At 37.5% G+C, this 135,271-nt stretch overlaps 1 long non-coding RNA gene and 1 pseudogene across 2 annotated transcripts; one reads left to right on the forward strand and one right to left on the reverse strand.

Annotated features, from left to right (window-relative positions):
* Nucleotides 1-82,930: 82,930 nt before the first annotated feature.
* LOC118148757 (uncharacterized) lies at nt 82,931-87,372 on the forward strand. The gene is made up of 3 exons (XR_004735659.3): nt 82,931-82,985; nt 84,986-85,031; nt 86,948-87,372. It is a non-coding gene; the product is annotated as an uncharacterized LOC118148757 (long non-coding RNA).
* A 9,987-nt stretch (nt 87,373-97,359) lies between these two features.
* LOC103789807 (IST1 homolog pseudogene) lies at nt 97,360-99,745 on the reverse strand (annotated as a pseudogene). Its single transcript, XR_013532484.1, has one exon. The product of XR_013532484.1 is annotated as an IST1 homolog pseudogene (transcript).
* Nucleotides 99,746-135,271: the final 35,526 nt, after the last annotated feature.

Consider the following 135,271-nt stretch of genomic DNA (forward strand, 5'->3'; position numbering starts at 1 on the left):
ACACTCTCTCCTGTCTTCTAAGATTTCTGCTAAAAGATCTGCTGCCAAGTCTGTTAGATCTCCATTGTATGTTATTTGTTTCTTTTCTCGTGCTGCTTTTAGGATGCTTTCTTTTTTCTTTATTTTTATTGCATTTTAGGTTTTGGGGTACATGTGAAGAACATGCAAGATAGTTGCATAGGTACACACGTGGCAGTGTGATTTGCTGCCTTCCTCCCCTTCACCTATATCTGGCATTTCTTCCCATGCTATCTCTCCCCAGCTCCTCACCCCCCGCTGTCCCTCCCCTATTCTCCCCAACAGACCCAAGTGTGTAGTGCACCCCTCCCTGTGTCCATGTGTTCTCATTGTTCAATACCCGCCTATGAGTGAGAACATGTGGTGTTTCCTTTTCTGTTCTTGTGTCAGTTTGCTGAGAATGATGTTCTCCAGGTACATCCATGTCCCTATGAAGGACACAAACTAATTTTTTTTGATTGCTGCATAATATTCCGTGGTGTATATGTACCAAATTTTCCCTGTCCAGTCTGTCATTGATGGGCATTTGGGTTGATTCCAGGTCTTTGCTATTGTAAAAAGTGCTGCAATGAACATTTGTGTGCATGTGTCCTTATAGTAGAACGATTTATAATCCTTTGGACATATACCCGGTAATGGGATGGCTGGGTCAAATGGAATTTCTATTTCTAGGTCCTTGAGGAATCACCATACTGTCTTTCACAATGGTTGAACTAATTTACACTCCCACTAGCAGTGTAAAAGTGTTCCTATTTCTCCACATCCTCTCCAGCATCTGTTGTCTCCAGATTTTTTAATGATCACTATTCTAATTGGCATGAGATGAGATCTCAATGTAGTTTTGATTTGCATCTCTCTAATGACCAGTGATGATGAGCATTTTTTAATATGTTTGTTGGCCTCATGTATGTCTTCTTTTGTAAAGTGTCTGTTCATATCCTTTGCCCACTTTTGAATGGGCTTGTTTGTTTTTTTCTTGTAAATCTGTTTTAGTTCTTTGTACATTCTGGATATCCGCCCTTTGTCAGATGGGTAAACTGCAAAAATTTTTTCCCATTCTGTTGGTTGCTGATTCACTCTAGTGACTGTTTCTTTTGCTGTGCAGAAGCTGTGGAGTTTGATTAGGTCCGATTTGCCTGTTTTGGCTTTTGTTGCCAATGCTTTGGTGTTTTAGTCATGAATTCCTTGCCTACTCCTATGTCCTGAATGGTTTTGCCTAGATTTTCTTCTAGGGTTTTTATGGTGTTAGGTCTTATGTTTAAGTCTTTAATCCATCTGGAGTTAATTTTAGTGTAAGGTGTCAGGAAGGGATCCAGTTTCTGCTTTCTGTACATAGCTAGCCAGTTTTCCCAACACCATTTATTAAACAGGGAATCCTTTCCCCATTGCTTGTTTTTGTCAGGTTTATCAAAGATTGTCTGGCAGTAGATATGTTGTGTTGCCTGCAATGCCTCTGTTCTGTTCCATTGGTCTATATGTCTGTTTTGGTACCTGTACTATGCTGTTTTGATTACTGTAGTCTTGTAGTATAGTTTGAAGTCTGGTAGTGTGATGCCTCCCGCTGTGTTCTTTTTACTTAGAATTTACTTGGCTATGCGGGCTCTCTTTTGGTTCCATATGAAGTTTAAGGTGTTTTTTTTCCAGTTCTGTGAAGAAGGTCATTGGTAGCTTGATGGGGATAGCGTTGAATCTGTAAATTACTTTGGGCAGTATGGCCATTTTCACGATATTGATTCTTCCTAACCATGAACATGGAATGTTTCTCCATCTGTTTGTGTCCTCTCTTATTTCGTTGAGCAGGGTTTGTAGTTCTCCTTGAAGAGGTCCTTTACATTCCTTGTGAGTTGTATTCCTAGGTATGTTATTCTTTTTGTAGCAATTGTGAATGGCAGTTCGTTCTTGATTTGGCTCTCTTTAAGTCTGTTATTGGTGTATAGGAATGCTTGTGATTTTTGCACATTGATTTTATATCCTGAGACTTTGCTGAAGTTGCTTATCAGTTTCAGGAGATTTGGGGCCGAGACAATGGGGTCTTCCAGATATACAATCATGTCATCTGCCAATAGAGACAATTTGACTTCCTCCTTTCCTATTTGAATACCCTTTATTTCTTTATCTTGCCTGATTGCTCTGCTAGAACTTCCAGTACTATATTGAATAGGAGTGGTGAGAGAGGGCATCCTTGTCTAGTGCCAGATTTCAAAGGGAATGCTTCCAGGTTTTGCCCATTCAGTATGATACTAGCTGTTGGTTTGTCGTAAATAGCTTTTATTATTTTGAGATACCTTCCATCAATACTGGGTTTATTGAGGGTTTTTAGCATAAAAGGCTGTTGAATTTTATCAAAGGCCTTCTCTGCATCAATTGAGATAGGATGCTTTCTTTACCTTTGGGAGTTTGATTATTACATGCTTTGAGGTAGTCTTCTTTGGTTAAATCTTCTTGTACTTGGATATTGATATCTTTCTCAAGGTTTAGGACATTCTTTCTTCTTATCCCTTTGAATAAATTCTTTTTCTCTGCTTCCTCTTTAAGGCCAATAAACCTTAGATTTGCCATTTTGCAGCTCTTTTCTAGATCCTGTCAGCATGCTTTATTTCGTAAATTCTCTTTTCTATTTTCTTCTCTCTATATTTTAAACAGTCTCTCTTCAAGCTCACTAATTATTTTGCTTAATAAATTTGGCTATTAAGACTGATGTATTCTTTAGTATGCCAATTATGTTTTTCAACTCCAGAATTTCTGCTTGTTTCTTTTTAGGTACTTCCATCTCTTTGCTAAATTTATCAAGTATTCCAAATTTCTTCTCTGTGTTATATTGAATTTCTTTGAGTTTCCTCAAAACAGTAATTTTGAATTCTCTGTCTGAAAGGTTATATATCTCTGTTTCTTCCAGACTGGTCCCTGGTGCCTTACTTAGTTCATCTGGTAAGGTCATGTTTGCCTGGATCATCTTGATACCTGTAGATGTTTGTCTATGTCTGGTCATTAAAGAGTTATGTATTTATTGCAATTTTTGCAGTCCAGGTTTATTGTACCCATCCTTCTTGGGAAAGCCTTCCAGATATTTGAAAGGACTTGGGTGTTGTGATCTAAACTGAACCTGCTTTAGTGGTGAACCCAAGCCCAGTAGCACTGTATGTTTTGTAGACTCATAGAGATACCTCCTTGATGGTCTTGGACAAGATCTGGAAGAATTCCCTGGATTGCCATACAAAGACTCTTGTTCTTTTCCCTTACTTTCTCCCAAACAAATGGAGTCTGTCTCTGTTTTGAGCAGCTTAGAGCTGGGGTTGGAGTGACACAAGAACCCCTGTGGCCATCACCCCTACAACTGCACTGGGTCAGTCCTAAAGCCAGTACAGCACTGGGTCTCACCCAAGTCTGCTGTGACCACTTTCTGGCTACTACCTATGTTACTCAAAGTCCTGGGGCTCTACAATCAGAAGGTGGCAAAGCCAACTAGGCCTATGATCTTCTCTCCTGGTAACAAATTCCCCAAGGCCCCAGGTGGGTCCAGAGGTGCTGTCCAGGAGCCAGGGACTAGATTTAAAAAACCATAGAAGTACACCTGGTATTTTATTGTATTGTGGCTGAGCTAGCAACAAATCATTAGACGCAGTTCTTCTCATCCTTCTCTTTCCTTTACAAAGGCAGAGCAGCGTCTCCCAGTGGCCACTGCCATCTCAGGCTCATGGAGAATATTGCCAGACAACTGCTGATATCCCTTAAGGCCTGAGGGCTCTTAAGTCAGCTTGTGGTGAATGCTGTCTGGCCTGGCACTCACCCTGCAGGGGTTCAGCCTTTTCTCTGGTACGAAGCAGGCCCAGAAGTGCTGCCTCAGAGCCAAGTCCTAAAACCAAGGTCTCTAGAAGCCCATTTGGTGCTCTACCCCCATGGCCAAGCTAGTACCTAAGGTGCAAGGCAAAGTCCCTTAACTTTTCCCTCTGTTTTTGTCAAGCCGAAGGAGTCTCACCCCATAGCCACTACAGCTGGGAATGTACTGAGTCTTACATGAGGCCAGCAAGTCTCAGAGTCTCATCCAAGGTCCTCAGTGTAGTACCAGGGTATTGCTGATGCTTATTCAGGGCTCAGGGGTCTTCAGTTAGCAGGTGATGAATCCTGCCAGGACAGGGTCCTTCTCTTCAAGGCAGCAGGTTCCCTTCTAACCCAGAGTATGTCTAGAAATGTCTGGGAGCTACAGCCTGGAAAGGGGGCCTCACAGCTCTGACCATATGCGATCCTGCTGTGGCTGAGCTGGTATCCAAGATGCAAGGCAAAGTCCTCCCCACTTCTGCCTCTCCTCTCTCAAGAGGAAGGAAGGGGTCTCTTTTGGAGCTGCAAGCTATACAGCTTGGGGTTAGAGGAGGGTTGATGCCAGCCTGCCTACGTTGTCCTCGCTGGTGACCAGTAGGTTCTATGCCCCCCAACCCCCAGCTAACTATGGGCCCAGATCAGCCCTAGGACTCACCTGAGTGTTACAATCCTTGCGGCCTAGACTTTTTTTCAAATTTATTTGGTGCCCCAGAGCACTTTAGCCCACATTGGTGAAGCTTTTGGGAACTCAAGTTTGGACCTCTGGGATCTGTGATTTCCCTCTAACCAGGGCTGATTTACATGCATCCTCCACGGACCAGCATGAGCTAAATTTGGTCTAGTTTTACTTTCCGCAATAACAAGGGCAGCACTGTGTTTAATGCCTCATCATTGCCAGCTCTCCATCTCCCCAGGACACAGAAATATTCTCTGTATCACACTGCCCCACAGCCAGGGAGGTGGAGGAGGGGTGGCATCAATGATTCAAGACTGTTTTTCCTACCTCTTCAGTGCCTCTTTCTGTGATGCAAAGTTAAAAGTAGGTATTGTGAGTGCTTAACTGACTTTTGGTTTTAATGAAGGTTTTTTTTTTTTTTTTTTTTTTTTTTTGAGACGGAGTTTCGCTTTTGTTCCCCAGGCTGAAGTGCAATGGCGCAATCTCGGCTCACCGCAACCTCCACCTCCTGGGTTCAGGCAATTCTCCTGCCTCAGCCTCCTGAGTAGCTGGGATTACAGGCACGCGCCACCATGCCCAGCTAATTTTTTGTATTTTTAATAGAGACGGGGTTTCACCATGTTGACCAGGATGGTCTTACCTCTTGACCTCGTGATCCACCCGCCTCGGCCTCCCAAAGTGCTGGGATTACAGGCTTGAGCCACTGTGCCCGGCCTGTTTTTTTTTTTTTTTTTTCTTTTGAGTGTAGATAGTTGCTACATTGGTATCTTTGTCGGGGTGGTGGGGTGGGGTGGGGGGTGGGGTGACAATTGGTGGAGCTTTCCATTCTGCCATATTGCTCCACCTCTCTTTCTCTATCTCTTTGTTGATGTGGTTCTTTCTCAAACATATAACTCACTTATAGAGGTTTTTTTTTTAATTTTCTGTTAATTAATTAGCATTAAATGTTAGAGATGGAAAGAAACACAACAACAACAAAACACAACTAGCCAACTCTAGTCACATGCCATGCAGGCTTCTATATCACCCTTGCTTGTTTAGTTACTTCTACAGCAACAGTGTATGAAAGTTCCTTTTTCTTTGCAACCTTACCAACATCTATTTTTTTTGTCTTGTTAATAACAGACATTCTCACTGGGTAAGATGATACCTCATGGTGGTTTTGATGTGTATTTCCCTGATGATTAATTATATTGGAATTTTTTTTTATCTGTATTCTTTTGAGAAGTGTCTTTTCATGTCCTTTGTACACTTTTCAATGGGGTTATGTTTTGCTTGTAGATGTGTTTAAAGTTCCTTATAGATTCTGGATATTAGATCTTTCTAGAATGTATAGTTTGCAAAAGTTTTCTCTCATTCTGTAGGTTGACTGTTTACTCTGTTGATAGTTACTTTTGCTGTGTAGAAGCTGGTTATCTCAATTAGGTCTCCATTGTCATTTTCTGTTTTTGTTGCATTTGCTTTCGAGTTCATAAATTCTTTGCTTAGACCAATATCCAAAAAAGTGTTTCCTGGGTTTTCTTCTAAGGTTTTTATTGCTTGAGACATTATATTTAAATTTAAAATCCATCTTGAGTTAATTTTTGTATATGGTGAAAGGCAGGGATCCAGTTTCATTCATCTGCATGGGGCTAGCCAGTTATCCTAGCACCATTTATTAAATAGAATATCCTTTCCCAATTGTTTATTTTAGTCAACTTTGTCAAATATCAGATGGTTTTAGGTTTATGGCTGTATTCTGGGCTATTTTTTTCTATTGGTCAATATTTGTACCAGTACCGAGCTATTTTGAATACTGTAGCCTTGTGTTTAGTTTGAAGTCAGGTAATGTGATCCCTCCAGTTTTATTCTTTTTGCTCAAGATTGCTGTGGCTGTTTGGACTCTTTATTGGTTTCATATGAATTTTAGAATTTTTTTTTTCTGATTTGTGAAAAATGATGTTGATAATTTATTGGGAATGACATTGAATCTGTAGACTGCTTTGTGCAGTATGGTCATTTTAACATTGATTCACTGATTCATTCTTTCTTTCTTTTCTTTCTCTCTCTTTCTTTCTTCTTTCTTTCTTTCTTTCTTTCTTTCTTTCTTTCTTTCTTTCTTTCTCTTCTTTTCTTTTGAGATGGAGTCTCACTCTGTCACCCAGGCTGGAGTGCAGTTGCATGATCTTGGCTCAGTGCAACCTCTGCCTCCTGGGTTCAAGTGATTCACCTGCCTCAGCTTCCCAAGTAGCTGGGATTACAGTCATGCACCACCACTCCCAGCTAATTTTTTATTTTTGTATTTTTAGTAGCAACAGGGTTTCACCATGTTGGCCAGGTTGGTCTTGAACTTCTGACCTCTAATGATCTGACTGCCTCGGCCTCCAAAAGTGCTGGGATTACAGACATGAGCCACCATGCTCAGCCAATGTTGATTCTTTCAATTCATTAGCATAAAATATTTTTCCATTTGTTTATGTGATCAGTGATTTCTTTCAACCATGTTTTGTAGTTCTCCTTATAGAGATCTTTCACCTCCTTGCTTATATGTATTACTAGATATTTTATTTTATTTTTGTGACTTGCCCATTTTTAATTGGCTTATGTTTTATGGAGTTGAAACAGTTCTTTATATAGCTTAAATAATAAATCCTTATGAAATATAGTTGATTCTCATTTGTAGGTTTTATATTTGTGAATATGCCTATTTACTAAAATTATTTGTAATTTCCAAATCAGTGGTCATTTGAAGATATGCCTAGAAGTGAAATATTTAGTTGCCAGAGGTGTACGTTCTCAGCTGAGTTTGACTAAGGCATTGCTCTCTCTTCCTGTTTCAGCTTTCATACAGAGATTATCAGAAGGTTGCCAATGCAGTACCCTGCAAAAGTTCCAGCTCTGGGGTCTGTTGCATGGGTTTGGGTCTCAACTCAAACTCGTTAGTGAGGCAGCCTTAGGTAAATTTCTTATCTCTTCTGAACCTTGTTTGCTCTTTTATAAATTAAAGAAAATAGAATCTACCAAAATGAGTTATTTTTAGAATTTAGTATTCTAATCTATAATATATATCTCAACATTATGTATATAATGCAAATTTACACACACACACATATACACAGAATTTATATAAATATATATATGTTTCTCTACGGACAGTGTTCCAATATTTGCTAATTCAATGTTTGTAGTGACTTTTAGACCTGAGTACTACAAATAACACAAATAAGAATAATCCACAGTGTATAATTTATAAATATTGTCTCCTATTTGGTAGGTGGTCATTTCACTTTCTTGATAGTGTCTTTTGATACAAAAGAGTTGTTAATTTTGACAAAGCAAAATTTGTTTATTCTTTCTTTTGTTACTTATGCCTCCAGTTCTAACTTTTAAGTTATAGTGATTTTTAATTCATTAACAGGTGAAACAACAATGCTTATATGGCTGTCATTCCATTCATTGCTAAATGGCTGCATAAGCTCTTAGAAGAGAAGGCTGATTGATTTGCAGAGTGTATATAGCTAATGAGCAGAGTTGAGAATCAAACCCATGTATGATGTTGAAACCCATAATTTCAAGTGCTTTAGTTATGGAGAAAGGATAATTATGGTGAGCTAAAGTTGATGGTCACCTTTTTTTCTTAAAGAGTGGGTAGAATTTAGATCAAAGGAAGAAAGGAATGTTTTCTTTTAGGGAACTGTTATGTGTGGGGGATTTTGGGGAGGAATAATATGGAAGAAATGTGTTATAGGTGATGGGGCGATGGAGGCAGCAAACAGCATTGCCATGTATGTACCTATGCAACAATCCTGTGTGATCTGCACATATACCCCAGAACCTAAAGTACAACAAAACATATATATATAGTTTATATAAAAAAGAAGATGTCCTCAAATATAGCAGATAAGTACAAATAAGCAATGGCAAACTTTTGTTATCACTTCCAGTAGTTTGTTGGAAGAATATTATCCCACTGTCTGAGATCTTAGATATTATTAATAAATGGGTAGGCTGTGGTGATCACGACTTATGGACACAAGAGGGTGCTAAAAGATCTCTGTTCTCCTAGTTCTTTAGGTCCAAGTGTAGAAAATCTGTTCCCTTTCCTTAATATTGTTTCTATTTGTGAAAATAAACTTAAATTTAAAAGTTCAGGAAGACATTAATAGAGATATATGAAAATACAGACTAATGTACAAATATTCACATTTCAAGAATAACAAAAATATAGTAGAGTTCTTAAAGATTTGGTATCATTTTGCATGAATGTAGTGAAATATCAGATCTAGAGAGAACATTTGAGATTACTTTTTCTTTTTCCCCTTTCTGTCCCTTCCTTACCTCTCCCCTCTTCTTTCCTTACATTTTGTTAAGCAATATTTTGCAATTTGACAAACAAAACAAAATATAAGTACAACTATTCTTTTTTTTTTTTTTGAGACAGAGCCTCACTTGGTCACCAGGCACCAGGCTGGAGTGCAGTGGTGTGACTTCGGCTCACTGCAACCTCCGCCTCCCAGGTTCAAGCAATCCTCCTGCCTCAGCCTCCTGACTAGCTGGGACTACAGCGTGTGCCACCACGCCCAGCTAATTTTTTTGAAGTGCAACTATTCTTATGAAATGAAGATAGGGCACTGAAGACCAGTCTCTGACCTTATTTCACCACTATGCCTGCCCTGGTGGTATGTCTGGGTACTTTCAGGGTATCACATAAAAGAGTTTAAAGTATAGTTGCTGATGGTCAGGTGGCTGAGAAACTAGGTCCTCAAATTGAACCCTGCCCCTGACTGTTTTCTTATAACTTGTGAGCCAAAGTAGTTTTAACACATTTAAGTGGTCGGAAACAAATCAAAGAAGAATATCTCATAATGTAAAAATGATTTAAAATTCAAATTTCAATGCCTATATACAAAGTTTTATTTGAACACGGCAATGGTCATCATGTAAGTGTTGCCCATGGCTGTTTTCATGCTATGGTTGCAGAGTTGAGTAGTTGCAACAGACATAAAATCTCAGCTTCTTTGATAACCATAAAATTATACGAAGGAAAAATTAAAATAAAATGTTGCTAGATTTGTAACATATATTATATAACATATTTGTAACATGTATGATGTTATATGATGTAATATACACACAACAGTAAGTACAATGGCTATGGAAGAGCAAGGTTTCTATATCTCATTTCAATTATGGCAGTATAAATTTAAAGTAGATTGTGGTAAATTAAAATATATATAGTAAACTCAAGAACAGCCATTAACAAAACAAATAAAAATAGTAGAAAAAAATTAAAGGAGAGGGGACTGCCAAGATGGTGCAGTAGGAGCAAATCAGGATTGCAGCTCTCAGTGAAGATGCAGAGGGTGAGTTCAATCCGCATTTCCAGGCGGATCTTTGTTGCCCACAGAATGGGGAAATTTCCAGGTGTAGGAGAGACACGGGATGCCAGCGCTGCTGTTAAGGCTTGCGCCATTTTGGCTGGCACCGCAGCGCAGCAGCACTCCACACAGAACGCACTGGTCTGGATGCCCTGTTAAACCAGCAATCTGAGATTTGGGAGGGCAGATTAGCATATCTGATTAAATGGGACTTGGACAGTGAGCCAGACCAGGGTATTACTGGGAAGAGACGTTTGAGCCAGCGCAGTGCGTTGCTGCATGGGAAATCACACAGATCCTGGTGCCATACCAGCAGCCAACTGAAACACTTGGGAGAGAGGCAACTGTTCAACTTCAAAAAAAAAAAAAAAGAGGGCTCTGAGGCAGGGAGCCAGGTGATCAGGCTCGGTGGGTCCCACCCACACAGGGACAAACAAAACGGCGATTCGAAACGCTCGGGATTGAGAGTTTCACTGCGGGCACAGCTGAACTCAGGATGGTGCAGCTCGGGATGGCGCAGCTCAGAGGGGGAGGGGCAGCCATTAACAAGGCATACTGCCCCTACTGAAGGTACACTCCCATTGCTGATGCAGCCTGCCGTTGCTGAGGCAACCCACCATAACAGAGACTCTGCCAACATGGCGGAGCATGTGGCAGCAGGGTGGAGCCTTGACAGGCAAATAGTGACTAGACTGCCTACTAACTGGGCAGGAAGGTGCAACGGATACTCACAAAGAAAGCCCTAAATCCCCAAGACAGAGCATCTGAAAAAAAAAAAAAAGTTTTATGAGTTCTGCTGCAGCAGACTTAAATGTACTGGCCTAACCACCCTGAATGATCAACAAAGCTCATAGCTCAGCACTTGAGCTCCTATAAAGTACAGACCACATCCTCAAGCAGCTCCCTGACCCCTGTATATCCAAAGAGCCACCTCAAAAAGGACTGATCAGACTGACATTTGGCAGGCATCATTCTGGGACAAAGATAGCAGAAGAAGAAACTGGTATCACCCCTCACTGTTCTGCAGCTGTGTACCCCAGAATAGCAGGGCCTGGAGTGGACCTCAGCAGTCCTACAGCAGAGGGGCTAGACAGTTAGAAGGAAAACTAAGCAACAGAAATACTTCATCATCAACAATCTGGGCACCCACTCAGAGACCCAATCGAAAAGTCAGCAACTACTCAGACGACAGGTGGATAAACCTGCAAAGATGGGAAGAAACCAGTGCAAAAAGGAGGAAAACACCCAAAACCAAAACACCTCGCCTCCTACAAAGGACCAAAACTCCTCACCAGCAAGGGAACAAAGCTGGACGGAGAATGAGTTTGATGAAATGACGGAATCAGACATCAGAAGGTGGGTAATGAGAAACTTCCGTGAGCTAAAAGAACATGTTCTAAATCAATGCAAAGAAACTAAGAACCCTGAAAAAAGATTTGAGGAAATGATAACAGGAATGGACAACTTAGGAATATGAATGATTTGAAGGAGCTGAAAAACACAACACGAGAACTTTGTGAAGCATGCACAAGTTTCAACAGCAAAATTCACCAAGCAGAAGAAAGAATATCAGAAGTCGAAGATCAACTCAATGAAATAAAAAGAGAAACCAAGATTAGAGAAAAAAGTGCAAAAAGGAATGAACAAAGTCTCCAAGAAATGTGGGACTATGTGAAGAGACCTAACCTACGTTTGATAGGTCTACCAGAATGTGACGAAGAGAATGAATCCAAGCTGGAAAATACTCTTCAAAATATTATTCAGGAAAATTTCCCCAACCTATCAAGGCAGGCCAATAGTCAAGTACAGGAAATACAGAGAACACCACAAAGATAGTCCACAAGAAGAGCAACCCCAAGGCACATAATCGTCATATTCACCAGGGTTGAAATGAAGGAGAAAATACTAAGGGCAGCCAGAGAGAAAGGTTGGGTCACCCACAAAGGGAAGCCCATCAGACTCACAGCAGATCTCTCGGCAGAAACGCTACAAGCACGAAGAGAGTGGGGGCCAATATTCAACATCCTTAAAGAAAAGAACTTTCAACCTGGAATTTCATATCCAGCAAAACTGTACTTCAGAAGTGAAGGAAAAATAAAATTTTTTGCGAACAAGCAAGTACTCAGAGATTTTGTCACCACCAGACCTGCTTTACAAGAGCTCCTGAAAGAGGCACTACACATAGAAAGGAACAACCAGTACCAGCCATTCCAAAAACATACCAAATGCTAAAGAGCATTGACAAAATGAAGAATCTGCATCAACTAACGGGCAAAAGAGCCAGCTAGCATCAAAATGGCAGTATCAAATTCACACATAACAATATTAACCCTAAATGTAAATGGGCTAAATGCACCAATCAAAAGACACAGACTGACAAATTGGATAAAAAACCAAAACCCATCTGTTTGCTGTATTCAGGAAAACCCATCTCACAGGCAACGATACACAAAGGCTCAAAATAAAGGGATGGAGGAAGATTTGCCAAGAAAATGGGCAGCAAAAAAAAAGCAGGAGTTGCAATTCTCATCTCTGATAAAATAGACTTTAAAGCAACAAAGATCAAAAGAGAAAAAGAAGGTCATTACATAATGGTAAAAGGATTGATACAACAAGAAGAGCTAACGATCCTAAATATATATGGACCTAATACAGGAGCACCCAGATATATAAGGCAAGTTCTTAATGACTTACAAAAAGACTTAGACTCCCACACAATAATAGTGGGAGACTTTAACACTCCACTGTTAATATTAGACAGATCAACCAGACAGAAAATAAACAAGAATATTCAGGGCTTGAACTCAGACCTGGAACAAGCAAACCTGTTAGGCATTTACAGAACTCTCCACCCCAAATCCATAGAAAATACATTCTTCTCAGCACCACATCACACCTACTCTAAAACTGACCACATAATTTAAAGTAAAGCACTCCTCAGCAAATGCAAAACAATTGAAATCATAACAGTTTCTCAGACCATAGTGCAATCAAGCTAGAACTCAGAATTCAGAAACTAACTCAGAACCTCACAGCTTCATGGAAACTGACTGGCTCTTGAATGTTGACTAAATAAACAATGAAATGAAGGCGGAAATAAAGAAGTTCTTCGAAACCAACAAGAACAAAGACACAACATACCAGAATCTCTGGGACACATTTAAAGCAGTCTCCAGAGGAAAATATATAGCAATATGTGCCCATATGAGAAGAGCAGAGAGATCAAAAATTGACACCCTATCATCAAAATTGAAAGAGCTAGAGGAGCAAGATCAAAAAATCTCAAAACCTAGCAGAAGGCAAGAAATACCTAAGATCAGAGCAGAACTGAAGGAGATAGAGACACGAAAAACCCTTCAAAAAAATCAATAGATCCAAGAGCTGGTTTTTTGAAAAGATCAACAAAATAGACAGACCACCAGCCAGACTGAAAAAAAGGAAAAGAGAGAACAACCAAATAGATGCAATAATCAATGAAGAAGGGGAAATCACCACAGATTCCACAGAAATTTAAACCATCATCAAAGAATATTACAAACAACTTTATGCACATAAACTAGTAAACCTGGAAGAAATGGATAAATTCCTGGACACCTGTGTCCTCCCAAGCCTAAAACAGGAGGAAGCCGAAACTATGAATAGACCAAATAATGAGGTCTAAAGTCGAGGCAGCAATTAAGAGCCTACCACACAAAAAAAGCCCAGGTCCAGATAGGTTCACAGCCGAATTCTACCAGACACACAAAGAGGAGCTGGTACCATTCCTTCTGAAACTATTCCAAATAATCCAAAAAGAGGGAATCCTTCCCAAATCATTTTATGAGACCAACATCATCCTGATACCAAAACCCGGCAGAGACTCAACAAGAAAAGAAATCTTCGGGCTAATATCCATGATGAACATAGTTGCAAAAATCTTCAATAAAATACTTACAAACCGATTGCAACAGCACATCAAAAAACTTATCTATCATGATCAAGTAGGATTCATCCCAGGGATGCAAGGCTGGTTCAACATACGCAGGTCTATAAACATAATTCACCACATAAACAGAACCAAAGACAAAAACCACATGATTATCTCAATTGACGCAGACAAGGCATTTGACAAAATTCAACAGCCCTTTATGCTAAAAACCCTCAATAAACTCGGTATCGATGGAATGTATCTCAAAGTAATAAAAGCTATTTATGACAAACCAACAGCCAATATCATACTGAATGGGCAAAAACTGGAAGCATTCCCTTTGAAATCCGGCACTAGACAAGGATGCCCTCTGTCACCACTCCTATTCAATATAGTACTGGAAGTTCTAGCCAGAGCAATCAGGCAAGAAAAAGAAATAAAGGGTATTCAAATAGGAAAGGTGGAAGCTAAATTGTCTCTATTTGCAGACGACATGATAGTATACCTAGAAGACCCCATTGTCTCAGCCCAAAAACTCCTGAAACTGATAAGCAACTTCAGCAAAGTCTCAGGATATGAAATCAATGTGCAAAAATCACAAGCATTCCTATACACCAACACCAGACTTAAAGAGAGCCAAATAAAGGACAAACTACCATTCACAATTGCTACGAAGAGAATAAAACATCTAGGAATACAACTCACAAGGAACGTAAGGGACCTCTTCAAGGAAAACTACAAACCACTGCTCAACGAAATAAGAGAGGACACAAACAGATGGAGAAGCATTCCATGTTCATGGTTAGGAAGAATCAATATCATGAAAATGGCCATACTGCCCAAAGTAATTTACAGAATCAACGCTATCCCCATGAATCTACCAATGACCTTCAAAGAACTGGAAAAAAACACTATGAACTTCATATGGAACCAAAAGAGAGCCCGCATAGCCAAGTCAATTCTAAGCAAAAAAAACACAGCGGGAGGCATCACACTACTGGACTTCAAACTATACTACAAGGCTACGGTAATCAAAACAGCATGGTACTGGTACCAAAACAGAGATATAGACCAATGGAACAGAACAGAGGCATCGGAGGCAACACAACATATCTACAACCATACAATCTTTGATAAACCTGACAAAAACAAGCAATGGGGAAAGAATTCCCTGTTTAATAAATGGTGTTGGGAAAACTGGCTAGCCATGTGCAGAAAGCAGAAACTGGACCCCTTCCTGACACCTTACACTAAAATTAACTCCAGACGGATTAAAGACTTAAACATAAGACCTGGCACAATAAAAACCCTAGAAGAAAATCTAGGCAAAACCATTCAGGACATAGGAGTAGGCAAGGAATTCATGACCAAAACACCAAAAGCATTGGCAACAGGCGCCAAAATAGACAAATGGGATCTTGTCAAACTTTATAGCTTCTGCACGGCAAAAGAAACAGTCACTAGAGTGAATTGGCAACCAACAAAATGGGAAAAAAATTTTGCAGTTTACCCATCTGACATAGGGTTGATAACCAGAATTGACAAAGAACTCAAACAGATTTTCAGGAAAAAAACAAACAAGCCCATTCAAAAATGGGCAAAGGATATGAACAGACACTTTACAAAAGAAGATATATATGAGGCCAACAAACATGAAAAAATGCTCATCATCACTGGTCATTAGAGAGATGCAAATCAAAACCACATTGAGATACCATCTCATGCCAGTTAGAATGGCAATCATTAAAAAATCTGGAGACAACAGATGCTGGAGAGGATGTGGAGAAATAGGAGCACTTTTACACTGTTGGTGGGAGTGTAAATTAGTTCAACCATTGTGGAAGACAGTGTGGCGATTCCTCAAGGCCTTAGAAATAGAAATTCCATTTGACCCAGCAATCCCATTACTGGGTATATATCCAAAGGACTATAAATCATTCTACTATCAGGACACATGCACATGAATGTTCATTGCAGCACTGTTTACAACAGCAAAGACCTGGAACCAATCCAAATGCCCATCGATGATAGACTTGACTGGGAAAATGTGGCACATATACACTGTGGAGTATTATGCAGCAATCAAAAATGATGAGTTCATGTCCTTTGTAGGGACATAGATGAATCTGGAGAACACCATTCTCAGCAAACTGACACAAGAACAGAAAATGAAATACTGCATATTCTCACTCATAGGCGGGTGATGAACAATGAGAACACATGGACACAGGGAGGGGAGTACTACACACTGGGGTCTATTGGGGATAATAGGGGAGGGACAGCAGTGGGGGGGGGAGCTGGGGAGAGATAGCCTGGGGAGAAATGCCAAATGTGGGTGAAGGGGAGGAAGGCAGCAGAACACACTGCCATGTGTGTACCTATGCAACGATGTTGCATGTTCTGTACATGTACCCCAAACCTAAAATGCAATAAAAATAAGAAAAAAATTAAAGGAATTAAAATGTTACATTAGAAAATATTCACCCAATGCAAAAAAAATAAAGCAGTAAAGGAGACAAAGAGGAACAAAAAGACATGAAACAGAGAAATAAACAAGCAAAATGACAGATGGAAATCCAACCATATCATTTATAATGTTAAATTTGAATGGATTAAATAGTTCAGTCAAAAATTGTCAAACCTGAATACAAAATAAGATGCAGTTATGTGCTGTCTATAGAGACTTTGTTTTTGGTTTTAAATTTTCTTTTTAATTGACAAATAGTAGTTATACATAGTATGTGGTACAATGTTATGTTATAATACATGTCTACTTTGTACAATGATTAAATCAGGCTAAGTGACATATCCATCACCTCACATACTTATCATTTCTTTATTGTGAGAACATTTGAAACTACTTTTAAAAGTAAATTTTAAAATATACAATTATTATTATTAACTGTAGTCACTATGCTATGCAAGAGATCACATTCCTCCCAGCCAACTGAAACTTTGTACGCTTTGACTAATATATGGACTTTTCCCATCCACCCTCCCATCCCTGCTCCCTCCCAGGCTCTGTTAATCACCATTGTACTATCTACTTCTGAGTTTGACTTTCATAGAGTCCACATGTGTGTGATATTATACAGTCTTTGCCTTTCTGCGCCTGGCTTATTTCACTTGCATAATGCCCTCCAGGTTTACCTTTGTTGTCACAATAGCAGAATTTTTTCCTTTTATAAGACTGAATAGTATTCCATTATGCATACACCACATTTTTTTTAACCCATTTGTTTTTTATACCTATTCAATGGACGTTTGGGTTGCTTCCATGACTTAACAACTGTGAATAGTACTGCAATAAATATGAGAGTTCAGATAATCTTTATAAGATCCTGATTTCAATCCCTTTAGGTATAAACCTAGCAGTGGGCTTGCTGGATCATACAGTAATTTTCTTTTTGAGAAATTTTCATTCTATTTTCCAAAATGACTATATTAATTGACATCCCCACTATGTGTAAGGGTTCTTTATAGGAGACACTATTTTAGATTCAAAGATACAAATTGGTTGAAAGTAAAAGTATAGAAAAATATATGTTTTACAACTAGCAACCATAAGAGAGCTTGTGCTAACTTACCCTGTGTTAGCCAGACAGACTCCATCTTGCTGCAAGTCAGACAGATTCCATCTTAACCTCCACCTCACCCCTCCCATCATTTCTCCCTTAAGTGCATATCTGGGTTATGTTCCTGTGCTAGGTCATGTTGCATTTAGAGCTATAGAAACATATAACCATTGTAACCATATCCTGCTTGGCAAGCCCACTTGCTATTGTGAATACCCTCCCCTTGATTCATTGTATGACAAGTACCAAAAATCCCCCTTGGTAACCAGCAATCATGGGAACTGCTTCTGTATAGTCTCCTTAGTTATCAACAATCATGGGAACCTCCTGCCTCCTGGTTACCAGCCCCCTTATCTGACTTGCTTGTTCTGCTTCTGTAAAATCCTGCTTCAGCTAGGCTCCCACTCTCCTACCTTAACCAAGGTATGAAAAGGAATCAAGCCTTTTCTTTGGGGCTGAGAGAATTTTGCACATTAGCCATCTCTTGGTCGCCAGCAATAAAGGACTCCTGATTCAACCTCAGAGTGCGGCACTTTCCATACAACTCACTCGGCTACAACAAGCTAAAATGGCTATACTAACATCCGGCAAAATAGTCTTTAAAAAAAGAGAATATGGCCTGCAAAGCCTAACGTATTTATTATCTGGCCCTTTATAGAAAAAGTTTGTTCTAGGTACTCTAGATGCTTATGATGATTAACTGGGATAAAATGAAATATATTAGATTCTTTATTCTATTTTAAAATTCAAATTTAAAAAGTTTTATTTGTGATATGTTTTATAACATACATGTTAGAGTAGCTTATATATATCATTTATGGGTAAGTAAAAAAATATGTATTTTTGGTGTGCATGTGCAGAAATGTTTTCCTTATTGCAGTAAGTAAACAAACACCTTAAGAAACTACTCTAGAGGGTTATGGGATAAAAAACTACATATTAGGTACAACCTATACTACTCAGGTGAGGAGTACACTAAAATCTTAAGATTTTTCACAATATAATTCATCCCAGTAACCAAAAACCACTTGTACCCCAAAAGCTATAAAAATTAAAAAGTACCTCACTCTGTTCTAATCCTATTGTTTTACAAGTGGGAAAAATAAAATCAAGAGAGGTAAAATCATTATTCAAGGGCCTGAAGTGAGTTGTTTTCAGGGTCGGCTATAGGCTCCTGCTCTTTGTACTATACTTTGTTTTTCAAACTTTTAATTTTAACGGGTACAAAGTAGGTATACTGTCATTTTGCAGACATCCTCACCCCATCGCCTGCTGCCTTACAGTTTGGGGTTTCTGATGTAAGGAGCACTTGTGGCAACTTCAGATTCTTTCTGTTACTGGACAAAATGCTACATAACACACTTGAAACCTTTTTCCTAGTCTTTGCATAAATCTTGGTATGTTGTGGCATTAGAAGTGCTTTTTGCTCTAAAGAGAAGTTGAAGAATATCCTAAATTGATCCCAAGCATATTGTCTGAGGTTGGAAGTATATCACAGAAAGATGCTGTAGAAGTCTATGCATATCCTGCATGGTGCAATCATCTTTCTTTACATATATATATATATATATATATATACACATACACACACACACATATATATACACATATATATATAATTGCACTTTAGGTTCTGGGGTACATGTGAAGAACATGCAGGATTGTTGCATAGGTACATACATGTCAATGTGGTTTGCTGCCTCCATCCCCATCACCTATATCTACCATTTCTCCCCATGTTATCCCTCCCAAACTCCCTACTCCCTCACTGTACCCTCCCCAGTACCCCCCAACAGACCTCAGTGTGTGATACTCCCCTCCCCGTATTTATGTGCTGTCATTGTTCAACACCCACCTATGGGTGAGAACATGTGGTATTTCATTTTCTGTTCTTGTGTCAATTTGCTGAGAATGATGGTTTTCAGATTCATCCATGTCCCTACAAAGGACATGAACTCATCGTTTTTTATGGCTGCATAGTATTTCATGGTGTATATGTGCCACATTTTCCCTGTCCAGTCTATCATCGATAGGCATTTGGGTTGGTTCCAAGTCTTTGCTATTGAAAACAGTGCTGCAATGAATGTACTACGTGTACATGTGTCTTTATAACAGAATGATTTATAATCCTTTGGATATATATCCAGTAATGGGATTGCTGGGTCAAATGAAATTCTATTTCTAGGTCCTTGAGGAATTGCCAGACTGTCTTCCACAATGTTTGAACTAATTTACACTCCCACCAACAGTGTAAAAGTGTTCCTATTTCTCCACATCCTCTCCAGCATCTGGTCTCCAGATATTTTAATGATCACCATTCTAACTGGCGTGAGATGGTATCTCAATGTAGTTTTGATTTGCATTTCTCTAATGACCAGTGATGATGAGCATTTTTCATATGTTTTCATATATTTTTCATACATGTTTCATATATATCTTCTTTTGAAAAGTGTCTGTTCCCCCCATAGAGCTGGACCATCCTGGGTCCAGCTGTGCTTGCTGTGAAACTCTCAGTCTAGAGCATTTCAGATTGCTGGTCTTTGTTTGGGTGGGACTTGCCAAGCAAGATCACCTGGCTCCCTGTTTCAACCCCCCTTTTTTTCAGCCGAATGGGTGACTGTCTCGCAGGCTTTCCAGGCATCAGTTGAAAAGGCACCCAGATTTGTGTGAGTCTTTGTGCGGAGATGCGCTGTTCTGGCTGAAACAGCCATGCTGGAGACTTATGGTGCTTTTCTGCCCAGAAATCTCCTGGTCTGTGGGCAGTAAAAATTCATTTGGAAATGCAGTGATCACTCATTTTGTCAAATGCCTTGTCTGTGTCAATTGAGATAATCATGTGGTTTTTGTTTTTGGTTCTGTTTATGTGGTGAATTACGTTTATAGACCTGCGTATGTTGAACCAGCCTTGCATCCCCAGGATGAATCCTACTTGATCATGATAGATAAGTTTTTTGATGTGCTGTTGCAATCAGTTTGTCAGTATTTTATTGAAGATTTTTGCATCTATGTTCATCATGGATATTAGCCTGGAAGTGTGGTGCAAGGTAAGTGTCTGTAGTATACTTTAAACTTTCCTAATTGGAATAATGCAGCTTACTTGAGAAAGTCACAAATCAAGAGGGATGCACAAATACTTGTGCACATCCAGAAGAAGGTCCAGAAAGAGGAAAAGATGGACAGCATCATGTGTAGGAAGAACAGTAAAGGAATTACATGGTATTTAGCTTATAGATGGCTCAGGTGCCAAAATGATTCTTTTCAAATATCTAAAAGACTACCTTGAGAAAGGAGGAATAAAGCTGCTCCATAGGCCCAGAAATGGAACCTTTGAGTAGAATTTGCAGTGATTTTAGTGTTGGGCACACTAGTCAGAGAAGTCTAATATAGACTTCTCTGGATGTTACATAGACTTTGACATTGAGAGATGTGGATGTGATTCCTGCCTTCATCTATTATTGCCTGTATGGTCCTGGGATTATGAATAGTAATCATGTTTTGCAATATTGTTTATGTGGTTCCTTTCTTGCTCTTCCACACATCCTCGTACCTCATGCTCCCACTTCTAGCTTATATAGTCTGGAGTTTGAAATCAAAGACTTGGAGAGCTTGATAAAAATAGTTCTTATACCCAAAGTTGGCTTTTAGAATAATCAAAGGCCAGAAAATCTAGAATAAAGTAGAACATAAAATATATGCTAAAATAACAGATTTGAAAATACACTACACTGTCCCTTGAGACCAAATAGAAATTCCAAGGGCTAAAAGATAAGGTATGGAGGAAAGGCAATGTTGAGGGAAAAGGTTGATGGGGTCCAACATGCCAAGGAAAGAACCAGGCAGAGAGAGTGCAATCAGACTCACCAACTGCTAATAGGAGGATGTTATCTATCACAAGTTGGGAGTCAAGTCATTGAATGCAGATCATGGGATCACATTAGACATTTGGACCAGTGTCACAAGTCGTCCATGCCATAAAGTTATGTTAGCTGTCCTCATAATATCATATAAAGACCTCCCACTGCCAGAGTGCTGCTCATTGTCCTATGAAGTGAGAGGTCTTTGGGACCCAAATTTTGCTCAGCCCTATTGAATTTGGTCCATGTGTTAATAACTTATTGTTTGGAAGATATATTCTAAGGCTCCTCTGAGATGATGAGATGTTTTGTGAATACCAATCAAACGATTATATGGAAGAGAAGCCTCAGATTTGTGCCTTGGCAAGAATTAATACAACTGGTTTTGAGGTCTGTTCGACACTACTCAGTTGCATCCCAGATTGTATATTAACTATTTTTTTTAACTTTTTAATCCAGCTATAGTTAAGTATTCTAGAACTTTTAAAAGCATAGATGATAACATTAATCATTATTTTATAGGGTGACCTTAAGATTAAATGGCATGAAGCATGAAAGTATCAGTACACTGATTGTCTTAGAATATATGTTTTCTATAAATGGAAGTTGTTATTTTATTCAAGATGTGATGAGATCTCATGAAGCTGAATGACCATTTGATCTTTTTGTGGTAAAAGACATTCAGCTTCCTGAATGTGATAGTGGTCATGGTGAGTGTGATTTGTCAGTTTAGAGTCAGTACTTTTTAAAATCCTTCTGGGCACAGACAGCAGGTGGTGTTGGAATAACATGGGACAGTTTTACACAACAAAGTCTGGGCCCAAATCTAGATAGTGTGACTTAGCAGATATAGAATAGGGTTCAAGTTCAAGATTTCATACTATTAACAAGCTACTTCCTTCTGGAGGCGGTGGAGGAGAAACAGTTTCCTTTTTTTGGCAGCTGTTAGAGGGTGCTAACATGGCTTGGTTTACAGCTCTGTGTCACTCCAACGTCTGCTTCTGTTGTCACATCACCCTCTCTGACCCTGACTCTCCTGCCTCCTTTTTATAAAAACACTTGTGATTACACCTAGGTCTCTGGGATAATCCAAAGTGATCTTTCTATCTGAGTATTGTAAATTTGATCACCTATATAAAGTCCATTTTGCCACGTAAGGGAACATATTTTTAGGTTCTGAGCCCAGAATCTAAGAAGATGTTCCCTTACATGGCAAAAGGGACTTCTTCTCTCACGTCTTTGGGAGCATTACTTTGTGTATTGCAAATGGCAAATTTTTTTTGACTGCTAAATACTGCGATACCATTTGCAATACACAAAATATGGCTCTAAAAGATGTTCTTTGTCCACATCTTCAGGAGCTATAACTTTGTGTATTGCAAATGGAAACCTTCTTCTTCTTCTTTTTTTTGGCTGCAAAATTCATAGAAAAATCCCTAGATAATTTCCTTTTTCTCCACCTATGTATATGATTCAGGGCTTTTTCTTCTATGCTACCACCCCTCTAGGTGTCCACTTCATAGGCATATATTTGTTCCAGGATGCTGATAGAGAATTGACAATTCTAGGGCAAGAGGATGCCAACAGAACAAGCTTAAGAGTGGGCTAATGAATGGCTATCATTCCTACTCCATGACCAATGGGCTAGGTGCTGACTTCTGTCAAAGTGGGGACCTCATCATAGCTCCTTAGTGCAGGCAATATATAAGACTTCATATCTGAAGCCTACTGTTCTTGGTTCTGAGCTACAGATGATGTACACTGAAGTGGACTCTGGTCATTCCCTGGATGCTGACTCAATAGAGTCCTCATGGTCATCTGCCTATGTTTCCTTATTCTTTCTCCAACCAACCTTTAAATTTCTTCTATATCTTTCTTCCCAGCCTTGGGAATCCATTCTTTGTCTTTGAGATCAGAAAATTTTCACTTATTTCATATTCTCTCAAACTCCCATGTTTTCATAGCTGAGTCATAATATCTGGATTGTTAAACTCAAAAGCCAACATTTGACTCTGCTTTCTGCTGTCAGTTCACCCTGAAGGCAATGACGAAGTATGCTTAGCTGACTGAATGAGAAAAGGAACAAGGGTTGAAGCAAATTCGAGGAACAGAAGCATATTAATTAGTATTTCAAAACATTATTCATCTACATCACTTTAAAAATTAGTGCCAGCATTGAAATTAAAAGACACAATTTCCTGAGGTCATGATTAGAACTTATTCTGCTATGCTGTACTCCTTGTGCTTGGTTTTTAGCTTATTCATTTAAGTAACTTTTTCAACAACTTCAGGACCTTAGATTTCCAAATTGGCACCTGCATAGTACACCTTTACCAATGTACTTCTCCACCATCACTAAACCTCCAGTCTCACTGTTGTGATGGCATTATGCTCTGCAACTCCTGGGAAAGCCTGAATAATAGACCTTCATTATCCTGAGGCAAGCTGCCCATCTGCCTTTCTGCAGTTTCAGCGAACTCTCTTTGACTCAGCAATCTGCCTGCAGAGCCAGGCAATGACTTGTAGAAATCATCTCCTTCTGCTCCTCTTCTCCCAAGGAGGAGGACAGGATTAGTACACAGCACACCTGAACACAGAACAGCTTCATTGTAGTTTGTTTGTCTAGTATTAAAAGGGGATGAGAACTAGCTTAAGGTCTGAAATGAGTTCCTTCCCACAGGTACCTGTCCACCCTATAAAACCCAGGTACACATCAAGAATGTGGACTCTGCTTGGTAGTTCAACTGGTCTAACTTCCTGAAATCAAGTGACTGCTTGTCTAACCCTGTCTCACCATTCCAGCTCTTCTCTTTCAGTGTTATAACCAAATAGTCAATACAGGAAGGCAGCCTAGATTAGTGTGTAAGTTACCCTATGTTTACATCAGAAAATATATGGATTAGGTCCCAACTCTGCTACTTACTAATTATGTGACGTTGAACAAGTTACTTAATTTCCCAGAGCTTCAGTTTCCTCCCCTGTAAAGCAAGGACAAAGACACCTACATCATTCTATTGTTATAAGGATAAAATAAAATCAAATATGTAGAGCATCTAACATCACAAGTGGCACACATTGCTCTATAAACAGTAGACATTATTATATTTTGTTTCATTTAATAAAAATGTGCTGAGAATCTATTATGAAAAGTACCATACTTGGTACTTTGAAAGTTGTGCTATACCCCAGCGAGTTTAAACAGAAGTGTCACACTCTGGGTTTGTTGAGAGTACACTTTTAATGGCTGGCATCCGAGTGTCAGCTAGAGCTCAAACCTCTCGGCCCAAAACAAAGGGCGGTCAACATTTTTATATCAGTTTAGGGTCAGGGGGTGGTAAGCAGATTATTACAGAAGACGAAGGAGCAGGTTAGGGGAAAAGGGGGATTGCATAACAACAAAATTCTATTTAAATTTGTTTTTTACTCAGGATGTGGGGTAGGCAGTTGCACAGTTGGAGGTACAGGATGTACGGGCAAGTGGGCCCTGTTTCTCAGAAAATTGGTTACAAAGATGCCAGGTGTCTCAGACCACAAGCTCTCAGAACAGAATGCCCTACATAGTTCAGGGTGGACAAAGTGGAGTTGACAGGATTGTTTAAAATGTATTAATCACAGCCAAACTAGGCTATTTCAGTTGGAAACATGATTGCTGCCTCCAAAACACTGCAGACTACTGGGAGAGACAGGAAAAATCAAAGTTAGTAAAAGGAATGAATAAAATGGGATAATAAGAGGAATAGAACTGCATGGGAATGAAATTGGAATAACAGAGTTGGAAAAGGGTCCTAAGGGAATTCTCATTGCCAAAGTGTGGTAAAAGCCACCTTGACATTGTATCCTATCCTAGGGGCTAAGCTTCTCCCATGTCCTTGTGTGGAACTCTTTTAATCGATGATGCTGCATCAGGATCATGAAAATGTGTGCTCCTGTTCTTTTGTATTTTCTTGGATACTCACAGGTTAGAGCTACAGTTACCTAGAAACTTCTAATAAAATGAATAAAAAGACATCTCTTTGTCCTGGTCAATCTGTCTTTCCCTATCCCTTTATGACCATTTGGTATATAATTTAAACGTTTAGATATTTTTGGCAAGCTGGCACCCATTCACAGATAATTTTCTGGCCAGCTTTCAGTTAACTCTAAGGTTTGGAATGAAACTTCACTGACATGTAGTATGTCATACTGAGTGCATTTAATGTACTCTCTCCACACTAGCTATGCAAATTCTCAGAGTACTTGACCAGATACTGATTGGCATGTGTGGGCTGAATGACCTAAGCAGTTTGTGGGAAGCTGGCTGGGTTTTTCCTTAGCTGACTTGATGAAAGGTACAAAATTTCCCCATCCCCTGGATGTCACAAGGAGACAGTGGAGTATAATAGTGAGAATCCAGGCACCTACATTTTAGTGCTAGCCCAGCTGTGACAAATGCATGTAAAAATCAGGTAAATTATCATAATTGCTTCCTCAGTGAGCAAAATAGGTGAAATAATCTTTGCCTATGGCTTTGTAAAACACAAATGTAATTTTCTTTGTGGAATCTGACACTTCTTACTGGAAAATGTAGCTTTAGCTTGGCCGGCTTGACCTGGTTGTTGTGAAGATCAGCTAAGATAAAGGATGAAGTCTTGGCAACCTTCCAAGGCTTCCAAGCCTTGTTTTTAAGTGTCTCAGAAGATTGACTAAAGTTTCTCCCAATTGGTAGTTTCCTGTTCTTAAGGTCCCTAAGCTGTAGATCCTTACAGGCTGGTGCCTCTAGGCTGGTGAATGGCTTGTTACCATCCCCCATGTACATCTAGCAGAAAATAAATCAGACTCAGGTTTTTCTATTGCAATAGAGAGACAATATGAGAGTGTCTTCTGGGATCTGAATTTCTCAGAATACGGCATTTTGTAAATATGATAACCACATTTTAACATATTTAAGTTATTCTAATGGTTTTTCCTCATAGCTTTGAATAAAATCCAAGCTACCAAAGACAGAAGCACACAAATGCTCTGCTCATGCCTACCCTGGGCAACCCGCATTAAGGTTCAATCACATGGGCTTTCTTTCTCTTCTTCATACATGCCAAACCCGTTCCTGCTCAAGGGCTTTTGCTCCTACCCTTCCCTCTGCTTCAATGCTCCTTCCTTGGATCATTGCATCGCTGGCTCTAGTTTTCTTATGCCCATTCCTGTCTCAACTCACATCTTACTTCCTCATGGAGGCCTTTCCTGATCATGCTACATAAGATTTCCCCTCTCCAGCCCCAACACGACTCATTTCTTTACACTCCTTATCATAATCTCCAATTGAATTGTGCATTGTTTCATTCATTTACTGTCTCATCTCAAAAGAAGAGAACCTGTTCTCCCAGAGCAATATTCAAACTATTTAACAACCAGTACAACATGGCACTAATCAATCAGAACTGACAGCTGGCAAAGTCCTGGAACAGAGTCTGGTGGAGGCGGGTGGGAGGAGGGCAGGGAGTGGGGATGGCAGTCTGGAATTTAACCCTTCAGTTGCTGGCTTGTGGGGAGGTCTGGAAGTACTGAGTGAGGGGTTGGAGCAGATGGGATAATGGGTGTGAACTATAGGATTCAAGGAAATGGCATGCACCCATTAGTATGAAAATATTTAAACATTGTAACAATCAGTATGTCCTCTAGTTTCTACTGGTTGAATATCAACTCTGCTTCTCTCCTTCATTCAAAATTATATCTTAAGTCCTGGAATAGCAACTCTTCCTCACTTTGTAAATTACCTGAGTATTATTGAGTCTTGACCACATACCACTTCTCCAACTTCATATTTTGTAGAAGAGCTAGAAAGTGTCCTGGGTTTATAGGTCACTCAAGGACATAAGTAAGGGTATTTTTAGGCCATGAAGTCTGCAACTCTTCACGGTTTACAAAATCTACACATCCATTATCTGAATTTTAATCTCACAACCGTCCTGAGATTCTGGCAGGACAAGAATTATTATATTCATATTTTAGTTTAGTGAACTAAGATTTTTATAATCCAAGTGATAGCTGAAGGACAGACAAGAATGGGAAAGGGCTCCGGTCTTCTGGGCTGAGACTATGATCCTTCCGTTAGGATGCATATTCTGTCCCTTGCCCTGGATGGAGCTGAGCCTGGGCATGAAAGCAGCTTCTGGATACAGGTATGAAGATTCTGGGCTCTATAACCAGGGTTGTTTATGCCCTTATAGAACAACAACTGTGGATGCTTTACAAAATAGGTACTTCAGGCAAAATTTACAGTCCAGGGGAATCCAGTGGAACCTAGACCTCCCTGTCGAAGAGATTAAAAGATCAGGAAATGACACACTTGGAGAATTCTTTTTGTTTGTTTTTTTGAGACAGACTCACTCTTATTGCCCAGGCTAGAGTGCAATGGCTTGATCTCGGCTCACTGCGACCTCTGCCTTCCAGGTTCAAGCGATTCTCCTGCCTCAGCCTCCCAAGTTACATATGCCTGCCACCACGCCTGGCTAATTTTTGTATTTCTAGTAGAGACGGGGTTTACCGCATTGGCCAGGCTGGTCTCAAACTTCTGACCTCTGGTGATCCACCCACCTTGGCCTCCCAAAGTGCTGGGATTATAAGCATGAGCCACTGTGCTTGGCCATACCTGGAGAATTCTCAATGGGAACATAAACAATCTCCTTAGACACTCTATAACCAGCCATGGACTTTTCCAAGATTGCCAAGACTTTTCCTGGGCAAGTTCACAAGGCAGAGCTAACACCAGCAGTGAAAAATTACCACAAAAATCAATCATGTTTGGGTTTTCAAATAAATATGTAAAAATGAGAAGAAATATGCCTTAGAGCAATGTTTCTCAAAATATGGTATGTATAAAAATGACATTTAGATGTTTGTACTGGGCATGTGGATACACATTTTGCAAACTTTATTTATTAACTTGTTTTAATATATATATTTAGAGGAAAATACACAAGTACACCAATTTTGGGATTTCAAATTATAAGAAATGATTAAAAGTAGGTATTTAAATTTTTGTTAGTAAAAGATAATTTAAAGAAAAAAGTGAAAAATAGTAAAGGTGATTCTCAGACATGTTACAAATTAAGTGATTTTGTGAAAACCATAATCTTTAAAGACAGTTCTGTCACTTTGTGTGACCTTGAACACACTCTTAAAATGGTGATGCTTAACTTCTTCACTTCCTGACAAACAAGGATAACATTAAACCTGTTTAATAATTTTGTGGCAAGGATTCAAGATTTCAATACGTGGGAAGTATTCAGCCCAGTGTTCAGCACACAGTGAGAACCCAATAAATCTCAGCTACCGTTTTTACTTTTCATCAATAATAATGAGAACTCTTGAACCATTGAAAGCTGCCTTGCAGAAAGCTCATCACTGAAGCTTTGTAAACAGGACCAGGAGAACATTTATCAGGGATGCTGCAAGGTAGAGTCCTACATAGGTAAGAGCCAAGCCAGCACTTTCACTTCCAATCTGGAGATTTCTGTGATCCTGCTTTTTGGTGAAATCCAAGGTACTTGGAACTAGAGTTTTCCTTTTATGTTTTTAGAGGGCACTTATTATTGATCATCAGCACTGAAAAAGCCATTGTTCTGTGAACACTATTGTTGGCCGTGACACCCAGACTTGGCCTTTTCATCACCCACATCACTGTCAAGAAGAAGAGCTGTCTGGGAATCACACAGCTATTGTCTCACAGTTCTTGCCCAACCAGGAAAAATCCCTATTCTGTCCTCACATCCTTCCTCACAACCGTGGGAATGGCCATAAGGGTTTCTCATGGGTACAGAGAGGAACTATCCTGTCTCACCTTCAAGTGGAAACTGGTCTTTTCCCAGTGGATACTGACAGGCAGCTATTTCCACCTTGAGAGCCCTTGCTATGGGAAGTACTTCCTTAAACAAATGGAAATATGTTTCTCTGCAGCTTTCACCCATATGTCCTATTTCGTCCCCTTGAACCACAAAGAATAAGTCTCCCGAGTGTCCCCCACATAAACCCCTCAGAAGTTTGTAGACTGAAGGAGCATTTGCCCTGTAGCTTTTGTTCCCCATTGTTCCACAGCCACACAGCTGAGCATAGTTTCCAGTCCAACCTGTTCCTTATCACTGACACCATTTCTAACACAGTTCCTCTTTGCTCTTTTTGTAGTCCAGACATTGTGGAATCTGGGCTCCTTTTTCTTTACAGAGAGAGACACTCTCAGTAAACAGTTCAATTGCACAGGATCTGGCAGATGTATTCATGAGAAGCCTTCGATGATAGATCATGCTGTGTTTGCAGCTCTTTAGGGCTGTGGCCCCTTTCTTACTCTGTGCATGCTTTCAAGAGATCTCCTCCAGTCCACCCCGATTTCCTTCCATCAACTGAAGATTCTAGTATCTAATTGTAATGTCATTTCTATGCTGAGTTCCAGGATTGTGTACAATGGCCTCCTGCATATCCACACGTGAATATCTCATAGGTGTTTCAATCTCACTGAGTTCAAAGCTGAATCCGCTTACTTTCTCTCAGTTTCTCCATCTCTGCAATGGGGATGTTAAGGATACTTAAATCACAAGGTTGTTTTAAAGATTAAATAAATGAATGTGTGGCAAGCACTTAAGATAGTACCTGATAAAAAATAGACAGTATGTGTATGGCCGTTATTGGTGGTCATAGAAAAACAAGCAAAGATAAAATATGCTGAATGGTGATATTTTATGAGAAAAAAAAAAAGAAGCATGAGATGTGGAGAAGTGCCAATAGGGACAGAAGATGCCACAGGGCAATTTTGAAAAGTGGTTTTAATGTGTTCTCAAAGCATTTTTCTTGTAGAAAACAAATGTCTGGGCAAATGATTGATAACTCATAAAGGATACATTTATGTATGCCATTATGTTTGGTTGGCCATTCTGAGTGCTTTTAAGTTGATCAATGTGCTCAGCATGGAGGATCTTCTGTTCTATGGCTAAAGTCACTTCTACGGTCAGTATCTATTTTTCTGGGCTTCTCAGAGGAAGTGAGTGAGTTCATGGTGAGGTTCATATCCACAGAAGAAAGGATTTCCACTGAAGATGGCAGCAGTCTGCTTTGTAAGGGCTTATGCAAGTCAAGCATCAACTTGCTATAGAGAAGGGACTCGTGAGCCTGCAAGGGTGGTTGGTTAGGATATGCAGAACTGTGCTACTCAAAGTGCTGCGCTACTCAAAGTGCTGCCTGCAGATTGGTGCCGATCCGCAAACTGTTACTGGTCTGCAATGTGGTAAGTACAGAATTGAGAATAAGCATAAGATGTAAAGTAACTTTATGTCTAAAATCTAACAGTGGGGAAATGTAGACTTGCATTTGGCATATGTGAATATATTTTCATTTAATTTAAAGCATTAAATTGTGATGAATAGAAAACAAACAAAAGAAAAAAGGAAAAGAAAGAAATAAAAATAAAAAGAAATTAGCTTCTCATAATGTATTGTTTGAAAGCATTCAATGTGAGTATGGATCCTCGAGTTCTTGTCCTGGCTCTGACACCCCTTCATGTGGGATCCCAGGCAACTCACTCTTTGTGTAAATACCACCCAACGGTTTTATCAGCGGAGCCCCTACTCACTCCTCTTTGGAGATTACTTTTCTTATATATGAATTAAGTATCTTGTAGAAGCTTATTTTTAATTTTCTTTAGCTTTGAAGATGCCAAAATCCTAATAATCCTTTTAAAATATTAAAAATAAACTGAATAAAGCTCCATTGCTTGCTTTTGAGCCAAATAATCCTGCTTTCCAATAGAAACCTAACCACAGCCTAGATCTTGACTGCTTTTCTTCAGATCTCCATAAGAAACATATTATTTTCTTTGAGTGACTATTTCCCAGCTGCCATCTTTCACCGTCAACATCTTCTTTACTTGCTGCTTTCATGGCTTTCCCTGAATCAAATATTTTACAGGAAAATCTTCCTTGGCTGGCTGTTCATGGACTGAGGATCTTGAATTTTCCAGGTATTTCTCTGAAGACAATCTTTGAATAAAATCTAAGCAACTAGGCTTTGTAAGGAGTTTAGATCTTATTCCGAGTAATGGGAGGCCATCCGGTGTTGCCAAGAAGGGGAGTGACAATATGATTGATGCTTTCAGATATCCCATGGGCAGGTCTTTGAAGATTAGATAGTAGGGGTCAAGTACAGAGAATATCTGGAGGCTAATATGGTGGTGAAGGTAGGCTGTGATGGTGGTTTTGCCTATGAAACGTAAAAATAGGCCTTTGGCCGGGTGCGGTGGCTCACGCCTATAACCCCAACACTTTGGGAGGCCGAGGCAGGTGGATCACAAGGTCAAAAGATCGAGACCATCCTGGTCAACAAGGTGAAACCCCATCTCTACTAAAAATACAAAAATTAGCTGGGCATGGTGGTGCACACCTATAGTCCCAGCTACTTGGGAGGTTGAGGCAGGAGAATTGCTTGAACCCAGGAAGTGGAGGTTGCAGTGAGCCGAGATCGTGCCATTGCACTCCAGCCTGGGTAACAAGAGCGAAACTCCATCTCAAAAAAAAAAAAAAAATAGGCCTTTATCCTGTTCTTGTCTAGCTTATTCACCAGCCTTGGCAGTGCTGTAGTGTGGAATGGTGTATATGTCTCAGATATGGCTTTGCTGGATCGGGATTGCAGGTGTTTTGGGGCAGTTATTTAGTATTAGTGTTAAACAATGTAAAGGAGTTAACATTAATTCACGAGAAGTTACACATTGGAATCAATACCCAATGTCTCATTCATATGAGTCCATGTAGTCAGAAAAGGTGCAGGCAAAAATCTGTTGATGCAGGCTTTCAGATGGAAAAGGCTTTCTATCCTTTTATCTCTTCCATTTAGAAAACAAAGGTGCCAAACAAGATTGCTTCACTTTAAAGGCCATCCCAGACAATGTGCTGGCTTGTTGGACTCAGCCCTGGGGCTGCTGAAGAGATGAAGGGATCTGATTTGGGAACCAAAGGCCTTCAGTCACGCAGACCCGTAGACTGTGCATTAGCTGACTCAGCATTAGACGGCACTGAACCATTCAATCCACTTTACCTTGGACTATATTCAGGCATTTCAGTGAGAAGTGAAAGACTTAGGAGAAAAAATAAGGACTCTACCCAGTTAAAATCATTCAGTATAATTGGTTGGAGATTTCTATCTTGGGGAATGTTTAACTTCGTAGATGACCACGATTAGCAACCACACTGAGAATAACTTAGGATAAGGAAAGAATCCATGAAATATGTAAAAAGAGGCAGTGAGAAGTGATGTAGAGCCACCATTTTGGAGTTTGAGCCAAGATTCAGTTCCCCTCTTTGCTTTGCTAGCTTCTAACTTTAGCTCGCTTTCTGATTAATAAAAGCTGTATCCTTTCTGCAAAATGTGGTAACTTCACACTTGTGGTTAATACAAGCATCAAGTGAGAACTAGATGACAGTGTTTATAAACTATAAAAAGCCATGAACGTTAAGTTACAATAATAAAGCTTCTACTGAATTGCATCCTCTTATCAATACTATTTGTAGAATTCATACAGCTTGAATGTTCGCAATATTGCTAAGTGAAACTTGAAAGACACTGTGAGAAAATACCTGGAGGTATTGAATTACATAATGTATAAATATGACTTCATGTGCATGCATGTGTGTACATGTTTATATTATATCATGTTATATTCAAATTTAAATAAAATGCTGATGGGATGGGTCAGATGCAATATGGGAAGCAGGTTTGCAGCCAGGTCTTTGCAGACAGAAAGGTCAGTGTTCAAACACCAGTTTACAGGGTTAGTGAATTTAGATGAAATTGCTTAATCTGTATGATAATATGCAAATTGTGATAGCAATATTGATTTAATAGTGTAGATGTAAAAAAGTAACAAGGTAAAGAATATGAAACATTTTGCAAGTACTGAGAGCATAGGAGACATCAATAAATGCTAGTCGTTGTCATTATTACCAATAATAAAACTCACTCCATACATATATGTGGGTAGATGGACACTCTTGCCTCTCTCCCTGGAATGGACAGAGACAAAGAGATGATCACTTGTGTGAGCAAGGAACATCCTTTCTTGAGTCTGCCTCTCTTGATTTGTAGAGGAACTGCCAGAATTTGATTATTCCTTTTCTTCCTAACTACTTTCAGAAATGGAACAGGCTGATGGGTTCTGGGAATTTAAACTTTTTGAAATTCTAAGCTTTAGGGGTACAAGTGGTTTTTGGTGTCATGGATGAATTGTTATAGTGGTGAAGTCTAGGCTTTTGGTGCATCCATCACTGAAACAGTACACATTATAACCAATAGGTAGTTTTTAATCCCAGATCCTCTCTCCCAACCTGCCCCATTTGAATCTCTAATGTCCATGATACCACTCTATATGTCTTTTCATACCCTTAGCTTAACTCCCACTTACAAATGAGAACATGTGGTTTTTGGTTTTCTATTCCTGATAACTCAGTTAGAATAATGGCCTCTAGTTCCATCCAAATTCCTACAGAAGATATTATTTTGTTATTTTTTGTGACTGAGTAGTATTCCATGGTGTAGATAAATCGCATTTTCTTTATCCACCCATCAGTTGATGGGCACTTAAGTTGATTCTACATCTTTGCAATTGTGGATTGTGCTGTGATAAACATGCACATGCAGGTGTCTTTGATATGATGACTTCTTTTCCTTTGGTAGAGACCTGGCAGTGGGATTGCTGGATTGAATGCCAGTTCTTTGAAAAATCTCCACACTGTTTTCAACAAAGATTATACTAATTTACATTTCCTCCTGCAGTGTGGAAGTGTTCTGTTTGGGAATTTTGAATAAGAAAAACAAAAGAGTAAAAAACGTTTTCTGTAATCTCTTCTGAAATCACTCAAGTAATGAAGTAAGATAGAGAGATGAGCAAGGCACTGCACTCATGGAGGGGGGCCCAGGGAAAATGACACGTACGCATTGTTGCAACTATCCCTAGGAAGGAGCTGGGAGAATTTAAGCCATGTGATTAATAGAAGTGACTTTGAAATCAAGATAATATGTACTCACATTCCAGTTCTGCCACTAACCATGTGTAGTTCAGCAAGTTACTTATAGTCTCTATAAACACAAAATGAAAATAAAAATAATATCATTTTCACTGGGATGAGGTAACATATATATAAAGTGTTTGGCAAATATTTTTAATTTATCAGTTTTCCATTTTTAATAGCTAAGAATCAGAAGCTTCTCCATTGGAAACCTGTTAATTTTATTCCCTAAAGTTATTATCTTATTGCACTATTTGGCATAGACTAATATTCACTTTGAAAATACAATTCTTATGTGGTTTTCGCTCTAGCATCATTTAAAAAAATAATTTTGGTCCAAACAGAGACACAATTTTAAATGGTGGAAGAAGCAGGGTCTACCTGATTCTGAGCACAGAAATGACAGCAGATAACAAAGAGAATTCTCCAAGGGAAGGGAGAATTCTGGACAATTGAGTCAAGGCTGTTAGAACAGTTAGGCCTCTTCTAGTAATTATGGGCGTGGTGTACCTTTCTTTTAAAACCTTGGAAATGTTTATAATTTGACTAACTAAATAAATTGTTGCCAAACTGCTTTTCTGTTTCTGTTCTAAGTTCTATTTTCTTTGCTTCACACATGGTTATAAAATGACTGCTTGACTAATGACAGTTCTTGCCATTGGAAGAAACAGAGAGGGCTATGATGTCTGTCCCAAAATAACTACAACCCAAGGTGGCATGCAATAAGAAACTGAAGAAAAAAAGTCAAGAAAAATACTTCCAAGTTTCATGAGGAAAGCTGACCTAGAGCTAGAATTTGAATTATGGAAGTATTCTAATAAGTAGTTCATGAAAATCAAGTCTCAGAAAGAGACAGTGTTGTGGAGAGAACTCAAAGGTTCAAGTATAGCCTGTTTTCAAAGACCATTAAGTAGCTTAGTTTGAAGGGGTCAGTTCTTAGGAATGATTCTATAATTAATCTTTTACTAAAATATTAATTTATTTAAGAACATTGGCATTAGAGTGTAGACCTCCTTATTTTAATCCAGCTTTATTTCTTAATTAGTTTGTGTGAATTTTGGCAAGATAAATAATGTTTTTGTGCCTCAGTTTCTACATCTGTAAAATGGAATAATAATTTTGTTAACTCTTAAAGTGTCTGAGAGGATTAGATTAGGTAATCAAAGTAACATTATTAGCACTGGGCCTGGCACATTGTACACCCTCAATAACTGTAAGTAGGTATTATTGAGACAAATCTGAATTATTTTTAAGGAAACAAAAGGAGAAGATTTGAAGTTCACATTAAGGTTTAAGGTGCACAGCAATTTCATGAAATTTGGACTACAGAAGCTTTGCTCAGAAGACATAACAGTGAAGGGATTCTTTTAGGATATATATCCTTTTAAATATAAAATTTGAATCTGTATTTCTCTGTAGAAAGCACATGTGACATTGCTGCTTCTATATCTGCTGTACTCTAAACCCACAGAACATAAATATGCTTCACGATATGATGTTAACAAGTAAGGCACTAGTATCACTGTGCCAATTTAAACTCAGCCAGCCTCTACACTCTTCCCCACTTGGGTTATTCTGGTGATTCTTCCGAGCCTAATTAAATAGTCTTTCTTTTGATTTTATGTTTCTGGTAAACTTAATCACCAGGCTTCTCTTTTCAATATATTTAGTTAACATACTTTATCCTAAGGAATAAATTCAAAATAAAATTAATTATTTTAATATTTCTAATTGTTTATGAAGATGCTAGTTAATATTTTTGCATCTGTACTGTACTCCCCAGCTAAGCAAGTGGTAGAGCATTATGTTTCAGGAGCTTGATTTTAATCCTGGCTCTGACATACAGGACTGTAGCGCTGCATGCTTGCAGGGGGCACCGTGCACGTGGACTGCAAGATGGATGATGCCAACTAGAGTTGCATATTACGGCAGGTCTTACTGTGGGGGTTTTCTTCAGATCAAAAGCAAAGTCTGCTTGTAAATTGAATGATTTTTTTCACAATTACAGTTAATTATTTAAAAATTGTGATATTTACTTATTTAATTAAATGGTACTGTTTTCTGTCAAATGAACATATATAGAAACTAGAGTTTAAAGCCTAAGACCAAAACAGCTGAATAGCTGTTTCATCCACTTTGGCTGTGAAAAATTAGGTGGGAATGTGCTATCATCCTCACATTCCTGAAGGCTGAGAAGCTCTAGGGAGGCTGACTTGGTCAGACAAGATCACTCTGAATGAAGCTTTCTCCTAATGACACCAGATGAAACAATAGAAGCACTGACTATTATAATTTTTCTCCCTTACTGAATAATATGAAACTACCCATGGGGAAACTCTTCTTAGTCATTAGATTTGTTAATGGAAGGCATTAGTACTCTATGGGTTAAATGGTGCATTTATTGCTGAGTGGTATTTTGAAAGATTCTTATAAGCGCAGTAAATAATTTGTAATATTTAGCAATGATGGGAATTGGCTCAAGGGTGAGAGATATAAGGAGTCAAGAAAATAATAATGTGTGGTCTCTTGAACAGGTGAACTTCGATTTAGAATGATTTCTTCACAAAATTTTAATTTTGAGTTCTCCATTAATTAAATGCTGTGTTCAGGAGACCCATCTCACCTGCAAAGACACACATAGACTCAAAATAAAGGGATGCAGGAAGATTTACCAAGAAAATGGAGAGAATAAAAAAAGCAGGGATTATAATCCTAGTCTCTGAAAAAATGGGCTTTAAACCAACAAATATCAAAAAAGACAAAAAAAGACATTACATAATGGTAAAAGGATCAGTGCAACAAGAAGAGCTAACTGTCCTAAATTTATGTGCACCCAATACAGGAGTACCCAGGTACATAAAGCAACTTCTTAATGACTTACAGAGAGACTTAGACTCCCACACAATAATTGTGGGAGACTTTAACACCCCATTGTCAATATTAGACAGATCAATGAGATAGAAAATTAACAAGGATATCCAGGGCTTGAATGCAGATCTGGACCAAGCAAACCTAATAAACATTTACAGAACTCTCCATCCCAAATCCATAGAATATACATTCTTCTCAGCACCACATCGCACCTACTCTAAAATTGACCATATAATTGGAAGTAAATCACTCCTCAGCAAATGCAAAAGAACAGAAATCATAACAACCAGTCTCTCAGACCACAGAGCAATCAAATTAGAACTCAGGATTAAGAAACTCACTCAAAACCATAGGACTACATGGAAACTAAGCAACCTGCTCCTGAATGACTAATGGATAAATAATGAAATCAAGGCAGAAAGAAAGATGTTCTTCAAACCAATGAGAATGAAGACACAATGTACCTGTATCTCTGGGACACATTTAAAGCAGTGTCTAGAAAGAAATTTATAGCACTAGATGCTCATATGAGAAGGGAGGAAAAATCTAAAATTGACACCCCATCACCAAAAATAAAAGAGCAAGAGGAGCAAGATCAAACAAATTCAAAGGTTAGCAGAAGACAAGAAATAACTAAGATCAGAGCAGAACTGAAGGAGAGAGAGACACAAAAACCCTTCAGGAGGTGGTTTTTTGAGAAGATCAACAAAATAGGTAGACAGCTAGCCAGACTAATAAAAAAGAAAAGAGAGAAGAACAGATGCAATAAAAAACGATAAAGGGGATATCACCACTGATTCTGCAGAAATACAAACTACTATCAGAGATTACCACAAAGAACTCTATGCACATAAACTAGTAAATCTAGCAGAAATGGATAAATTCCTGGACATTTCCTCCAAGACTAAACCAGGAAGAACTTGAATCCCGATAGACCAATAACAAGTGTGGAAGTTGAGGTAGCAATTAATAGCCTACCAACCAAAAAAAGTCCAGGTCCAGACAGGTTCACAGCTGAATTCTACCAGATGTATATACAGGAACTGGTACCATTCCTTCTGAAATTATTTCAAACAATATGAAAAGAGGGAATCCTCCCTACTTCATTTTATGAGACAACATCATCCTAATATTAAAACCTGGCAAAGATACAACCAAAAAAGAAAATTTCAGGCCAATATCCATGATGAACATTGATGTAAAAATTTTCAATAAGATGCTGGCAAACTGAATCAAACAGCACATCAAACAGCTTATCCATCATGATCAAGTAGGCTTCACTTTGGGGATGCAAGTCTGGTTCAACATACACAAGTCTATAAGTGTAATCCATCACATAAACAGAATCAAAGAAAAAACCCCATGATGGGAAAAGGGGAGGGCCAGTGGGAGGGGGAGGTGGGGAGGGATAGCCTGGGGAGAAATGCCAAATGTGGGTGAAGGGGAGAAGGAAAGAAAAGCACACTGCCATGTGTGTTCCTACGCAACTGTCTTGCATGCTCTGCTCATGTACCCCAAAACCTAAAATCCAATAAAAAATTTAAAAAAATTAAAAAAAAAAAAAAAAAAGATAAAACCCCATGATTATCTCAATAGATGCAGAGAAGGCCTTTGACAAAATTCAACAGCCCTTTATGCTAAAAACTCTTAATAAACTAGGTATCGATGGAATGTATCTCCATATAATAAAAGCTATTTATGACAAACTGACAGCCAATATCATACTGAATGGGAAAAAACTGGAAGCATTCCCTTTGAAATCTGGCACTAGACAAGAGTGCCGACTTTCACCATTCCTAATCAACAGAGTATTGGAAGTTTTACCCAAAGCAATCAGGCAAGAAAAAGAAATAAAGAGTATTCAATTAGGAAAAGAGGAAGTTCAATTGTCTCTGTTTGCAGACAACATGTTTGTCTATTTAGAAGACTGCATTGTCTCAGCCCAAAAATCTCCTTAAGATGATAAGCGACTTTCGCAAAGTCTCAAGATACAAAATCAATGTGCAAAAATCAAAGCATTTCTATACACAAATAACAGAGAGCCAAATCATGAGGGAACTCCCATTCACAATTGCTGCAAAGAGAATAAAATACCAAGGAATACAACTAACAAAGGAGGTAAAGGACCTCTTCATGGAGAACTACAGACCACTGATCAACAAAATAAGAGAGGACACAAACAGATGGAAAAATACTCCATGCTCATGGTTAGGAAGAATTAATATTGTGAAAATGGCCATACTGCCCAAAGTAATTTATAGATTCAATGTTATCCCCATCAAACTATCATTGACCTTCACAGAACTGGAAAAAAACACCTTAAATTTCATATGGGACCAAAAAAGAGACTATATAGCTAAGGCAATCCTAAGCAAAAAGAACAAAGGTGGAGACATCATGCTACCTGACTTCGAACTATACTGCAAGGCTACAGTAATCATAACAGTGTGGTTCTAATACCAAAACAGAGATAGAGACCAATGGAACAGAACAGAGGCCTCAGAAGTAATGCTCCATATCTACAATAATCTGATCTTTGACAAACCGAACAAAAACAAGCAATGGGGAAAGAATTCCCTGTTGAATAAATGGTGTTGGGAAAACTGGCTAGCCATGTGCAGAAAGCTGAAACTTGATCCCTTCCGTACACCTTATACAAAAATTAACTCCAGATGGATTAAAGATTTAAACATAAGACCTAATACCATAAAAACCCTAGAAGAACATCTAGGCAAAACCATTCAGGACATAGACAGAGGCAAGGACTTCATGATTAAACACCAACAGCAGTGGCAACAAAAGCCAAAATGGACAAACAGAATCTAATTAAACTTAAGAGCCTTTGCACAGCAAAAGAAACAATCATCAGAGTGAACTGAAAACCAACAGAATGGGAAAAAAATTTTGCAAGCTACCCATCTGACCAAGAACCAAAACAAATATACAAGGAAAAAAACTATCAAAAAGTGGGCAAAAGATATGAACAGACACTTTTCAAAAGAAGACATTTATGAAGTCAACAAACATACGAAAAAAAGCTCCTTATTACTGGTCATTAGAGAAATGCAAATCAAAATCACATTGAGATACCATCTCACAGGAGTTACAATTGTGATCATTAAAAATCTGGAGACAACAGATGCTGGAGAAGATATGGAGAAAGAGGAATTCCTTTTACACTGTTGGTGGGATTGGAAATTAGTTCAATGATTGTGAAGGGCAGGTGTGGTGATTCCTCAGGGATCTAGAAATAGAAATACCATTTGACCCAGCAATTCCATTACTGGGTATATAATCAAAGGATTATAAATCAACTTATAATGAAGACACATGCACACATATGTTCATTGTGGCAGTGTTTACAATAGCAAAGACTTGGAATCAACCCAAATGCCCATCAAAGATAGACTGGATAAAGAAAATATGGCACATATACACCAAGGAATACTATACAGCCATAAAAAGGATGAGTTCATGTCCTTTGCAGGGACATGGATGAAGCTGGAAACCATCATTCTCAGCAAACTGACACAAGAACAGAAAACCAAACACCACATGTTCTCACTCATAGGTGGATGTTGAACAGTGAGAACACTTGACACCGGGAGGGGAACATCACACACTGGGGTCTCTTGGGGAGTGGGGAACTAGGGGAGGGATAGCAGAGGGTGGAGAGACTGGGGAGGGATAACATTAAGAGAAATACCTAATGTAGGTGACAGGGGGATGGAGGCAGCAAACCACCATGGCATATGTATACCTGTGTAACAATCCTGCAAGATCTGCACATGTACCCCAGAGCTTAAAGTAAAATGAAACAAAATTTAAAAAATAATAAAAGAAAGCTATTTCTTAACACATTTCTCATTTGCCCTGAGAATACGCTTGTCTCTAATCCTAATGTGAGACAAATGTATTTGATGTTACTTTAGGATTAGAGACAAATTCTGTTAAGAAATAACTCCAAGAAGAGTTTTTATATTTTATTTTCACATTGAAAATTAGCCAGATTTTCTTCAGCTTCAAATAGCATGTTTATGTAGAGTTAAGCGAGCACGGGCAGTGGGCTGCAGTTTTTTTTTTTCCTAAGCCGGAAATGGGTTATCACTCTGAATACTACAGTCATGCATCACTAAACAATGAAGATGCATTCTGAGAAATGTGTCATTGGGGGATACGCTTGTGCACTTACAAAAACCTGGTTTGTACAGTCTATTACAACACTTAGGCTATAGGGTAAAGCCCATTGCTCCTAGGCTGCAAACCTTACAGCTTGTTACTATCCTAAATACTGTAGACAACTGCAACACAATCATAAGAATCTGTGTCTGTAAACACAGGAAAAAGTACGGTAAAAATATTATGTAAAAGATGAAAAGTGGTACACCTGTATAGGACACGAACAATGAGTAGAGCTTGCAGGACTGGAAGCTGCTCTGAGTGAGTCAGTGAATGAGGAGTGAAGGAATATGAAGGCCTAGGACATTACTGTATTCTATTGTAGACCTTACAAACACTGTACACTGAGGCTACACTGTTTATAAAATATATTTTTTCTTCAATAATAAGTTGACCTTAGCTCACTGTAACTTTTTTATTTTGGAAATTAAAAAAATTTCTAAACTTTTTGACTCTTTTGTAATAACATGTAGCTTAAAACACAAACACATTGTACAATGGTAAAAAAACATTTCTTTATATCATTATTTTATAAGCTTTTTTTCTATTTTTAAATGAAACTTTAAAAAATTCTTGAACTTCTTTGTTATAAATGAAGACATAAACACACGCATTAGCCTAGGCCTACACGGTGTCAGGATCATCAAGGCATCACTAGTGACAGGAATTTTGCAGCTCCTTTTTAAGCTTATGGGACCCTCGTCATTGACCAAACGTTATCATATGATATGGTACACAACTGTATTTTAATAACTCTTGCATGGGATTAAAGTTTGTTAAGTACCAACCATATGGCATGCACTCTTCTAGGAGATGGAGGCAGAATACGGGATGAAACAAACAATTCGTGCCCTGACATCAAGCAGGGAAGACAAATAAGTGAGTGACTTAAGGTAAATAAAGAGTGCAGGGGGATCTTTTTACAGGGAGAGCTTTTGTGGTCTAGAGGATCAGGGAGGACCTTGCTTGCAGAAGTAATGTGCAAGTTGATAGCTGAAAGATGAACAAAAGTTAGCTGCATTCTAAGGCAGATCTGGTTCTGCGCATTAATTAATTGATTGATTGATTTTGTTATCCTTTCTTATGACATACGCATATTGTTTTTCTGCTATGAGGCATACCTTGTTCCAAGTGCTGAAGACTCAGAGATGAACAAGAACTCTCTTTTTTTTTTAAATTATTAATAGTTTTTTATTGCTGCTATAATAAATTACCATAAAATCAGCGATGATTTAAATAATATAATGTTATTATCTTATAACTGTAGATCAGAAGTTCAACACAGATTTCCCACAGGGCTAAGATTAGGATATCAGCAGGGTATCTTCTTTTCTGGAGCCCCTAGAGGAGAATCCATTAACACGTTCTAGAAGTGATCCATTTTCCTTGACTCACAGCTCCTTTCTTCATCTTTAAAGGCAATATTATTAAAATAAGATTTTTACATTTATCCTTCTTTGGCTCTCTCTATTCTGTCTCCCTCTTCCACTTTAAAGAACCTCTGTGCTTACATTGGGCCCATTTGGTTAATCAGAATAATCTTCCGTTTTTAAGGTCAGCTAATTAACAAACTTAATTTCATTCTCAACCTTAATTCTCTCTGCTCTGTAACTTAACGTATTCCTAGGATCCAGGATTAGACCATGGACATCTTTGATGGACCATTATTCTGGCTTACACAGAGATGTTTAAGGACTGGTGAATAAAGTTATGCAAAACAGAAAAGTGGGCCTTCAGAATTTGCTTGACCATTCTATCAATGTTTATTGAGTACTTACAAGATGTCAGAAATTGTAGGTGATGCAGATACAGTAGAAAACATGGCAGACTGGTCTGTCTTCATTGGGATTACAATATAGTGTATTATAGGTTATAATATTTTTTTAAAAATTCCTATAAAAATGAAACCACATAGTAGTATAATAACTGACAATTATATTGAGTTAGCACCCAATATGGAGCTGCTTCAGCTTTCACAGTTGGGTTTGACAAGAATGGCTCAATTCATATGATCAAAGTTCATTTTGATTATAAATTTTGCACTTACTCTTTCTAGGTTGGTTTTCTTGTTGATCTTTCTCTTGACAAATTTTGCTAGAGGTCTCCCTGGCAGAAATGCTTTTGGTTTGTGAAATAAAAATAAAATTCAAAGCTCCCCAACTGACTGAATAGACCATCTCTTGGCCATAGAGACCTCAGAGAAACCTTCAAAAATGAGAACTCCCTTTCTAAACAAGAATACAATTGGTCTTTTCTGCCCGTGGATGCCACTGAAGAAGCATCGTTAAAGTCTCTCTTCTCCCTGCTGTCATGTCTAAGTCAGAGTCTCTTAAAGAGCTGGAGCAGCTGAGGAAGCTCTTCATTGGAGGGTTGAGCTTTGAAACAACTGATGAGAGCTTGAGGAGCCATTTTGAGCAATTGGGAAATGCTCACAGACTGTGTGGTAATGAGAGATCCAAACACCAAGCGCTCCAGGGGCTTTGGGTTCGTCACGTATGCAACTGTGGAGGAGGTGGATGCAGCCATGAATGCAAGGCCACACTAAGTGGATGGAAGAGTTGTGGAACCCAAGAGAGCTGTCTCAAGAGAGGATTCTCAAAGACCAGGTGCCCACCTAACTGTGAAAAAAGTATTCGTTGGTGCCATTAAAGAAGACACTGAAGAACATCACCTCAGAGATTATTTTGAAAAGTATGGAAAAATTGAAGTGATTGAAATCATGACTGACAGAGGCGGTGGCAAGAAAAGGGGCTTTGCCTTTGTAACCTTTAATGACCATTACTCCATGGATAAGATTGTCATTCAGAAATACCATACTGTGAATGGCCATAGCTGTGAAGTTAGGAAAGCCCTGTCAAAGCAAGAGCTGGCTAGTGCTTCATCCAGCCAAAGAGGTCGAAGTGGTTCTGGAAACTTTGGTGGTGGTCGTGGAGGTGGTTTCAGTGGAAATGACAACTTTGGTCATGGAGGAAACTTCAGTGGTCATGGTGGCTTTGGTGGCAGCCATGTTGTTGGTGGATATGGTGGCAATGGGATGGCTATAACGGATTTGGTAATGATGGAGGCAATTTTGGAGGTAGTGGAAGCTACAATAATTTTGGCAGTTACAACAATCAGTCTTCAAATTTTGGACCCATGAAGGGAGGAAACCTTGGAGGCAGAAGCTCTGGCCCCTATGGTGGTAGCAGCCAATACTTTGCCAAACCACAAAACCAAGGTGGCTATGGCAGGTCCAGTAGCAGCAGTAGCTATGGCAGTGGCAGAAGATTTTAATTAGGAAACAAAGCTTATCAGGAGAGGAGAGCCAGAGAAGTGACAGGGAAGCTACAGGTTACAACAGCTTTGTGAACTCAACCAAGCACAGTGGTGGCAGGGCCTAGCTGCTACAAAGAAGACATGATTTAGACAACCACTCATGTGTATGGGCAAAAAACTCAAGGACTGTATTTGTGACTCATTGTATAACAGGTTATTTTAGTTTCTGTTCTGTGTAAAGTGTAAAGCTTTCCAACAAAGGGTTTTAATGTAGATTTTTTTCTTTTTCTTGTTCCTTTTTTGGCACCCATGCTGTTGATTGCTAAATGTAATAGTCTGATCGTGACACTGAATAAATGTCTTTTTTTAAAAAAATACAAATGAACAAGTAAACAACTATGTACGATAATTTCAGGTTATGGTAAGGAATAAAAAGGAGAAGGAGGAGGAGGAGAAAATTACAATGGAAAGATGTGTTATGGGAAGGTGATCTGGGAAGGTCTGAGGAAATGGCATTGTAGATGATCCTCAAATTAAGCAGAGTCTGCCATGAGAAGAGCCTTTGAAAGTTATTCTCAGTATTTACTGCATCTTCCTTTCATTATCCACAAAGCTTCAGTGAATTCTAGTCAAAAGAAAAGCCTTTATTCAGGGATGTTTTGAGTAGCAAAGACAAACCTGTTTAGGGAAGCCACCTTCTCCAGCTGATGCCAGAAGAGAATGACATTGGTGATCTTTGGACAATAACTGTGTCCAACCAAAGAATGATTTCCTTAGATCTTTGGAAATAGAGACTTTGGCATGATAAAGTACTGAGGGTGAAAGAACCACAAGGTCTATTTCCTATCTATATAAATAGCAGTAGTGGGAGAAATCTCAGAAATACATGAGGAAACCCGTAAAGGCTGGCTGATTTTTGACCAGAAAATAATTAGTCCTTTACAATTTGATTATAAGAAGGAAGTATAGCCTCACTTCGTAGTCGCATTCTGGTGAAGCTTGAAATATGTAGACTATACTTAACTATGGACATTTTTATTCAACATACATTCATTATTTTACTTTTATGTATGTATGTATGTATTTATTTATTTTTAGAGACTGCGGTCTCAGTATGTTGACTAGGCTGATCTCAAACTCCTGGCTTAAAGTGACCCTTCCATGTTGGCTTCCCAAAGTACTGGGATTACTGGTGTGAGCCACTACATGCATTCAAAAAACTACTTATGCAATAATTACAGCTACCACATATTGAACATGAACTATGTGTCACCCTCTACCCTAAGTGGTTATATATGTTAATTTATATAATACTTATCTATGTGAGTAGCTACTATTATATTATATATTTTATATATGATACAGAGAGAAGTTAGTGAATTTGCCCAAGTTCATGGAGTTGATAAGTAGATGTTTTAGGAGTCAAGCCCAGGCAGTTCAGAACCAGGGCACTTGCCTATTTTGTTAGCCTTTCCGATATATATCACATCAGCTATTAGCTGCTAGGTAAGCTCCCCATATCAGCTATTAGCTTAGCATGAATGACTCATTCTTTAAATGGTGAGGAGTGAATTGTGAGTATGTGTGAACTACCACTCTTAAAACAATTCAAAACAAGGAAAAAATAAAAGAATAATTTCATTAGTAATAAAAATAGTTAATGTACATCTGACTTAACCAAAATCCTGATGGAACTATCTACCTTTTAATTTTCTTTAACAGAGGCATATAATTTTAAAACTCCAGATTTGGGCTCTGGGAAGTAGAAAGGAGTCTGCCAACTGTTATCTCCTCTTATTTCCCAGTTATGAATCCAGATGTGGACCTTATTTATTAATCCAGATGTGGACCTTATTTATTAATCCAGATGCAGTCCTTATTTTTCCTAAGTGTCAAGGCAAAACAAACAAAATGGTATGTTTAACTTTATTTTACAACAATGAAAACTGAGCTGAGAGAAGTTCAGCAACTTTGGTCTTTCTTATGCCTAAGTGTATGATCTTTATGGTACTACTCTTTAGGAATAGTTTAGGAAAAAAAACGAATGCAAAAATGAAGCCACTGTCTGACCTGTCCTCCAGCCATAGATCCATGATGCAGAGATAAACTTTTACACAAAGAATAAATAAAGAAAGCTTTTGATTATAGACCACGTAAAGTATATTTTAACCTACAAAAATCTGTATGACCAAAACACACTTTACGGAAGAGGTAAGGATCCTTACTAATAATATATTGAGAACGTTGGAGTATCCTTACTTCTTCCACTAGTACCAAGAAGATACATATGTATGTATATATATATATACATATATATACTATAAGTATATATATATATACACACAAATATATAAATATAGATAGGTATATATATTCATGTATGTGTATGTTCACACATGAAGGGATAATGAATATTCTTTTGTAGCATCAAAAGAGAACATATTCTAAATATGGCTATTGCCCATCATAAAAATATAAAAAAAGATAATCACCTAGATTAATTTACATTATATTTATGATTATTATTTTTAGAGAGGAGTAATTCAACTTTTTTCTTGTGTTATATTTTTGATATTTTGGAGTTTTTCATATAAAGTTATCTGTGCTTCAAAAACTCATATTCTTTTAAATGACCATTTTATAAATACCATCTCTCAACAATAACATGAAGCTTATGCTCCTGCATTTTTCTTGATTAGATTTTTTGATTTGGTTTATATTAATAATAACTGGACTTGATTAATATAAATGTGCATATAATTTCTATGCACATTTGTATTCTATGCATATAGTATAACACCTTTTTTATAATGGCTTTTCTTCTCTTTATTTTCTTCTGGAATAGCTTTATTTCTTGCTCTAAGTAATTTTTAAAATGAGATTCTATAAATTATCATATAAAAAACTTACTCTTTATTTTGAATATTTTTATTCTGCTTTTGTCAGAACTTCTGTTTCACCTGTAATAGATTCATTTTATTGTATTAATATAAAACATATAGGCTGGGTGTGGTGACTCAAGCCTGTAATCCCAGCACTTTGGGAGGCTGAGGCAGGAGAATCATGAGGTCAAAAAATCGAGACCATCCTGACCAACCCAGTGAAATCCCATCTCTACTAAAATACAAAAATCAGCTGGGCATGGTGGTGTGCTCCTGTAGTCCTAGCTACTTGGGAGGCCAAGCCAGGAAAATTGCTTGAACTTGGGAGGCAAAGGTTGCAGTGAGCTGAGATCTGACACTGTACTTTGGCCTGGAGCCTGAAGTTAGGCTCTGAGACTTGCTTAATATTTTTCGCATAATTTCTTCTTTGAGATTAATATTGGAAACTGTTTTTTTATTTAAACTATCTTCAATCTTTTAGATTAATTAACTTTTTTTTTTTGTTTTGAGACAGTCTTACCCAGGGTGGGGTGAAGTGGCATGATCTTGATTCACTGCAACCTCTGCCTACTGGGTTCAAGTAATTGTTGTGCCTCAGCCTCCTGAGGACCTGGGACTACAGATGAGTGCCACCATGCCTGGCTAATTTTTTTGTATTTTTAGTAGAGATGGAGTTTTGCCATGTTGGCCAGGCTGGTCTCAAACTCCTGAGCACAGGCAATTCATCCACCTTGATTTCCCAAAGTTCTAGGGTTCAAGATGTGAGTCACCAAACCCAGCCAATTTGTTTTAAAAATGTCTTTTAAAAGCAGTGTTGCTAAATTTCTTTTAAGATAGAGTCAGAAACTTCTTGTTTTTGATTAGGAAAATTTAGACCACTTATATTTATTGAATAATTTTCATAAGTTAATTTCTGTATCTTTTTGTATATATCTTTAAATTTACTAACATGTATTTATTGTTTGTTTTGTTTATTAGTGCATGGACTATGTTCTATTTGATTTTGTATTCAAAATTATTTGTAAAGACAAAGATTCTTTCTTTTATAACGTTAGTTATTTTCTTATAGAATTTCAAGCATTATTAGCCATAGTTATCTATCTATACTTACCTATAATGTATGTTTAATTTATATTCATAAAAATTATTATTAAAGGTCATTCTTAATGGTTTTAAATATTTTTTTGTTTTTTACTTTTTAGTGTTGTTTTGTTTAATTTGAAGAATAGTACTCCATCTTTGTCTCTATTTTTCGTGCTCTTTATGACTTAAATTTCTTCAAAGCATTGCATTAATTTGGAATGGCTACTAGCTTCAAATCCTTACATTTGCAGTTGGTGTTTTATTTTATTTTTTTCTCCTTAATGTTAGTCGGTTTCTTTGGTCATCATCAGATTATTTTACCATTAATATTTTATGTTATGTCTGTATTCATTTTCCATTATTGTAAAATAAATGGTCACCAACCAAGAGAGCCTTAAAACAACAGAAATCTTATTTCACTCTATTCCTATGGGTCAGGTGTCCAGGACAGGTTATCTTGATGCTAAGTTTATGGTGTTACCAGGCTGAAACCAAGACATCAGTTGATGCTATAATCTCATCTGAGGCTCTGGGTCTTCTCCAAGGTCACTGGTTGTTGAGAAAATTGTTTTTTGTGACTATTTAGCTGGCCCTTCTGCTTCAGATTGCCTGGTATTTCCTGAGAGGTGGCCCTCTTCAAGATATGGCAGTATGCTTCTTCATGATCTGAAGGAGTGTGTCTGCTATTGCCCTGAATCTTTCTGGCTCTTCTGCCTCTAATCTCTAGACCCTTGTTCTAGGACTTACTTGATTAGATTACCTACCAGGGTAATCTTCCTTTTAATTAATGTTTTCAATACATGAAGGACTCTGTACCTGCAAAATTACTTTACCTCTGTCATATAATATAACTTCATCTTGGTGGGGTATGCTTTTATATTGTAGGATGTGCTACACTCAAGAGGAGGAGACTATAAAGGGCACTTGCAGTAGAGAATATGGGGACCATCTTAGAATTCCTCCCACCACAAGGTCTAATTTATATTATACAATTTTCTATGTTACTTGAAGAAATATTTTAAAGACTTATTTAAGGATTTTTTTTTCCTGCATGGATAACTTTTGTGTTGTTTGAAAATAATTTATGACACATGCTTTCTAAAAGTTTCTTCAAAGCATATATAGACAAATGTAGAAGAAATATTATACTACATAATATTGGTAAATTTGTAATGAAATGGGTGGAATAATATACTATCTGATTCTAATTCTAACACCTGTTGGTATCATTATAAATTAGTATAGCATCATAAAATATAAATTTTCTCTAAATTGTTGCTAAAATATACCTTATGGTGTCAACAATCTGACTTATAAAATTCCTCTAAGAACATGATTGAGGACAACAACAAAAATTTCTATGTAAGAGTTTATTTTCACACTGAATCATTAATTCACAGTCCCTTAAATTATGAAGTTGTGGAAATATTAAGGTTCTTAGGGTGAACCCTCTGGATATATATTTTATTCTAAATATGAATAACACAAGCATATAGGAGATATATACAATATATGTGAAATACAGAACACAAAATTATTTATGCATTGTGATGACAACTATGTAAAATATGTAAGCAGTTGTGATAGCACTGGAATATTTATGAGAGATTAGAAATGGCTGATGTTAACAGGTTGAGATATCACATATAAAATTTGAATATATATAATGTATAAAACAGAATTAGGTCAGATTCCCAGGTGTCTGGAAAAGGGTAGGTGTGGACCTCTTTGACTTCTGATTCTCTTTTGTCTGAAATTTGCTGAGCCTTTACTCAGGGAAGGGTGAAATCTTTCTTCTGTTGCCACTGATGAGAAGTAAATGAATTATATTGGGAGTAGACCGACCCATCCCTTCCCTCAAGATAATGACTAATTGGCAAAACCTCCTGACTGGGTGTGACCTAGGGTTGACCCTTGATGACTAGGGATGGATTAAAAATAGGATGGTCACTTTTCCCTACTTTTCTATGAGGTTTCAAATGGGAGTACATCATATGAACAAGAAGAGATTATGAGATTCTTTAAATTTAAAAAATCAATACTGAATGGACCAGAGAGCATAATTTGGTGATACAGTCAATCATTTCATCCAATGTTGAAATCCCTTCTAATGCATGTGTGAGGGTGACTACCATCTTGTTTTTTTTTTTTTTGTACAACATGGACTTGCTACCGCTGAATGTAGCCTATGTTCTTGGCAAGCAGCACATTTATGTACCAATAGACTATGCTTTTCGTGGAACAGATCTTAAAACATGGTCCTCTTAAACATAATTTGGAAAAGGCTAAATTACACATAATACTTTGATCCTCATACAAAAAGCCATGTCAAATGAAGAAACTTGGAATGTGAAAGAGGAATTTATTTATTTTTCAAGGTCCCAAGGAGATTAAAGTTAGAACAAAAGGCAAAAATTATACTGAATTAGGTAACTACCTAAAAAGACGATTTTGTTCTAGAAATTAAGTCTTCTATCACTAGAATTCTCAAACATAGATTTGATGGTTGTTTGCTTATAGAGATATTATACAGAAGATTCATGTGTTAGACAGAAGATTAGAAGGATTTGGAGAATTTGTGAACTTTCAGCCCTGGCAGAAGAGCATCAGAATCTTTTATCTTCCATGGGGGAAGATAATTTTAAAAAGAAAGAGGATAGAAAAAAAGAAAGGTAAGAAAGAAAGAAAGAGATATCTGGGCTTCATCTAAACATTATTAATTCATAATATCTGTGTTTTAAGCTTAGACATTTGAATGTTTAAATAAGCTACCTAAGAGATTCTTATCAACTACCTCAACAGAGTAGGAAGTGAAAATCAATAGGCCAGATTTCTTCCTAAGAATAATTGCAGCAAATACTATGCAGCCATTAAAAAGGATGAATTCATGTCCTTTGTAGGGACATGAATGAATCTGGAAACCATCATTCTCAGCGAACTGACCCAAGAACAGAAAACCAAACACTACATGTTGTCACTCATAGGTGGGTGTTGAACAATGAGAACACATAGGCACAGGGAGAGGAACATCACATACTGGGGTCTGTTGGGGGTGGGGGCTAGGGGAGGGACAGCAGGGGGAGGTGGGGAGGTTGGGGAGGGATAACATTGGGAGAAATGCCTGATTTAGGTGACAGGGGGATGAAGGCAGCAACCACTATGGCATGTGTGTACATATGCAACAACCTGTAAGATCTTTACATGTACCCCAGAACTTAAAGTACAATAAAATAATCTGTTTCCATAGAACAAACAAACAACATGGAAAATTAGGCAACTAGGGCTGCTAAAGAGGTGTTTGTCCTCTGGGTATGAGGGAATAGAAACACAGTTTCTGAGATTTCCAGTCTGGGGACAATAAGACCAGTCTGTGTTGTAATTCTCACCTTACTCTGAGACAGATGAGATGACAACTAGGGAAGAAGGCAGTGGCCTAGGAGGGCAGTTTTGGAAACAGCTTTCTTCACCCACATACAATCCCTTCCTTGCACTCTGTTGTAAAAACCTAAGGTTTTGATTGCTTGAATCTTTGATTATTGCTTCATGGAGTTTAATGAGGCTCATCCTGTAGAGAGAAGCTGCGGGTTTTCTCGGATGGTTGTTACAGGGAGTGGCTTCTTGGATCATAGCAATTTATTTAGTCCCTCCCTTGCCAACAAATGTCTGGCAGGATGTGTCTGCACTTCACAGTTCTAGATCTAACAATACTAACTGGTTTTGTCCAAACCAAGGGATTGATTTCAGACAGTGTTCTTCACAAGCAGTCAGTTTAAATCTTAGTTCTGCCTAGTGTCATATACAGATTAAGGAAAAGTGGCAGCTACTTGACAAAGAGTGCACCCAGTTACTGGTTCTAGAGGTGGCTAAAGGATCTGGATGTTCCTCTCAATAATGGAAGGCTCTTTCCTCATGAATGGGAAGGATACTGCTCCCCAGGGATGCCCAAATTCTGGGGAGCTGCAAGGTAATTGCAAGCCCTATTCATCCATTTATTTATCAGTATTTCTCCAGTGCCAACTATGTGCCATTCACTGCACTGGTAACTGAAGAGAAAACAAATAATAAGTAAAAACAGACAGCCTGGAGTTGATAGTCTGGCTAAATTTCGGACTGACTAGGAATTGGCTAACCCCTCTTGATAATCTTCCTCTTCTTCCTTCTCCTCCTCCTCCTTCTCTTCCTCTTTTTGTTCTTCTTCTCTTTCACCATCATCATCATGAAGCCATTAGGATAATAGTGGTTAACATTTATGGACGTGGTACCTATGTGTTAAAAGCTTTTTAATGGAACCTTTTAAATGAGTTAAGTAGTATTTTTATTAATCTATTTTTCAGATGAGAACATGGAGACACACAGATAACTGAATCAAATTACCTGGCCTCCATCCATCATGAGGTTGGGCCTGGGAAAGCAGAGAATTAGTGTTCCTTCAGTAGCTCCTTTGAGCTTGCTCTTGATCTCCTGGCTTAGGGTCTGAGGGAGAGAAGCCTCTGTTAGTATTGTGTTAATACAGTCCCGTCTCCAATCTCAAATGAGGATCATCTGAGAAATAGGGATTGTGGCCCTGAATGAGAGAAGAGAAATAAGGTTGACAGTGCTAGCTTTCAAAATTGGCTGTAGTTGGCTGTAGTTGAGGCTGTCTTTTGGGTGAACCAGAAGTAAACCCTTATACTTCAAGGAGTCAATAGGACACCTAAATCTGACTTCCTGAGTTCAAAAGGGTCATCTGGACCTAGCCCCATTGGGTCAAGGAGACCAGCCAAACCTGAAGAGCAGTAGCAGTAGCACTAGCTGGCCAAGTGGCTCAGATTTGGTTAAGTTTTGTTCCTGTAATTCTGAGGAAGCCTCAAGGGTGTGATTACTCAAGGGTGTGATTACACCTAAATGAGATTTAGGTGTAATGCAACAGAGTTGAGATTCTTTCAATTTGTAAACTCTAAACGATTTCATGAAGACAATAATATAATGAATGTAAATCTCTGTTCTTGTTTTAAAACAGAATTCTCTCTATGTTCTTAAATCAACATTTTAGTTGTTCCTTTAAAGAAGATGTACCATCTTCTTATTTATAATATATCTATCTTTATGTAGTCAAGGACGTTATTGCCTGTCTTTGAAGCTGCATTTAAATATTTACTGAGAACTTTTTCAAAACAAAGTTGAAATCATATTCTATATATAACTTTGGATTATTTTTGTCTATTACCATTTTCAACAATATTTTGGAACATTTTCTTATGTTAGTCCAAGATGTGTTACGCATATCATTTTGAAAGGCTGAATGATACTTTGTCATACAGACAGTCAATACTTATTTAACAATTTCTTGATTACTGTTTCCAAGTTTTCACTCTGTGATTTCAATATTCACGTTTATAACAGTGAAATAAATCAGAAGCCGTCTGAATGCTAACACTTTTTGAATACATTTGTCTGTAAATATTCCATACAGTTATTGCACTAGGTCAAACATTGACACCTTACATTTCTTTGCTGTGTGGTGTCTAAGTAATTTTCAGAATGGATGCATCACTTTAATTAATAAGTTTGGGAAAGTTACTTAAACTTCACATACTTCAGCTCCCTCATTTCTAATATAAGAATAATTACAGTATCTACCTCATAGAGTTGAGTGAATATATGGAAAATACTTAGGATAGTTATATACAGTTCTAAACATTTTTTATTCTTGATTCATAAATATTTAAGAAGGAAGATACCTTTGCTTTAGATCCTGTAGTGCTTGCTCACAGTGGGCTTCTTACCTCTCCTAGCCCAGTCAGCTTATAATTCAGATGTTAGCTCAATTGTCTTTCTGCTAGAACCTCCCTCTCCTCCCCTGCCCTCCACCTAGGTCAAATTCAACATTATTTTCTTACAACACTATGTGCCTCTTAGTTGTAGGAATCAACACTGTTATAATTTCTCATTTGTTTATATGACTACTTGATAGAAGTCAGTCTCTCCCTTTAGACTATAAGCTCGATAAAGGCAGTGACCATGCTGTGTTTTGCTCACCATAGAGCCTGACATCCCAACTATGTCTAACTATGTCTATGTAGGCCCTCCAGTAATGCTACTTGAATGACTAGTGGAATGGTTAGACATGCATAAAAGCATTTCAGAAGGCATAACAGTGTAAGGAACAGAAGCAGGAATGAATGTGTCATGACAGAGTGCTGGTAATGATTATAGCATATTTGAACCAGACAATAGCATATTATATGGAGAAAAGCCATGGGAGAAGGAATTAGAAAGGGAGGTTTGATCATTGAGAGCCTTGGTTATCAGCAGATGAGTTTTAGTGAATGAGACTTGCAGTGAGCAACCATTAAATAACTCTGAGCAGCAGTGGTATATAAAATAAATGTGTTAATAGGATAACTGTGGCATGTAGAGTAGATTAAAGGAGAAATGCTGGAGATGGAAAGGCCAGTTAAGGGACCATTGCAATATTCCTTATAGGCTGTTGAGTAGCTGCTTCAATGTGTTACCACTAAAAATAAGAAAAAGTCAGCAAATGTGAACTCTTTCGAGACAAGAATTGACATTATTTGTTGACATGGTATATAGGGCAGGGAGAGAGAGAGGAAAAGAGACAGAGAAAGGGAGGGAGAGAGAGAGTCATCATAAATAATAGAATATTAGTTTTGGAAGAGGCCTTTTAGATCATATCGTGTAATCTCCATGACAGCGGGGGAGATTAAGGTCAGGAAGAGGAATAGGGCTGTGAATGCTGCATGGCATATGCCATCTTAGTGGCAGATGGGGATAGGAAAGACATTTTTCCTGAGCTGTATTTATTGTCCTTTTTTACTCAGTGATTAAGGGAACGTGTCTTTGCCAGAAACAATGGAGGCAAGTTAGAAGGGAAATTATGAGTTCTATTTGATATGGGTTGAGTCTGGAATAACAGTGAGATATTCAAATGAAAGTGGCAGGCAGTTTAACAGGTGGTAGTGATATATTGCACTCAGCACAGAAAGCCAACACCAGAACCAAAGAATGCCAAATTACAGGGTTTATTGCCGGCGACCACGGAGGACTCACGTCTCTCCAACCCGTGGCCCCGAAAGAAAAGAGACAAGACCTTTTTATACCCACAAAACCACCTTGGGAGTGGGGGTAAAGAGTGGAGATGGGAATGAAAGCTGTCAATCACTTCCCAGGCTGAGACGAGGGTGAGGGGGCTCCAGACATTCCAAGGGCCAGGGGACTTCTGTCATTCCGATTGTCATTTAAGTGGTTTACAGAGGTCAAGATAAACATTAGTTCATACATTATTTGAGCAGGTGTGGGCTCCACAGATTTTTTAGTTGCTTGGCGCCAGGATGGAATTATCTGGGGTGTTTACTCTGGCCATTACTGATGATCAAAGGCCAGCAATTCTGGCAGTTACAGATAAGGGGAAGTATGCAGCTTTACCTTTTTGCAAAGTAAATTAACAGTTTACAGAAACTCAGGTTAGCAGTGCTTGTGAGGAGAATAGAAACAGTTTTGTCCAATTTATGGCAGTGTACACATTCTAACTCTAGGCTAGCTATATCACAGTAGGAGTCTGGCAGGGAGGTGAGAGCTGGGGTTACATGTTTTCCATTAAGTGGCCCAAAGACAGTTACTTCCGAACCTCTGAATTTTTTGTATTATGAATTCAGTTTTTGTCCTTTCAATTTCCCACTTTTGAAAAAAATAAATATTTTTATAGATTTATGGAGCACATATTTTATGATAAGCGTTTAACCATCATTTTATTTAATCTTGTCATAAATGTGATGAAGGAGATACTACTAGCTTATGACTTCATTTTACAAATGGATTAGCAGCATCCAAGGGGTAAAATAACCTTCCCAGGGTCTCTTAAATTTCTGTCAATTTTTTAAACAGGATTTCTCAGTGTTGGCACTGTTCTAATTCTTGGCTAAATAGTTCTTTGTTGGGGCGAGTGAGGGGAAGCTTTCCTGTGCATTGTAGTATATTTAGCAGCATTTCTGGTCTCTACCCACCGGATGCCTGTGGAAGTCACCCTCCAACTTTGATAACTAAAAACGTCTCCAAACATTGCCAATTGTTTCCTGATTGAGTTCAAATGGCCTCTTCTTCTAAAAGCCTTGCCCAGAAATTTCATTCTTAGTTGATATATTCTTTCTCTGTATTTTTGTGCCACTTATTGCCCAAAAACTGAATGATGTTTTTGGTTTTCTTTTGTATACATCTTGTCTTCCCAAGAAGCTTAGGAGGTTGTTGAAGACCAAGTCTTTTACATTTAATAGTGTCGGGAGCAAACACCTTTCACCTACATCTTTGCCTCTCCATTCCCATGTTCATTCATTTCCTCCCTTGAATTAAGCCCTAGGAATTCTTACTCATAGTCTAACTCTAATAGTAGTCTAATTATAATAATCTCAGAGAAAAGCAGCCTTTGGAAATATTTTGCAATAGAAATTCAGGGATTTAGTGGGAAATGGAGACCAGCCCTACTGAGAGTACTCACAAGAGCTGATTGAAAGATTCCCATGGCACAGAGAATGAGGTGAGCTAAAGCTGAGCTAAAGCTGATGGCACAACATCAGAAAGCAGTGGGTGGATGATGAGCATGGAGCTGCAATGCAAAACACTGAATGGGAATGCATGGTTCAGAGAAGATGGAACGAAACCCCAGGCTTTCAGTCTGAAGCAGGCAGTTCCACTTGGCAGTTAGACTCTTTCTAAGCAAAGTAACAATGTGTAAATTTGTGGTAGAAGTCTTTACAAGGAGCCCAATGGATGAATTCTAATACAAATTCATAGAGTTATATTAGAACCAAAGCAAATGTGTCCAGAAGGAGGAGGTAAAGCAGAAAGGGTAGGGATTTTGAGACTTGACATACCTGTAAGAAGGAGACAGACAATCTAGGAGGGCCCAGGAGTAGGTTAAAAGACAGCTATGAAATGCATAAATGGATCTTGCTACATACACTGTGTAATAATATAGTCAGGTTTGTCGATGGCTTCAGCAAATAGGGCTAATCCACATGAATTAAGTTTCAGGGACATGACCCTGGAAGATAGATAATTATAATATTAATGGTTAACATTTATTGAGTAATTACTACCTACCAGCCACTGTGCTAACAGCTGTGTATGCATTAAGTCAATTAACTTCCAAAGTAATCCTGTAAGTAGGTGCTATGGTTATCCCCACTTTAAGGGTGAGGAAAGCAAGTACAGAGATGTTAAATAACTTGCCCATTATTATATATGCGGTAAGTAGCAGAGGTGAGGCTTGAATCCATTGCAGCATCTCCACTTTTAACCAATAGAATCACTGGAGTTCAGAAGTTGAAGAGACTGGGAGGCTATGTAGTCCAATCCCTCTAGAGAGGAACTAACTAAAATCCAAAGGCAGAAAATCACTGTCATTAAGTTTCATGAAGAGCCAGCCCATGACAAAGCCTGAACAGGAGACTCAGTCTCTCTTTATAGTATGCTCTACTAGGGAAGAGGCCAAGGTTGGAAGAGGGCTCACCTGAGCATTAAACATTTTAATTCTCTTGACCAGGACCAGATTGGCCCCAGAACTTTGGCAGTATAAACTTAAAGTATCACCCATGTGATCAGGGTGCAACCCTTGAGGGGTTTCACAAATGACATAGAAGGGCAGATGACACACTTATCCCTCATGCTCTTTTCTTTTTGTTTTCCTATTTGAGCAGATTACATTAGGAATGATCAATCAGACCTATTTTACTATAAAATTAATGAACAGTCGGGTACAGCAGCTTACTCCCAAAGTAATTCCAGCACTTTGGGAAGTTGAGGTGGGAAGATTGCTTGAACCCAGGAGTTTGGGACCAGCAATAGTGAGATTACCATCTCTACAAAAAATATATTTAAAAAAGTGTGCTGATCTAGGAGCAAGATGGCCAGTTGGGAACAGCTCAGGATTGCAGCTCCCAGTGAAAGCACAGAGGGTGAGTGGATGCTGCATTTCCAGACAGATCTTTATTACCCACAGACCAGGAGATTCACAGGCAGAGGAGCCCCACAGGTCACTAGCATGGCTGTTTTGACCAGTGTGGCTGTTTCAGCTGGCATGGCTGTTTTGCCGGCCCCCAGGCACAGAGGTTCTCCATACAAAACACACTGGTATGGTTGCCCTTTTAAGCTGGCAATTGGAGCTCCGGGAAGGCAGATTAGCCCATTCATCTGATTAAATGGGGTCTGAAACAGGGAGCCAGGCCAGGAGATTCCTGGGCCAAAAAAAAGCACCCCGAATCTCAGCACTGTTGTTTCAGCCAGTGCAGTGGGTTGTCACATGGGAAATCACACAGACCCCGTAGCCCTTTCATCATGCTACTGGAACACTTGGGAGAGAGTCAACCACTAACTTAAAAAAAAAAAGGCTCTGAGGCAGAGAGCCAGGTGATCAGGCTCAGTGGGTCCCACCCCCACAAAAACAAAAACATAAAAAAAACAGCAATTGGAAATGCTTGGGGTTGAGAGTTTCATGGCAAGCACAGCTGAACCTGGGATGGTCTAGCTCTGTGGGGGAGGGGTGACCACCATTACTGAGGCATTCCACCTCTACAGAGGTAGTCCGCCATTGCTGAGGAAGCCTGCCATTGCCGAGGCAACCCACCACAACAGAGAGAGTTCGCCATTAAGGAGGCGGGCCACCATTGCTGAGGCAGTTCTAACCACAACCATATAAACAGGACTGCAGGGAAGTTCACATGGCAGTAGGGTGGAGCCCACAGCCGCTCAGCAAAGCCTCTGCAGGCAGACAGTGACTAGGCTGCCTCCTTGCTGAACAGGGCAGCCCTGAAAAAAAAAAGGCAGCAGCACATGGGAAACTCATAAATAAAGTCCTAACTCCCCGGGACAGAGCACCTGGGGTGGGGGGGAAGGAGTTTATGAGTTCTGCTGCAGCAGACTTAAACATACCTGCCTAGCAGCTCTGAATGAACAATGGAACTCACAGCTCAGCACTTGAGCTCCTATAAGGAACAGACTGTCTCCTCAAGCAGCTCCCGGACCCCCGTATATCCAAAAAGTCACCTCACAAAGGACTGATCAGAGTGACATTAGGCAAGCATTATTCTGGGACAAAGATAGCAGAAGAAGAAACTGGTAGCAACCCTTACTGTTCTGCAGCTGCTGCAGGTGATCCCCAAGAAAGCAGGGCCTGGAGTGGACCTCAGCAGTCCTACAGCAGATGGGCCCAACTATTAGAAGGAAAACTAAGAAACAGAAATAACTTCATCATCAACAATCTGGACATTCACTCAGAGACCCAATCTGGACATCAGCAACTACAAAGATGACAGGTGGATAAATACACAAAGATGGGAAGAAACCAGTGCAAAAAGGAGGGAAACACCTGAAACCAGAACACCTCTCCTCCTACAAGGGATCACAACTCCTCACCAGCAAGGAAACAAAGCTGGATGGAGAATGAGTGTGAGAAAATTACAGAATCAGACTTCAGAAGGTGGGTAATGAGAAACTTCTGTGACCTAAAACAACATGTTCTAACTCAATGCAAAGAAACTAAGAACATTGAAAGAAGGTTTGACAAAATGATAACAAGAATGGACAACTTAAAGAGGAATATGAGTGAATTGATGGAGCTGAAAAACACAACACTAGAACTTTATGAAGCATGCACAAGTTTCAACAGCCAAATAGACCAAGCAGAAGAAAGGATATCAGAGGTCAAAGATCAACTCAATGAAATAAAATGAGAAGGCAAGATTAGAGAAAAAAAGGGTAAAAAGGAATGAACAAAGTCTCCAAGAAATATGGGACTACGTGAAAAGACCTAATGTATGTTTGATAGCTGTACCTGAATGTGATGAAGAGAATGAATCCAAGCTGGAAAATACTTTTCAGGATATTATCCAGGAAAAATTCCCCAACTTAGCAAGTCAGGCCAATAGTCAAGTCCAGAAAATACAGAGAACACCACAAAGATATCCCTCAAGAAGAGCAAGCCCAAGGCACATAATCGTCATATTCACCAGGGTTGAAACAAAGGAGAAAATACTATGGGCAGCAAGAGAGACAGGTCGGGTTACCCACAAAGGGAAGCCCATCAGACTCACAGCAGATCTCTCGGCAGAAACCCTACAAGCCAGAAAACAGTGGGGGCCAATATTCAACATCCTTAAAGAAAATAACTTTCAACCCAGAATTTCATATCCAGCCAAGCTAAGCTTCATAACTGAAGGAAAAATAAAATCCTTTGCGAACAAGCAAGTACTCAGAGATTTTGTCACCACCAGGCCTGCTTTACAAGAGCTCCTGAAAGAGGCACTACACATAGAAAGGATCAACCAGTACCAGCCACTCCAAAAACATACCAACTGGTAAAGAGCATCAACAAAATGAAAAATCTGCATCAACTAACAGGCAAAACAGCCAGCTAGCATCAAAATGGCAGCATCAAATTCACACATAACAATATTAACCCTAAATGTAAATGGGCTAAATGCACCAATCAAAAGACACAGACTGGCAAATTGGATAAAAAGCCATAACCCATCAGTGTGCTGTATCCAGGAAACCCATCTCACATTCAAGGATACACAAAGGCTCAAAATAAAGGGATGGAGGAAGATTTACCAAGCAAATGGAGAGCAAAAAAAAGCAGGAGTTGCAATTCTCATCTCTGATAAAATAGACTTTAAAGCAACAAAGATCAAAAGAGACAAAGAAGGCCATTACATAATGGTAAAAGGATCGATACAACAAGTAGAGTTAATGATTCTAAATATATATGGACCCAATTCAGGAGCACCCAGATACATAAGGCAAGTTCTTCATGACTTACAAAGAGACTTAGACTCCCACACAATAATAGTGGAAGACTTTAACACTCCACTTTCAATATTAGACAGATCAACCAGACAGAAAATTAACAAGGATATCCAGGATTTGAATCAGACCAGGAACAAGCAAACCTGATAGACATTTACAGAACTCTCCACCCCAAATCCACAGAATACACATTCTTCTCATCACCACATCACACCTACTCTAAAATTGACCACATAACTGGAAGTAAATCACTCCTCAGCAAATGGAAAAGAATGGAAATCATAACAGACAGTCTCTCAGACCAAAGTGAAAACAAGTTAGAACTCAGAATTCAGAAACTAACCCAGAACCACACAGCTTCATGGAAACTGAATAACTGGTTTTTGAATGTTGACTAGATAAACAATGAAATGAAGGCAGAAATAAAGAAATTCTTCAAAACCAACGAGAATGAAGACACATCATACCAGAATCTCTGGGACACATTTAAAGCCGTCTCTAGAGGAAAATATATGGCAATAAGTGCCCACATGAGAAGAAAGGAGAGATCCAAAATTGACACCCTATTGTCAAAATTGAAAGAGCTAGAGGAGCAAGATCAAAAAACTCAATACCTAGCAGAAGACAAGAAATAACTAAGATCAAAGCATAACTGAAGAAGATAGAGACACGAAAAACCCTTCAAAAAGTCAATAAATTCAGGAGCTGGTTTTTCAAAAAGATCAACAAAATAGAGAGACCACTAGCCCGATTAATAAATAAGAAAAGAGAGAATAGCATAATAGATGCAATAAAAAACAATAAAGGGGAAATTGCCACAGATTCCACAGAAATTCAAACCATCATCAGAGAATATTACAAACAACTCTATGCACATAAACTAGTAAACCTGGAAAAAATAGATAAATTCCTGGACACTTGCCTCCTCCCAAGCCTAAACCAGGAAGAAGTTGAAACCATGAATAGACCAATAAGAAGATCTTAAGTTGAGGCAGCAATTAATAACCTACCACACACAAAAAAGCCCAGGTCCAGATAGGTTCACAGCCGAATTCTACCAGACACGCAAAGAGGAACTGTTACCATTCCTTCTGAAACTATTCCAAATAATTCAAAAAGAGGGAATCCTTCCCAAATCATTTTATGAGACCAACGTCATCCTGATACCAAAACCTGGCAGAGACTCAACAAGAAAAGAAAACTTCAGGCCAATATCCATGATGAACATAGATGCAAAAATCTTCAATAAAATACTGGCAAGCCAATTGCAACAGCACATCAAAAAGCTTATACACCATGATCAAGTAGGATTCATCCCAGGGATGCGAGGATGGTTCAACATACGCAAGTTCATAAACATAATTCACCACATAAACAGAACCAAAGACAAAAACCACATGATTATCTCAATTGATGCAGAGAAGGCCTTTGACAAAATTCAACAACCCTTTATGCTAAAAACCCTCAATAAACTCAGTATTGATGAAACTTTTCTCAAAATAATAAAAGCTATTTATGACAAATCAACAGCCAGTATCATGCTGAATGGGCAAAAAGTGGAAGCATTCCCTTTGAAATCTGGCACTAGACAAGGATGCCCTCTCTCACCACTGCTATTCAATATATTACTGAATACTATATTGTACTGAAGTTCTAGCAGAGCTATCAGGCAAGAAAAAGAAATAAAGGGTATTCAAATAGGAAAGGAGGAAGTCAAATTGTCTCTATTTGCAGATGACATGATTGTATATCTAGAAGACCCCATCACCTCAACCCAAAATCTCCTGGAACTGATAAGCAACTTCAGCAAAGTCTCAGGATACAAAATCAATGTGCAAAAATCATAAGCATTCCTATACACCAATAATAGACTTAAAGAGAGCCAAATCAAGGACAAACTGCCATTCACAATTGGTACAAAGATAATAAAATACCTAGGAATACAACTAACAAGAATCGTAAGGGACCTCTTCAAGGAGAGCTACAAATCACTGCTCAACGAAATAAGAGAGGACACAAACAGATGGAGAAACATTCCATGCTCATGGTTAGGAAGAATCAATATTGTGAAAATGGCCATACTGCCCAAAGTAATTTACAGATTCAATGCTATCCCCATCAAGCTACCAATGACCTTCTTCAAATAACTGAAAAAAAAGCACCATAAACTTCATATGGAATCAAAAGAGAGCTCACATAGCCAAGTCAAATCTAAGAAAAAAGAACACAGCAGGACGCATCACACTATGAGACTTCAAACAATACTACAAGGCTACAGTAATCAAAACAGCATGGTACTGGTACCAAAACAGAGATATAGACCAGTGGAACAGAACAGAGGCATCGGAGGCAACACAACATATTTACAACCATATGATCTTTGATAAACCTGACAAAAACAAAAAATGGGAAAGAGATTCCCTGTTTAATAAATGGTGTTGGGAAAACTGGCTAGCTATGTGAGGAAAGCAGAAACTGAACCCCTTCCTGACACCTTACACTAAAATTAACTTCAGATGGATTAAAGACTTAAACATAAGACCTAACACCATATAGACCCTAGAAGAAAATCTAGGCAAAACTGTTCAGGTCATAGGAGTAGGCAAGGACTTCATGACCAAAACACCAAAGGCATTGGCAACAAAAGCCAAAAAAGACAAATGGGACCTAATCAAACTCCACAGCTTCTGCACGGCAAAAGAAACAGTCATTAGAGTGAATCAGCAACCAACAGAATGGGAAAAAATTTTTGCAGTTTACCCATCTGACAAAGGGCTGATATCCAGAATTTACAAATAACTAAAACAGATTTACAATAAAAAAACAAAAAAGCCCATCCAAAAGTGGGCAAAGGATATGAACAGACACTTTACAAAAGAAGACATAAATGAGGCCAACAAACATGAAAAAATACTCATCATCACTGGTCGTTAGAGAAATGCAAATCAAACCTACATTGAGATACCATCTCACGCCAGTTAGAATGGTGATCATTAAAAAATCTGGAGACAACAGATACTGGAGAGGATGTGGTGAAATAGGAACACTTTTACGCTGCTGGTAGGAGTGTAAATTAGTTCAACCATTGTGGAAGACAGTGTGGCGATTCTTCAAGGACCTAGAAATGGAAATTTCATTTGATCCAACAATCCCATTACTGGGTATATATCCAAAGGAGTATAAATCATTCTACTATAAGGACACATGCACATGAATGTTCATTGCAGCACTGTTTACAATAGCAAAGACCTGGAACCAACCCAAATGCCCATCAGTGATAGACTGGACAGGGAAAATGTGACACATATACACCATGGAATATTATGCAGCAATTCGAAACGACAAGTTTGTGTCCTTTGTAGGGACATGGATGAACCAGGAGAACATCATTCTCAGCAAACTAACACAAGAACAGAAAATAAAATACTGCATGTTCTCACTCATAGGCGTGTGTTGAACAATGAGAACACATGGACACAGCTAGGGGAGCACTACACACAGGGGTCAGTTGGGGCAAATAGGGGAGGGACAGTGGGGGGTGAGGAGTTGGGGAGAGATAGCATGGGGAGAAATGCCAGATGTGGGTGAAGGGGAGGAAGGCAGCAAATCACACTGCCATGTGTGTACCTATGCAACTATCTTGCATGTTCTGCACATGTACCCCCAAACCTAAAATGCAATAAAAAAAATAGAGGTAGCAAATTAGCCAGTTTATAAATATCTTTTTTTTTAATTGATGAAAAATATGCATCTTGCATATGGAATCACTCAACCACCTTTGAGCAGTATATGTCAGGACTTACTTGTTCAACAGGCTGGCAACAGAGGGGCAGAAGGAAGTAAAAAGGGAGAGATGAATACAGATATATCTGTGTTTTGACAATAGTCATTGATGTATGTGCATTTTTTTTGGCTGTGCTGTAGAAATACGTTAAGTAACCCAAAGCAAACATACCCTCTTGCTAATATTTTAATGGTTCAGATCTGCTAATGAATTCTCTAAGAAACATTACATTTCATATATTCTGTTGCTTTATGTTTCATTTAAAATTGAGCATTAAGGGAATGCAGTATTTTAACCAGAACTCTGCCCATACTTTTATCTAGGGTTGTGTTACTATTTTTGTTTTCTATGAAATTTTTGTCTAAGAAAGGAAGAATTACTTTTTTTCTTACAAGTTGAGTTGGTGTTGTGTATGTTTGGTTATAAAAGTACTCCCATAGCTTTGGGATTTTAAACTGGTAAATATTCATGGTGTGTGGAAAAGCATGATACATACTGTATTATCTCAATCCTATAAAACTGGATGTTTTGTCTACACACACAGAGGATCTAAAAGACATGTCAAACTGTGAGCTGCTTGTGATTGTAGATAACTTTGTCTTTTCTTCTTGTATTTTTCGGTTTCCTATAATGTACACATTAACTTTTTAAAAATAAAGTTTTTAAAAAGAAAAATATTTGCTGGGCTTGGTGGTGCATGCCTATAATTCCAGCTATTCAGGAGGTTGAGGTAGGAGGATTGCCAGGGCTAAGGAGGTTGAGGCTGCAGTGACCTGTGATCTCACACGCCCTGCACTCCAGCCTGGGTGACAGAGTGAAATCCTGTCTCAAATAATAAAAAAGGAAAGGAAAGGAAAGGAAAGGAAAGGAAAGGAAAGGAAAGGAAAGGAAAGGAAAGGAAAGGAAAGGAAAGGAAAGGAAAGGAAAGGAAAGGAAAGGAAAGGAAAGGAAAGGAAAGGAAAGGAAAGGAAAGGAAAGGAAAGGAAAGGAAAGGAAAGGAAAGGAAAGGAAAGGAAAGGAAAGGAAAGGAAAGGAAAGGAAAGGAAAGGAAAGGAAAGGAGGAAGGAAGAAAGAGAAAGAAAGAAAGAAAGAAAGAAAAAGAAAGAGAAAAAGAAAAAAGTGAACTACAAATTTCAATTGTGTCATAGTTTTCCAGTTGGACGAAAAATTCAGTGCCTTTTATGGTTGAATCAGAAACAAGGAAATGGCATTGACTTAAAATCCAAAATACACTTACATTTTGAAATTATCAGAAAAAAAGTGAAAATAATAAGCCAGGAACAGTAGCACGTGCTTGTGGTTCCTGCTATTTGGGAGGCTGAGGTGGGGGAATCCCTTGAACCTAGGAGTTTGAGGCTAGCCTGGGTAACATAGTAAGGCCCATTTCTAGAGAAATAGAAAAATAAAATAAAATAAAGAAAAAAGGAAAAAGAGAAATTAAATGTAAAATGATGATAAGGGAGGTTAAATAAGATTAAAACATTTTTTTAACTTCATGTTCAATGTGTATCTTCTGGAGAATGTTATGCATATTGAAATTGTTTTCAAAAATAATTATTACAATTAGAATGAAAGAATTGTGATGTAAGAGAGGGCAATAACTCACCAGATGCCCGTGTTATTGCAATGAACTGGACCAGAAGTGAAGGGAGTTCAGTAAGAACTAATGATTAGTTTCTGATGCTAACATCATAAGTTTTCCAGTGGATTATATTTGCTGAATTTCTCCATGAAGGGGGTAACATTTCTTAATATTTCATTCCAATGGTAGATACCAAATGTAGGATATGGACTTTTACTTTCTGAATTTCCACAAAAATGGTCATAGAGAAATATGTAATATTTTTGCTTGTGCTTATCTTCTTTCTCTTTCTTCTTCCCCAACTAGCACTGAAATTCCCAATTATATACTTTAACTGATTATATTATATTTCTGATTATAATTTTATTTCATTTCCTGTCTCTAACTCTAACTGATATAGGTCAACTGTAATCCCTCTGGAAGCAAGGCCAGGTCTCTTTCGTTGCCTAAAAAAATCAATTTATTTTTCAAAGTAAAGCTCTAAATTAATCTAAACCATGAAGTTTTATCAGATTTTATTTGATTCAATTGTTGTCCCCTTTTATTTTTATTTTTATTACACTTTGTTCCGTTAGAGTAGCATTTAGTGTATGATATCGTAGGTGGTTGGATATATCACGGTTTTCGCCCTATATTAAATTCATTGTGGGCAAAAACCTGACCTATCCCTTTTTCCAATATAGCACCTATAATATTTTAATATATTGAACTTAATAACTTCAGAAATCTTTCATTCAGTGTGTCCAAAACTCATAATGACTTTACCCCTAAAACATGCCCTTTTATATCCTTAGAGTGGTTTTGGATCTTCGTCTACTAAGTCTCATATACCAGAACCTTTGAAGGTTTAATTCTTTCTTTCACCATCCCATCTTGTTTGTCCATTAGTCACTAAATCCTGTAAGTTTACATTCTAAATGGCTGTTGTTTCCATTCCTTCCATTTCTATGGCTATTTAATTGACTGTGGTCTGATCTAATTACTTTTCATTTGGGCCTCCAGATTTACTCCTGTCTTTAGACCATATTTAGCAGAATTGTCAGAGGAATATTCCAAGGAAAATAAACAAAATTTGGTCTCCTCTTTGCTTAAACATCTTAATACCCTAAATCTCACCCTGCTACCTATAGAATGCACTTTAAACTTCCTAGCATGGTAGATCAAGATCTTTATGATCCAATTTTTTTTGATTAATGCCATGAACATTCAAACATTAACAAAAATTTATTATATGCATTCTTTGCTAGCCACTAGAAAGATATTGGGTATAACATGTATCGAGTATCTCTCTCTCTCTCTCTCTAGCTAATCTCTATCTACTTTATATAATTAAGTCATATACAGTTGGGATCTTATATATTGGGTATGTAAAATAAAAAGGGAATAGTGAAGATCTTAAGAAGTTAATTCTAGTAGAGGGGACCCTTATATAAACTCAACCACTAAAATGGTTGAACATTTTACCACTGAATTACTAGATATCATATGACTAATACAACATCAGAGAAAACACACAGGTCTGTGAGTGTGAAAGCAAAAAGTCAAAGAAGGCATCAAAGAAAAGAAGACATTTAAGCAGTTAAACAGGAATTAATTAAGTGGACACATGAGGGGAAGGCATCCCAATCATAGGCAAGCACAGACAAGAGCAAGGAAACATGTAAGAATTTACCATATTTAGGGAAACAAAAAAGTCTGGTGAGTGAGCGTCTAGGTTGCTGTATTGAGGAGCAGTTACCAGAGGGAAGACTGGAAAATTCTGCTGGGACAGATTTGAAGGAACATTTATACAGCCTTGATGATTATAATTTTTTTTTTTAAAGACCTCAGTGATTCCCTATTACTCACAGAACAGGGAAACAATAGCATAGAATTGTTTATAATGACAGATAAATGAGGACCACCTGATCTATTTCAAGATTGTGATTATAAAGATGAAGGTGAAACTTTTAAGAATATGCTGATGTTAAAACTTGTCTTTTTTATTTTACTTTAAGTTCTGGGGTACATGTGCAGATCATGCAGGAATGTTACATAGGTATATACATGCCATGATGGTTTGCTGCCTCCATCCCCTGTCGTCTACATTAGGTATTTCTTCCAATGTTATCCCTTCTCAATCCCTCCCCTTGCCTCTTCACCGCCAACAGGCCCAAGTGTGTGATGTTCCCCTCCCTGTGTCCATATGTTCTCATTGTTCAACACCCACTTACAAGTGAGAACATGCAGTGTGTGGTTTTTTGTTCTTGTGTCAGTTTGCTGAGAATGATGCTTTCCACATTCATCTATGTCCCTGCAAAGGACGTGAATTTATCCTTTATTATGGCTGCATAGTATTCCATGGTGTATATGTGCCACGTTTTCTTTATCCAGTCTATCATTGATTGGCATTTGGTTACAAGTCTGCTATTTTAAACAGTGCCACAATGAACATATGTGTGCATGTGTCTTTATAATAGAATGATTTACCCAGTAATACCCAGTAATGGGATTGTGGGGTCAAATGATACTTCTGGATCTAGATCCTTGAGGAATCACCACACTGTGTTCCACAATGGCTAAACTAATTTACACTGCCACCAACAGTGTAAAAACATTTCTATTTCTCCACATCCTCTCCAGCATCTGTTGTCTCCAGACTTTTTAATGATTGCCATTCTAACTGGTGTGAGATGGCACCTCAATGTGGTTTTGATTTGCATTTCTCTAATAACCAGTGATAATGAGCTTTTTTTCTTAAGTTTGTTGACTTCATAAATGTGTTCTTTTGAAAAGTGTCTGTTCATATCCTTTCTCCCCTTTTTGATGGGGTCGTTTGCTTTTTTCTTGTAAATTTGTTTAAGTTTTTTGTAGATTCTGGATATTAGCCCTTTGCTAGATGGGTAGATTGCAAGACCAAAGTGAAGTAGAAGGCCAGTAAATACCAATTCAATATAAGATAGCTTAGAAGTGTAGCTCATATCCAGTAGGGTTTTCCAGAAATACGTCACTCTTTAACTCCTAAACTCTATATAATCTTGCTTTTACATGTTTCATACTATCACTCTTTTTACTTCCTAACCCAGGCATACTACATGTGTTTTGGTTTCTTCCATTTGCCACCCTCTTCTGACCTGTGCACAATTTCTTATTTTCTTTCTGCTTGCAGTAATATTTATGGAGAACTATCTTCTGTGCTACACCTGGGGAGAGAGCAATAAGTAAAAAAGACAGTTTCTCTGCCAGACAAGAAATTGGTAGAATTGGTCCACTGTGAACATGACTTTCTCCGAAAACATTTTATTTAATTAAAAAATTAGGAAAATGTGTTGTTACTACCTATAAAATACATATATTGATTTCTACACACGTTTTTCCCCTGAATGCTTGAGTAAAACTGGTGCTTTGTTTAGAAAGAGTCACCATGCTTCTCCACGGATTCGTAGATCTCTTGCATACTATAATCTAATCTTGGGAGAGTGAGTACTGTGGCTTTAAAATGATAGCTACAAAACAAAACAAAAAACCACAATTAGTGTTATTAACATAAATTTTAGGAAAATGGGGAAGAGAAATGTGGAGTTTCCCAGGCTCACAAATGAACTCGGTAGTAGTGGTGGTGGTGAGGAATCCAGATTACCTGGATCCTTGTTCTAGTCGTTCTCCCTTTCAGAATACTGGGAAATGATGGAATCAGTTCTACAAATAAGACAACAGTACATGCCCATAGTTAGAGAAAGAATTTTAAAGCATTAGATAATAAAGAGATGGTTAATAGTGCTTTATTCTTCTCTATAGAAACTGTGACTTTCTATATTCCTTAAACACACAGCTGGACAAACTGTGAACCTCCTTCCAAAAAAATAGCACTCTCTTCAAATAGTCCCAGTAACGTCTACTAAATTATGACTGTAAGATTTGACTTAACTTTCTTGAGTGGTATAAAACATTTCCTCACCTGCTGAACACATGGAAATTCTTGGAGGAGGAGCCTAGGGTTGTTCTCATATCTATCTATCTATCTATCTATCTATCTATCTATCTATCTATCTATCATCTATCTATCTATCATAAATCATCAATCTATATCTGTTATACCTAGTTTCAATAAAGACATCTAAAATACATACGAATATTTGTGGCAATTATACAGTTTTTTCATATAATGCTCAAAATGAAGTAGTTTCTACATCAACAGTTACGTTTAAATTAATAGACTTTATTCCTTAGAGCAGTTTTAAATTTCCAGAAAAACTGAACAGAGATAATTTTACTTCTTCCTTTCTCATTTGGATGTCTTTATGTCTTTTTCTTACCTAATTACTCTGGCTAAAACTTCCAGTACTATGCTGAATACAAGTAGCAAGAGTCGACATCCTTCTCTTTTTACTACTGAATCTTAGAGAAAAAAATGTCAGTTTTTCACCATTGAGTATGATGCTAGCTCTGGGTTTGTCATATACAGCCTTTTTTTTTTTTTGAGACGAGTTTCGCTCTTGTTACCCAGGCTGGAGTGCAATGGCGCAATCTCGGCTCACGGCAACCTCCACCTCCTGGGTTCAGGCAATTCTCCACCTCCTGGGTTCAGGCAATTCTCCTGCCTCAGCCTCCCGAGTAGCTGGGATTATAGGCACGTGCCACCATGCCCAGCTAATTTTTTTTGTATTTTTAGTAGAGATGGGGTTTCACGGTGTTGACCAGGATGGTCTCGATCTCTTGACCTCATGATCCACCCTCTTTGGCCTCCCAAAGTGCTGGGATTACAGGCGTTAGCCACCACACCTGGCCCATATACAGCTTTTATTATGTTGAGCTACGTTCATTCTATACCTAACTTGTTGAGTGATTTTTTTTTAATGAAAAGATGTTGATTTCTCTCAAATGCTTTTTCTGCATCTACTGAGATGATCATATAAATCTTATCTTTTATTCTGTTATTGTGGTACATCACATTTACTGATTTGCATCTGTTGAACCATCCTTGTATATGAAAGATAAATCTCACTTGATTATAATATATGATAATTTTAACATGCTTGCTGTTGAATTTTTAATTCAGTTTGCTGATATTTTGTTGAGAATTTTTGCATCTATATTCATCAGGCATATTGTCCTGTAACTTTCTTTTCTTGTTGTGTCTTTGTTTGTCTTTAGTATCAGGTTAATGCTGGCTTTGTTGAATGAGTTTGCCAGTGTGTCTTCCTCTTTAATTCTTTGAAAGAGTTTGAGGATTGGTGTTAATTCTTCTTTAAATGTTTGGTAGAATTTACCAGTGAAGCCACCTTCTGATTTCAGACTTTTCTTTGTTAGGAGGTTTATGGTTACTGATTCATTGTCCTTACATATTATTAGTCTGTTGATATTTTGTTTTTCTTCATGACTCAGTCTTTGCAAGTTACATATTTTCAGCAACTTATCCATTTCTTTTAGTTTATCCAATGTGTTGGCATATAAATTATTCTAGTATTTTCTTATGATCTTTGTATATTTGTGGCATCATTTGTAATGTCCCTCTTTCATTTCTGATTTTATTTGTATACACTTTATCTTTTTTTAGTCTAGCTAAATGTTTATCAATTTTGTTTATCTTTGCAAAAAATCAACTGAGTTTTGTTGACCTTTTCAATTGTTTTCCTAGCCTCTACTTCATTTACTTATTCTCCAATCTGTATATGTTTCCTTCTGCTAACTTTGTACTTAGTTTATCTTTTTTCTAGTTATTTGAAGTGTAAACTTAGATTATTTTACTTGAGATCTTTCTTTTTCCCTCTTAATAGTGTTTATCTTCTGTCCCATAAGTTTTCAAATACTGTGTTCTCATTTTAATTCATCTTTAAATGTCCATCAAAAAATTAATAGATAAGCTGTAGTCTATACAAAATATAGACTATTATTCAACCTTCTTAAAAAAAGAAAATTCTACTATTTGTGACTATGTGAATTAACCTGTAGGATATCATGCTAAGTAAAACAGCCAGTCACAGAAGGCAAACACTGCATGATTCCACTTACACAAAGTATCTAAAATAGTTAAGCTTACAGAAGCAGAGAATAGATGACTGGTTGCCAGCAGTTGGGAGGAAGAGAAAATTAGGACTTGTTACTCAGTGAGTGTAAGGTGTCAGTTATGCAAGGCAAATAAATTCTAGAGATTTCTATACAGTATAATGCCAATTGTTAATAATTATGTCCTTTAAAGCATGTTAATAGGATAGATCTCATGTTAAGTGAGCAGACCATAGAATACACACATGTACACAGGCATAAAGAATATAATTTTTTTTGGAGGTGAGGGATATGCTTACTACTTTGATTATGGTCATTGTATCACAAATGTACACACCAAAAATGTTTATGTTTAATAGATAAAATTTCTCATGTATCAATTATATCTTAATAAAGCTTAATTAAATACAATAAAACAAAACGAAAAGTATCTATACATTTTATAGCTCAACATAAACAAATGACCAGATGACAATTTCATAGAATAGCTATTGCCTACTACTAATTGAAAATTAACTTATAGAAAATTCATATTAAATGTCTAGAAAAACTGCTTAAATTTTGTTTAAAGGACCTTTAGAATCAAGATTCTGGCATAAAAATGAAAACAAATAGAATTTTAATACATACTAATAAAACTTGAAAAAAATAAGGCCGGGCACTGTGGATTACAGCCTGTAATCCCAACACTTTGGGAGGCGAAGTGGGCAGATTACTTGAGGTCAGGAGCTCGAGAGCAGCCTGGCCAACATGGTAAAACGCCATCTCTACAAATACAAAAGCTACTGGGTGTGGTGGCATACACCTATAATCCCAGCTACTTGAAGGCTGAGGCAGGAGAATCACTTGAGCTGGGGACACAAAGGTTGCAGTGAGCTGACCAAGATTGTGCCACTGCACTCCATTCTAGGCAACACAATGAGATTCCATCTCAAAATCAATCAATCAATCAAAACAATTGAATTGTAGCAGAGTTTCCATATTATGACCAGTCTTCCCTGTCATTACCAACTTGCCTTGGTGAGGTACATTTGTTACAATTTATGAACCAATGTTGATACATTATTATTAATTAATGACTATAGTTTACATTTGAGTTCACTCTTTTGTATTGTAGAGTTCTGTAGGTCTTGACAAAGGTACAATATCTATATTGTTACAGTATCATATAGACTTGTTTCACTACCCTGAAAATCCCCTGGTCTCCACCTATTCATCCCTCCCAGCTATCACTTTCTGGCAACCACTGATTTTTTTATAATTTGTCTCTTTCAGAACGTCTTGTTCTTGGAGTCATACAGTATGTAGTTTTTCCTGACTGACTTTTTTTTCACTTAGCAGTGCCCTTAAGTTTCCTCCATGAATTTTAAATTTATTTTTGGTTGTTTGATAACTTATTTCATCATTCACTAATATTACATTGCATAGGCATAACACTTAAAAAAATCTATTCATTCTTTGATGGAAAACTGAGCTGCTTTCAAGTTTTGTCAGTTGTGAATAAAGCTGCTGTAAATGTGTGTGTGCAGGTTTTTATGTGGACATAAGTTTTCAACTCCTTTAGATAAATACCAAGGAAAATGATCACTGTGTGGTAAGAATATGTTTAGTTTTGTAAGAAACTGTCAAACTATCGTCCAAAGTGGCTGTACTACTTTGCATTTCTACAGTCAATGAGCAATAGATCCCATTGTTCTTCATTCTATCAGCATTCCATGTTGTCAGTGTTTTAGATTTTGCTCATTCTAATATATTTGAGTGGTACTTTAAATATATATTTTTATTGCTGGTAGTTTACATATGCTAAGAAATTGGGGTTTGTTGGATTCCAGCTTCAGCTCTTCTTTCTTCAATATACTTTTGTAAATAATATTTACAAAATATTGAAGAGGATGGTCATATTTTCCATAATAATTTGCCTAGTTTGGGCAGAATCTGAGCAAGTGGTCCTTGAGGATAGGGAGGACAGAAGGTCTAGGACCACATGCATGCAGGGTGAGCCCCTCATCTCCTACTTTTAGTCGTCTTCCTCATCTCCACTTTGCTCTCCAGGAATGCCATGGCTAAGCTTAGCGCCAAGCAGTTTTCAGTTCAATAGGTCCCTGTTGTTGCAGGTATGAATCATAAACTGAGTCCGTTAGTCTGTTTGTGTAGCCTCTGCCTTCCTCCCTACATTTTTGTCTTTCTTCTAAGAATTATGTACCTTTTATTCATTTGTAGCTTAAATTCACTTTATTGATCCTTAGCCAAAGGCTTAGGAAAAATCTCTTCCTCTGCTTAGTTCATTTTACATACTTAAAAAACAATATTCTTCCAGTTCGGTGAAGAAGGTCATTAGTAGCTTGTTGGGGATAGCGTTGAGTCTGTAAATTACTTTGGGCAGTATGGCCATTTTCGTGATATTGATTCTTCCTAACCATAAACATGGAATGTTTCTTCATCTGTTTGTGTCCTCTCTTATTTCGTTGAGCAGTTGTTCGTAGTTCTCCTTGAAGAGGTCCTTTACATTCCTTGTTAGTTGTATTCCTAGGTATTTTATTCTCTTTGTAGCAATTGTGAATGACAGTTCGTTCTTGATTTGGCTTTCTTTAAGTCTGTTATTGGTGTATAGGAATGCTTGTGATTTTTGCACATTGATTTTGTATCCTGAGACTTTGCTGAAGTTGCTTATCAGTTTCAGGAGATTTTGGGCTGAGACGATGGGGTCTTCTAGATATACAATCATGTTATCTGCAAATAGAGACAATTTGGCTTCCTCCTTTCCTGTTTGTATGCCCTTTATTTCTTTTTCTTGCCTGATTGCTTTGGCTAAAAACTAGATTCTTTCTAAATGTATTATCTTAGGATGACAATACTCTGAAATATCTAAGGAAAAATCTAGAAAGTTCCCATCTTTGTCAGATGGAGTCACACGATTTGCAACAAGATTAGAAAACAAAAAGAGAGACAGTTCTTAATCACCCTTATGTTTACTGAGGAGAGATTGCAAGTATCGGCAAAAATTGCTCAAGAACAAATGACCAAATTTTTACACCTTATAAGAGGAACAGAACCTGGTCCCTCTGTCAGACTATAAAGGGAAAATATCATTCCATTTAAAACAAACAGGCAAATGAACTTGCCATTGGTAGAAGGAATGTCTAAGTAAAACTCAGCCATTTCTACACATTATTTGTAGAATCGAAACTACCCAAGAGCCATCAGATTTTTCTCCTCTGGAAAACATCACAGTTCCTAGATTTACTCAGTACAGCATAACTTCTAGAAGCGTTATTATTCAAGTTTCTGTGCTTTAGAAATGTATTCCCTTAAAATAATACCCAAGGATATCACCAAAAGATCTTTGAGTTAGTAAGAACAAGACATAGTGTGTTGGGAAGAGAAAACATATGGGCTTAAAATTATAATAGAAAGAGTGTTGTGATGCGGGTGGTATTATGGGAAAACAGATTTTAAACCTCAGCCAATATCCACCTATTCCCCACCACCAAAAGAAAATAAAACATAGAAAAGAAATGAAAAAGAAAGCCCATTTTCTATAAAAGTTCAGAGTCTGTCACTTCTTCTTTGGTTAAAAAGTTTTCTCTATAAATATTATTTTTCTGAAGCATTTATTCCAAAATAAGCTATTATAATAAATGCCTTTTAAATTCCAAACATTGATATTTAAAAACTACAAAGAAAAATTTAAAATTTACCTTAATTGTAGAGGGTATAATTGTGTGGTTTCCTCTGTGATAGTATGTGCAATTCTAGAGAATGCAAAATTGAGAATTTGTGACATGCATACCTGATTACATTTAAGATCTTGGATTTAAGTTCTTTGGTAAATAGTAAGACACACATAACTGTAAAATAATAAAGAATTTTTATTGACATGCAATGCAATGGAACTTTGTTACATCTATAAAATAAGTTTTTAATAAAATTACTTAAATATAATTTAGATAATTTGAAAGAAGTCAATATAAAATTGTACTGCTGTACTTTCTGGATAAAGCTAAAAATTCATCACAACCATTTTGTTGATTGATTTGATTATATTTTATTTTGCTATATTGTGGTTTTTAAAAATATTCTTAATCGTCTGGAAATTTGAAGTCATATAGCATTAAGTAAATAGTGAGAACACTATTAAGAATACTACTATATAAAACAAAGTCTAAATTTTGACATTTGAATCAAAAAGAATTTAAAAAACACTTTTAGTCCATATAAGTATTCATTGACAGTAAAAAAAATTAAAGATCTTTTTGGTCCTCTGACTTAAAAATTCAAGGTTTTTTCACTTATACTGGGTCAAAATAATTTTTAATAGCTTCATTGAGGTATAACTAACACAATAAACTACACATTGTTAAAGTGAAAAATTTGATGCATTTTGAAATATGTATACACCAGTGAAGCCCTCACCACAATCAAAACAATGAACATATTCATAATTTGTAAACTTTTTGAGTACCCCTTTAAAAACTCATCTCTCCCGCTACTATCTCTCTGGCCAGGCAACTTCTTATCTATTTTCCATCACTGTATAGTAGTTTTTATTTTCTTGATTTTGTTTAAAAGATAAACGGAGGTACAATAAAATTATAAAGAGTTTATTTGAGCATGCAAGAATTCATGAACGGAAGAGCACCACACTGAAAGCAGTTTGGAGGCACTGTTGAAGAAACATAACGGACAGGCTTTAATAGAGGAAATGCAAAAGTAATTCAAAAAATTTTGCTTGTTTACAGTTGCAGAGTTGCTTTATTTGGTCTATGCTGCTGGAAAGTCCTAACTTACATAATTATGAATTAGTTGCCGAGTTTGATTGGCTGAGCACAAGTTGTTTTCTTTAATATAGATATTTACAAGAAATAGCTCAAGTTAAATTATGTTTGCAAATCAATCAAGGTTAAGGTCACTTATAAGGCCCATTTTGCTTTGTCTGCTCAGGGCTTTTTCAGGCATGGCTTGCATTTTAATTTGTTTAACAACTTTATTATAACTACAATCATGTACTATGTAATTATTTGTTTAGTTTCTTCCACTCAGTAATATTATTTTGAGATTCACTTATACTGTTGCATGCATGAATAGTTTCTTTTTCTTCATTGCTGAATAGTATCCTGTTGCATGAGTATATTGCAATGTGTTTGTTCATTCATCTGTTGATAAACATTTGAGTTGGTTCTCGTATTTCATTATTACAATAAAACTGCTTTAGGCTTTCTAGTACAAGTTTTTATATGAACATATGCTTTAGTTGCTCCCGGGTAAATATCTAGGAATAGAATGGCTGGATTAAATAGTAGGTATATGTTTAACTATTTAAAGAAACGGCTCAATTTTTTTTTCTTAAGTAGCTGACCCATTCTTATGTGAGAGGTCCAGTTCCTCCACATTCTCTTCAACACACAGTGTAGTTAGTCTTCTGATCATAGCCATTCTAATAAGTGTGTAACAGTATCTCACTGTGGTTGCAGTTTTCATTTTCCTAATTGCTAGTAGTGTTGAGCATCTTTTATGTGCTTCTTTGTCATTTGTTTATTTTGGGCCAAATTTCTATCCATATCTTTTACTGCTTTTCAGTTTGCTGTCATGATCTTATTATTGAGTTTTGAGAATTCTTTACAGAGAGGCATAGAAATATTTTGGGCAATAAACATATGGTTCTGGTGATGGTTTTATACATATACATATACATACATGTCTAAAATTGTGAAATTATACATTTAAGCCGGGTGCGGTGGCTCACACCTGTAAGTATTCCCAGCACTTCGGGAGGCTGAGGCAGGTGGATCACGAGGTCAAGAGATGGAGACCACCCTGGTCAACATGGTGAAACCCCGTCTCTACTAAAAATACAAAAAATTAGCTGGGCATGGTGGCACGTGCCTGTAATCCCAGCTACTCAGGAGGCTGAGGCAGGAGAATTGCCTGCAACCAGGAGGCGGAGGTTGCAGTGATCCGAGATCGCGACATTGCACTCCAGCCTGGGTAACAAGAGCAAAACTCCATCTCAAAAAAGAAAAAGAAATTATACATTTGAAAAATGTGCAGCTTTTGGTGTGTCAATTCTATCTGAACAAGAAAGATAGTTCCCATGATTATTTGTTTTTTCATATATTTATAACATGCAAGGAAATTTGGTTAATTGAAGTAACAACTTTGTAAATACATTTAAATAATTAGTCAATTGGTTTATACTGACACCTTTGAGATGTTGCAATGTATCAGTATAGTGATATCTAAGATAATTTTGTCAATTTTTATTAAATTTATAAAAATTCATTAGTACTTGAAAAATGATTATTCATTTAATAATACTTGAATACTTGAAAAGAAAATTGTTTATAAATGTAGTTTTAAAAGGTTTAGGGCATCTAATCGAGTAAGTCTTAAAAAGATACCAAAAATTTTCAGAGGCTATTTAAAAGTGATTTTTAAAATGTAGTCAACCTAAAATGGAACAACAAATTTGCAAACTAAATTTAATTGCTTGAAATGGAACCTCAAAATTTTTACTGCCTGAGACAATTTTAATCTAGAGGAAAAAGTTATTACTCTGTGGCTTCTACAGCCAACTTCAAGGTAGCTGCAAATAAAGGTTTGACAAAACTAAACAAATAACCTCAGGACTTGTGGTACTGACCAGGACACCAACAAAGCTCATAGCACCCAAAGTAGATATTTCTTCCCTACTTCTCACCATGTCCACACCATCCTATTGTCTCTTACTGGGATTGTAGAAAGCAAAAAGTTCCTGTTCAAAGTTTCCCTTCCTCTTAAAGAATAATAATAATGAATGTTAGAAGTAATTGTTTCCTTTAAAGACTAACTTTCTTCAAAGCCTTCTTGCTTTTCACTAGCAATTATTTGTAAAGTCCTACTCTATGCAGCTGCTAGATATAAAGGAATAAGTATATTCTATGTCCTTTAACCAAGATATTTATGTTATTACTTTTCTAAGTCCTTTTGCAAGCAACTTTCTCTCTCTTTCTTATTTGGATTTCCTCTTTTCCTTCGTTCTCCATTGCCTTTACCTATTTGGAAAAGTTTTAAGTTGTTACCCAATCTAGTTTTAGTTTAGATTGTGAGGTTCAACTCCAATCAGTGGAGATCAGACACAGCAGTAAGAACCCAATGTGTAAATATGCCTGCCTTTCCTTTGGTCATTGTACCCTCATGGTAGGACTGCTGGCAAGTAGTACCCTTTCTGCAGAAAGTAAAATTGCCTTGCAGAGAGAGCCTTTGTTTCAGTTGTGATTTTTCTTTATGGCACTGAGCATCTGTTTCCAACAAATTTGTAGTTTAGAGGACATACAGATATAAATATGTTGACTGCATATCTATGGACTGGGTAACCAAACATGAGGAATCAGCCCATTAGCCCTGCAGAATATGACAACAGAGGAGGAGTGGGTGAGTGGGGAGGAGGGTATAATTGAAAGTTTCAACTACAGTCATCTTTTATAAACAATGTGCCCCCATTATAGATCATCATGTTTTACCAGACAAATTCACAATTTCTTCCCAATGTCTATTAGGAGCACGTTTCCAGGTAGTGAAACAGGAAAGGTTCTCTCGTTCCTCTCACAGGGAGTGTGATGGGGGTGTGGCTGGCTTCTTCAGTGCCCTCCTGCTCAAAACTCCAGGGGAGCATGCAGGTGGGAAGGCTGTGGGGCTCTGACCCCATGGCAGTGCCTAGGGGTGAATGTTTATTGCTCCTGAAGCCCCAGTGGGTGTGTGTTATGAAGTGCTCTGTTAGCTTGCCATCTGGAGGTAGCTTGTGGTAAGCAGCTCAATTAAACCCCCTTCCTTATCACAGGGACAGAATGATTTCTATATTCTGGGGTTTCTTGCCTTGGTGTACCAAAATAATCAAATCACGTGTGGGCTTGGAGAATGAGTGCAAGGTTTTATTGAGAAGAAGTAGCTCTGGACATTCTGCTGCATCTGAGATGTATTCTTTACTGGAAACAGAATACTCTTCTGCTATGGAAGGTGTTTTGGTTTTCTTTTTGTTTCAAACTTCCAAAGCTAATATCCAGAAAGATCAGATATTATCAGGCAATTTTTGCCTTTTGAGTAAGACCCCCAAAGTCACAGAAAGTATTATGATAAAAGCTTATTCAGTCTCTCTGAGGGATCTAGATGTGGAATGCTTTGTCTACAAGTAGCCTCATGCCCTAATCATAGGGGTCAGAAAACTTGTTTGTAAAGGGCCATTTAGTAAATATGTTTGGTTCTACAGATTCTAACTTATCAACTCTGCTGTCCTGGTACTGAAGCAACCATAGACAATACATAGATGAATGACTATGGCTGTGTTTTAATAGAACTCTGTTTACAAAAACAGACAGCAGTCCAGATTTGACTCATGAGGCATAATTTGATTGTTTCAATGAGTTGAAAGAGCATTGGCATGAATATGAAGTTGATGGTGGCCTCATCTTAATCCTGCTCCAGGCCAAGTATGTGACTTCAGGAAATCTTTCTCTCTCTGGAACTCATAGTAAATATTTATTGAACATTACCTGTGTTGTCATAATTTTGTAATCTCATTTATTTAATGCTCATAGCAGCCCAACAGCAGGTACTAATTATTAACTTAGAGCACAGCTAGTGAGTTTCAAAATGACAACTTAAACCCACCCAAATCCATTTATCTTTATGTCTAATGTTCTTAGTTATAAGCACACTGTCTCTCAGTAAAATGGTGGATTTGGATTTAATATACCCTAATTCCTCTTCTATGGCTGACAATCAGTAAATTTGGGGGGAAGAAACGATGTTCTCTGTGGAATGTGTCTCCATGTTTTTCTGGTCTGGTACTTAGAGCTTCTCTTAAAAGATTTTCTGAGTTTCCTTTGTTTTGTTTATTAGTTCTAAGCTGGTTTTTGCATTTGGTCAACCACTGGAGTGACAGACTTTGAGGAAACACTGATGGCTTCCTGCTAAAGATGAGGTTAACCAACCTTCCCACCAACCTCTGTAAAAGACTTCGCTATGATTGACCGGCTGCCTCTTCCTAATGCCAATGCTTACCTGAACACAAATGAGAATTTGTGTTTTTCACATTTTTAAGAACCATCATTACCTTTTAATATTTCTAAGTTAATAAAAGAGAAGATTCAGGCATGCATTAAGGAGGACATGCAAAGGGCTTTAGGAAGGGATGCATAATTTTCTGTTCAAGACCTACCTGCATTCCATGTTCATTAAGTAGGTGATAAAAACCTAAATGCTCTAATCAGCCTATGCTCATTTAAAAATGAAGCTTCCCATGAATTGCTTTTAGAAATCAGATTAAGTATAGGACTGGACAGGAAAAGCATAGGCTTTAGAACTTGAGTAATTATTAAACAATGTATACATAGTAGTCACCATAACAAGAAAGGACAAGATTTTTAAAAATGCCATTGTCATCTGCTATATTTGATAAAATTATTTACAAGGAATGTAAGATTTGTAAAACCAGATATAAAATAATTTTAAGGTAATATTAATATGTATGTAATACAATGTTTTTTTAAAATAATCTATTGCCTTCAGATGAAATAAAATGCTTTGATACTTAATTAAAAATTCCATCAGAAAATACATGTGCTCTAAAATAGTTCTTCCTTCCCTTTTGGAAATTGCAAGTTAGAGGGAGATGGATGTCAGGAAAAAAGTGACATGGAAACTGAAACTTGAAAGATAAGTAGGATCAGAGGAAGGGGTAGAGGAAAACTGTTCAAAACAAAGGAATTCTAGAATTTACTTGAGAGATAATAGAGAAAAATGAGATAGAAGAGACTGAAAAAAAATCAGAGAGAGAAAGTGGAATCTGTTAAAAGGGAAGAGGAAATGTAAAAAAGGAGAAGTTGGGGAAAAAAAGAGGACAGCAATAGACAAGGGAAGACAGAGGGACCAGGAAAAGGAGTAGAGAGGAAACGGGAAGCTGCTGCAGAGGGAAATGGATGGAAAAACAGTCAAAAACAGGCAGTGAGATAGGCAGGTGGAGAATAACTGCAGAGAGAATACGACCCAGAAGAAAAATCTCAAGGAAAGAAAGGGGAGGAGATGGAATGTGAGAACAGTTTATGAGTGGCCTCCCCAGCCACCTCTTTTAACTACTCCTCCCACACGGCTTCCTCATTTCCTCTTCCTTTTCTTCACTTCTTTCAGTTTCAAACCTGACCAAAAAGAGTAGGCGGGTAAGACACTAAAGTAGGGCAGAGAAGCCTCTGGCAGGAAGGCAGTAGGGTAAGACACTAAAGTAGGGCAGAGAAGCCTCTGGCAGGCAGGCAGTAGTCATTGTGTCTCATGACCTCCTCCAGGTTGGCAGATGAGTTTCAACGTGAATTCCAGGTTGGTTAATAGCATTGGCCCTGACGTAGAGGAATCGCCTAGGCTCAGTGGAAAAGGGGTCAGAGATTAAGCAGGGAAGCTTCTCATGCCTTTGGCAAGGGGCAGTGCTGTCTGGACAGATACTTGTCATCCTTGGGCTAGAACCAGAAATAAACTGACAACACTCTCTCTTAAGACCCTGGTTTTTTCTTTTATTTCTTTCAAGGATTTTTTCTCTGGTTTAATAATAATTTTCTCAATTCTTGGGGCTCTACCTCTAAAAATGAATAAGTAAAAAGTCTCATTTTTTAGAGATTTTAACTCTAGTCATTTATCTTACTTAACAAATATTGAGTATTTACTAGATGTCAGACACATGATAAAGAATGGAATTACAATAAAGAAAAGATGGAGTTCTTGCATTCAGTGTAGCTAATAAGTTTAGTTACACAAGCTAAAAAGAAATAGGGCAAAGCCAGCACTGTCTCAACAGTAGAAAGCATGGTGTGCCATCTGAGGGAATAAGTGAAACTTTTCACCTAGGCGTTAAGGGAGGAGGGTTAGAAGGCAACGTATGTCAGGAAGAAATATTTAATATTTAACAAAGAAACTGCAACTAGGAAGATTATTGAGAGTATGGCAAGGGACAGAGAAAAAGGAAAGTTGTGTTCTCGGCAAAGCAATAGCACAATTTATTGAAGAACAGAAAGCAGTTCAGCAAGATTGAGAAGTGGGAGGATGAGGTTAGATGTGTGGTTAAATGATGAATCAGTGGTGTATTGGTAAATCTGTTCTTAAAAAAACAGCTTTGTATATATTTTTCATGCCAGTTTCCGATCAGTATTTCCACCATGACCAAATTCAAGTTACCAACAGTTCATCAACTGACTTGCAGAATTTCTGCCTATTTAACAATTGTTTCTGAAAAGCTGGTAGAAGCCTGGTTTAGTATACCAGAAATAAGCAGTAGTCAGACCAAGATGGATTTTAAAGTCCATCTTAGCCCCAAAGCTTTGAATTCTATTTTGCCTCAAAGTGGCATGGTCAGATCTTCCATTAGGAAAATGATGCCTCTACTCTCTTGGGGAGTGGTTTGAGAGAGGGCAAGGGCAAGGCCAAGGCTGCCTGCGTGTCAATGTACTTTATTCATCTGTCACTGAGTCAGGGTCTGCAGGATAGAACCCTGCAGGTGGTGACCCTGACAGACATGTTTAGGGGTTAGAAAAATAATGTTCAGTCTTCTTTAGGTTATATATATATATATATATATTTTTTTTTTTTTTTTTGAGACAGAGTTTCACTCTTGTTACCCAGGCTGGAGTGCAATGGCGCAATCTCGGCTCACCGCAACCTCCGCCTCCTGGGTTCAGGCAATTCTCCTGCCTCAGCCTCCTGAGTAGCTGGGATTACAGGCACCCGCCACCATGCCCAGCTAATTTTTTGTATTTTTAGTAGAGACAGGGTTTCACCATGTTGACCAGGTTGGTCTCGATCTCTCTACCTCATGATCCACCCGCCTCGGCCTCCCAAAGTGCTGGGATTACAGTCTTGAGCCACCGCGCCCGGCCTCTATTTTTATGAATAATGTTGCTATATGTTCCAATTTTATGGAATTTCTAAAATTCTAATGTCTGAGTATGTGCTATCTAATTATAATTAAGGTTATCATGTTAAATTATTGTAAACCATAGAGATAACCAAACTTTTTTGTTAATTGTATTTCTAACTGTAACCCCCCTGGACATTTTGCTATTCACAGAAAATTGTTGTCTTGCTTTAATGATTTTCAAACGATGGTTTAAAATGAGCTATAGAACTACAACAGATGCTGTGAAGTACAGGCTTCTGATAACTCTGGGGATTGTGACACTTGAGTAAAAAGATGCACAGGGCTCATGAAGAGCTAAAATGTTTACAAATATCAAGCAAAACAAGACAACTAAATGGACTGAACTCAGGAAGCTGAAAAAAACTTTTTGACTTTTGCTTGGAATATTGCTGATCCTTGTTTTGTTTTTCAGAGTGAAGGAAACTTATTTTGAACTATCTACAGCCTTTAATAATTCAGTAAGTTATACTTCTGTGAACAAAATTTAGAGCAATATTTGTTTCTCTCTGCCTGGTTCCTCTAAAATTTCTGACCTATCTGTGAGTGTTTTTAACTTATGGCAATATAGTTGTTTGCATCAGTGCAGTAAGATTCCAATTTTCTTTTGCAACAGGACACAATTAGAGAAACTGGTAATTTTAGCAAGGCTTTGGCTGGAAAGGCATGCTTCCCTTTAAGGAGTGAATCTCAACTTGCAAAGCCAATAAAAGCCCAGTGGGGAAACTGGCCTCATACCCTTGCCTATGCAGTCCCTGTACAGGGTTCCTGACCTATGGTCAGTAAAGAATTCCACTTTCTAACAGGGCTAGGAGCTCCAAATTTATCTTGGGACCTTAAGAGGAGAGACTCACCAAACTCACAGGTGTTTGAGGATGCAAACCCATGGTTGGGCTCAGCTTTAAAAGGTTTTATCTGAGATTCCTTGTGGAACAAACTTCCTTCAAAGCCAATCCAAAAGGCATATGTAGAAATAATTATTCTTGCTGCACTTTATGCAAATAATCAGGCCAAGCATAAGACTGAAGTCTGTTTTGCAAACCACTCAGTTCTTGTTATAGTTTTTTTGACAAAAATGAGAACTGGGGAGAAACTTATTTATTTGTCATTAAATTCTAAACTCACTAGTTGTTTAAATTTTTAGCCTACATTTTAGACTAACCTTGCTGGTTCCTATGAACCAACTAGGAGTCTCCAGCTGCGGCTCAGAAGGGACAAGAGGGATGGGTAATGTAAAAATCTGAATTAATATTCTAGTTCTGAGCAATTACCCTGAAAATCCTGCCTGGTGGTGAGAATAAATAACATGTCTATCACTTGGAGGTTTTCTCTGGGAAAGTAAGACCAAGGGAACTAACCAAAGCCAAGCACCATGCACCCAAATCCTAGTAAGTATAACTATAACTACCAGTTATCTGGTTGTATCACAAGACATTCTTGACTCTCCCTTGTTGGAGGAGGACTCGGTTCCACAGTTTCACCTTAGCATTTGGCTTATACGGAGATCATGCAAACCTCCTGCCCTGGGACACATTCTTGTCCCAGGCTCAATTCCAAGCTTTGACTCAAAGCCCTAGGTAAAAAACTGGATCTGAGGGGTCCAGAGGCAGCTGATACAGAGGTTAAAAGACACAGTACTGGTGAACATGGCTGATTCCTGCCGATTAAGCCAACCCCAAGCTTCCTGTTTCATGGATAAAGGCCACATTGGTGTTCATGGCATGAGGTCTAGGGAACCCCAAGGCTACTGGCAGTAGGTGGGAAAGATAATTTCTATTCTCCAGGCCCTTCATGATTCATGGGTGCAAGCTGCTTTGGCACTTATGGTGATGCCTCCCAACATTCCTGGGACTTGGGGATGCTAGGAAGGAAGACGGAAAGAGGACACTTTTCCCTCTTTCCCTAATGTATGTACCCCAGGTATCTGCTAGAAAGAGAAGGGAACCAGGGATGCCTGCTCTCCTCTTTCTAGATGGGTAGCCATCTTCAGTCTGTACCCTTTTCAAATCTGAACCCCTGGGACTCCTTTGAGAAGCACCTTCTTTCACCTTTCTCCTCCTCAGCCCTTTTTTCAGTCAGTACTTTGGGTAATTGTGCCTATGATGGGACTCTCTCTGCAAATGCATCCTCCAAACTGTAAAGAGTTAATTTCCCAAATCTTAAAGTGGTTCGCTTAGAACTGGGCTGAGGAGAAGGGAGCACAGAAGCCCAACAAGCTGGCCAAAGGGTAAAATTATTTGCCACTTAGGGTATTGGCCTCCCTCCCCTTATGCAAATCAGTAAAAGGCCTCAGAATTTCGAGCTGTCCTTACCTCTCTCCTTGTTACATTTTGATACATGTTTTCTAATAACCCTGTTTGTCTGTTCTTGCCTTCAGGCCATCAGACTCCAAATAGTCATGCGACCAGAGCCTCTGATGATGGCCCCTTCTCCAGGAACTCTTACATTGGTCTCTGAGGGAGATCTGACTGCTGTTTCCCCAAAACAGTACCCCCTGTTAGCAGGAAACAGTTAAGATCCATCTTCATCTTTATCCTTAGTCTAATGGCAGGTAGATGTACTTCTTTAGATGGGGGAATGAGACAGCCAGGTGGCAGGGAGTCCCTGGAGAAGCTCTGACCAACCTGCCCACTGAGGTGGAGCCTTGGGAAGTTTATGTTCTTTGCAGCACTGAGGATCCCGGCCCCACCTCTTGCATGTGGAACCTGGAATTCAAACTGTCTGGTGAGAAGTACTCTAGAGGAGGGACTCTGGCCTTGCAAGAGTCCCTGTTTCTCCTTGTTTCCTTTGCATCCAATAAAACCCTGCTTTATTCATTCTTTAAACTTTCTATGAGTCTAAATTTTCGTGGCTGTGGGATGGACAAGAACCCTGTCTTCAGCTGAACTAAGGAAAAATCCTGGAAAACCATCTCTTTTCCTTTCTCTGTCTACCCATCATCCTAAATTCCTTCTCTCTTTCTCTCTGGCCATGAATGTTGGGGAGAGCATTACATTGGAAGCAAGACTGCCCTGGATCTGCACATTGCTCTGCCACTGACTTAATCTCTCTGGTCTGTTGATGTGTCATAAGTTAGATAACTCTCCTACTTCTAAGAAGATAAAAATACTTGCTGCCCAATTTATGAACTACTGCACATATCACAGATATATTTTGAGTGATGATTCATTTCTATAAATAGAATAATTTGGAACAAGTTAAATTTTGATTTAATTATTTACATGTCTCTCTAGAGCAGACGGATTGGTTGAAATGATTGCAAATTGATCCTTTTTTCATACCCCTTTGTTTAGCAAGGCAAGTAATTAATGAACAATGCAACAATATGTAGCTTCTGTCTTAAATAAATAAGAAAGTAGTCTATAGATAGAATACACTCTGAAACTGAATACAAACCTGCTATATTTATTTTCTAGGTAATTTAAATATTGGAAATTTGACTGGCTCTTTCAGTATTTCTCTTGGCTGGTAACTCAGATATTTTGCAAAGTGAGTGTCATAATTAGTTTCCTTTCTTTTTCTTTCGAAGTGTGGTTTAGCACAGTGGTTCCTGCTTCCATTACCACCAAGTGGAATCCGTTGTCTACTGTTTTAAAAACTCATACAGGCAGATGTGGAATTACTGATTGTCTTTAAAGACGGGAAATCTTCTTAGGTATACAAGCAGTCTACAGGGCCACATTGTGGCAAGGCTGTACAGCAGGGGTCTTTAAATGTTTTGTGTATGTGCCAAGGACACCTGTGGTGGTGGGATGACACCTCTAGTTTGCTTCTCAGAACACTTATAAATGGATAACATAAATCATATGATTACAAAGAAACCAACATATTGAAACACAGTTATCAAAGCATTGCAAATTTGTGATCTAGTCACGCATTTGCTTGTTCTTTAATCTGTTGATTATAGTCCCCCCTAGTAATTGCCTCGTGATTTTTAAATAGTGAAAATTATAAACCATATTTTAAAAAATATAATGTGAAATATCTATTGGTGACAGAGTGAGGGGACTCCTTATACTGCGTATACTACTGCCACTATCATCTTTAATGAGTGGGATAAACTTTAGCTAGAGATTAATAAAGCATTAAAACATATAGTCAGTCATAAACCACAAATTAAAAATACTTCTAGGGGAAATTTAAGCCTTGAGCAGTTGGACCTGGGAAAGTTTAGATTAGATGCACTTTAGTGATTTAAAAAAATTCCCCAGATTTAACAATCTGTGATCTTAGAAGATTTCATGGCCAAGGTGATGTTAGTGCTGCCGCTGATGATAAGGTAACAGTACTTACTGAACTCCTCCTATGTACCACGCACTAGAGCAGAAGACTAACAGTTATCACTATACTAACCCTCATACCCAACCATGGATAGACGCTTCTAATTTGCCACTTTTGCCAGTTGTGAAAGTGCATCCCTGAAGGACTATAGAAACTACCTCAAACTTAACATCTAGAAGTTGGGTTAGAAAACCAAGTGTGTTTGACTCCAAAGCCTGTGTCCAAACTTTTCTGTCAATTTCTGCCATACTTTAATCATTCTTGTACCATTTTCAAGATTTCAGAAACTCATGTTACATGTTCTGTCATTTGCTTAATATTTTTCTTTGACTCGATTTATTTTAGAAGAAAAGTTCATATCATTATCATATTCAGAAATCTTGTATCAGTTGCCATAAAGAGAAGGTAATTATAAGAATACATACAATGAAATGAACTGATTGCTCTCAATTTCTTAAAAAGGGAGGTCATCAATCTGTGGAGTTCCTAAGGCTATATTAGCACCATTCTGAGACTTTCTCTTTGAAGGAAGTAAAAGGATCAAAAACGAATCAGTAAGAATTTAGTTTTCCACTCTATGACTCAACATAATCTAAAACCAATTCAATCTTCTTCTAGGTTGGTAAGGCAGGGGGTCCCAAAATTTGAAAAATACTCCCCTGTCCTGCCCTGCCATGGAACCATGGATGAAGAGCAGCGGCAATAGCAGCACTTTGTTTTGAGGAAGCAGAGACTAGGAGGCCTAAGCATTCATCTGATGTAGGACAGTGTATTAATCTTTCTTTACATTGCTAGAAAGATACTATCCGCAACTGGGTGATTTATAAACAAAGCAGGTTTAATTGACTTATAGTTCCGCATGGCTAGGTAGGCCTCAGGGAACTCACAATTGTGGTCGAAGGGGAAGCAGGCATGTCTTACATGGTGGAAGATGAGAGAGAGAGAGAGAGAGAGAGAGAGAGAGAGAGAGAGAGAGAGAGAGAGAGAGAGAGAAAATAAGCAACAGCAGAAAAAACTGCCTTAGAAAACCATCAGATCTTGTGAGAACTCACTCACCATCTTGAGAACAGCATGGAGGAAATCACTCATGATCCAGTCACCTCCTACCTGGTTCCTCCCTCAACTGCGAGGATTTCAAGATGAAATTTGGGTGGGGAAACAGAGCCTAGCTGTATCATGCAGTAACATTGGAGTATTTCACCTGCTCCAGCCACTGGCTTGTTTTATCACCTACAAAAATTAGAGAGGGTTAAATAAGTTTTTATTAATTCTCTTCTACCTCTATCACCTTAATTATTTGAAGAAACTTTATTGAACCTGTTACTTTTCTTGCTATCTGAAAGAAACAAGGACATTTATTTATTTGTTATATCCAGTTTTGCTCCTGGAAGAATTTTGGGATGGTAGAAAATAATAATAAGAAAATGCAAGGGCATTTGAATAAACAAGTGAGAAGTGATGTTATGTTACCTTTCCTTGGTGGACATTTCTTTGTTGTGAGCTAGAAATGCTGGAGGCATTTGGTTGAGCTGTATGCTCTGGGAAAGTTCTTTTCTTGAGTGGATCTCAGTATCATTCTTAAGAGGGACAGATTAGTGCACCAGAAGCTAACAGTAAAGAAACTAATATCCAGGGATTAAAAAGTGACTTCTCCAAATTTATAGAGCCTATTGGAGTCAAGAGGAGAAGAAAAGCTCCAGGAGTCTCAGCTATCAGCAGGTACTCCCACCTGTTGTAATTTTGGGATTGTGATGTACAACTTAGGTTCTAATCTTTAAGTCGGTGGATTTTCCTATCTACATAATGAAAGCTTCCAGGTAAGATAAACTTCAGAGTGTTTGTTCATGTGTGCTTACTAGTAAGATTTTAATCTTTTTTCCATAATAGTCTCTTAAATTTCATAAGGCAGAGTAGCTCAGCAATGTGTTAACAGACAGTAGGCAAAAATCCCAGTGAAATGCACAACTTTTGGCTCCATCTCAAAGATTCTAATTCGGTGGGCCCAGATGGGACTAAAGAGTTTGCATTTTTAACAAGTATCCCAAATGCTATTGATGTAGCTGACCATAGACCACATTTTGAAAAACATAAGTTGAATGATTAAAAAGCATAGGCTTTGGAGACAGAAGAGTCTGGGTTCAGATCTTTCATCTGTCATTGCTTATATACCTGGGCAAATTGCTTAATGTCCTTTGAGTTTCAGTTTCCCAATCTGTAAAAAGCAGTGATAACAATAACAACACCTAATTCCAGGCTTTCTGATAATTAAGACTTTATTTGTAAACTAAGTACTTACTACAAGGTATATGATTTACTATTATTAATTTCTAACTAAGCATTGAGCTCCATGTTTAAATTATTGGAGTATTCTTTTGAGAGCGTTGTCTGTTAAATCTTCAGCAAATACAGTTTGTAGTTAGCTAACTGTCATTTGCACTGGTCTTGTTAGAGTTGCACTTGGGGAACTAGCCCTGCTACTGATCCATGTCTTTATGCAATTCCATTTTCAACTGGAGTATAAAGTTTACAATACTTAGACTGATGAAATCATTTATACATAATGGGGTCAACAATAAAGATTCTCCAATCTACTACTGCTGAGATGAAAGTAGGCATACATTTATTTCTTATATTTATTAACAATTTCTCTTTATAACTGTATACACACATCCATTAGCCTGAATCAAGTATATTAGGCTATCCTTCCATACTATTGTACAGTATAAGAAGAAATATATTATAGTAATTTTCATCTATCTTCCCCCAACCATCAATACATACAATGATTAATCTATGTTGGTATGCCAGTACCTAGAATGCTATCCAGCATATAGCACATGCTCGTGAATTTGTTAGGAATTTGGTGAATGAATTATTACTAAAACTAATATGCTGTTATTGCAGTTTTTACATCTTTTATAAATGATAATCTTCTGGCATTCAAGTTAATTAACTTTTAATAAATGATGAAAAGGCATTTATTGTATTGCCACCCTAAAATGTCAGATGTTGACATATGTTTTAAAGACATTTATGAAGTAACTTCTATTGTCTAATATGAGGACTTCCACTCAGCATTCTTTCAAGTGAGTCCTGTTCCTACATTGTAGATATGCCCACCTGTTATTCTCTGGTGAGCACTGTTATATCTTTACTCAGCATGTATTTCACTCTTCACCTAGCAGATGCTAATTTTGTTCCCCATTCATCTGTTTCTTAGCCCTCTGCTTCCAGAGAAGCTGATTTTATCAGAAGCTCCAGGCTGGTCCTGAGTGATGTGAGGGAAATTCTACTGACTTTGCCAGAGATTAGCTTAGGAATTACCTAAACTCAAAAGAGGTAAATGGGATGTCTGTCATAAGCTTTTTCTAAAAATGTCTAAGATTTACAGTGCCTGAAGAAGAGATGGTCTTTTTTCCTGTGGTTCGATGCCTAGAACTAAACTGCAGCCAGTTGGCCTCCAGACTGTGGATGATGCAAACCTTACTACTGAGTCACCCAGTCTTGAGGCCTGCTCCACCTCTGGACTTCCTGTTATATGAGATAATACACCTCTTGCTGATTAAGATCTTGTAATTGAAACAAGCTCCCTTCAGATAGATTGCTTTTCAAACCGTGTTAACATAGTGGTTTCTGATAAGGGTCACTGAGGTTTTGTAAGCTGCTAGAGTCCACAGGCACATAAGGTATTACGGCTTGACTGCATAAATAAGGATACAACTTTTGAGTTGTGGAATTCTACAAATTTATTTTATAATTATAAAATAGGGTGCTTTGAGAACAAAAAGTAGTGAAGCAGCTGATATTGAGTCCTGGAAAATAAAGTTTATATTTTAGATAAAGTCTTTAACTAGGTCTGGACTTCTCCAGTCCCTATACAGGAGTCCTCAGGCAAAATACTTAACCTTATTAAACTTTAGATGCCTGTTTGCAAAATGACAAAAATCCCATATTGACTTGCCTCTCTAGGAGTGTTAGTATGAGGCTGAAATGAGATATGGTAAGTAAAAGATCTTTGTAAATAAGAAAAGCACATTCAACATGGAAGAGGTGAATGTGTTAATAAGAGATGACTATTAGCTAAAGCTAATAATTTATTCATTCATTATGCTCTCCCACCTCCACCCATCTTCAGGATTGGTTCTTTGCCACTGCTTCCCAGGCAGTAATTTGAGGAACTTTCTCCTTTTCTAAGTTTACCAGGTATTTTTAAAATTCACTTTCAATGCTAATAGTACTTCAGCATGAAAATGTCAGCTCTTCAAACCTTGAACCCCTAATTTATGCTAGTCATTGTATATACGGAGAGGATTATAGCTGATTATTCCTGTCTCATCTGTAAATTAAAGACTGGAAAATGACCACATCCTCAGTTCAAAGGCTTCTAATTCATAAGTTTCATATCTAGCATTGTAATAAAAAGTGCAGACACATTTTCTATTAAAAATGCAAGCAGTTCTTGAAGAAAAAAAAACAAAAAAAATAGATGCAAAACGTATTTGTTCTTTTAAAAAGTCACTTGAAACTTAAATCACAAAACAGAATACTGAAAAACAGAATACTAAGACTTAACAGCCATAGAGGTAGGAGGTGAGCCATTTTACCTCCATGAATGTCAGCTGCATGAACCTTAGCAGAAACATGCAGGAAGAAGGAGAAGAAGATGACTGTTCATAGGAAGTAAAATTAAACAGGTATGGTATGCCCTATGGGAGAATTATAATAAGAGGGTGAAGTTCGCTTAAGCTCGGCACGGAGCCAAAGCAGAAATATATACGAATATACATACTTACATTTGTACATGTATGTGTCCATAAATATGTACCTGCAGAGATATATATATATATATACATAAACATAAATATAGACATACACACATATATATGAACATATACATACATATATAGTATTTAAATTTTTATAATTACTGTATAGACTAATATTAATAATACTAGAATACAAAATAAAATTGTTGCTAAATACACAACCTCATATATTCCTTATAACGTTGAGGCTTATATAGGGCTTATTGGGTTTTTTATCTGAATAAAGAAAGGGAAGCTCACAAAGATTAACTGATTTATCCATGGTTGCAGAGCTAGTCAGGTTTTTTATTCTTTAAACAAAAAGAGTATGATGCTTTTTATTTTTATTTTTACAGAAAGAGTTTAATTTAAACTGGTCAAGTTTGAGTTGGGATATCAACTGATATGTAATTTTGGAGTAGGAGTCCAGGGTTCATGCCCCTCTCTATTCAGGGTCGTAGAGTCTCAATGTTTCCAGGGATCTTAAAGTGGTCTGGTGTAACCCACCTTTAATTTAAGGACTAATCCTCCATTTAATTAATTAGTTGATCAGTTCATCATTTCATACTCTAAAAACTGAAAAGAAATAGAAAAATAGTAGCCAGTTAGATATACCAATTTTTCACCATTCCTTCTCACAAAAAAACATTCACGATGCTCAAAACACAATAATCATCCTAGTATCTTGCTTTCATTTGCTGTAGTTCACAACTGACTATTTTGTATCATGCTAATAACATAAAATATAAACTAATAATAAAAACATGAATTATATAACTCCTGAGAGGAAGAGTACATTGGGTTCTTGTGCCTCAGCTTTGACAATGACTCACTGTGTGACCTTGGGCAAGTCATTTATTCTTTCTGTGCCTAGTTGCATCACCTGTAAAATGAAGGCATTGAAAGAGATGCCACTTGAGGCCCTTCCTACTTAGATTCTACACCACTCTGAGAAGCCGAGTGGAGGGAACAGTGTCTCCAAGCAAGGGTACAGAATGAGTGGTCTCTGAAAGTTTCTTGTCTACTTATAAGTTTTCAGTGAAAAATATCAAGGGTTGGGCAAAACCTCCATGTTTATTGAGTTTTCATCAACACTGTTGATTGCATTTGCTATTGTGGGGCCTGGTCAGATGTTGACATGGCTCAGCCAAAAATAGTTTGAGAAATCTAGGCTAACCTTGGAAAAATCTGTTTTACCATAGTAAACTTTCAATCCCATTAACAGAATTTTTCCTTTCCTGATTTCTGTTCAGAACCACCCAGGGCTCTTACTCACTTTCCTCTTACTTCATTCCTTTGTTCCTCTTCCTTCCATTAATTATATCATGTCATTCAGATGCATTGGGTCATAGGCTCTAGATCATTGAATGTGACTGCCTCCCACACTTCATGGATTAGCATTGTTCTAGCATATAAGCTAATGTGGTATAAAAAGGTGATGAGTAATGGTGAAGAGAATGGTAACATCTTAGCCCCAATGAACTGTACAGAGCTGCATTTATATGCACTTCAACATAGTGATGTATTGAACTCTGTGTGTGTGTTTTCTGTATGCCTTATCTAACTTAAATGTATTTGGTGTGAATTTAATGCATGAATCTTTAGTATTTGAGTCAGGAAACCTGGGTCTGGTCATGGCTTTGGCACTGGCTAGCTATGCTTAACCTGGACTATTCAAAGTAACTGTTTGTGTCTTGGCCACTCTCATCTAGGGCGTGGGACTTATGATTTATGTGGTGTCAATTCCACTAAGATTTTGGGAGGATCAAATCGAGGACATGTCATATGTTGGAATAATTCTAGGCATGGCCTGATTAACTTCAGTGGGATTTAATGACTGGGAGAGGCTGGAACATGGGATTCTATCCACCCACTGGGATGAGACAATGGCAAGCAGGAACTCAATCACAGATCATGCAGTTAGAAATTTTAGGCCAGCCAACCTAGTTCAATATTTATAGGAAGGTTATGATGAAAGGCAGGTGAGGATTAAGTTAACCTGTTCAGCTGCTAGTGAAGAATATGGATTTTAAAGTTTAACAGATCTGAGTTTAAATCTTTCATTTATTAACTTTGTAAACTTGAGTCAGTTCAGGTTGAGCATTCCTAATCTGAAAATCTAAAATCGAAAATGCTCCAAAATCTGAAACTTTTTGAGCACCGACATGGTGCTCAAAGGTCATGTCCAGAGAAAGTGCTCACTAGAACATTTCACATTTTAGATTTTCAGGTTAGGAATGCCCAGCTGGGAAATCTACATGCAAATATCCCCAAATCTGAAAAAATCTGAATTCCAAAACACTTCCTGTCCCAAGCATTTTGAATAAGAGATACTCAGCCTATACTTAATCTCCCTAAGCCTCAGTTCTCTTATCTGTAAAATGAAAGTAATATTTTTCCTATAGTATAATTGTGAGATAATACATATAAAGCACTTGGAAAGCTCCTGGACACAGTAAGCTATATTGCTGTTATTATTAAGCTGTTAGCATTTCAGGTGTTTGGCATTAAATTTTGGGGAAGTGCTTTCCTATAGAGGAGTTTGAGTATTATGGTAGGGGGTTGAGAAGACAATATTTGGGCATCCAGTCAAGTTTACAGCCTCAGAGAACTCTATTATCAAGGAATTAGGCTCTGCTTAAGGTTCCAGGGCTGGACTCTAGGCTGTGGGGTCATGGAGAGGAAGCAAGCAAAACCCCAGGCTCAAATGGGCTGGGATTTTATTCAGGTAAATAAGACAGGGGACCAAGCAGAAGTCTAGTTAGCTGCACTGGCTACAACAGGTGAAGCATAATCTTAAGAAGGGTGGCTCATGGGGAGCCCTGGACACAAGGCTGAGAAGGATTTAAATCAGCAGCTCAGAAGCCTCAACAGCTAAAAGAACATGGCAATCAAGAACTGTATGGGATCTGATGAAAAGTCTTTGAAGACCATTTAAAAACTGCACAGTGCTAAACTTAATGTAAGATGGTATTAGTGTTTGCAGAAGGAATGCAGACTCAGTTTCTTCTCAGGAGAAAAAGGAGCATTGACAATGCTGACCTGTAACATCATCAAAACACCTGCAAGGAAGCATCTATTGAAAAAGAATGCAGATAGGCAGATAGCAGTCATGGGAGTACGCTCCTGAGACACCAAAAATTGGGTTATCATATGATACTCTTCTATAAGGTAGTTTCTGCATGTCAATCTGGTAAGACATGTTTGGCCTTCATTTCTTGTTTCCTCAAAGGGAACATTGACTTTGAATCCCCAATGAATTAAACCACATGGATAGGCACTGACAAGCACATGTCCCATTTTTCACACATCATAAAGAGAATTGTAATTTCCACCAAATACAACTCCTTTATTTAACAGATGAGGAAACTGTAGTGTAGTGAAAAGGAATTCTGGCCTCCTCTCTTACATGTGTGACCTCTTGCAAACTATTTAAACTCCCTGAGCTATAGTCTTTATTTTTTTTAATAGAAAAAGAAGATAATTGCACCAGTATTCACAGGATTTTTGTATTGATCAAATGATATATTGTGTGTGAAAGCATTTGTAAGTAGTGAAGTATAATTCATAGGTAACTGACTAATTGGTTGGTAAGATTCTGAGATATATTTTGACTGGAGAATTGGTCTATTTCCTGCTTGTGGGAATGTGTTGGCTGGTATTAACTGCCTTCCTAAGTTCCATTATAAATCTAAATACTTCCTTTTTGTTTTTTTCAGGATCTTTAACTTTATTAGCAGGTACTGAGCTACAGAATACAAACCAACTGAAAATATTAAAGAAAGGCTGCTTGAAACAGGTATGTACAGGTATACTACTCAGAAGCGAAAGCCATATCCAATCCCAAAGTCAACCCTGTGGGGAAGGATGGCCTTAGCTATGCGCCAAAGGAGTACAGAAGTTACAACATGAGAGTCCCATCCACCCAGGAAAGCAGTGAACAGCTACAGCTGCATGGGCACCAAAAATTTATCTGAGAGTAGTTTTAAAGGTTCCATGAATCAGTTTTCAAATGAAAACAGGTACCCCTCTTTTCCTGTAGGCTTTCCAGCTCACTACCCAAAAGACTTGAGTACTTCTATTAAGGCAGCTGGAAGCCCACCTTAGACTTGAATGGCAACCTGTCCTATCTTTGCCAGTAATACAATCCAAGAGAATATGCTATGGGAAAAACAGGAATTTCCACAGTGCTGCCCTCTGGTGAAAGGGAAATACAGCACTCAAAGCAAAATGCCACAGAGGACTCCCTGAGAATCCAGTATAACTAAGCGAGGCCTTCAATTGTTGAGACAAACTTTGCAACTGGATCCCAGTGGGACAGTGCCCTGCGGCAAGGAGTAGCGTATATGCCAATGATAGGGCCCAGCTTCCAGGAACAGTTACAATGGCGTCCTGAGTCATTTTCTCTCTCCCAGTCACATTAGAGCATGAGAAAACACACACCGTGGCCTTGATTTTCATTCACCACAGTCCGCCTGTACAGATGGGTTTTTTCCTAAGTCTGGAACCTCAACACGAGGCTGGGACATTTCATGAGGTGCTCTCTCCCACTGTCCAGCCGTCTTTGGTGGTCTCTCCACAGTGCTTCCCATCCTCTCATGCTCCCGTGGAGGGACCGTGGGACAGGCCAGGAGGAAACCTGGGATCGCTCTGACAAGAAACCTACAAGCACAGCTGCCAGGAGCCAGCTGCTCCGGCCTCAGTCTCCAGTTGTTAGGATCAACAGAGAACTGGAAAGCAGCAGAATCTGGAGGAGCAGGAAGAGAACCCAGAGGAGTGTTGTGCTCAGTGACAGTTAACAGATGAAACGGAATTTCATGGAGATTCTTTGTTACAAGGAGAGATTGCTCAGTCTCAACTCCCAGAATGTGAAAGTTGCCTGGTTTAAGAGACCTGTGTTTTCTTTTTCAGCTCTTCAAACCTCTGTGAAAGATCATCAAAATCAATGTGTTCAGAGGCTGAGGTGTTGGCACCAGCAGATGCAGTTGGTAGTGTGTCTGGCACAGACGGCAACTCTGGTAGGACAAAGTTGTCATAGTGATCCACAGGTCTGGAAGGAAGCTTCACAGAGGCATCTGGTTTGGGTCCAGGACCAACAATCTGTGCAGAAGAGATATTTTTATCAGCATTAATGTCATCAACAGATTCATACGATGGGGGAGTTGCTGGTATCTGAGGTGGATGAATATTGGGAAAGGCCTGGTAAGTCCCCACTGGCAATCCATTGAAATCAGATGGTCCCTTTGGCAGTGGATATGAGAAAGGCGTATTTGCAGATGGCATGGGCATATGCATGGGCATGGGCATTGGCACTGTTCCATCAGGTCCACCAACTGGTGCTGTGAAGCCACCACCCCCTCCTCCTCCTCTTCCAGGGCCTCCTTTCTTCACATCAATTGTGAACCCAACATCAATAAGATCTGTCTCTACCCCAGGTGGGGCTTCTGCCATGACCACAGAGTCAGGCTCATAGGGTACATTGTAATTCTTCACAATTTCAATCAGGTATCTCTCCACCAGGATTTTAGGTGGGGCTTCCACACTCAGTTTGTGCATTAGCCTGTCATTCACAGTTCCAATCTGGTTGGTCCTACATAACGTGCCATATTCCTTGCTATACTTGGCACAGAGCTGATCAGCAGCTATTTTCAACTCAGCCACCCTGACTGGAGTCGAGGAGCAGCCCAGATCAGTGTAGACACAGATTCAGCCAGACCAGAATCTAGCTCCTTCATAGACTGGATAAGGCCAAACCGAGCCAGCAGCAGATCACAGTACAGCTCCAGGATCTCCATGGCCTCCACAAGGTGGTCTTCCCGGATAATGTGCTCCATACGGATCCAAGCTCGTTCATCTTTCCCAGCAGCCAGATAGTTGGCAATCTCCTTCCTTGCTTTCTGCGCCAGTTCCATTTTTTTTTTCTCCAAAAGTTTAAGGTGATTTATGACTAATCTCAAATTGACTCTTAAGCGCTCAGCTTTAAATCCAGAGCCCAGAATGCTGTGCTGTTTCTCCGGATCGAATCCAGGTGCAAACACTGCAGACTCTGACTTCAGAATCACGGTTCAGCATCCAAAATGGCGGCTCTCAAGGCCTCAGCACAGCCTAAATCCTTCCTTTTTCCTGTCTATTCTCTTTGACTTGTGCTCCTCACATTTCAGGTTAATGAGAATTACCTTGTATTCATATGTAATTACCTCAGGGAACTTGCTAAAATGCAACATTTTTAGCCCTTTCGCAAGAGATTCTGAGGTAGTAGGTCTAGGTTAGAGCCTAAGATTCCAATACTAGTGGGCCATGGAGCTCAGTTACAGAAATTTGTGCCTGGTGAATTGTTTGCTTATTCAGTGCCTGGCTGCACATGTTGTAGCACAAGGGTTCAAAGCTGGGAGTCTGAAAACCTGGAATTCATTTCCGGTTTTGAAACCAACATGATTACTGGTACAAGGTAGAAGTTCAACAAATATTTATCTTAATGAGTGTATTAACTGACTTGTCCTGTGACCTTGTATATCTCTTTCCCTCAGTCTCTTCATTAGAAACATGAAAAGATTGAACCAGATAACTTCTAATTTTTTTTTTTTTTTTTTTTTGAGACAGAGTCTTGCTCTGTCATCCAGGCTGGAATGCAGTGGTATGATCTTGGCTTACTGCAACCTCTGCCTCCCAGGTTCACATGATTCTCCTGCCTCAGCCTCTCAAGTAGCTGGGATTGCAGGCGCCCACCATCACACCTGCTTAATTTTTGTATTTTCAGTAGAGACAGAGTTTCACCATGTTGGCCAGGCTGGTCTTAAATTCCTGACCTCAAGTAATCCACCTGCTTCAGCCTCCCAAATTGTTGGAATTACAGGCATAAGCCACGGCACCTGGCCAATAACTTCTAATATTCTTTATAGCTTTGAGTGTCTTTGACCCTTCTACCTCTGAGGACTGCTGTGGAGACAAGCAATAGCTTCTAGAAAGTTGTTTAAGCATCTTGAAAAGCTGCACTTATTTTTTTCAACAAATAAATAATTTTCAGTATTATGATTTCATAGCTAAATTGGCATCCTGTTGACTTGTGTTAATGCAATTTAACAGTGTGACTAATTTCATCTGATCAAATTGTAGCAAAAGGCAAAATACTGTGGGTTAGTTTCTTAAGATATGATATGTACTTTTTAGAAATTTGAAAGTAACTCCTTAAAAAATCTGCACACCTTTCTCATGTGATTAGCAAATAAGCAAGTTCTAGCTCAAGTTCATCTACAGTTCTGGGATTCAGTAATCTAATTCATATTTAAAGCACCAAAGACTAGGAAAAAGTAAAACGAAATTAGTCTGATAAAACTACTATCTTAGTCCAGACTCATCTTTTACCGTATTCTCCAAATGGTTTTCCCTGATCTTTCTATTCTGATCTATCCTTTGTTCTGCTTTCATGACTCTTTCCCCAAAACATCTTTTTTTTCTTTTATTTCTTTTTAATTTTCACTCTTCAAATCTTCAGTGCCTCTCTCATTAGAATTTTGGGATGACATTCAGAATGTCTCATCTCTCTATGTTCGAACTCATCCTTTTTCCTGCTGTTACGCCTCTCTTCAGCAACAGTGGAGTTCTTGAATTTGTGATCGTCCATTGTGTATTAGTTCAGCAGTTCCCTCATTTGACTCTGTTTCTGCTTCTCAAAACTTAAAGCCTGATTCAAATGTCACTTCCACTTCGTGTCCTTTGGTTGCTCTGCTTGAATTAAACTTTCCCCTCCAAAAATCCACGTAATTTTGAGAACAGTAAGACTCTACCATGTGAAAAAAAGGAAGGTCACTTGAGGCAAAAGGTGTAGCAAAGACTAAAACATAAACTCAAAAATAATTATATGTTATAAATTTAAGTATTTACTACATATAATTAATAGTAATATAACACTAATAATATGTACACACACCAGAATAGAGGATCAAAATATACAGTTAAGACTCATGTACTTACCATCTATCTTCAGAAGTTGATATTACCAAATATATTTAAGCTCCTAGATCTCAGAGCCTCTCTTATCTCCAACAGTAGCCACTATCCTGAATTGTCTGTTTGTGATTTCTTTGCCTTTTTTGCTTTTCTCTTATGTATGGTCACCTAAACAATTTATTTAGTTTTTTTGTGTGGAATATAATGTATAAAATTTTTATATGGAATATAAATAGTGCATTTATATTTCTGCTACTGGTGTTTTTGGCTAATGTCACACTTGTGAGATTTTGTCCATGACTATCTATCTATCTATATCTATCTATATCTATATCATCTATATCTATATCTATATCTATATCTATATCTATATCTATATCTATATCTATATCTATATCTATATCTATATCTATCTATATCACAGTTTTATTGCCATGTATTATTCTACTGTTTGAATAAATCACAATGTACTAATGTAAATCTTTTATTGACAAACATTTGCATTGATTTAATTTTTTTCTTTTTCTCTTCTTTTGGAAAAAAATTTATTTAAATATTTTTATACACATTTCTCAGTGCAGAGGTACAAGGATATATTTGAGATGTATACATAGGATTTGCCTTTTTTTTTAGGTTGTGTGTACTTTTTGACTTCAATGGATAGTGTTGTTTACCACACCGTTTTTCAAATGGCAATTAGTAATGCTTAAACCTTTGTGTTTAGCAATACTATTGGGAAATAAAGCTGTAAACGAAGGTTAGAATCAGACTGTACAGTAAGTTGACATGCCAAAGCATTTGGATTTTATTCCATAGGTAAAGAGAAACGATCAGTTTGACACCCCATAGGTTACTTACTTTATCTGAATCTTCAGTAATTTTGGGACAATATCTTCCTCACAGACTTGTGAAGATCCTGATATGTAATAATTGATACTTGTATTATATGTTAGTATTAGAAAAAATTGTGAACTAGGTGTGACATAAACAGATTTGTATTTTAGAAAGCTAATGGCAACTGGGCATAGAATAGATGTTTGCAGAAAAACAGGAAGCTATTGTGGTCATCTAGCTGGCAGAAAATCTTCGTTAACATTTTAAGATCTAACTCCAGGTTTCTCATTCTTGGAACCATTGAAATTTTGAGCTGGATAATCTTCTGCTTTGTGGGTGTTGTCCTGGGGATTGAAGAAGATTTAGCATCATCTCTGGTCTCTATCACTTGATGCCGATAGCCACCTGCCCCCTACAATTGTGACAATTAAAAATGTCTACAGACATGGCCTGGGGGATAAAACCACACCCATTTGCGAATGGCTGATCTAATTCCAGTGTCAACTCCTTTATGAAAGCTTCCTTGTCTCCTTTTAGAAAGATTGAATTGTTCCCTTCACAAATACCTTGTAATGGCATCTCCTCACATAGTGTTAGAATTATTTGTAGACTTTTCTACAAGACTAAAGTTCTTGAAAACAGCAATTAATAATTTTTGTATTTCAGTAATTTAGAACATGGCAGTAACTAATGTCAAGGTTTAAGATATAAGTTGTCAAATAAATGATTCAACAATGATTTTGAGGTAATATGGGAAGAATCAGGTAAAAAAAAGAGTTTTCCAGGCAAAGGAACTAGCAAGAGCAAAGTCTCTGAGTTAGTAAAGAGTTTTGTGTCTTACAAACAGTGTAAGCAAGTGCAATTAGAGCCAAATGTGCATTGAATGAAAGTAGCACATGATAAGAAATTAAGTAGATGAAAAAAGAATTGATCTTTAAACAGCTATGCTTAGTGACCGTCAGTAGAATTGTGGGAAAGAAGCTAAACTGAATTTGTGGAATAGTAAACGAATGAGAGAAGTAAAAACCATAAGTAGATGCTACCCTTGCCAAGAGCTTGGCCAGACAGGCAGGGGACAGACAGCTGAGGTAATACAATATAGGAGAAAGATAAAGCATGTTTGTGGGTTAAAGGGAAAACATCCTGTTGTGGCAAGAACACAATAAAGAAATTTGATAAGGCAACGCATTGAAGATGTGGCAGTGGATGGAATGTAGAGAGGAGGTGGAAGATTAGCCTTGGAGTACTGCAGTCACTATTCGCCTGGGGTGTAATGGGGGGAGAAAAGTTGCCTGAAATTGTGAACATATTTTGAAATGAAAAAAGAGAACATAGCATGAAATTAGTAGCCTTTTCCATGAAGTTAAACAGAGTAGTGTTCATTTTCATTCGACAGATACTCAGCTTGGCATTGGTTTTTGTCAGGCAGTGTATTCTATGCTGAAGACACAGCAGTTCATGTGTCATGCATACAGAACTGAGTCACTGACAAGTTGAATTAATGATCTCAGGTCATAGACAGCTGATAAGTGGCAAAAATGGAATTCAAAATTAGATGCTCATGAATCCAGAGCGGAGTCTATTTTCTTAAAGACTGACCTTTGGTGTCTAGGGTTAGAATTTTGCAAATAGAGTTGTAGAAGTTATGATCATGAGGGACCTAAGGTAATATCATATGAAATATGTTTGAGCATTGAATTTATGTTGGGATAAAGAGATAGCAAAGTTAGAAAGGGATATTTCACAAAAGACAGCATAGAAGTAAAGAAGGGACCTTAGGTGTGATTAATGAGAAGAGCAAGTTGAGTGGAAGTTGGAGACCAGGAAAGACAGAAAGAAGGTGGTATGATCGGAGAGGATACTTTAAGTATTGTATCTTGGGGTTGAGCAGCTGTGTAATGATGTGGGCAATGATGGTGAGGCTATGCATATAGGTTGCTAAAGTAGAAAACTGAACAAAGAAAGCTTATACAAGAACTCAAGTTATACTTCAATTTGGGGTTAAAATAGTGCATGGCAAACAACCTCACGTGCCTCAATAAAATCCAGAACTGTAATTTGCCTAGTTTTTGAGGATAGATTAAATTATACAGATTATTTTTTATTCAAGGGGGCAAAATGTGTGTGTATAGATTCTTAGAATGTTTTCCTCCTGAACATGGATAAGCCATATAGCATGTAGGGAGCCAATTCTAAATTATTTAGAAATCTCGACCATATTAAATAACATATTGTCTAAGTGATTGCTTTACTGATACCACTTTCTTTAAAATTATTCCGATTCCATTTATGTGTATCTAATGTGTTAATCCCAATTGTTCAACTGAATCTTTTGTTACAGGTGTCCAAGTTGGCTTTATCTGTTGGATAAGGTGCGGAAATCCTCAGATTCCCAAGAACCTTCTCTACTTAGTGGTCTCCTATTTGAGCTTCCCTTCCACCATGTCTGATAAACATTGACCTCCTCCAGATAACATCTAGGGAAATATCCACCCACATTCCACCTGAGAATCTCAGCTTCTTCCTTCCTATCCAGATCTTTTTGATAGTTCCATAAACATCTCTTTATCATCTAGCTTTTTTCTTTACAAGTAAAATTTCTGACACAATAAGAGCAATAACAAATATGTATATATACCATTTTGAAAAGCTTCTACATGTACATATTTGGTTCTCACTCTAACAATGTGATAAAGCTGAATTATTTTCAATTTTCTGACTGATGAGAGCTGTCAAAAGAGTTGTCCAAGGTCATTTCGCCTGGTAAGTAAAGGTGTCCATTATAAGAACATAGTTCTTCTAAAGTAAAATATCACTCTCAAAAGCTTCATACTTTTATAAAAATATGTATCTGAGAAGTGAAAGGAAAAAAACTTTGGCATCATCTATTTTAACTTTCAATCTATTGCTAAAATCTCATCGACTGTATCTTTGCAGATGTAGGCAATACATTACCTCTTGTGACAGGTTAGTTTATCTTGGATTATTTGCTTTCTTTATAAAGAGGTGATACAGGTCTCCATATAACTTCTATTCATGAGTTCTAGTCCATCACCTGCAGATATTCAGACTAAAGGAATAAGCACTCACTTTTCCTAGACAACCTTTCAGTATTTTCAGGTACTCTTCTCTGGGTGCCATGTCACTCTTTTATTATTATTATTTTACAATACATATTTTTCAGACCTCTTTTGTGGAAGTCACTCTCTTCTGGAACTGTCTCATTTCATTAATCATAACTCTAAAACATGAAATCTACACTTGAGCATATCTTAGATGTGTTCTGTTTAGCGGAAAACACAATATAATGATCACCTCCTTTGTTCCAATGATGTGCTAGTGTAAGTATGTTCAAAGTTCATGTTTTTTTGGGTAGCCACTAATGATTCATATTGAACTTAGAAATCTGAATGATTGAGTTTCTTGTGATAATTCTATAGTGATTGTGGCTCTCAATCCATATATCTGGTAAAGGTCCATCATGAACTTTCTAGTAATAATTACTGAGCATGGAATGATGTCATCTATAGACTCTGTGTTTAAAAGTTAGAACATTATGGCTCATTCACATAAACTACAGTAGTTCTTAGTCTTACACATTACCTATTTATTTTTGTTTTGTTAATCTGATTACAAGTTCAAAGTAATATTTTATATTCTCCAGTTTTTATTTTTAAAATAGTTTAAATTAAAAAAAATATTTTAGTCCAATGGAAAATTTCAGTGTTTGAGTGAGTCATCTACCCTAACAGTTATCTTTATAACAAGTCACTTCTCTGTTGCCCTCTGCACTTCTGAATGTAGCATAAATGCATCTATTCACTTTCTAAAAAGCATTTCACTAGAATTTTGAATGCTATTGAATTGACATATTAAATTCAAAGATATTTAAAATATTTACAATATCAAGGCATTTTATTTGTGTGTTATATTTCTCAATTTATTTCACTCTAATTTATTTCAAATACTGTTTCACAGTTATCAGAGTAGAGATTTTACATATCTTTCTTTTCTGACTTTAAGTTTAGAAGTATATGCGCAGGATGTGCAGGTTTGTTAGATAGGTAGACATGAACTATGGTGGTTTGCTGCACAGACCATCCCATCACCTAGGTATTAAGCCCAGCATCCATTAGCTATTCTTCCTGTTGCTTTCCCTCCTCCCATCCCCACACCCTCCAACAGGCCCCACTGTGTATCATTCCCCATCTTGTCCATTTTTTTTTACATGTCTTACATTATATTCATTCCTAAAACTTTGACTATTTCTGATGCTATTGTAAATGGCATTTACATCTCATTTTCTGCTTACTTATTGCTATTTTTTTACAGAGCAACAATTGATTTTGTTAATTTTAATTTATAATTTGATAGTATGTATTTGTTCTTTATGTATATCTTTATATTTTGCTATTCATAGAATTTTTAGTGATATTCTCCTTTTAATTTCTGATATTGATAATTTGTGTTTGATTCTCCCTTTTTTGGTCTGTTTCGTTGCACAGGAGTTTATTCATGTTAGTGAACTAGGCAAAGAACTAATGTTTGAGTTTGTTGTTTTATCCTGCTGTACACTCATTTTCTATGTCACCAATTTCTGCTCTTTGTTATTCCTTTTCTTTTGGTATCCTTAGTATTTTCTGTTCATTTTCTAAAATTTTTGAAATTGAAGCTTATATTGTTGATTTATTGCCTTATCTTTTTAAAAATAACTATTTAGGCTATACATTTCTTTTAATTTCATGTTACTTGCATTCTCAAGCAGATATCTCTTCCTTGTCATATGGTACAAATATTTCTACCTTTTTGTATGAATATTTTATTTGACCATTGTATTCTTCAGAAGCACATTTTTATTTCTAGGTAATTCAGTTGTCTAATTATTTTTATTTTTTTGGTGTACATAAATATTTTGGGGTTACAACTTTGTTATATACAAATCATACACAAATATCTTGATGAATATACTCATTTTTAACTATTCTCGGCCTTCATATAAATGAAATAAGATAGTATATTTATTTTTTGATGTCTGGCTTCTTTCACTCAATATAATGTTTTTGAAGTTTATTTAGTTGAATGTGTATGTGTGTTATTATTTATTGCTGAGTAGTACAGGTTGAGTATCTCTGATCCAAAAACTTTACATCAAGAATGCTCCAAAATCCAAAGCTTTTTGAGCACCAACATGACACTCAAAGGAAATGCTCGCTGGAGCAGTTCAGATTTCAAATTTTCAGGCTAGGGATGCTCAACTAGTATAATTCAAATATCCCCAAATCCAAAATTGTCCAAAATTTGAAATGCTTCTGATTCTATGCATTTTGGGTAAGAAACATTCAACCTGTATTACATTGTATGAATATACTACAATTTTTCCACTGTACTATTGATAGACATTTGAGGTTTTCTGGTTTTGAGCTGTTAGGAGCTAAGCTGCTAATGAAGATTCTTGTACATTTTTTTTTATGGACACATGCACCAATTTCTCTTGAGTTTATATGTAGGAATACAATGGTTGAGGCATAGGGCAAGCACGTGTTTAGCTTTAGGAGGTATTGCCAAATAGTTTTCCAAAGTGATTGAGTCAATTTATACTCCCAGCAGGAAGGTATGAGAGCTCAAGTTGCTCATTGTACTCTCCAATGCTTGACGTTGTCTGTCCTTTTAATTTTAGCTCTTTGAGTAGGTGTGTTATTCCATTTCAATATTAATTTGCATCTATTTGATTATAATTCTTTGTATTTTTTGATATGCATATTGGCTTCATGGGTATTCTCTTTTTAGAAGTTTTGGTCAAGTCTTTTGTTCTTATTAATTTTCTTTCTAACAAGTGCATATGTTATATATAACATATATAATATGTTAAATATGTTAGCTATGTCAGAATTTATGTATTGCAGAAGTTTTATTCAGGCTGTGGATTACCTATTTACTTCCAGAATAATATTTTTTGACAAACAGAAAATTTTTGATTTCCTTTTTTGATTTTTTTCTTTTGTGATTTGTCCTTCCTATGTTCCTCCTATTTTTTTCCTACCCCAAGCTCATGGAGGTATTTAACCATATTTTCTTCTGGAAGCTTACTTACTTTGGCTTGCACGTTCAGTGTATGAGCCACCTCACATAAATTTTGGGTTATGCTGTAAGTTCAGAGACAGAGTTCGCCTTTTTTCTCATATGTATATCTAACTACTTCAGAATAAAGACCGTACTGTGGCCAGTTCTCGAAGAGAACTAGTGCTTTTACTGAAACCAAGTGACTGTTTGTGTGTGATCTCTTTCTGGTTTAACTATTCTTTTTCATTAATATGTTTTTCTACCTTTGCACCAAATCCATACTGTCTTAATTACTGTAGCTTTCTAGAACACACTGGAATATCATACTTTAAATCATTCATACTCCTTCCTCTTTTTTAACATCTTCCTGGCTATTTCTACATAAATTTTGTAATCACATGTCAATTTCCACATGCAAAAAAAAAAAAAAAAAGGTCGACCTTTTTGATTGGGATACATTGTACTTATAGATAAGTTTTGAGAGAATTGATATATTAAATATTTAATTTTTGACTCATAAAAGTGGAATACTTCTTTATTTATTTAGGTTTTAACATCCCTCAGCAGTGCAATGGTACTTGCACTACTTTCTTAAGGCTTACTGCTAAATGTGTGGTTGTCTAAAAGTGCTACTGTAAATAGTTCCTATTTTAACTTATTTTTCAATTATTTATTGGTAGTATATAGATACACAATTGTTTTTTGTTATTGACCTTGGTCCAATGACCTTTATGAATTGATTTATTGATTGTAATAGTTTGTTTTATATTTTATTTGATGTTTTATCTTCACAATTATGTCATCTGTGAAAAAAAGGCAGTTTTACGACTCCTTTCCAAACACTGTCATCTTTTCTTGACTTATTGTGATGGTTAGATCTTACTTCATAATGATGCATAGAAATGACAGCAGCTGATGCTCTTTTTTATTTCTCACCTTTTGGGGCAAGTGCTAGCATTTCACTATTGACTGAAACAATTTCTCTCTCTCTCTCTCTCTTTGGTATGTATCTTTTCTAAAAATCAGAAAGAGTAAATTTCCTATAGTCCCGTCTTCTAGTTTACCAATTCTTCATTCTATTGTGTCCAAAAGTTTCCTAAGTTCATGCATCTTTTCTTTTTTTTTTTTTTTGAGACGGAGTTTTGCTCTTGTTACCCAGGCTGGAGTGCGATCTCGGCTCACCGCAACCTCCGCCTCCTGGGTTCAGGCATTTCTCCTGCCTCAGCCTCCTGAGTAGCTGGGATTATAGGCACACGCCACCGTGCCCAGCTAATTTTTTGTATTTTTAGTAGAGACGGGGTTTCACCATGTTGACCAGGATGGTCTCGATCACTTGACCTCGTGATCCACCTGCCTCGGCCTCCCAAAGTCCTGGGATTACAGGTGTGAGCCACCGTGCCCAGCATGCATTTATCTTTTTAAGTCCTGGAATGCCATTTGATTAATTTTAAAGCTTCTATTTATTTGTTTAAGTTCATGCTTTCATTTATTTTGTTCATGTTTTCTTTCAAATAACAAATATATTAATCACAGTTAACCAAAATTCTTTTTCTAATTATAATACCTGGATTATTTTTACTTCTGCTCCTTTTGCATATTTTTTCTCTTGCTAATTGGTTTCATTTTGTTACCGTGTTGCTTGTCTAGTATTTTGTAAAATAGTACTTTTGACACAGTATATGACGTAATTATAAAGTCTCTATCTAGATGATACCATTTTCCACCAGTACTGTTGAATTCTTCCTCCATTTCATTGTTTTTTTTTTTTTTTTTTTTTTTAGACAGAGAGTCTAATCACATAGTTGTAATCTGGGATTAAATTATCTAAAACTGGGCTGGTCACGGTGGTGCACGCCTGTGATCCCAGCACTTTGGAAAGCTGAAAGAGTGGATCACCTGAGGTCCAGAGTTAGAAACCAGCTTGACTAACACGGTGAAACTCCATCTCCACTAAATACAAACCAAAACAAAACAAAAAATTAGCTGAGCATGGTGGTTTATGCCTGTAATCCCAGCTACTTAGGAGGCTGAGGCAGGAGAATAGCTTGCATCCAGGAGGGGAGGTTGCAGTGAGTGAGTTGAAATTGTGCCATTGCACTCTAGCCTGGGCAACAAGAGCAAAACTCTATTTCAAAATATTAATAATAATAATAATAATAACCTATAACTAAACAGTTTCAGTGAAACCCATTCTACACTTGTATTCTATTATAGCCTTTCTGGACTTTTGATTGGGAGACTGTTGGGTGTATGCCTTTAAAAACTAAGGGAAATCAAATTCTGTTTTTCAAAGATTATCAGTGTAATGTTTCATGTGGTCAGAGAAAAATGCTTTGCACAATGAAATCCTTTAGAATTTGTTGAGATTTGTTTTATAGCATATAACATGATCTATCTTAAAGTTGTTCCATGTGCACTTGTAAAAAATGTAATGGCCAAGTTGCTAATAGTGGTAGAATCTTCTATAGCCTTTCTGATTTTCATTTACTTGTTCTACTTATGACTAAGAAATGGCTGTTAAAATCTCCAAGTATAATTGGGATTTGTCTATTTTTTTCAGTTTTATCAAAATTAGCTTCGTGTTCTTGATACTGTTGGTAGATGCAAACACATTTAACATTATAATATGTGACTTAATTTCTTTTTCTTAATGTAATTTTCTTCTTTAGCCCTGCTACTATTTCTGGATCTGAAATCTATTTTGTCTAACATCAATATAGCCACTGCAGCTTTCTTTTGATTAAAATTTACATTGTAGATATTTTCCATCTTTTTACATTTCATCTATGTTTTTATATTTAAAGTGAATTGGCTTTAGATATCACACAGTTGTAGCTTTGCTTTTTTATTCAGTCCATTTCTGCTTTTGATTCATTAAATATGGCCTAATTGAAATCTTCAAACCAGTTACATTGAAGGTTGATACTCATTATACTGGATTTGTGTATATGACATTACCATACATTATATAATTTTTTTTGTCTTTTTTTTTTGTTCCCTTCCCTGCTGTCTTTGGAACTTTTTTAAATGATCTTCCATTTTATCCCCACTATTGGCTTAATAGTTATATATCTTTTTAAAAATTCGTAAGTTATATTTTAGTGTTTACTATATATATCTTTAACTTGTACAATCTACTATTAAACAGTATACCATTCCATTTAGTATGTAATAATCTTACAATAGTATACTTTCATTCTCTTCCATGCTTTATGCCATCGTCGTTATATATTTCACTTCTCTCATTTCATAAACTTCAAAATGTATTTAACTACTTTTTCTTTAGCACCTCACATCCTTTAATTAATAATAAAAATGATGTTTAAATTTGAGTTTGGGGGTTAGTAAAAGTGGAATCTCACTCATCTCATCTCATTTATTTTTACTCCAGTTATCCTTGGCCAAACTTGATGCTTTCCCTCGTCCTAGAAAAACAGATGGCTCTTCCTTTCTATTTATAACAAGATGTTGAGATGATCACTGAGATCTACAAAAGATTTGTGATCCTCAATAAAAATATTTTCATAAATTAATGAACTTTTATTTATTGCTGCAATATGTAATTGATAGTTCTTGAAGTGTCTCTATGGAAAAATTCCAGTGAAGGATGAAATGCTCCCTTTCAGGGGGCAACTTATGATTTATTAACTGAATGAGAGTAAAAAACTGAAATTTTATTAACAGTATAATTCCCAAAGGATATAGAAACATTATATCTAATCTTTATTTCTGCTTTGTGAGATTTTTAGTAAACATTCTAATCTGGAGAGTTAGTGATCAAATGGTTTTAGAAAATGCTACATACTTTTATTTTCTTGTAGGAATTTCATTTAGCTGAATCCCTTTGATCTAGAAATGTTTTTTAGCACTTAAAAAGAAGTTCTGCAGACAAGCAAATTTACTTAATTTGCTTCAACTAAAATTGGCAAACACATTGGGTTCTAGAAAGTTTTTTTTCTTTCTTTTTTTTTTTCCTGAGACAGGGTCTGGCTCTGTCACCAAGGCTGGAGTGCAGTGACGTGATCTCGGCTCACTGCAACCTCCGCCTCCAGGGTTTAACCTATTCTCTTGCCTCAGCCTCCTGAGTAGCTAGAATTGCAGACACGTGCCACCACGTGTGGCTAATTTTTGTATTTTTATTAGAGATGGGATTTTTCCATGTTGGCCAAGCTGGTGTTGAACTCCAGGCCTCAAGTGATTCACCCACCTTAGGCTCCCTAAGTCCTGGGATTACAGGCATGCATCACTGAGCCTAGCCTAGAAAGCTTTTTTTCTAATGGTGCAACTGTAAGTATCTCATTTTCTATTGAAGTAATTTGAGAATTACTGATTTAAAATATTCAAATATTTTTTATGTTTATCATCCCTAGATTCAGAAAGGGTAAATAATGTGTTATATTTAATTCTGTCCATTCACCCTCTTAAAAATCAATTGATTTTTTAAGCCATTATGGCATGGAAATGTAAAATCTAATTCTAGCTGTTTCTGTATTATATGATCTTGAGTAAATTTGCTCTCTGCTCATTACCTCAATTTTCCTTGTCTCCAACTCTAAACATAATTTTAAATGTACCAGAAAAGCATCTCTAGGTATTATTCAATAAAGAATGAAATTCAGACAGTTATCATAAAATAAAGGCAGGTTTTTCTCTTTTCATTAAGGCAAACTCTATACATTAAAATTTGCAGATTTTAAATATACAGTTTGATGATATTTATGTAGACATGCATCTGTGTAATTGTCATTTAGATCCAAGTATAAAACTTTTCTATTGCCTCAAAGTTTTTCTTGTACCTCGTTATGGTCATTGCCTCTTTCCCCCAGACATAGACATTGCTGCTGTTTGAGCTGCTATTACTATAGGTTTAGACTTGTCTGTCTGGGACTTCTTACAAAAGGAATTATATGCCATGTAATCTTTTGTATCTTGCTTCTTTCACTCTATTTAATATTGTTGCGAGTCATTCAAGTTGCTACCTAGTGTTTTAATGCCAGTAGGGCTTCAGTTTCTTAACCTATAAAATGAAAGGGATTGGGCTAGATGAACTCTAAGGACTTTTAGAATTCTGAGAGGCTGTTTCCACTGTTTGCAATAATTAACATGCAGGAATTCTGACCTGAATCAGTTGCCACGATACCATGACAATATTGGGAATGACAGCTTTGAATCAACTAGTGAGTGTCATCCAGTGAGAGGATGACATTGCATGTCTTAGCACGGAACATTTTATGCACCTCTGTTATGTAAGGGCAGAAACTATTGTAGCTCAAGATACCCTTACTGACATCTGAGCCCACCCACATCTAGCATTCTTCCCCTGTGACATATTAATTGAATTGTCTATATCACATTTCAAAGAGTCATTGATGAACAGGATTAAAAGAAGACTTTATGCAAAGCTCCTGCCAAATTATGTTTTGGCAATCTGTATGTGTAGTGTTTAGGAGTCATCTATGGGATCAGACAGACTCATATTCAAATCCTGGTGCTTCACTTCTATCTATGAAACCTTGGGCAAGTTGCTTAAATTCAGTGAATCTGTTTCCTCACCTGGAAATGAGGGGAATGATAGTTACCTCACATCGTTATTACAAAGAACTGAATGAGATAATGCATGCAAATTGTTCACAGTGCCTGGAACTTGAGTATTGCTCAGTCAAGGAAGGCTATTAGTGCTGTGGCTTCTTCTCAACAAAATCTGTTATCTTGTGCTCCTGCAATTCCTCACGGAAGTTCCCTTTCTGTGCCATTCCAGTGTGTTCACATTGGCTGGGACAAAGGCAGGTGTGAGCACTGAGTAGTGAACAGCCACAGAATTTTAATCAATCCTGTGAAGAGGATAACTTTCCATAGAGAAAGAACTAGGGCAGTTAAACGAGAATGAGCAGTGACCTAGAGGATGGGAGCCTTGGGTTTTAACAAATTCCTTAGTAAGGAGACGTTTCATGATCTTGATTGTGGCACTAAATCTCTTTAGAATAAACTAAATAGTTTAACAGTTTAGAGCACTGATCCCTAACCCTCAGGGCCACAGACTGGCCCATGGCCTGTTAGGAATTGGGCTGCACAGCACGGGGTGAGCAGGGGTTAAGCAAGTATATATACATTTATATACCTGTGTATAGATGTATACAGTGCTTAGAAGGGTTCCTGGCCATCATAAACTCTCAATAAGTATATGTCTATATATACTTACTATATATGTAAATAATTATATACATACTTAATTCTAATTATTTAATTATGATATAGCTATCATTAATATCCAGAAATTATGTAAACTGGGGCAAGGAGAGGTAAAATAACTTGTTCGAACTTACAGTTAGTGACAGATGCGAAGCTAGGCATTTACCTGCAGAATCTGTGCTTTTAATTATTATATGCTACTGACAACCTACAAGACATCTGGTTGGTGAATGTTTCATTTACATAAAAAAACCAGCATAAGACAGTATATGTGGTTCAGATATTAGAAACTCTAGTAGTTCTGGAAAAATACACACAAGCTGAGTAAGTCAGTACTGATTTATTTAAGACTTGATGGAAATACTGAAAGGAAAAGTCTTTCTCTATTCTATTTCTGTTCAGGTGTCTTTACAATCAGAATATGTATATAGCTTAGCCAGAAAAACCATCATCCTCATTATCACCATCACTACCAACTACTGAGTGCCTATTATGTTCTGTGCCCTTAGCATAAGCACTGAAGATAGTATGACAGTGCTCGAATTACAATCACTTTTTTTTTTCTTTTTTTTGAGACAGAGTTTCGCTCTTGTTACCCAGGCTGGAGTGCAACGGCGCGATCTTGGCTCACCGCAACCTCCGCCTCCTGGGTTCAGGCAATTCTCCTGCCTCAGCTTCCTGAGTAGCTGGGATTACAGGCACATGCCACCGTGCCCAGCTAATTTTTTGTATTTTTAGTAGAGACGGGGTTTCACCATGTTGACCAGGATGATCAACTCTCGTGATCCACCCGCCTCGGCCTCCAAAGTGCTGGGATTACAGGTTTGAGCCACCACTCCCGGCCACAATCACTTTTAAAAGAGGGATCTAGGTTAAGTGAAAATATCCCTTAGGTATGAAGTGGTAGAGTCTGTATTCAAACCCCGTCTGCCTACTTTATTCAAACCCAGTCTGCCTAACTTTAAAATCTTTACTCTTCCCAAAGTGGCAAATGAAGGAATAAGAAGACAGAGTCATAAGCCAAGATGGTATCAAAGAGAAAGAATCACATAGGCTTACACATATTTAGACAGTAAGCAAAAGTAAAATTATCTGGACTTTGAAAAGCAGAGATGAGTAGAAAGATCTTGATTCTAAGGCGGGAAGGAGTCACTGGAGGATTTTTGTGGATAGAAGTCACAAAATAAGATTAGTGTTTTGAAGGAACTATTAATAGTTACCACTTATTGAATAACTATGGAATGCTAAGAATTTTCAAATATTATTTAATTAATGTTATAACATTATGAAACAGTTTAATCTCACTTGAGGCTCTGAAATTTTAAGTAATTTGCTAATGCTTTCATGGTTGGTAAAGAGTGGGTCTAGAACTTAAGATTCTGATCTAATTGTAAAGTTCCTGTTCTTGTTTTCCCTGCTTGTAAGTGTTATAGGGATATAGATCAGACAATACTGCCAGATTTGAGAGTGATGGAGGCTGGGCAGTGTGACAGCAGCTGGCTGTAACAGCCAATATCAATTTCATTTCACATCAGGGGAAATATAGAAACTCATAGTTTTTCTGGTTGGCTTTTTCTTTATTTCTTGAAAAGGCTATAGATGGTACACTCTGAAATTCTCTGAATTTTCTAACAGTATGTTGGGAAGCTTGAACCCATCTTTTTTTTTTTTTTTTTTTTTGATGTGAGCTTGGTACATGATCAAGAAATGTGCTTTTTAAGTGTTGGGGGAAGAAAATCTTGCATCAAAAAATTGGGAAGAAAATAATGGATTGACTCGTGTTTCTCCCTCATTCTACAACTAGAGAAACTGAAGCTTCAGAGAAGGCAATTTTCATACAATCTAACTTCTTTATGATAAAATCAGTACTCAATTCTAAATATATCTCACTTCCAGATCATTGTGCCTCATTATTTCTTCCTTTTTCTATTGGTAATTGTTTCCCTGGAAGACCGCTGAAAAGTAAGCTGTATTATGTTTATATCACAGTTTATGTCCATGCAATTTGATTTATGATTTGAGTTGTCTGTCTCAAATACCTTTTAGAACAAGATGGGGTGGAAATAAATTAATAAGTGAACATAAATAAACATGAATAGTCCTGGATAAAATGACATTCTTTAAATCTAAGGAAACCTTTTGGGATGACTCATACCTCATGAAATTCACAATTTGATTTGACCTGGGAAAGTTTGATGAATTTTAGGAACAATGTTATTTAATTTTTTAAAAGGAGGTGGTGGCACTTGGAATGAAGAGGAAAGAAGACAATTATTTATTGAATACTTTTTATTTGCCAATTACTGGGCTAAATTTCATTTAACCTTAATTCTCAAATTATTTTATGACAACAATGTCATTATTTCTCCTTCCGTATCAGTGATACACCGAAGTTTATGCACTTGTAAGTGGAGAAGGCAGGCTCTAGATCATCTGCCCCCTCCTCTGCACTGGTTTTCTTTGTACAGTCTCCAGATTGGATGGGATGTCAGGTTTCCTCATCTATAAACAGTAATGATACTAACTTTCTCATCTGTTTCTCACATTATAAAAAGCAAAGCAGCCTTATTATCCAAATGGGCTAAAGATAGAATATTTTGAAAAATGATGTTCTATTGTTTTCAGTTAGTAATAGGGTATCACAGACCTTTAGGACTTTAAAGCTGGAATGGGGCATGATGGCAAGGCTCTGTGGGCAAACCTTTTGGGGTTTGAAGTGTGTTTGTGCTACTCCTTAGTTTCATGGTTTAGGGTAAGAATTTTATCCCTCTGAGCCTCAGTTTCTAATGTTAAAATGGAGATCATGATACTTTATAGGCTTTGCCATTGAAAGTAATGGCAAACACCGCAATTACTTTTGTACCAACTTAGTAGAGTGTTGGTTCCAAGGAGAAGAGCTTTTACCCAAGCTACTTCCAGTAATGGGAATGTATCATGAGATAATACATGGCAATCAGAAAGAAAAGTCCTAGAGGGAAAATGGGACATATATATTACATAAAATGGAATACTATTCATCCATAAAAAAGAAGGACATTCTGTCATTTTACAACATGAATGACCTTTGGGAGCTTTATACTAAGTGAAATAAGCCAACCACAGAGACAAATACTGCATTATCCTACTTACTTGAGGAATATAAAGTAGTCTCATGGAAACAGACAGTTGGGTGGTTGCCAGGGGCTAAGGGAATTGGGGAATAGAAAGTTACTGTTCATTGGGCATAGCATTTCATGATGCAGGTTGCAAAAGTTCTAGAGATGAGGTGTACAACACTGTTTAGAGTTAACAATACTGTACTATACACTTAAAGTTTTGTTAAGAAGATAGATCCCATGTTATTTTTTTTCTACAACAATAAAAGGAAGGAGGAGGAACAGGAACAAAAGGTGAAGGAAGAGGAAGAAGAGGAGAGGTAGAAATCCTGGGGCAACCCAGGAATGGCTTTGCAAAAGTAGCTCAAATCAGTGTCAAATAGGAAGACTGATAATGTGCTTTAATTACTTATAATGAAATATCAAAACTTACAAAGCTGAGGTATCAGATTTTTAAAATAAAGGTTTTGATATTTTATTACAATTAAAGTCATGAAGGAAAAAAACCAGTGTGTTTAGGCTGCTGAACACATGTTTTAGTGTTTAGTAATTCACAGTTTTGAATTTCATATTCTATAGAGAGTGTGTCAATATAATCACAATATTTAGGATTTCTGCCTTCCCCTCTGGGAGCAATGGATTTTTTTTTCTACACCTTTTACTATCTCTTCTGACTCTACTACTCTCTTGGCCTTGGTTGGCTATCTTGTTTTCTTTTTTTTTAGACTGAGTCTTGTTCTGTTGCTCAGGCTGGAATGCAGTGGCATGATCTCAGCTCACTGTAACCTCCGCCTCCCAGTTTCAAGCAATTCTCCTGCTTCAGGCTACCTAGTAGCTGGGATTACAGGCACCCTCCACCATGCTGGGCTAAGTTTTGTATTTTCAGTATAGGTGGAGTTTTACCATGTTGGCCAGGCTTGTCTTAAATGCCTGACCTCAAGTGATCCACCTGCTTCGTCCTCCCAAAGTGCTGGGATTACAGCTGTGAGCCACTGCATCCTTTGCTATCTTTTTAAGTCTTGTTTTTTTTTTCTTATTGCCAGTTTATTGATTTTCTCCATATTATATTACTCAAATTCTAGCAGGGTGGAGGGTGTTGTTAAAATAATATCCATTGCCCTATTCATCAGAAGTCTTTGTGCACAGCATCCTCAGCCTGTGGATAGACTGCCCTTGGACTAGGTATCTACCCAAATGCAATTAGTGGCTATTCATCCTCATGCTCAAAAAACAGCCCAGAGCTTCTTTTCATCAATGAAATCAGATGAGGTGAGGTAACTTCCCATAGACATGCCATCTCAGGCATCATAGAAGATAAAATTACTATTATTGTCGTTAGAAGTCTTTTGGTTGATTTTCTATAGCGAATAAATAAAGCATCTCTGTCAAGAGAGAAAATGTAATTTGTCTAAGACCAGATGACTTGCAGCCAAACTTATAGAACACATTCTCTGGATTTTCAATTTCATGTTTCTTCTATACCAAGTGTTATGAGCATGGTAATCGGCCTTGTTAAAAATAAAAACAAAAACAAAACTAGCCAGAGTCAAATACTTTTTCTGAGCAGAACCAAAAAAAAGTTACATTTCTTACAGCAACTGTTATCACCAGTGAATGTTTGAGAAATAAAAAAAATAAGTATAGATGGATATAGAGAGATACTTAGATTTATAGATAGGTTTAAGAAGCATAAGCTTGCAGAATTCTTTATAAGCAACTTTGATAATTTTTCTTTTCTTTTCCTTCTCTCTTTCTTTCTCTCTTCCTTTCTTTCCCTTCCTTCCTTCCTTCCTTCCTTCCTTCCTTCCTTCCTTCCTTCCTTCCTTCCTTCCTTCCTTCCTTCCTTCTTTCTTTCTTTTCTTTTCTTTCTTTTTTTCTTCTTTCTGATGGAGTTTCGCTCTTGTTACCCAGGCGGGAGTGCAATGGTGTGATCTCGGCTCACCGCAACCTCCGCCTCCGCCTCCTGGGTTCAGGCAATTCTCTTGCCTCAGCCTCCTTGAGTAGCTGGGATTACAGGCATGCGCCACCGTGCCCAGGTAATTTTTTGTATTTTTAGTAGAGACGGGGTTTCACCATGTTGACCAGGATGGTCTTGATATCTTGACCTCGTGATCCACCCGCCTCGGCCTCCCAAAGTGCTGGGATTACAGGCGTGAGCCACCGCGCCCGGCCTGATAATTTTTCATTTTACTTTTTTCAAATTATTATTTGTACAGTTAGACTAACTTCCAGTAAAATTGTTTACTGCAGTTGCATTTTACAATGTAATTTGTGTTAACTTTGACCAAATTTTAATAAAGATATATCCATACTGATGATGCACAATTGACAACTGTTTCCACTGATTGTATTTTCTAACTCTGGAGGTAAGTTATGAAGAGTTTACTTCTCAGTTTGGCATGCAAGAATTTGGCCACACTAAGTAAATATTCAGAGCAGAATAGTTAGCCAAGATGTTTGTTTCACTATAACATTAGCCCAGTATATTAACTTCCTGTAAAGAAGAGATTTGCTGACAGAAACTATCTGACAGAAAAAGCCAGGAGAAATAGGACAGGATCAGCTCCTATGATCCATGTATTGTTTCCTTTGCATTTTGGACTTACATTTTTTTCTAAGCATATCCGTCATTATTTTTATTCACCTTTGTTACTGTCTAATTAAACACTGCAATACCACTTTCCCCCCAAATATCCTCCTCCTGAGACTTACTCACATATCTGTGTGTTCAGATCATTCCTCTCTTAAGGCTTGTGTCAAATTTTATTTCTCCTATACATTGTACCTTTCAGCTAATAGTAAATTCCCTGAGTCTGAATTCCCCTGGGACTTTATCTTTTGGCAGTTATAGCTTTTCGTTTCAAAGAAATTATATTGGAGATATGCCTTCTCCATCTTATTGTAAGCTCCTTGAGGGCAAGGCTTGTATCTGATTTATGTCGAGTAATTCCCACAGGACTTTAAAATGGATGCTCAAAAATTACTGAGTCAATGAATGAGTAAAGGTTTTTGTTAGAGAAAATGAAAAATGAGAAGTGGATTTTCAAAATAAAGAAAGGGACAACAGGTCTGAATAATGTGTTCAGTGTGGAAAGATACAATTCTTCATAACATGAGAAATATTCAGCTAATATATGACATACCTCAGAGCATTTGAATACAGGAGAAAACGTGGCAGGGAGAAAGTGTTCACAATTGTCATCACTGTGATTTTCAAACTGTTTACATGCCTTTTTCCTTTTCACCAGTTAATCAATATATCAGTAAATATGTACATACCTCTTTGCATGTCCTTATTGTGCTAGATCTGGGATAAACACTGATGATTTAAAAAGTTATGTTCCCTGAACTTGTGATAAGGGAGGAGGCTGGATGAAACACCCTGTTCTCATCCCTGCTTGAAAGCATAGCACTTCTATTTATTATGTAAATTATGGTTGTATTTAAGGTGTTATTTGAGCACATTTTATTGTTTCAACATTAAATTAAATACTTTAAAGGCAGAAACATTGTAAGTCTCAGAAAAAGGCCGGAAGACACCTAGAAAGGTTCTAAATGAGCAAGCAGAGAGGAAGCTAGGAATGTAAGCCTTGGAACCCAAGTTTGAGATAGACCATGATTCTAAGAATAAAGAGTTAGAAGCACAAATAAAGCTCTAAAATGTGACAAACTGTGGGTCTCTGAGTAGCTTGTTAAAGTTTTAGCATAGGCAAGGATCCATTTAAAGAAGAAAAGAAAGGGTTTGGAAAGTAGATCTCAGAGAAGTTCAGCTGTAGTGATGCTAGAAGACACAGTAATGATCAGAAAACTTAGAGGAGACAGAAAGACCAAGGTGAAAAATCTAGTGCTCTGTATCTTCTTTTGAAATGGTCCTATCTCTGGCTGAAATGGGTAATTAATAGATTCAATATTTTTGAGGGAGGCATTCTGCACTCACTAGAATAAGGATTTGATTTTTAAAATCAGAGATGAGAAACTTACCAATTTGATAGATTATTCAAAAATAAGTGTTGGCTGGACACAGTGGCTCATGCCTGTAATCTCAGCACATTGAAGGCCAAGGTGGGCAAATCATGAGGTAAGGGGTTTGAGATCAGCCTGGCCAATGTAATAAAACCCCCTGTCTACTGAAAATACAAAAATTAGCCAGGCAGGGTGGTGGGTGCCTTTACTCCCAGCTACCTAGCAGGCTGAGGTGGGAAAATCGCTTGAACTGGGAGGCGGAGGTTGCAGTGAGCCAAGATGGTGCCACTGCACTCCAGCCTGGGCTGCAGAGTGAGACTCCATCTCAAAAAGAGAAAAAATGTGTTACTTGGCCTTTTGTATGGGTGCCTATATCCCCTCTGAATAACATATCAGAATCCCTTGTTACAGAATTGACTAATTCCTAAGATAATTATAAAAGCTTTGAAGCTAATTCTGGTTGTGAAGCACAGGAAAGGATTTATTTTCTCACCTCTCTATCAACATTTCCAATGGGATAATTATTTTTTCTGGGATAAGGGGTGTCCTGAGTATTGTAAGGTGTTTAGCAGCATCCCTGGCCACTATTCACCAGATGCCATAGCACCTCCCTTGTTGTGACAACCAAAAATGTCTCTAGATGTTGCCAGATGTCCCCTGAAGGGCAAAACTGCTGCTAGTTGAGAGGCACTGGAATGGAGCAAAGCTAACAAAAATGCAGACTGAAGGTTAAACCCATGACACAAAATGCTGCATATGAGATGATTGTGTTTGTCCCCTGGAATTGAGGGTGACGAAAGAAGAGTCAATCCCTCAAATCAGGCAGGAGTGGAAGATTGAAAAAGAAGCTGTGGTTTGGGAAAAGCATCTACTAGGGCCCATTTTAGATCAAAGTCTGTGGTAACTTTGTGACTCTTCGTAAATCTATACTTGGTTCTTTGGGTACCGAACTCTCTGTAGAACCAAACTCTCAAGAAGGCTGAGTGTGCTTGCTTGTCAGAGCCCAACTAACACATTTTCCTTCTTTTTTTTCCCTTGTCTCACGAGGCTCATTCCTATATTTGTCCTCACTGCTTAATGAGAAATGGAGGTAGAAAGTGTGATCTGGCAAAGGCAGCTATTTTGCCCTAAAATGGTAGTCATTTTTCCCCTTGAAGAAGAGGCCTGACACCAAACAGTTTCCCTGGAGTAATCACTATTTTTTTTTAGCTCAGAAATATAATCTAAACGGGTAAGGAATCAAGAGTAAACTCCCATGGAGCCCAGATCTCTATACATACCTCTCTTAGAAAACGGACGTCAGAGAATATTCACTACTTCCTCCATAAGTAGGCTGCCATTTTCCCATTGCATCACAAGTCTAAGATGAGAGATTACTTTGACTCCCAAGCTTTGTTTTCCAGTTCAGCTTCATGCATACCAGCTAATTAGGCAACATGGCAACAGGGTGGAGTGATACTTGTATTCTAGATGTCTCCACACCCACAGTGGATTTGGCTGGTGCCACTGCCAGGCACCCTCAGAGCAGTGGCATCTTACAATGCAACCACACCCAGACAATACAACAAATTGTATTTTTTAAAGGTTCATGTTAATTAAAAATTATATAATATTAATTAATCTATGGGCAAAAAAAGAAAAATTTTGGCTCCTTCTTTCCTCTTCTCATCCTCTACCTTTTTTGAGATTTAGAGATACAATAAATTAGCCATGTAGGGGAGTATACCTGATGAAGGCAGGAGTTCTGGTGGCTTGACCTACACAATGCCAATTTGGACTAACCCAGGCTTTTGGAATATCAGGATAGAGGCTAGTTTTTGCTTGATACCTTATAGTTTGTGGAATACGTTCATTTACAGTTTGTTTTGTTTTGTTTTTGACATGGAGTTTTGCTCTTGTTGCCCAGGCTAGAGTGTAATGGCATGATCTCAGCTCACCACAGCCTCCACCTCCTGAGTTCAAGCAATGCTCCCGCCTCAGCCTCTCGAATAGCTGGGATTACAGGCATGCCCCCCATGCCCAACTAATTTTGTATTTTTAATAGAGACAGGGTTTCTCCATGTTGGTCAGCTGGTCTGGAATCCTGACCTCAGATGATCTGCCCGCCTCAGCCTCCCAAAATGCTGGGATTAAAGGCGTGAGCCAACGCACCAGGCCTCATTTACAGTTCTATTACATTTTCATGACAAAACTTATATATAGGTGGTGCTATTATTTATATTTTATAAATAAGAAAAGTGGGCTCAGATATAAATAAAAGTGTCAAAAAATCACACACAAGTTGAGGGGCCAAGTTTTGGCCTCAACTTTCATTCTTTTGTCACTCTTTTCATAGCTATTTTCTATGTAACTTAATGGTGGAATGTTCTGGTCTAAGATGTCATCAATTAATTCAGTATATATTGAGTACTATTATGTTCCAGGTACTGCTATCCACAGAGGCAGTGTTTTTATTACATTGGCTGATATACTTGACAAGTATGGTTTAATTTGTCTATCTCTTTTTTGTCTCCTTGCTCCATTTCCCAGTGTGCCTCACCTCATGAGTAATTTAGGAATGTAATCTGTACTCACAGTCTTGTGAGGGCTGGAATTAAAACACAGAGTTCCTAACTCTGTAACAAATATTATTTTGAACCCAATCATGTCCTTGCTAGAAAGAGAAATAAGAGGGATTGATAACAGCATGAAAGGACATATTTTTTTTCAATAAGACATTTCTTCTCTTTAAATGTTTGAACATTTAAGAACTTAAAATGAGCTGTTTGATTTTCTGAACTATTTGAAAAGGTGTCATTTTTTCATGACTCAAGTAACCTGTCAATCCCTTCAGCCATGTGTGGCTATTGTTCATTGAAGGGGAACCAATTACTTCCAAGGACGTCACCATTTGTAGTACAATAAACTCCAAAAGAAGGCGCACTAACAAGTAAATGATTTCTCTACCCTGGGGGCTACTAATTTGTACCCTTAAAATTAGGCACTTTTTTTTTGGCACTTCCCACAAAATATTCAGCACTTCAAGAAACCTGGAGGTGAACTGCCCCACTATGTTCTCTAGTTGAATGTAATCAGTAAGCTAATAATTAAGAGACTTGTAATAATAGCTGACACTGAGCATTCCTCATGTGCCAAGTACCATCTAAAGGCATTCTAACATGAATGAATGAACTTAATCCTCATGGCAATCATGATTATGCCTCTCAGTTTAGTGGTGAAGAAATTGAGATAGAGGATTTAGGCAAATTGCCCATCCTCACCTAGCAAAGAAGGCACCATTTGACTCTGGTAGCATTGCTCCAAAACCAAACATTCAGCTTCTGAATTATGCTTCCTTCTCAAGAAGGCTTGGTTATATATGGCTTGGCTGTTACCAACAATAAGAGTTGCTTCAACTCTGTAATGTAATCATCCTAATCTGCTCAACAGTCCTATCAAGTGGATGATACTCAAGGTGATCTGCCTGAGGTCAAAGTTTTTAGCATTTCACATATTTCCAAAATGTCATTGGCCTATGTATGGTGCAGACTGGAGAAGTGATCTCTGTTGATGCACTGTCTGGGTGAGTCTGGAGAAGATGGTCCAGGAAAATCCTGAAATACAGTTATTCTTCAGAATAGGCCAGGATTGATTTCCAGGACCCCCACACATAACTAAAATCTGCAGACTGTCAAGTCCTACAGCTACCCTACTGAATTTGATACATTAAGTCAGTCCTTGGTATAGGCCAATTTTGCATCCTTTCAGATACTGTATTTTCAGACATGCCTTTCAGTGAAAAAACTCTGTGTATACGGACTTGTGCAGTTCAAACCCAGGTTGCTCACAAGTCAAGTGTACTTTACTTTGGAATTATGGTGTGGGAGTTTTCAAAGGATAACTATCACCCTTACTCCCCGTCAAAATAAATCATGACTTTTGTGGTTGAATCATATCAGGGAAAGGTGGCGTTGAGGGTGTAGGCTGCTTATTTTTAAACTTCAGATAATGAGGAAATGCACTTTATTTTTCTTAGTTTTCCTACCCTCATCTGTAGACTAAAGGAAGGAGGTGTGCTATATGAATTTCAATATACTATCCGGCCCAAAAAATATATGTTCACTTAGTTAAAAGTAACATTTTTGTTCTTAAAAATAGTATCCAATTTGTGCAAAAATTTATCAGACAAGAAAAGTATGAAGAGAAACATAAAAAGTCATAAGTAATTCTACCCATCAGACAGAGCAAATGTTAATTTTTTTTTGAAAATCCATTTCTGTCTCCCTTAATACACACCTATAAAATGCTTTAAAATAGTATGAAGTGAATATGAATATTTTTCTAAAGTTAGGTTTACTGAGATATATCTTATAAAGGCAAAATTCGCAATTTGGGTGTGCAGTTACGTGAATTTTGGTAAGCATAATCACTTATGCAACCACCAGCACAATGAACATATAGAGTAGTTTCATAACCCCAAAAGCTCCCATGTGTTCCTTTGCAGTCAGTCCCCTCCCCTGATCTCCAGCCAATGTCATTATTCTGATTTGTGCCCATAGAATTTTGTCCATTTAAAAATGTCCTATAAACAGAATCCTAAAGTATGTAACATTTTGTGTCAGGCTTCTTTCACTTAGAATAATTCTTTTGAAGTTTATCCATGTTGCAACAGGTCTAGTATTTGCTTTTTTAAAATTCTTAAGTAGAAATTTATTGTATAGGTGTGCCAGTTGGTTGGCCTATTCATCAGTTGATGTATATTTGTCTTGTTTACAGCATTTAGTGATTATGATCCAGGTCATTATAAATATTCTCTTATGGTTTTTGTATGGACATATGTTTTAATTTCTCTTGAATAAGTAACTAGGAGTTAGGTTGCTAGGTCACATAGTAAGTGTATAAAGGATTTTAAAATCTTCTTTTATAAAAACTTGTTTAAAAAATTGTAGATATACAGGAATTTGAAAGATGGTGTAGAAATGGTCTGTGTACTCTTTACCCAGTTTCCTCCACCAGTTAAGTCTTTTTTTCTTTAGATTCCTTTATTTATAATACATTTCATTCACAAAGTATATGGGTGTTAACTACAGCAGTTACAGTGATATTATTCATACTACACAGAAGAAACATTGGGTCATTAATTGATAACATCAAAGCCTCATTCACCTACACTGAATTCCTGAATCTGTTATGCCAACGGCCTAAAATGCTAAAAATGTAGACTACTACAAATTAAAAATAAGTGCCTTGATAGGCACTAATGACCAAAGTAAAACTAAGATTTATAGAGTCAGTTAGTTAAAAATCTTCCGAAACAAGAAGCCCAGAGCCACATGGCTTAACTGACAAATCCTATTAAACATTTAGTGAAGGATTAATGCCAGCTCTTCACAAACCCTTCCAGAAAATAAAGGAACACTATTGGGAACACTTGTCAATTAATTCTGTGAGGCTGGTATTACCCTAATACTGAAGCCAGACAAAAGCATCACAAGTAGACAAGTATGGACAAATATCCCTGATAAATACACACAGAGAAATTCTTTAAAATACTAGTGAAATGAGTCTAGTAACATATAAAAATGACTGTACAGCATGACCAAAAAGGATGATTTCATGAATGCAATGTCAACTTAACCTTCAAAAAACCAATCAATGCAATACAGAAAAATAATAGGATAAAGAACAACAACAATAACAAAAAGATGTCTTCAATAGACACAAAAGAGCGTTTGACCAATCCAACACCCATTCATGATTAATTTCTCTGGAAATTCGGAATACAAGGAAACATCTTACATATCTGTTAAAGGGAGTTCATGAAAAACCTATAGCTAACACTATAATGGTATAATACTGGACATATTATCTTGACATTTGAGAACAAGATGATAATTTCTCCTCTACTATTATTTATCACAGAACTAGAATTTTTTTGAAATTGTATAAGAAAAATAAACAAAATCCTCCACATTGGAAAGAAGAGGTTAGTATTGTTTTTATTGCAGATGACGTATGAAAGTTTATAAGAAATTCACTAAAACCCACTAGAACACAGAAATGAGGATAACAGCACCACAAGATATAAGACTGATATACAAAATTCAGTTGTGCTTTTATACATTAACAACAAGCAAATCTGAAAATGACATTAAGAAAACAATTTTATTTGTAATAGTAAAAAGTAAAATAGTTGAAAGAAAAACTGAGTAAATAGACATGAATGTTTGTTTAAATTATTTCTTTGTCAAGTGTATCAGTTTAAACTCAACAGAATAAATAAATAAATAAATATATTAGCATTATTTTTATTAATAATAAATAGGGGTTAACAGAAAACCCATGAATAAAATGTAACTAATTTTATATCTTCCAGAGTACCTCATTCTGTTTTTTTTCAAAGTCACATCTACTATAATTCAAATAGAATTTGTCTCATAATTCTATAATGGATCTCAAGATAAAATCATATTTGCTAAATATGCAAGATGAATTACAAACTCACCAAGGAGTTCTTTGCTCAATATGGGAATTCAGAGAGCATGAAGTCTCACAGGGAAAAGTAAAGGTTTCTGAATGGATTCTGAATAACAATAGTAAAAAATAATGAGTCTTGTTTTTATCCATTGACACATATATTTGTACATCACGACAAACTGCATCTAATTTTGGACTTTGATTCATATGAATCAGCAGTAAGTTCATATTTATGAGAACTGTTCATCCACTGCAGATGATTTTGTCTCCTGGCAGGTGCCATAATTTTTTCTTTCATAGGCTACTCCAAAAATTCTATAATGCTGGTAAAATTTAGTGAAGTAGAGCCTCCAGTCCACCCACTCCCTGCTTCTGCCAGCAGCTGGTGCCCACCTTGAGCATGATGAGATAGGGCATCCCATCAGGGCCCACCTTGGTGCTGTTCAGCTCCACGTGCTAAGTCATTCTAGAGGAACTCCATCTTGTTGCCCAGCACTGCTGTCTGGTTGGCTGGCAGCCCAGCCTAGCACACCTACCGAATACCACCAAACTTGTTCTCCACCTGGCAGGTTTAGTGGTCGTGGTTGAAGGGCATCATAGTCTCCATGACCAGTTCTACTGCTGGTGTGGCAGCATTATGTGATGCTCTCTCTGGAACTCCTTGCAGTTCTCCAGACAGGAGATGGAATGAGTGAGGTGGCTAGGCAGTGGGAGCAAATGGATTGGTGGCTGACAAAACCAGCAGTTTCATGTTCATTCACTAAGGCTGAGCTCAGTAAGGGGCCTCTGTGGCTTCAGCCTCATCCTCCCATTCTTCTCACCTCTGGAAGATGAAGCAACTTTCTCTGTCTTTGAGGATGTTCTAGTATCCTGCCTATGGATGTCCCACTACCTGCAGGTCACAGGGCAACAGAGGCTGTGGCAGAGCCACATAAGGTCTCTCAGAGTGAAGATAGAGCAATGGAGCCACTTTAGAGCCAAGCAAGCAAGTCAGAGGGCCAACAGTGATATCTTAATTCATTATAGTTCAGTATTAAAACTAAGAATTCGACTTTGGTAGAATGTATGTGTGTATTCAACGTCATTTTATTGCATGAATACATATAATTACTCCTTCAATCAAGTTGATAGAGTTTGGATGTTTGTCCCCTTCAAATCTTATGCTGAAAGATAATGCCCAAAGTTGGAGGTGGGGTCTGACAGGAGGTATTTGGGTCATGCAGGAGGATCCCTCCTGAATGGCTTGGTACTGTCCTGTGGTAATGAATTCTCATTCAGTTCATGTGAGATCTGGTTGTTTAAAAGAGTGTGGCACCTCTCCCAGGCTTTCTTGTTCCATTTCTCTTTCTCCTTCTCTTGCTGTGTTATACACCTGCTCCTCCTTTGCCTTTCACCATGACTGGAAGCTTCCTGAGGGCCTCACCAGAAGCAGATGCCATCATTATGCTTTCTGTACAGAAACCAGAGCCAAAATAAAACCTCTTCTCTTTAGAAATTACCCAGATTCAGGTATTTCTTTGTAGCAATTCAAGAACAGACTAACACCCAAGTTATTTTCCATCACCACAAAGATCTTTCTCATTCTATCCCTGTATGGTCATCTCCATCCCTCTCTCCACCACCATACTCAACCCCTGACAACCACTAATTTGTTTTTCATGTTTATAATTTTGTTACTTTGAGAATGTTATATAAATTGAACAAATCATGTGACCTTTGGAGATGAGCTGTTAAAACTTAGCCTAATGCCCTTGAGATCCACCCAAGTTGTCTCATGTATACACAATTCATTCCTTTGTGTTGCTGAATAAGATGCCATTATGCAATGGGACATTTTGATTGTTTCCAACTTTTAGCTATATTAAATAAAGCTACTATGAACAATTGTGTACGGTCTTTTGTGTGAACATAAGTTCTTTCATTTTTCTGGGATAAATACCTAGGAGTACAGTCACTGAGTGGTATGATAACTGTATGTTTAGTTTTTTAGCCAAGTGCCTACCTATTTTCCAGAGTGGCTGAAACATCTTACGTTCCCACCAGCAATGGATGAGAGATTTTGTTTCCCCAAATTCTTGCCAGAATTTGGTGTGGTCATTATTTCTTATTTTAGCCATTCTGACACTCTACACATCAGGAATCATTTTTCACCATTTCCTTTCTCACATATCTACTGCAGTTGAAGGATTCTACATATCCTCTCACGGAGGCTCCACATCATTTTGTTATTGGGTCTATGGTTATGTTGTTCTGCTGAAATATCACTGCATTCCTATCCCTCCATGTTCAAACAACCTCAAGCCACATATTTCTGAAAAGTAACTGCTAATCTCTCATGTAAAATTATCTTTCCTGGTTGCTTCATCTGTACTTGTTTTACGACATTATTATCTTCTATTGAATCATTTATTTTCTAAAACAAGTATTATCTTCTAAACTCAGTTGCTAGATTCTATATGGTGAAGTAGCCTTTTTACTTTAGTCTTTCTCTCTTTAACTTCCATATCCAGGATTTTCAAGCTTTCAAATTAATTAAATTAAATATGATGCCTACTACAAATTGATTTTGATTTAAATTTTTTATTTAGCATTAATCTTTGCCAATTAGGGTAAAAGAGAAAAATTCTTAGTTTCAAATGTCTGCACAGAACATTTTTTTTTAATTTTTTATTGCATTTTAGGTTTTGGGGTACATGTGCAAACATGCAAGACAGTTGCATAGGTACACACATGGCAGTGTGTTTTGCTTCCTTTCTCCCCTTCACCCACATTTGGCATTTCTCCCCAGGCTATCCCTCCCCACCTCCCCCCCGCTGGCCCGCCCCTTTTCGCCCCAATAGACCCCAGTGTTTAGTACTCCCCTCCCTGTGTCCATGTGTTCTCATTTCTCATCACCCTCCTATGAGTGAGCATATGCGGTATTTCATTTTCTGTTCTTGTGTCAGTTTGCTGAGAATGATGTTCTCCAGATTCATCCATGTCCCTACAAACGACACGAACTCATCATTTCTGATTGCTGCATAATATTCCATGGTGTATATGTGCAACATTTTCCCAATCCAGTCTATCGTCGATGGGCATTTGGGTTGGTTCCAGGTCTTTGCTATTGTAAACAGTGCTGCAATGAACATTTGTGTGCATGTGTCCTTATAGTAGAACGATTTATAGTCCTTTGGATATATACCCAGTAATGGGATTGCTGGGTCAAATGGAATTTCTATTTCTAAGGCCTTGAGGAATCGCCACACTGTCTTCCACAATGGTTGAACTAATTTACACTCCCACCAACAGTGTAAAAGTGTTCCTTTTTCTCTACATCCTCTCCAGCATCTGTTGTCTCTAGATTTTTTAATGATCACCATTCTAACTGGCGTGAGATGGTATCTCCATGTGGTTTTGATTTGCATCTCTCTAATGACCAGTGATGATGAGCATTTTTCCATATGATTCTTGGCCTCATATATGTCTTCTTTTGTAAAGTGTCTATTCATATCCTTTGCCCATTTTTGAATGGGCTTGTTTGTTTTTTTCCTGTAAATCTGTTTGAGTTCTTTGTAAATTCTTAGTTTCAAATGTCTGCACAGAACATTTTTTAAACCCTGTACCATCTTCATCTTTACTTCTTCTAGTTAATTTCTATATAACATTCAAATTGCATAGTTTAAGCCAGGTGTGGTAGCTCACATTTGTAATCCCAGCACTTTGGGAGGCTAAGGTGGGTGGATTGCTTTAAGGCCAGGAGTTTGAGATCAGCCTGGCCAATACGATGAAACACTGTCTCTACTAAAAATACAAAAAATAGATGTGTGATGCTATTTCTGAGGCCTCTGTTCTGTTCCATTGGTCTATATATCTGTTATGGTACCAGTACCATGCTGTTTTGGTTCCTGTAGCCTTGTAGTATACTACAAGTCTGGTAGTGTGACGCCTCCAGTTTTGTTCATTTGCCTAGGATTGCCTTGGCTATACTTCCTCTTTTTTGGTTCCATATAAAATTTAAATTAGTTTTTTCTAGTTCTGTGAAGAAATTAAATGGTAGCTTGATGGAAATGGCATTGAATCTACAAATTACTTTGGGCATAAGAGTATTTTCACAATATTGATTCTTCCTAGCCATAAGCATGGAATGTTTTTCCATTTGTTTGTGTTCTCTCTTATTTCCTTGAGCAGTGGTTTGCAGTTCTCCTTGAAGAGGTCCTTCACATCTCATGTAAGTTGTATTCCTAGGTATTTTATTTTCTTTGTAGCAATTGTGAATAGGAGTTCACTCATGATTTATCTCTGTCTATTATTGGTGTATAGAAATGCTTGTGATTTTTGCACAATGATTTTGTATCCTGAGACTTTACTGAAGTTGTTTATCAGCTTAAGGAGTTTTTGGGCTGAGGTGATGGGTTTTTTAAAATATATAATCAAGTCATCTGCAAACAGAGACAATTTGAATTACTCTCTTTCTATTTGGATACGCTTTATTTCTTTCTCTTGCCAGTCTTCAATGAATCTGACAAAAACAAAAAATGAGGAAAGGATTTCCTATTTAATAAATGGTGACGGGAAAACTGGCTAGCCCTATGCAGAAAACTGAAACTGGACTCCTTCCTTACACCTTATACCAAAATTAACTCAAGATGGATTATAGACATAAATGTAAAACCTAAAATCATAAAAACCCTAGGAGAACACCCAGGCAATACCATTCAGGACATAGGCATGGGCAAAGACTTCATGACTAAGACACCAAAAGCAATGGCAACAAAAGCCAAAATTGACAAATGAATCTAATTAAGCTCAAGAGCTCCTGCACAGCAAAAGAAACTATCATCAGTGCGAACAGGCAACCTACATAATGGGGAAAATTATTGCAATCTATCCTTCTGACAAAGGGCTAATATCCAGAATCTACAAGGAACTTAAACAAATTTACAGGAAAAAAACAAACAACCCCATCAAAAAGTGGACAAATGATACTAACAGACATTTTTCCAAAGGAAGACCTATATGTGGCCAGCAAACGTGAAAAAAAGCTCATCATCACTGGTCATTAGAGAAATGCAAATCAAAACCACAATGAGATACCATCTTATGCCAGTTAGAATGGCAATCATTAAAAAGTCAGAAAACAACAGGTGCTGGAGAGGATGTGGAGAAACAGGAACACTTTTACACTCTTGGTGGGAGTGTAAATTAGTTCAACCATTGTGGAAAACAGTGTGGCAATTCCTCAAGGATCCAGAACTAGGAATGGCATTTGATCCAGCAATCCCATTACTGGGAATATACTGAAAGGTTTATAAATTATTTATTATAAAGACACATACACACCTATGTTTATTGCAGGGTTATTCACAATAGCAAAGACTTGGAACCAACCCAAATGCCCATCAATGATAGACTGGATATAGCAAATGTGGCACATATACACCATGGAATACTATGCAGTCATGAAAAAAATGAGTTCATGTCCTTTGCAGGAACATGGATGAAGCTGGAAACCATCATTCTCAGCAAACTAACACAGGAACAGAAAACCAGACACACATGTTCTCACTCATAGTGAGAGTTGAACAATGAGAACACATGGACACAGGGAGGGGATCAACACAAACCAGAGCTTGTCATGGGGTGGTGAGCAAGGGGCGGGAGAGCATTAGGACAAATACCTAATGTATGTGGGGCTTAAAACCTAGATGACAAACCTATGTAGCAAACCTGCACATTCTGCACGTGTATTACAGAACTTAGTTTAATATAAAAAATTTAAATACAAAAATTACCTGGGTATGGTGGTGCACACCTGTGATCCCAGCTGACACATGAGAATCACTTGAACCCAGAAGGCAGAGGTTGCAGTGAGTCAAGAACATGCCACTGCAGTCCAGCCTGGGCTACAGCGTGAGAATCCTCAAAAAAAATGTGCAGTTTGAAGTCCACTTATTCTATCATAGACCCAGATAGTAGCAGCTCATTTAAAGGATCCATAAGTACAAGGTCTAATTTTTCTGCTATCTCCAGATACACACGGTTTATTTCTAGTCAGATTTTACTGTTAGAGAGCTGTCCCTTACAAAGGAGTCATACCTGTCTCCAATTTCAGTCAGGTTCTAGCTATGTATTCTTAGGTTGTGTGAAGTAGAACTAACTGTTGTTGTTGTTTTCTGCTTAAAATCCTAAAGAATTTCAAGTGTGTCTAAGTATTAAAAATGCCAATGGTTAACAGTTTCAGACTAAAGTTAATTATAAAAAGATTCTATGAATTCTCTATATGTTATGTGAATACTTTGTTTTCATCAAGGAAAACATTCTCTCCTCCAATTTTTGTAACTCTTGGCTCTCTCATTTATTGGGTATAAAACATTTAGAATTGGATTGTCCTCTTTGTGAAATGATTCTTTGTCATCACGAAATGATTCACTTTATCCCTGGTGATATTCTCTGCTCTGGAATCTATTTTGTCTGATATTAACATAGGCACTCAAGCTTTTTTTTTTGGATTCGTGTTAGCATCATATATTTTCTCCCATCCTTTTACTTTTAAACTATTTATCTCTTTATATTTAAAGTGTTTCTCCTTATGCCGCAAATCGTTTGGTATCCCTTTTTAAAAAGTCTAATCTGTCAATTGCTTTTAATTTACATATATCACCTATATTAATGTATAATAGATTTACATAAAATATATGCTTTCATTTAACATATACATAATTTACATAAACCAGATTTAAATGTTATATAATCCATATGGTCAGATTTACATTTAGCATCTTACTATTTTTACCAATTGTTTTCTATTTTAACTACCTTTTTCCTAAGACAGGATCTCACTCTTTTGCTCAAGCTATAGCGCAGTGGCATGATGCTGGCTCACTGTAGTCTTGACCTCTCTAGGCTCAGGTGATCCTCCCACCTCAGCCTCCCAAGTAGCTGGGGCTACAGGCAGGCACCACCATTCCTAGCTAATTTTTCTATCTTTTGTAGAGATGGGGTTTCACCATGATGCCCCGGTCGCTACTACCTGTTCTTTAATTCCCCTTTTCTTCTTTTCTGCTTTCCTGTGGATGAATCAAGTATCAT

This window comes from Callithrix jacchus, chromosome 2, assembly GCF_049354715.1.
Source record: "Callithrix jacchus isolate 240 chromosome 2, calJac240_pri, whole genome shotgun sequence".
Lineage (NCBI taxonomy): Eukaryota > Metazoa > Chordata > Mammalia > Primates > Cebidae > Callithrix > Callithrix jacchus.